Consider the following 144,179-nt stretch of genomic DNA (forward strand, 5'->3'; position numbering starts at 1 on the left):
GTGGATTAGCCAAAAAAGATTGGGATTCTCTGAGATAGAACAAAACAATGGGCTGGGGATAAGACAGTGGTGGGGAGATAAAGGGGGTAGGTGATAAGGACATTGAATAGGCAATTAACACGTCTGCTGCATTTTCATCTGCATCATGCATTCTCAACAGTAATGCTATTCCCCCAAGAAGGCAAAAAATTGATTGGGGGAGGACTTTACTCCCTTTATGTGTAAAACACAAACATACATACAGTACACGAGCAGATATACAGTATATCTATGGTCTAGATAAAGTTAAATTTTTGTGGGGGGTGAATTACGGAAAAGATGTCTAAAAAGTCTCCTTGGGGAAGGGGGGTGACAATGAAAATAAATGTAAGAAAAACTGATCTACATCAGTGTGTCTTTATCCAGAATTGGAGGCTCTTTGAGAAAAAGCTGTGCTGAAATCCTGGGCAGTACTCAAGGCAGCATTTTAAGGAAGTACAAAAATGGGAATTGCTGTGAAGCCTCTGATGATAGCAGCAGTGATTATTATAATACACTCATACTCTGACTTCTCAGTGTCTTCTAACTGTCTCTGGTCCAGGTTTGTAAATATAATAGCCACCAATATTCATTGAACGTTTTATTTATGTTTTCGTTCTTCTGAATACTTGACAGGCACTAACTTGTTAAATCTTTACCACCTAGCAAAGTGAGTGCAATTGTTCCCATTTGACAGATGAGGAAACTGAGGCACAGAAAAGTTAAATAATTTTCATAAGAAAATGATTGAATGGCAATTAGAAAAAAACTATTTAGTTCTGAAAATGTTGGAATGGAAAGCCCTCACTTTCTACAGTAACACAGGACTGTAAAAATGGAAGCTGAAACCATGCCAAGCAATCTTAATAAATAATGAGAGAAAAAAAACAATTGTTTTGTGACCTTTAAACATTTTTGTCAAAATATTTAAAATTCTCTCCTGTCAGTTATAAATGTATAGGGAAATGAAAAAAAATAGTAGAGCTAATATTAGTGAACTGTAGTTTAAAATATTACACACATTGAAAATAAAAGTGTTTTATTTCTTTGTAAAAAAAAAAAGTATGAAAAGTAGCTTGAACAATGCTTGCCCTCTCGTCACGCAACATACAATACAGACTGAGCAGCTTTTCTATGCCTTGGTGAATGGTTATATTCCTTTCTAAGTTTGGATCAGCTTCCAACATTTTTTCCTTTGAGTATTCAATGTTGTGAAACACCTCCCAAAGTGCCTTCAATATGAAGATTGTTTTCCCGGTGTCACTTCCTCTGGGACATCATTATCCTTTTTGTCACAACCACTTATGTCCATGAGTTTGCCTTCACTGAGTTCCTTTGGCTGCATCTGGCATCTCGAACAGTAGCAATGTCAACATCCCCACGGTCGGCTCTTTACCTATAATTCCATCTGTGTTCAGCTCAGATTTCACCATCGATGTTACCACTTTTCCTTTCTTTGGTCCATTTTCATTTCTGTTGGCCAGTTTTCTCGTTTGATTATCCATTTTTGTAAAGTGTTACGTGGGTTGTTTACTAGGAGACAAGAGGCAACTCAGCACATGCTTTCCTGTCAGTGTGGGAACTCAACAACAGACGGGCAGTGACCCATCACCAAGACAGACTTGGAAAGAAGTGATATGATAGGTTACTGATCGTGAGGTGCATCTGTTTTTTATGCAGTGATTTGTACACTGAAGAGCTAACAGCAAAGTATTTTATGCAATTACTCACAGTTAATATACCATGGTAACTGAACTTGAACTGTATTGTGGGGGATGCTGTTATGTAACCAAACCATGGTAACTGCAATCCATGCATATCAGAACCATGCAAAGTAAGGACTGCCTGTATAGACCAGGTAGGCAGATTGGTATAATAACCTCCCATATATCCATCACCCAGCTTCAACCATTACCAACTCACAGCCAATCTTGTTTCTGCAACACCCCCACTGCCTCTTCCCTTCCTGCAGCAATTTGAAACAAATCCCAGGCAGCTCATCATTTCATACACAAGTATCTCGGTTCATAATTCACAATGGGAATTTGAACCCTGCTCTGTCAAATGCCGGAGTCCGAGCTCTTAACAGTTAAACTCTACAGCTTCCTGGGAAAGGTACAGACGCAGACAAATGGAATGGCATGTTAACCGTGTTTGCTTTTTCCACCCTGACAACAACCCTGTAAAGTGTTAGTGTCTTCCTTTTTTCCGAAGGAAACAGGCACAGAGGTGCTAAGTAATGTGTCCAACGTTACACAGTGAGGGAGTAGATGAGTCAGGCTTTAAATTCAGGTCTCCTGATTGCACATCCCATTCCCTTTCCTGCGCATCACAACCGCATGACGTGCGTCCTTAAATTCCCATCTGTGACTTTCTCCTGTGCCCAACCTCCTGCACCAGTTAGCCCCCAGCTGTGGCCAAGAACTTAGGAAATCATATATTCCTTCCTTCTTTCTGCACCTCCAGTTTTACTAGAATATGCTTTCAATGGAAAAAACAAACAAGGACTTCGCACAAATCCTTGTGCCGGTGTTGACTTCTCGCATCCTGGGGGAAATGGTCCCTACTGGCCCTGAATCCATTACCAGGGCCACACTTGCTGCATGCTCCAGAGCCATGGTCTGTCAACAGCCCCTCCTCCACAGGTGTCTTCTCTGCCACTGACTCAAAGAAAAGCCTCATGGAACAGGTTACTGGATTGAAAGCTGGTATGCCCCCCACCCCCAGGCCTGAGTTAAATCACTCTCTGCTTCTTGCTTGAACACCTGAGCTCTTGACTGTAGCACTCCCTGTGCTAAGCCTCTGGCCAGGGAAGTTCTGAGTTCTCTGATACTGTGGAAACAGCAGAGAAGAGAAAAACAGGAGAAGACGGGGAGGGGGAAAGAAACAAGAAAGCCAGCCTGTCAGTCTAGCGGCACCGCTCTGAACCCTGCCACTAATTGTAATGAGACTTCACAAAGAATTAGTCATAATTCCTCAAGCACTAAGACAATAGGCCTCTCCATGTTTGCTTTCCTTTCCTTTCTACTACAACTTTCTAATTTTCCTGTGAAACTTCCTTCTATTCCCGAATGGGAACATATTTTCTCACTAGTTCTTCGAGGGATTCCAGCAGGGCAGGGTCCTTTCAGCCCCCTCGGTCTGCAGTCCCTCAGCAGTCTCAGAAGTGACTTTGGGTGTGGCTGGGACAAGGATATTTAAGGAAGGAGGTAGGAGGCACCAAGAACAGAGGGACTGGGAGCTGCCAAAAGAAGGAAGAAATGGGTGGCTCAGTTTAATGTCTATTTCAGTACCAGGCACTGTTGCCTTACATATGACATTCCATCGATTGAAATGGATGGTTGCTATTTTGTTTGCCCAAATTTAGCTCCCCCTTGCACCCCAAATTCTTATTTTTGGTAAGAGCATTTACAAATACCCTTTCCTCTGGAGAATTTCCTCTCTCCACTCTACCAGAAGATTCCGGTGGGACTGCCAATCACAAAAACCCTTCTCCTCTCCCAGGGCATGGACATGCACCCAAGAGCTGGCCAATCAGAGACTTCCTTGGGCTTGTATATATTGATATGGGTAAAGAGGGGTCCTCTTTACTTCTGTGTTACTAGGCAAAAATTAAATAAAACAAACTATTTACAACCATTGCCACCACTTGTAAAGAGATTTATTTATAGTAGGAGAAAATGAGGGCAATCACAGAAAGAAGCAGAGTTGATTGTGTGTGTCTGTGTGTGTGTGCACATGTGCGCAGAGATTGAGACATATATAGATATAGACAGATAGATAGACAGATATCTATCCATCCATCCATCCATCCATCTATTTATGAGAGAGAGAGACAGAGAAAAAGAGAGAGATCTGAAACTGTTTTAGTCTCTGCATCAAGTCATAATGCAAACCAACAATACTTCTGTGTACCAATACATGTTTTTGTGTGTAAGCTTGAGTTCTGTGTTCAATACTTAGGATGGAGAGAGTCCTTGTTACAGCAGACATATGCTGCAGTCAAGGCTCAGAGAATTAACTTGTCTAGAAGTCATTTATTTGGTCAAAAATTGGTGAGCCAAGGGTCGCTCCAGTTCTCTCCGATTCCCCAGCTCTGCTGCTGGCACTCTGCCAACCTGCCTCCTAATGATGGGTAAAACCTGATCCTGCCCCCAAGAAGCAAAGTTCGAGAGGAAATCAGACCTTTATCAACTACTATAAAGCAAGACAAAGCACAATGCTATCACAGAAATACAAATAAAATTCAGTGGGATCCACAGGGAAGGGAGTATTTGAGACCACAATTGTGCCTCAATTATGTCAGCCCAGGCCCAGCTTTGGGGGACTCTTGAATACTTGGATGCCCAAAGAAATGCCAAAGTGACCAAAGTCACTTGGGGCTTTCCTGGGCACCGACTATTTGCTGATGTGCAACCGGCAGTTATCATAACCTTGAACAGAAACTGACTGCTGGGAGCTATGGCCACTATTTGCAGAGCTTGGCGTTGTTTGTGATTCTGCCAGTTATATTTACAGTTGCCCTGAAACCTTTGCTCCGAAGAGCCCCGCCCCACTCCCATTCCCGATCACCGCTCTGCCGCCTGATGGGTCTGGACTCCATTACTTCCTGCTACAACCACAGTGCCTGCAGCTGAGTAGGCATTGGAGAAAGGTAAGTGTGGATAATTATTTTCCAGGTTACCAAGGGAAATGATTTTGTGCATGCCATTTATAAGCTATTTACAAAATGTGCAGTACCTTCAGTTGTTTATTCCTAGAGTCTAAAATAGTGGTTTTCAACCTTTTCTTTTTTCTACTTGAGCTCACTTTGAGCTCGGCAAAATAGCCCACAGCCATTCAATCCCATCCTTTCTCACGTACCTACCAATGGAAAAATAATTCAGGGATTCTATTAAAGGGCCATTGTAAAGTACACTTGGGGAGATTAAGAGTACATGTGCTTTAGCAATTAGGGCATAAATTATGCATATTCAAATTGCAATGCATAATTGTCTTTAGGTATAATTACTGGAAAATTAAAGGCCAAAAAATATAGTTGAAACAAATTTGCAACACTAGTCACTTTAAGGGTAAACAAACAGATCACAACTACCTTGTTAATGATGAAGGTACGTTAACAGCAAATTACTATTAGAAACAAGAATGGCAGCAATTGAAGAACTTAACCCACATATGGCCAAACTGATGGTAGACTAATGTCAAAGTTCTACTCCAGAGAATGTCAGGTGTGGGCAAGCCTCCATCAGAACTGCCTCTGGAAGCTGGGCTTCTTGGTGGAATATTAAACTAGAGTCCGTAATAAAATTTGGTACCTCAATGATTTTGGTTTATGAATTTCAAATTAGAGTAACTTTTGATAATTCCCTTAGCAAGTTATTAATAAGTCTTAGATATACATAAAACAAGAGCATATGATTTTGTAAATATTATAGCTTGTCCTAAAGGACTGAAAGGGAAGACTTGTTTTCTTGGGTCAGTTGGAGGCCTGTCAGGTGGGACTTGGGTAGCTTTTGAGAATCACTGGTTGGAAGGCTCTGGAACACAGCCGATTTGTTATTTGCAGGGGTCCTTCTTTGACGAAGGCATGAGTGAAATATGAGATCTGAGAGTCAGGGACAATTTATTCCAACTCTCTTGCCTTCTACAACAAGAGTTTGCCAGGACCTCAGGAGAAAGGGGGGGGATTCCAAACTGACACCCCCAGTTAGGTTAGCATGGAGGTCAACGTTACTTGGAAATTTTTCACGCTTGCTAATTAAACAACAACCACAAAAAACCCTTAAAGCAATGGGGATGCATGTTGTAGACTCATAGAAGAGTTATATTGCATTTGTGGCTAGAAAACTAAATGAAGGCAAGACTAAGAAGTAGTCTGCCAGAAAACCCAGCAGTACCCGCCCGTCTCCAAAGGGTACAATGCCTTGGTATTTCTACCAGAAAAAATAACACTTTATAATTGTGTAACACGTGTAATCTTTCAAAACACATTTGCATATGTTACTGTAATCCAGTGAGAGGGTGTAATTTATGTGACTGGAGGCAGTTTGTAGCGCCCTGACGTCTTTTTCCTCTCCTCTTTCCTCAACATTTTCCTGCCTTTTCCTTGAGTCCACGTCCCTCCTAACTTAGCTTATCTCTTGTTCTTTCTGTTGTTTCTCAGTTATTGCTTTAGTAGCTGGTCCAGGCATTGACTACATAAAATGAAACTACGGGACTTTTCAGGGTTACTCAGAGAGGTGGCTGATCCTGGCAGCAAAGCTTAATACCGTCTAGATTTTTTGGGTCCTTTTTCAAAAATCAAAATATTTGACTTTTCAGTGAATCAGGTAGACCCCTTCATGTAAAGCTCCTTCAGTCCTGGATAAATTACCCTGGTAAATGGTTTGTGAATTGTGAGTGACTCCTGCACAGACTAAGCTGTCCTGTGTCTCTGAGACACTGAGTCAGCCAGTACCAGCTTACGGGGATCTTGGTTGTGAAACCTAAAGTTCAGTGACTTGGGGAGTGTTGTGGGTTGAACTATGATCCTCCACCTCCCCACCTGGCCCAATTCATATGTCGAAGCCCCAACCCCCAGTTCTCAGACTGTGACCTGATTTGGAGATAGAGTCTTTAAAGAAGAAATTAAGTTAAAATGAGGTCAGTAGGGTGGGCGCTCATCCAATATGGCTGGTGTCATTTTATAAAGGGGAAATTTGGATACAGAGATAGATCCAACCAGAGGGAAGACATGTAAAGAGACACAGGGGGAAGATGGTCATCTACAAGCCAAGGAGAGAGATCTGGAACAGATGCTTTCCTCACAGCCCTCAGAAGGAACCAACCAACCCTCCCAACACCTTGATCTCATACCTCCAGCCTCCAGAACTATGAGGCAATACATTTCTTTAAGCCTCTCAGTGGTATTTTTTTACTGGCAAACGAATACAGGGAGCAACAGAGCCCAGAAGACTGCTTTTTCCTACCTCCTCACAGATGGTTTTAAGAATTAAATGAGCTGATGTAAAAGCACTTTGTAAATAAAGCGACAGTGAAGATGAAAGAGATTACTATAGTAGCAGTCCCGGGCCACCATAGTTAATCTACCATATTTTAGAAGACCCCTTTCCACACATACACACTGAATCCCCTTCCTTGATTTATTTTCCTCTACATAGCACCTTCTAACCTACTATACATTTTATTTGTTTATTTTGCTTATTGTCTGTTTCTTCCCACTAGAAGTAAAACTGCATGAGCTGGAACTTCCTGTTTTGTTCACTGCTGTCTCTCCAGCACCTAAAACTTTGCCTAGTACATGGCAAGTCCTCAGTACACTTGTTGGATGAATCATAAATACATACGTTCCCCTCTCATCTTCATCAGGCCATTGCCTGCTAGTCCTTTAAGAACCAATAGGCATCTTCTCCCTCAGGAGACCTCCCTAGGTCACTTTTCTCTCCTCTACTTTGTTGCTCCTCCTCCATTTTCTTAAATAGGTATTTCTATCATCACACTGACCACATCACATTTCCCTGACTCCCTCACTGCGGATCCTTGAAGGTGGGGACCACCAATATGTGTATATCCTGCATCCCCAGGAGGTGGTTCGGAACCTGACCCTTAGTGGGCACTCCATCCTTGATTGTTGAGGGAGCCAGTAACTGCAGAGCAAGGGAAGGGCATGTGGAGAAGGTAGATCAGAAGTGGCTCACTTAAGTAAGATAAGTGCTAGGCTAGTGTGGATGTGGAGAAAAGGGAACCCGTGTGCACTGTTGATGGGAATGTAAACTGTACAACCACTATGGAAAACAGTTCTTGAGAAAATTAAAAATAGAACTACCATATGATCTAGCAATTTCCCTTCTGGGTATATAGCTGGAGGAAATGGAATCACTATCTCAAAGAGATATTTCCACTCTCATGTTCGGTGCAGCATTTTTATAATAGCCAAGACATTGAAACAGCCTCAGTCTAAGTGTCCATCTACAGATGAATGCAGATGAATGGATAAAGAAGTTGCCATATATATATATATATATATATATATATATATATATATATATATAATGAATATTATTCAGCCATTAAAAAAAGGAAATCTGGCAATTTGCAACATTGTGGATGAAACTAGAGGGCATTATGCTAAGTGAAATAAGTCAGACAAAGAAAGACAAATATTGTATGTTCTCGCTTATATGTGGAATTTTAAAAAGCCAAACTCATTGAAAATGAGAATAAATGGTAGTTGCCAGGGGCTGGGGGAAATGGGGAGATGTTGGTCAAAGGGTGCAAACTTCCAGTTATAAGATAAGTTCTGGGGATTTAATGTACAGCATGGTGGCTATCATTAACAACACTGTATTATATACTTGAAAGTTGCTAAAAGAGTAAACCTTAAGTGTTCTTAACCACCACCACAACAAAAAGACAATTATGTGAGGTGATGGATGCGTTAACTGATCTTTTTGTGGTAATTGGTTCACAATATTTACATGTATCAAATTATCACATTGTCCATCTTACTTACAGAATGTTGTCAATTATATCTCAATAAACCTGGAAAAATAATAAAATTTAAAAAAAGAAAAAAAGAAGAAGAAGTGGCTCATGAGGGGTGCTGGCCTTTTCGCCTGGTCAGTGCCCGGAAATAGTGAACAGTATTGCACACTCAAAAGGAAGGCCACTCTCACATGCTATTTTGGGGAACCCAGAGGAAACAACAAGTTGACAGTGAAGCCAACCTCAGGAGGCTCTCATGCATTTGAAATAAAAGAAAGAAAATGAAAATCAACACATCAGAGCAGAGAGATGCAAAGCTGTTTCAAAGATCAAAAGACAAAGTCTCCTGGATATACAAAACTGAAGTCTTATCTGATTAATATATTAACATAGCTGAGTACAGAATGAGTTCCCCTGGGGCTGGGGTGGGGAGTGGGGGTTGTCAACCAAGAAACTTTGGTTAGAAAAGGGAGAAGTGAGGGGCCTTTGTCAGCTGAGACTGGCTAAGGCTGCCTGGACTGGGGATGAAGGTATCAGACTGTCCTGGAAGGTCTTTGGTGGGAACTAAACCACAGAGGTGGGGTCAGGGTCCACTTGAGAATGGGAGGGCCCTGTGTGACCAGAAGTAGTGCCAAAGTGGGGCTTGAACATAACAGTGATTCAGGGTAAGACTTCTTTGTCCTGGTGAAGCATGGTGTTGCTGTTAGCAAAGAGGGAAAAAGTACAATAAAGAAAATCTATAAATGTCATTATTTTCTGAGTGAGGAATTAAGGATCTCAGGCTGATTGGTGCTTCTTGCCTGCAAAGAGTGAGAAGGAAAGGCGGGATTTCACTATCCCTGGGAGCAATAGTCATCCTCTTGTTGATATTCATTCATTCATTCATTCATTCATTCATTCACACATTTTTGAACCAGACCCTGTGCAAAATCCTGGGGATACAAAAATAAATATTAACAACCAGTCCAACTAAGACCCTTAACCTCCTCGATCTTTCACAGGCATACCTCATTGTATTGTGCTTTGCTTTATTGCACTTCACAGACATTGCATTTTTTTACAAATTGAAGGTAAGACCCTCCACTAGAAAAAAGATTAAGACTTACTGAAGCCTCAGATTATTAGCATTTTTAGCAATAAAGTATTTTTTAATTAAGGTATGTACTTGTTTTTAGATACAGTGATACTGCACACTCACTAGACCACAGTGTAGTGTTTATAGGCACTGGGAAGCCGAAACATTCACGTGACTCACTTTATTGTGGAGGTCTGGAACCAAACCCGCAATATCTCTGAGGTCTGCCTATAATCTATAATCTATTTCAAGCAAGTGTCCTCCGGCGTCCCCCTAAGGAAGGGTAGCAATGACACAGGGGGCACGTAGCTAATCAAGCAGCGCAGAAAGCCATTAGAGGAGCAAAATGCCAACCCCCCTAGGGATCCGGGACCAAACCCTCACAGCCTCTTGCTGGCAATGTTGACTGGGACCCATTAGAGCAGAAAGAGTCCCAATTAGGGTACCTGCACCGCCTCTGATTATCACATAGCCAAAATTACCATTGAGCTAAACAAGGGATGATCTTAGTTAAGCAGATCTCTCTAGAATGCCTGCAGATCACTGGAATGGTTTGTTGGCTTTCCTCATCAAAATTTTACCAGGGTGCCTGAGACAAAGCACATTTATATGACACCTATCTTGACTTCAGTGAGACCGGCTCACCTGAAACAGAAAGATTAAAGTGAGTCTGGCTACACTCCCTCATTTTAAAAATAAACATTCTCCAGGTTTTAAAAAGGGAGTTTCCGTAGGCAACACTTTACACAAGTACTTCCCTTTACTGGATATATTTTATAATCTCTATAAATTCTGCACATATTTTGCATATTAGCGACGAAGCTATTCAGCGTTTCCTTTGGACATAAAGGGAAAAGGAGAATAGATGGTCGTTGTCTAGTCTTTGTCCAAGGGGTCGTCTGTTTCCCATCCATCAGAAATCAGTTGGTTCACTCTGTTCAGCACTGTGCTGAGTACCAGGGCCATGGAGCAGGGCAGGAGGGGGAGATAGATACAAAGAATGTGACAGCTAGTTCTCGGTAAGCTTCCGGTCTCCTGGGAGTGTTGTAGGGCAGGTTCCCTAGGTCTGAGATGGAGATTTGGAGCAGGAAGTTAAATGGGGAGAGTTCTTAAGAACACACCTGTGTGGGACTCAGAAAACCAGGACTGGACAGAAGGAGGAATTGAACTGTGATGCAACAAACACCTCAGCTGATCCCACAGGGAGCTCTGAAGCTGAGATGGCCCTTCAGAGATGTCCCAAACAGAGGCAAGGGAGATGTGCCTTTGAATTCAGTGCCATTGGGTGCAGGCTCCCCTGCTCCAGGGAAAGTAAACTTGGACAAAAAGCTACCTTCTGTGGAGAGAAATACATGGGAGGGACTCAGCTATGAGCTTTCAACAGATACCACGCCCAGAACTTGGGGGAATTCCTGTCTTGTTCCCATAGGTGGAGATCTGGGTGGCAGACCACAGTGTCCACCATAAGGAGGTGTAACACGACAGTACAAAGTGGGATATGACATCATGGTGCTCAAAGGAAGGTACAGATGTAGTAGAAGGAGCATTCAGAAGGTGGAAGGAGGATATCTGACAGGGAAAAGGAAAACTTCTTCAGGGAGTTGGGGTCCTTGGGTCTGTGCAAGGCCCCAACCCCTGCCTCAGGAGAAGACCTAGACTGACAGAATCCCACATTCCCAGCTGATGCAACAGAGCAGTGAGAGGAGACAGGTGCAATCATCTCCTTCCCCAGCACTTCCAGCGTCGCAGTCCCCATTACCTCAGGCTCAGGAAACCCCTGAGAGCACCGGTAGAGGGTTGCTTACAGGGACCCTTCAGATGTGCTGACTGCCCTGCTGACAGACTGGCTCACCTGACTGAGCAATCCCTGTTCAGTCCAGGAACAAACTGACCCAAGGTCACCCCAGAATTCTGAATCTAGATGGCACTTGGCTAAGATAGGACCTCTTGTTTTTAAAATTTTTGTTTCTATCAAGACTGGTTGTTCACGTCTTTTCCAAGTGTGAATGTCAAGACTGGTGAACCTAGAGTCACTTTTGTGGGATCAGAGTGAATGGAGAAAGTGTATAGTGTTCCACTCTTGGGCAAGGCAGAGGATAGTTTTATCAGTTTTGTGATTTATCTTTCTGTTTGAGATGTCTCCAGGCTAAAGGAAACAGTTTTTCCATGGATTTACCCCCCAAATAGCAACATGTCCCCTTTCCCACTTTATAATTCTGCTCAGTCATGCCCCTTGAGATTCTCCATCTTTAGGCAAGGCAAAAAGCTGCTGTTCAGAAGCTGAATAATGGTTTCCTTCCTGGTGCTTTGCATACATTTGCATACTCTAACACACAACCTCCTCTGCTGTGGTTCAAAAGCATTACTTCAAGCAGGCAAAATTAAACAAATAAAGCAAAGCACATTAGTGCTAGTCCAGATAAGACCTCATTTTTCTGCCTGTAAAATACAGAGATTGGTCTTACTTAGCAATCTTTATTTGCTGGGCCCTTCCATGCCAAAGGTCACTGAATTATATAGATCAGAAACAGCTGATTGAGACCCATTTAAAGTATAATAGTTATCTATTGCTGCTTCACAAATTACCACAAAATTTAGTGACTTAAAACAACAAACATGTATTATCTCCGTTTCTTTAGGTCAGGAATGCCAGAGCAGCTTAACAGGATGGTTCTGCTCAGGGTTTCATGAGGTTCCAGTCAGGCTGTTGACAAGGCTGCCATCATTTTTAAGGCTTGACGGGGCTTGGAAGATCCATTTCTAAGATGGCTGAACTCACACAGCTGTGAGCCAGTCTCATTTCCATGCCACATGGATCTCTCCTCAGGACATGATACCTGGCTTTCCCCGGAACAGGTGATCCAAGAACGACCACGATGGAAGGCACAGTGTCTTTAATGACAGTTTCAGAAGTGATGCCATATTCTGTCCATTAGAAACCGTCACTAAGTCCAGCCCATAATGAAGGGGAGGAGACTCAAGCTCCCTTCACCAACTGAAGGGGAGCAGGTCATAGAATTAGCGGACATAATTCAAAACTCCCTTAGAAGGGAATGTGATGGAATGTCCCATTGAGCTACAGAGTGAGCCTGAGCGGAAGTGTGAATTGGAGTCTCATCTTGTTGCCAGTGTCACCCCAGTGCTCCTACACCCTCAGCCCCCATCACCACTTCTTGGGCTCAGCGTCTCAGATGTATTCTCAGCTCTCCTCATCAGTCCATCCCAGCCCATTATTTTATCCTTTCCTAAGAATATCTGTGCGCCTGAGGAGATGGTAAGATAAGTTAACCTACTTATCCCCTCCTGGCTAATGCTGGCATTTCGTTATTGGAAACTGCCTCTGCGGTGAAAGCAAAAGCTATCCTCTTGGAGAAAGAATGCATTTTAGAGGACATTGTAGGGTGATTGCCCAATGTACTCACAAATAATGGGATCTCTCCTAGGGAGCTTGCATGCAGCAAAGGATCAAGAGTAACGTCCAACATGCTACATTCTCCCAAGCCTGTTCCCTTCCCTTCTACCTCTGAGATAGGATAAGCTCCAGGCCTGGTGATGGCTCCCTCCAGGGAAGTTCTTCCGATCAGCTTCTGCTTCTAGCAAACCAAACCTAGCAATATATAAAAAGATATAATACAACATGACCAAACAAGGTTCGTCTCAGGAATGTAAGATTGGTTCAGCATTTGAAAATCAACCCATGTAGTTTATTGTATTCATTTTCTATTGTGTGAAAACGTTATCACAAACTTAGCCGTTCAAAACAACACACATTTATTATCTCACAGTTTCTGTAATCAGAAGTCCAGGTATGGCACAACTAGATTCTCTGCTCAGGATCTTACAAGGCTGAAACCAAGGAGTTGGCCATAACTGTGCTTCTCATGTGGGGCTTGGGGTTCTCTTCCAAGCCTGCAATAACCCTTTATTGTACTGCTTTCTATGACCTATTTTATTGTGGAAATATTTGCATCTTTGTCTTATCCCCACCACATCCCCTGCCCCGAAGGCAGAAATTGCCCTCTTCATCTCAGTTTTGTGAAATTGAGCCAATAAGTTCAAATATGCTGGTGCTTTCTGCTTGAGCATTTTGTAACAGTGACTAAATAGAGAGTCAAGTCAGGTTATATATTTCTACCATTTTGCCACAGAACTTGTCTGCATTCCTCCCATTTGGCAGTACTTTTCCCAGTCTGGTAGTCAGCACTCCAGACAGCTGCTTGGCATGGCTTTCAATTAAAGACAGCCGTCCGTAAAAGGTACACTGCCACACAGCCCATTACTGCTCTGGAGATGGTGACGGTAGCAATAATTACTATTACTTATTTACAGTCTAATGGGCCGAGGCACCTTTTTTTTTTTTTTTTTTTCAAAACTCTTACCCAAATATGAGTCTACCATTTCTGCATAAAACTTTCATTTTAAGAAATTGCATTCAGCAAATTGAACTAGATATAGACATATCTGAGAAACTGGAACAAAAACCCAGACCTCCAAGTAGGGGGGCTGTCCTTGGGCACACAGTTCAGAGTGGCTGTATACTTCTCCCCCATTTTAGCTGTACCTATTTGGAGACCTTTTCTCACTTTCGTTTCCAAATGGTGGAGGCAGACAGAGGACAGTGGCCATGGGAACCGCCAGGGACTTTCCCTCCCTTCTCTCATAGAGCTCTCTATCTGTATGAAGTCAGTCAGTCAAAGAGGTTCGGTTATGCCATATACTGAGTTAACAGCTTGGGCTTTGAAACCCAATAATCTGGGGTAGAATCCCAGGACACATTTCTTAATATTTTGTACCTCAGTTTCCTCACCTGTAAAATGGGAACAATTAGAGCGCTTAGCTCATAAGCTTTTTCCAAAGAATAAATGTTCATTTAGAACAGTGACTGGCACATAGTAAGTACTCAATCATAAAGGTTAGCTATTGTTATTATCTGTAGAACTGTGATTCTCAATCCTGTCTATATAGTCAAATTAATTGGCAAGATTCTGAAAAGTCCTGAAGCTCAGAGCCCCCTCCTAGATCAGGGCTTCTCATCTGTGACACTAACTCTTTGTTGTTGAAAGCTGTCCTCTGCATTCTAAGATGTTTAGCATCATCCCATGCCTTTACTCATTAGAGGTCAATAGCAAATCTCCTCCCACTCTCAGCTGTGATAACTAAAAATGTCTCCAGACATTGCTAAATATGCATGAGGGGGTGGGGGGGAATTGACCTCAGCTGAGATCTACTGCCCTGGATCAATGAAATCATAGTTTCTGGAGCTGGAGCTGGGGCATGGGTCTTCCCCAGGGCAGATCCAGATTTTGTGGGGCATGAAGCTTATAAAATTTGGGGATCACTCTTTTAAAAAAATAATACAAAATACAAAATTAGGTATGGAAGTGAATATTTAGAATGAGTGAAGAAATCACAGCAAAGATACTTGGAAAAAAAGTGACTGGAGGGTGCCGTTCAGCTTCAAGTTGTTGTCCTTTCAGTCTCAGTTGTGGAGGGCGCAGCTCAGCCCCAGGTCCATTCGCCGCCTTCCAACCGCAGGGGGCACAGCCGACCATCCCTTGCGGGAGTCGAACTGGCAACCTTGTGGTTGAGAGGACGCATTCCAACTAACTGAGCCATCTGGAAGCTCAGTCAGTGGCAGCTCAGCTCAAGGTGCCCTGCTCAATCTTAGTTGCAGGGGGCGGAGCCCACCATCCCTTGCGGGACTTGAGGAGTTGAATCCGCAACCTTGTGGTTGAGAGCCCACTGGCCCATGTGGGAATCGAACCGGCAGCCTTCGGAGTTAGGAGCATGGAGCTCCAACTGCCTGAGCCACCGGGCCGACCCTGCAAAAATTATTCTTGATAACAACCTTGCTTTCTCTCCCCATATAGAATACTCAACACCTCTCAGCATTCACAGGGTCCCTGAAGTTTAAGCATCCTGAGGAAGCTTCATGGGAAATCTGCCTCTGGGTCTTTCCTTGCTGCGGTGCAGTGCTTTGGACAGAGGTTCAGCTGGGCAGAGCAGCACAAAATCCGCAAGGCCACCCCAGTTACCTTAATCAAGATTTCAGAAAACTTGGCAGGGGGAGGTAGTTTGGAGGCGGGCAGGGAGCACAGCAAGAAGAAATTCAGATTGTAGCCAGAACCCAAAAGTCTGGAGAACCATGACTCTGATCACGAAACAAGTAGTTCCAACAACTTGCTGTGCTTTGGTTTTCAGCCTCAGCACTGAGATCCTGGGCAGAATAACTGGTCAAAATTCAGGACTAGGGGTGGTGGGGCTAGGCAGAGGAGACGTGTCCTCACAGGTCAGTATAATCACCCTCCATACCTTCTTCAGGTCTGCCCTGAAACCTAAGGAACTGGGCAATGGGCAGGTCACACAGATACCCAGCAGCCATAACTAGGGAGCCAGACTTCAGGCCTTAGAGAGTAGACTTTCTTCTCAGCCCCTGAGATGAGGTTGTAAGAAGAGACTAAGCCTATACATACTAAACTCTGCAATAGACTGAATATCTGTGTCCTCCCTAAATTCACACGTTGAAATGCTAACCCCGAATATGATAGTATTAGGAGGTGAGACCTTTGGGAAGTGGTTAGTCTACAAGAATTGAGCCCTTATGAATGGGATTCGTGCCCAGAGAGCTTCCTTTTCCCTTCTGTCATGTGAGGCCACAATGAGACGATAGCCGTCTGTGAACCAGGAAGTGGGCTCTCAGCAGACACTAAGTCTGCCAACAACTTGACCTCGGACTTTCTAGCCTCCAGGACCGTGAGAAATAAATGTCTGCTGTTTATAAGCCACCTACTCTATGTTGTCTGTGCTAACAGCTGTAATAAACTAAGACAAACTCCCTGCCTCCATTTGGACGGGCTCTAGAATTGGATGTGAGGAAGAGCAGCTAGGACTGGGTATAGGTATAGACTGTAAACTCAACTGTGATGCACGGGGAACCACAGAGGAAGAAGGAATGAGGCCAGGACTGACACAGGGTATAGCCTGCTAAACAGCTTGCTTGGTCCTGTGGATGGAAAATGGGACTAGGTAGACCTTCCAGCTCTTTATGACATCATCAAGGTTGCCCATGGAACCTGACCATCATGGAACCTGCTAAGATAAAATGATGAAATTTGAGGTGTTCTAGACCCACAAAATTAAAAGAATTAACCCCTAAAGTCACCCCTACAATTTGGGTTGGCCAGATACTCATTTTATCAGAACTGGGGATGAGGACTATTTGACTATGAGCTGTGCTCCTCAAGGTGACATGAATTTACCAAGGATCACGTAGACTCTTTCCATGAATTGCCACCCTTGGCACATTTAATAGAGAGTGTCTATATTATCACTATTACTGCTGTCATTTCAGTAACCAAGATTCCCGACATGTACTGTGCCTTCGTTCTAAGAACAGATTCCTTTTCATTCAGAATTCCCCTGGTGTAGAGTTTGGGTGACGTTTCGGGGAAGATGGATTATAATGTGTTTGATGGCATAAGGGACGAGGTGGAAGTGGGAGTTTTTCAGTCTCACTCCCCTGGACAACGGTATTCATCTTATCCTACCTGTGTTCCGGGTACCCATGAGTATGACGGCGTGTGCTCTAATCTTTATATTATAAACCATCAGGGAAGAGGCTATTTATAGACTAACATGTATTTATCTGATGCTCTAGTCAAACGAGTCATCATAATGAACCAATGGCTTCCCCATCCTGGTTCCAAGTGTTCTTCTAACCATGGATGTTTGAATCAATCAATTAACCTAGAAAACTAATTTTAACCAGTGATTTCATCATTTTCCCCATTTTTAAATCAAATATTTGATCAAAATTTCTATTGGGACACAAGTCCATCTTCTTCTCCCTTTCCTCGCCCACTTATTGGGAATCCTGCAAATGGATAACAAAGTAATCCAACAAAGGCAATGGTAAGAGAAAAAGCAACAAGTTTGGATAATTTTCAAATTAGAGCTTCAAATAATCCATTAAGCAAAGAGGACAAGTTGTATAATATTAGAAGTATATCTTTTTTCCCTCAAGATAACCAGTCGTCCATGCCATATTCCATAATTCTGGGAACTCATATTTCCTATGGGAAGTTACCATCTTATTCTTCCAGGTTTTCAGGTTTGTTATTTGCAAAAAAGAATGTTCAGATCTTTCTCAGAGTTACGTTAATTCTCAAACACTACTTCTTTCTGTGCGTTCTCTTTTAACTTTTCTAATACTTATTAGAGGCCTGAGATTCCACCCCACTCCCCCCAAAACAAGCTATCACATCCATAACACACTAAAAGGCAGGTTACAAAGGAGTTAGAGCATCAGCTGTGTCTCTCATAAGATCTTTTTAGTTGTTATTTTCTCAACTGTGTTGGAATCTGATTCCAAGTCTGTGAGAGCCAGGCCTGTCTGGCTTCAACATCCATACTCTATCCACTCTCCCCCGTTGCCCGTTCTCACAGGAGAAGAAGGAGGAGGAGGCACAGAGACGCTCAATGTGGTTTGCTTTTGAGGGAATTCAGTATTTGCTTTTTATACTTTTGAATATAACTCTCCATGAAGGTATTGTTAATAATTAATAAGGTAATATCCTATAAATATCTATAATAGCTACCTCATAGGATTGGGTAAGGCTACTATTAATATTTAATAAGATAATGTTACCTTATTAATACCTAGGTGTTGTATTATTTAAATCTACCTCACAGGATTGTAGTGAGAAATGAAGAAAAGTATATAAAGTGCCTGACACGTCAGTGATAGTTATTAAATAGGAAATATTCCTGATACTATGAATTTGGTAGAAACACATTTTCTAACTCTTGAGTCAGACAGACCTGAATTTGTATGACCTTGAGCAAGTTATTTAAAGTCACAAAGCCTCAGTTTCCTCATCTGTAAATGGTAGGATATAGTTTCTACTTCATAATGTTGCTATGAAGGTTAAATATGCCGATGCTATGATATTTAGCATTATGTTTGTCATATAGCAAATGCTGAGTGAATGTTAGTTATTATATTAATGTTATTATGAGGACTTCATTCTTGTGTTTTTGTTTAGCTTGTCTTTTATATCATCACACATGCTATTTCCTTGTTAATAATGTCACATACCTTTTTTTCACCCCCTTTTGGAATAGTTGTGCTTTTGAAATTCTGAAATTAAGTTGGAAGAATTCCGCTGGGTTCCTTCCTTCTGACCCTCATTGAGTCTACTTTGATTACTTTTTTCCCCTTAAATTCTCTAGGTACTTTCTCTTTGCCATTTTATTTTAATTTAGAACACTCTTAATGCACAACCCATTATTCAAACTCAGCACATATTATGACTTGGACATGCTTTGTTCAATAACAGTCATACCCTCGATTAAAACCATGATATTTGACTCACGTCTGTAGTTGTTTTCTCCAATCTTCCACCTGCCTGACCTTGAGCCCTCCATTCCCACGACTGAGAATCCCACAGGGAAAACCATTGCCCACCAAATTGGGGAGGAAAACAGGTTGAATACGGTGACTCAGTAACTTGCCAGAGCAGAAACCTTCAAAAGACCCAGTCCTGGGGTAGGAAAGCCTGAACTGTAATTGATGAATTGTTGGAGGCTCACTTTGGATAAGTTGGAGAGACCAAGGGCGAACTAATCATAAGGGACTCCCACGCTTTTGTGAATTTTACCTCTAGGAACCCTACCAGATTGTCATAGTGAATATCAGGCGGGGAAAATGCCCTCATGCTTCCCGCAGGGGGAGAGGGAAAGGAATCATTTTGAAATATGCCACAGCATCCTGGTCTTCTTTACAAAGCACATGGGCATTAAAAGGATAGTAAAGGAACACTAGGAACAACGCTATGCCCACAGATTTGGATGAAATGGACCAATTCCTTTAAAGACAATCTGCCAAAACTCACACAAGAAGGAATAGTTTGAATAGGCCTATAACTATTAAAGAAATTAAATCATTAATAGCCTTCAAAAACAGAAAGCACCATTGAAGAGGAAGCTGATATATCCGTGTAAAATGTGTGATGAGAGAAATTAATTAAATTGTCTCTACTGACCTCAAAACTACCATCAATAGCATGGATGGGTCTAGTTATGTCATATGACATATCATACAGGTTACCTATATGACCAAAAAATAAAAGTCATAATCCAGAGTTATTAAGAATGAAATAGGGGATTGGAGGTGGGGAACTGTAAAAGTTAAACATGATGTGCTGTGGTTTTTAATTCAATAGCAACTGTGGTTATTATGTAATCTAATGAAGTACCTAGGCAATGGATAGATAAGCCCCTTAACAAACCAACAATCAGAAAATTCACAATAGAAAAATCTTATTTCCCTTTTTGATCACTTGAGGTTCTCAGTTCTCTTGGAACAGAAAATGCCTAGTCAAATATTTTTCAAAGTAGTCAAGTATTTTTCACATGTGGTCTATCTTACCAATGAGAAGCCAGTGGATATCATATGTCTGCAGAGAGGATATTCTGAAAAGGACACATCAATTACATAGGAATCTGGCCAAAAATGTCTAACCCAAATCAAATAACTAGAAAACATTAGCTAAACTTACAATAAGGGATAGTCTATAAAACAATTGATTTGTATTCTTTAAAAATTGTCAGTGTCTTCAAAGACAAAAATAGGCTGGGGCACTGTTCCAGATTAAAGGAAATGAATGGAATGTGGTTCCTGGCTTGGATCCTCTATGGAGAAAGAAACAGGTTGCTGTAAAAGGCATTAATTAGGCAACGGATAAAATTGGCATATGGATTGCATATTAGATAAAAGTTTCTTATCAATGTTAAGTTTCCTGAATTTGATAACTGAACAGCAGTTGTATAGAGAGAATATCCTTATTCTCAGGAAATACCCACTGAAGTTTTAAGGAGTAAAGAGGTATGATATGCAACTTACTCTCCAATGGTTTAGAAAAAAATTTTATCATTAGAGATGAGAGAGAGAGAGAGAGAGAGAGAGAGAGAGAGAGAGAGAGAGAGATTGTTAAAGCAAATGTCACAAAATATTAAAACTGATGAATCTTGATAAAGTATACATTAGAGTTCTCTGTGTGAATTTGCAACTTTTCTGTAAATTTGAAATTATATCAAAATAAAGTTGATTTTAAAGAGTGCCCATGGAGCCTCTGAATCAGAACACTGGTGTAAAGTACTTGCTAAAGGTGCGATTCATGGCCCTGCCACTGAATCAGAAATTCTAGGGGTAGAACCTGGGAATTTTCATTTAAAAAATTATTTTGGTGATTGTTATGCATACTAAAGTTTGAAAACCACTGTGCTGAACGTCAAGTAGTTTTCTTAGCTTAATTAACTGGAGGCCTTGAAAGAGACTACTACTACTGTATTACTCCTAATAGCTAAAATGGATCATGTGTTTATCACATGGTAAGAACTGTATATGTTTTATTCAATTCTCACAATAATGTCTATGAATTACTATATACTTTTTTTTATAGATGAGGACATGGGGAGAATAGAGAGGTTAAGTAAATTGCCAAGGTCATATGCTATTAAGAGATGGAGTCAGGATTTAACTCCAAGGACAAACTGACCCTAGGGCCACACTCTTGCCACCATGCTATTGAGCCCAGCTAGGAAACCACATGTTAGGATTATAGGTTTTGGCTATCATACAACAGACATGTTGTTTGTCTTTATAAAGTCAGTCCTTAATTGCATGTTAAAGAAGGAAGAAATGATGCAGCTAGAGCAAAAACCTTTATGATGATTATAATAAGGCATGGAATTCCCCCTGCCAATCCTCCATTCTGGTGACAAAGCCTTGGCTCCATGACTAAGATAAGACCACAACCCGTTTGTTCTTCCTGATCACTACTGTCATTTCCCCATCCATCCTGTAGATCCTCTTCAGTGTGCAGGTACCAGACTGGGTGAGATCTGGACAGATAAACCTTTACCAAAGAAAGATACACCCTTAATGTGGGAGGGCTTCCTCAATGAGGTGGAATGTCATAATAGTTTTAAACTAGGAAAAGAAGTACCCATGATGAAACCAAGAGAGTGACTTGATTTAAAAGAGTTAGGGATTTCCCAGCTGGTCCTGCCTCCTCTGCTCCTGGGTACTTCCACCCCTCTGAGGCTCAGTCCTCTGCAGAGGGAATAGTCATCCCACAGAAGAAAGCCTGAAGAAGTAGTTCACTGGACCAACAATAACCTTGAGAAGTGAGTTAGGCAGGCATGAGTCTCACTGCTAATAGGGACAGAGCTGGACTGGAAATAAGCCTTCCAATTCCAGAGGCTAAGGAGGTCTTTCCATTAAACCATGCTGCCATCTGAAGAAAGAGATCAATACTGACAGTATTTTGTAATCATGATCTAATATTTTTAGGTAGATCAGTAAGTGCAACCCTTGAGTTTAAAAGCAACACTACCATATGTTTTTCAGCTGCATCTAGTTGAAATGTAATGTATAATTGGTAATGAATTTTGTTATTGAGAGACTCATCTTTTCTAATTAGAAAAATGAAAAGCTTTCAGCAAAAAAACCTATTACAATTTTGAAGGGATTGAAGAACCACCCCCAGCTCAGCACCACCACTACAATTGCTATGGTCCTAAAGAACCTCCAGGTGGCAGGTGACGTGATCTTATATACTGAAAATCCTAAGGAATCCACTTAAACTATTACAGCTAATAAATGAGTTTAGCAAGATCACAGGATACAAGTTTAATATTAAAAAAATTATTTTCTATATGCTTGCCATGAAAAAACTGAAAACGAAATTAGGAAACCAATTCTATTTACAATAGCATCAAGAGGAATAAAATAATTAGGAATAAAATTAATAAAAGAATATAAAATCTATACTCTGAAAACTACAAAATATTGTTGAAAGAAATTAAAGAAGACTTAAACAAATAAAAAGGCAAGATGGCAATACTCCCCAGAGCTCCACGGATTCAACATAGTCCTCCTCAAAATTGCAGCTGGCTTCTTTGCAGAAATCAACAAATTAATCCTAAAATTAACGTGGAACTTCAAGGGACCCAGAATAGCCAAAACAATCTTGAAATAGAAGAGTAAAAATGCAGGATTCACACTTCCCAATTTCAAACCTTACTCCAAAGCTACAGTAATCAAGACAGCTTGAACTAGCATAAGTAGAGATATATAGATCAATAGATAAAATTAAGAGTCCAGAAATACACCATTACATTATGGTCAATTGATTGTGACCAGGGTGCCAAGACCATCCAATTGAGAAAAAGTAGTCTAGGACAACTGATTAGCCAACCACATACAAAAGATTGAAGTTGGACCTCTACTTCCCACTACCTACAAAAATGAATTCAAAATGTAGGAGCTAAAATGTAAACTCTTAGAAGAAAACATAGGTGTAAATCTTTGAGACCTTGGATTAAGCAATGGTTTCTTAGATATGACACCAAAAGCACAAGAATAGATAAATTGAACAAGAAAAGAATAGATAAATTGAACATCATCAAAATTAAGATTTTTTTTGCTTCACCATTAAGAAAGTGAAAAGAAGCACACACAATGAGAGAAAATATTTGCAAATCAGATAGCTGGTAAGGGACTTGTATTTAGAATATGCAAAGTATTCTTACAACTCAATAATAAAAAGACAAATCACCCAATTAAAAAAAGATAAAGCATCTGAATAGGTGTTTTTTTTCCAAAGAAAATATACAAATGACCAATAAGCACATGAAAAGATACTTAATATTATTAACCATTAGGAAAATGCAAATCAAAACCACAATGAGATACTGCTGCACACCCACTAAGATGGCTATAATTAAAAAGGAAAAATGGGCCAGCCCAGTGGCTCAGATAGTTGGAGTCCGTGCTCCTAACTCTGAGTTCGCTGGTTCGATTCCCACATGGGCCAGTGAGCTGCACCCTTTATAGCTAAGATTGTGAACAACAGCTCTCCCTGGAACTGGACTGCCATGAGCAGCCAGAGGTGGGCATGAGCAGCCAGAGGTTGGCATGAGCTGCTGTGGGCAGTCATGGGAGGCCAAATGGGGGGTGGGCGGAAGAAGGGGAAGAAAAAGGAAGAATAACAAGTGTTGGTGAGAATGTGGAGAAATTGGAACTCTTGTATTTTCATTGTTGGTGGGAAGGTAAAATTGGGGCAGCAATTTTGGAAAACAGTCTGGCAGTTTCTCAAAAGGTTAAATACAGATTTATCATATAACCCAGCAATTCCACTCCTAAGTATACACCTAAAAGAATTGAAAATATATGTCCATGCGAAATCTATGTACATGAATGTTCATAGCAGCATTATTCATAATAGCCCCAAAGTGGAAACAACCCAAACATCCATCAACTAATGAACTGATAAATAAAATGTGGTGTATCCAGATGTCATGCAGGGTGTCAGGCGGGGTCTCAGCTCCCGCTCCCCACATAAGAATGCAGGACATGGTGAGGCCAAAAAGGAACACCAACGGAGCCATAGGTAGGGGAGTCATACCACTATATTCTCGCTGGCGGCTGGGTTGGAGACACAAGAAGCAGGAGCCACACTATCCGCAACCTGCCGTCCACTTCTCTCTCTGCCAACCAACCCCACTTGCTAACTACAATCCGCTCTTGCTAGCTCAGCCACCATCTTCTTGCTAGACCCTATTTTCTGCTAGTGTAGCCACGGCAGTTATATTAGTAGCCAATGACTCACTGGTTACAGCTGACGACCAACTAGCCACAGCTGATGGCCATCCAATCATAGTCGATGGCCATTTACTACCTGAGCCAGCACCTTTCCATGTGAGGGCGAGAGGCTGGAAACTGCACTCCTGGCTCTGTCCCCACAGTATATTTTTCTGTGAGTCCCCAAATGATGCAGGGGATTTTTGCTGTGAGTGCTGGGATCACGTCTCATGAGACCGAAGAATGGAAACATGGATCCAGGAGAGGCAAAGAGTGTTTTTTAAAAAGAGGATAGTTTATTGAAAGCAAAGGGTCAGGGCTCCAGAGCGGGAATGGTCCCGAATGGGGGTGCCCAAAAAGCTCTTACTTTTATACCTTCCTTTGCTTGTTTGGGTGGAAGGGGAGCCTGTGCCTTTTAATGGAATTCATCTGCCAGATTTGTTCTGCTAGCCCATCCTAAAAGGATTGGCAAAATAACCTATTCATATCTATCAGCTCTGTTCCATTTGTCAGGCCAAAAGGAATTTTATGATTAACTTCAAGGCGCTGTTACATTTTGTCCTGGAGCGAAGGAGTGATTTCAAAACCTGGAATTTTAGGATATGGCTGTCTTTGTTTATTCCACCAGGGACTTCCCTGTCTACCTAAAAACATGCTAACTAACCTGTCTCAAAATTAATTTAAAATTGCTAAATACTGCAGAGTAAAATAATTAGGTTCCTACAGAGTATAATTGAATAATATTAAGGTGTGGTAATGATTAATTTGCAAAGAAAATAGTTATATATTTTATAGATATGAAAAACACTAACAAAGAAGTTCCTGCAGGTTTACTGGAGAATTTAGATTAAATATATATGGAAGAAAACAAAGCAGAATGCTGTTTAAGTGTCAGTTTTGATTTTATGACATCAAGCTTGTTTTGTCATTGTTTGCTTGGCTCATGACCGTACCCTCTTGTTTCTAAAGCCACCAAGTAGTTTTATGGTGCAAAAAAGAGTGCAACAATTGACAAGTTATATATATTGTTTGCTATTCCTACTAAAAAAGGAGAACATCTTGTAAAGAATGCTAAGATTATCATAAAACCATAATGACAATCTTAAGTAAATAATAATTTTTAAACTATGTTCAGTTGAGAAATATGAGTTAAATAAGACAGCAGCAAAAGATTATTTGGAAATCCTGTCAGAAGCACAGTTCTCATACCAACAAAACCCAGATAAGTAGCTCATGGTCGCTTAAGAACATTTTCTCATAGGAGGAAAAAATGCTTTAGAGCAAATCCAGGTGAAAGAGTTCCTGGCTTCATTTACAGCAAGTCTATTTGAGGTTAGGTGTGGTTGTTAGGCTATAAAAAAGATTGTTTTCCGTATGGAGCACATTGATCTGAGGTGATTTAAATGGCCCTTGCCTGAAGGCAGCAAGTTAAGGAGCCATAATTTTTTCTTTATAGCCTTTGATTCTTGAAACTAAGGCTTAGACCAGATAGTTTATACTTTGGCTAAGATAATACCCTCCTGGGTCTACCCTAGTGTTTCAGTGCTTAGAAGAATATAATCAGAGTAGTCATATGTGGAATTTGAGGTCCAGCTTTCACTTTTACACTTGAATTAATCCATGTGGTCCTGAAAATAGTATTTCTAACCTCTCACCATGTCATGCCAATTTTACCTTCTAAATTTCCCTCAAATCCATCCTTATCTCAGCTCCACTGCTATGATCCTAGCCCAAGCGACTGTCTTCTCTTGCCAACAATCTAACTGGTCTTATTAATTCCATTCCTGTCTGCCTACACTTCATTTTCTGTAGTAGCCAGAGTATATGCTTTAGAAGAAATCAAATCATTAAAACTACTAGGGTGATGAATCCCTTGATTTGCCCAGGACTGTCCCATTTTAGCCCTGCCCTCAATCCCAGGCAAACTGGAATGGTTGGTTCCCTAGGACTCTGCTCAAAAGCTGCCATCCTCAAAGCCAAGATGAGTTGGTCACTGTAAAACCACACCAGCTCTATTTCTGATACACTCCATCATCCAATCATACACTCCAAACCCTCTGTAAAGGCCTACGAGGCCCTCCAGAACCTGTCTCTTGCCTTCTCCAGCTCCTCTCAGGCGGGGCTTCCCCTCGGGCACACCACTCCAGGGACACCAGCGTTAACTTAATTATAGGACTTTATTGTGCTCCCTTCCCCCTCAAGGCATTTACCTTTCACATCATGGGAATGTACTTTCTGTCCCCCTTCACTTAGTTAATTCAGGCTCACCCTTCATATCATATCAGTTTAACACTACCTCACTATGTTAGGGCCCTCTAATGCAAGCTCTCAGAACGTTCCATTTCTTTCCTTCATAGCACTTAACACCGTTTTTCATGTAGTTACTTATTAGTTTAAACCCTTTTGCCGTGACAGTCGGATATACCCAAATGAATATTTTCATCCGCTGACTGCGGATGGAAACTTCCAGAAAGGAAGTTTAGGAAAGCAGGTGTACATTTTTCTATATTTTTGTGATTTTCAAGAATTAATAAGAACAGGAAAATTTTATATATAAAAATAATGTCATTTATGTACAAAGCAGCTCAAATTGTTATTATTGAATGCCTAAAATAGTCAAAATGTCAACTTTTTGGGTTTTTGTAGATTTCTGACACTTTTTGGAAAAAAAACAAACTTGAAATCTATTAACACACAAAAGAGTTAATGTCTAATTCCCATATGAGGCTGTAAACTTTATGAGTGTCAGAGGCATGTGTGTTTTTGTTGACGATTGTGGCTTTTCCTCCAAGAATGTTCCTGGGACATAAAAGGGGCTCAACAAATATCCATTTCAGTTCCACTGCTAATGCCATAGGCTAGACTTGAGATTTTTGAAGCATTTCCCTGCTTCTAATCTATTCACCTTCTAAACCGTGATGTGCACTACTGCCGTGCTCATCTTTTAGATGTAGACACGCTCAGAATTTCCAGAGCCATCACTGTGCCCATATTGCTCTGTTAACGTGCCGCTATATATAATTAGAGTACATTTACTAGGAGTGTACTGTGCACCAACATCATGCTGCATACTTCATATACTTAATCTAATTTGCTCCTCACAACCACCCTAGAGGAATGTCCTACCTATTTTACATGTGAGAAGAGAAAGACTTAGAGAGACTAGGTAAGGTATTTGGGTCATAGGGTTTATAAGAGATGGCACCAGGTTGGTGCCTGATGCAAAAACCCGTGCATTTGTAACTTTCAATGACATGTTTCATTAGTTCGAATTAGGTTTGGCTGGGTATGACAGAAAAGTCCAAAGTACAGTGACAGTGGCTTAAGCAAGACAGAAAATGACGTCTTTCTCGTGTTAAAGCGAACAGAGGAAAGCACTTCCGAGTTAGGATGACCGATCATCAGGGACCCAGACTCCTCCGGTGTCGCTGTTTGCTCACCCAAACTTACAGCTTTCACCTTGTGGTCCAAAATGGCTACGTGAGCTCCAGTTACCCTTAACCTCATTTAGTTAATAGGAAAGTAGAAGATGTAGTGAAGGATGTGCCCCTGTCCTTTAAAGATACTTTACAGAAGTCACAGCTAACACTTTTTATTTATATCTCATTGGCCAGAATATAGTCATGTAATCACACCTCCCTGAAAAGGAGGCTGGGAAGTATAATCTATATTTTGGTCAGTTATGAGCCCACTTTTTAAAAAAATGCTCTTATAAGAAGAAAACATGAATGGATATTGGGGGAAATAATCAGCATCTTCCTGCTATGGTAAGTCCTACTTCTGACTTGTGTCTAGAAGACTATACAGTAGGAAACCAAGGAGTGAGGTGTTCTTTACTGATGGTTTCCAATTTACAATCAGGTTATACGTCAAGAGAATATTTTTAAGTTTGTGTTTCCTTATAGAAATAATATTCTGGGTGAGAGGGGGTACAGAGGAGGGCCTGCCAGCCTTTGGGGTGACAGAGGGTGGAACTCCCACTCCAGGGCCTGCCTCCGGCTGTGTTGGGAGGGAGGAGCTGGTCCAGGATCCCCTCAGCCCTCCTCTGGGGTTTCTTAAGGCTGTGTGGTTGCCAGCAGCTGATTCCAAGTAATTTAGATCTCAACTTCAGTTTATGCTTTGAAGCCAAAGTTTAAGAGAAACAAAGAATTGGAAAGTATATTTTATAAAATATTTCTTGAAGATATTTCAAGAGAAAACCACTTCTAAGGAAATTCTTTCCTTATCCTTCTTCTTACTTCTTTTAACCAATAACTATGTTAGCATCCAACATGGTGTGTGTGTGTGTGTGTGTGTGTGTGGGGGAGAGAGAGAGAGAGAGAGAGAGAGAGAGAGCAGGCGAGTGATTCATTGCCTGCTCGGTGCTGGAGAAATGCAAGATGGGATGATTTGCATGAGCACAGAGTCTCAGCCACCAGTCTCAGTCCCCAAGATGACACATTAACTTTAAACACACAGTTGGAATAGGACCAGAGTGAAAATTTCTGTTCAAATCTTTTATGATTTAAGCTGATGAGAGCCATGGATAGAGCCAAGCTGCACTGCAGAAGGCTTGGATTAGAGGGGGAAATTTAACCCAGGTAAGGACAGGTAATATGCTTTAGAGGAAACATTAAACACACTATCAGCCCTGAGTGGCTTGTTAACCTCTGCTGTATCAGATCATCTGGGAGCAGGTGTAGCACAGAAAAGATGGAGTAGACAGGGAACTGGACCTCTGTAACCTGGCTAAGGGACTGCATGGGGACTCAGGAGTCAGGGGACCACATCGAGTCACCAGCCATTTTCCAGGACTAAGGAGTTTCCTGGGATATGGGACTTTGAGTGCTAAAATGATGAAAGTCTTGGGTAAACCCAGAGGAGCTTAATTCTACACCAGCCCTGTTTCTGATACAATCTATGATGAACAAACCATACAACTTCTCCACACCTTATTTCCTTTGTTCATAAGTGGAGTTATCTTGTGTTCCTTTTCTACAGGGGAATTGTTCTCCTTATCAAACATCACTAAATTCCACCACCTCAACACCAGAACAAAGATACCCCAGTGGGTTTTTGTTTGTTTTTTTAATTAGTGGGAAAACCCAGAAACAGGATACTTATGAGATAAAATGTTCCAGAATAAGTTAGAAGCTTGCTGTCAATGGCAGGACTTGGAAGTGTGAATGAAAGCTTGAGATACAATTTCAATGGGTCTCCTGAGGATGGAGGTGAGGGCAGAGGAAAGGGAGAAGAAGCTAGTTAGTTCAAAGCAGCTTGTCAGAGTACTGTTTTCCAGAAAGAAGTCAATGCTGGGAAATTCTATGAACAGAGTCCAGGGAAATTGCCAAGCTGGAATTCAGGTAACTGTGAGCAGGGCAGTTTTGTCCAGAAATTAAGGGTAACCCCAGATCTTAAGAAGACCTAGCTTTTCTGACAGGCTAGAGAGGCTGAAGACAATGGATTTTGTTTTAAATTGGAGTATGAGCTTGGGAGGACAGAAAAAACGGAAAGGATCAAGCTACTGAAGGAGCAGCAGAGTAAGAGAGAGATGGAGCTTATTTGCAGTCTGAGTGAGTACCATGCAACTGTGCCCCTGGAACTTCTCAGATCTGAACAGTTTATATGTTGAGATCTCGAACTGCAGGTTCATAACTGGGCAGTTACTTGTGAAAGAAGGAATCTGTGAAAGCAAAGAATAAAGTCAAACCTTAATTTGAGATGCTGTGGTGCTTCTATAAATGCAGCAGTTATTCAGAGAAGGGACTCTGGAGTCCTGGACAAGAAGACAGGCTTCTCCTGGCTATTGAAATATGGTGAGAAGGAAAGAAGGATGGCATTCCAAGTAAGGGAAACAGCCAAAATGAAGCTATGGGATGGACTCATTTAAAAGTAGAGGAGGTTGATTGGGAAGGCAATGAGAATTGACATAGAATTTGACAGTGTTTCCCAACCTTTAACTTCATGGCACTCATTGAAAATGGTAATAATAGTGTGGGGTAAATGGAGGCAACCAGTCTGCTGCCCTAGAAGTGCCAGCTCTGCCACGTAAGCTTACTTGAGTCACAGCAATGTTCATGGCCTGTTGGTTGATAAACTCTAGAATAATGAGTGAGGAATCGGGTATTGAGGGCCCTGAAGCAAACCAGATAGAAACATTCAAACTTGATTTGTTAGGACATGGAACACCAACGTCAAAACTTGAAGATGAAAATGAAATGTTAAAAATGGTATTTTAAGAAAAGTACTATGCCCACATTATCTAGGATGGATTGGGAGTTAGGTGATAGCTTGAGAATGGAGGAAGGCAGATATTTTAATAATAAAAGAGGTAATAGTATTTTGTACAATTAGGGATTCCACTGAGATACTTCTAGCCATTGAATATTATAGAAACAGTCATTTTTAAAAGATTGAAGTGCGTTTTAAAATGAAGTATTAGCAGCTTTATTTCTTCTGAGTATGGTTTGGGTTATGATGATGATGTCACCATTCAAGGTATCCTATTGTCAACCGAAAAAAATGAAAAGAAATTATTCAATCTGAATAAATTAAACAAACACTGAATTCAAAATTTGTTTCCACCACGTAAGGCAGTAAGCTAGACACTGGGAAAATAATCATCAGAAAGACAGGTGATATGGAACCCCTAATCTCAGTAGAGAACCTGAAATATAAAACATCCAGGCTTGTTATCATGTGGTAAGTATTGTGACAGAAGCATACATATGGAGGAAGACTGTGAATTCTGAAGTGGGGGTGGGAATGGGGGTATGGATCCTTTGATATCTTAGCAGGACTATGAGGGATGAAAGTGATCAAATAGACACAAAAAAGGGAAAAGCTTGAATATAAAAAGCATGAGCTTGTATGTGTGACCTTGCACAGTACATGCTTTCAAGAGGGTTAGTACCTTACTGTGGCTAGTACAATAGTGAGAGTGGGGGGGGGGGGGCAGTACATGGGGCACAGGGAGGGGGGAGGAAAGAGTGATAAGAGGTGAGACTGGAAAAGAGTAGTGTCCTCTGAAACTTCCTATTTCTCTTTCGGTGGAGAAGAGCTTTCCTACCAGTCTCCTCGAAAGTCACTGTAGTGTGTGGTCAGTAGTGTGGGCTCTAGTGGGCTCAAGTCCCAGCCCTGCCACTTACTAGCTGAGTGACCTAAGGCAGATTGTTTCATCTCTCCATCTGTAAGATATGGGTAACAATATACTCTTTGTAAGGTCTTTGTGAAGATGGAATGAGTTAATGCACGTAAAACACTGAAAACAGGGCCTAGAAGTTGAAAGCGATCAGTAAATGTCAGCTATTATTATTTTAATTTAATCAGAAATAACGTGTCATTATTTTAGTTCTTAGATTAAGAAAATGTAATTTTAAATCTGAATTTGACTTGTTTATAGGTGTGCTACATGACTTCATAGATTCTGTCAGTGGAGAAACTTGCTGAAATAGCCTTCTCCAAAATATCTTAATACTCATCCACTACATATATAATACCTAAGAATTTACCACTAGAATTGCATTAAGGCTTTGGGGGTTTTAGGAGGTTCTTTATAAAATGTTCATACTTTAGGAAGAGGTAACATGGTTTTTAGCCATAAGCATATCAACATGAATTGGTTTATCACACCAGGCAGGAAAGACAGGGCTAAGCCAAGGAAATGCAACATTGGACAGTTGAAAAAGAAGGTTCTAGCTTTGACTGTTGTCTTGTGAGAGAGTCGGGGTCTTAGGTGGGGCCCTTAGTGCCCTTTGGAAATTAAAGATCATTTTAGTATTAAGAAGAAATAAGGGAAATTAGTTGAAGAGGAGAAGGACACAGAGGAGAAGAGAGAATTGTTTACTTAATATTGCTTAGGGCCAACCTTGTTAATGAAACGTTGATGACAGGGCTTCAATAAAGCTGCATTGAAGCCATAGTGATTTGATCCAACTTGTCTAAAAAATATTTAGGTTATAAGCCCTAATACATTTTGTATAAAATGATAACTGATACTAACATAGAAGAAAAAACAATTTTTATATTATATATGTGTATATATATGTGTATATATATACATATATATACATATATATGTATATATATTTATATCCCTTTTTGTTTGAAGTTAAATCTGACAACAGAAAGCATGACTCTCTTGGGGTGCTAATTTCTAGGTTGCCACTCTTTCGAGGGATGTGCCAAGTCACTGCATACGTACAACACTGCTGATGAAGTCTCCCCCCAGAGAGGAAACAGTTCATTGGAGCTTAGTGCAGAAACAGGCAAAATGTTTTTATAATTGCCACTAGGAAAAGGAGAAGGCCCAGGTGGTTTCTTCTGCCCAAGGGAGCCCCTCCCTGGTTATAACCTAATTTGCTGTGTGTATGTGGACCAGATGGGTGGAATTAAACCTTCTGAGGTGTTGTGGTTAGATTGTTTTCAAATGTCTGGGGACTCTTGGAAATGTGAGAAATCATATTTCTCTTTCAAAGGTCCATCCTTTTGTGGTTCAAATGTGGGCTTTTGAAATTGAAACTATAATGTCTGTGGCTATAGGGTGGGATCTGTTTTCCTTTTTCCCCTGTTGGGGTGTATGTGAAGGCTCTGAAATTCTTGACTTGATTAATGTTGGTGTTTTGATAAACGTGGCTCTAAGGTAGCAAGATAGGGGACTAGAAGCTAATTAGCCACTGAAGACGGTCCTTGCTTTCTACAGATCTGTCTACCCTGAAGAACTGGCCTTCCCCACCTTCCTGTTAGTTATTCAAAGCGTTTATACATCTGTCTGCCTGTGGTGTTGGGGAAATAAGCCATCGAGAAATCTCAGGGGGCTGCCTTAAGTGAGTTGAGGGTAAAAAAAAAGGTATAGGCAAGAGGAAGGTAGTATATATAAGGTAAAAATTCAAAATGTATATCTAAAATGAACTCTGAAATATAAGAAATATACACATCATGTGATATTGTACCCTGAAGAAGTCAGCCCAAATGCAGTTTCTTATCCATTGTAGGTACTGAATAATCTTGAAACTGAAAGTGCTCCAGTGGTCAAGAAAGTTCAAAAGATAAGCCCCCATTCACCCTGGGGGGATAAAAGGCATATCTACACTTGGAACATACTGTACTGCTCTGTTTGCTTAGTTTCAAGAAAAGTCTAATGAGGATGGAGCCAGGCAAGAGTAGAAAAGCTGAAATAATCAAAATGAGGGCTTCCACAGCCTTTCCGTGAGCAGCTACTTAAATGGCAGAATTCTGCAGTGTAAACAGTAGAAGGATGATGTTATGGCTGAATGGTGTCCCCCTAAAATTCATATATTGAAGTGCTAACCCGCAGTAGCTCAGAATGTGACGGCATTTGGAAACAGGGCCTTTAGAAAGGTAGGTAATGTGGGGTCATGGGGGAGGGGGCCTAATTCAGTGTGACTGCGGCTTTCATAAGAAAACATGAGAACACAACGAGAGAGACAGACACCAGACCCATGCACACACACAGATGACCATATGAAGACACAGGGAGAAGGTGACTGTCCACAAGCCAAGGAGAAAGGCCTCAGAAGAAACCAACCTTTCTGACACCTTGATCTCGGACTTTCAGCCTCCAGAACTGTGAGAAAATAAATTTCTGTCGTTTAAGTCATCCAGTCCTTGGTATTTTGTTATGGTAGGCCCTAGCAAACTAATGCAGATGAGAACAGATATGAACAAATGATTTAAAGTTATGAAGGGTCTAGAAAAGGATGTGATTATCTCAGGATACCTCCAGGATAAGGTTTCTTAAAGCAGGGTCTGCATACTACCTATATCAGAATGACCTATGCTACTTTTTAAAAAGCAGCTTCCCAGGCCTCTCTGGACGTAGAGTATAAAATTTTCTGTTATAAGGCCTAAGAATCTATCTTTTAAGGCACCCCAAATGATGTTTTTGCACCCCAAGTGATGTTGAGACCCACTGTGCAAGGTCCTACCCAACCTCTGGCTATTTTCTGGGCCTGGCTGGCTGGTACTAATTACATTTCAGCAAGTGCTGGTGTATCTGGCACTCTGGAAAACACTCTGTGATCCAGGAGCCAGATATACGTCCCAGGGTAGGTTATTTCTCTAGGTATCAGCCAGTGTTTACCAGCATATGGGGGAATGCTAAACGGATCCTTAGGGGGTTTACTCTTGATTCTTGGAAGATATAAGTGCCTCAATTATCTTATTTAAGACTCTAATGACATATTTTGAACAATAATCTACAGTACATGTTATTTCTTTCACAAGATTGATTTAAAGATGCTATTGTCACGTAAATTGTCAGAGGGAATACAGGGAACAGAAAGGGGGCACATCTAACCTTTCTATTGCTATACTTGAACATACATGGAAAGTTCTCTCATAGGGCCTGTGCCTTTTTAAGCCCTGTACAGTTAAAATATAGTATTAGTGAAATAGATAAACAACATATATAAATAAAAACAATACTAAATGGAAAAGAATCTAATGAATTATTTCAGCCAGGCTCTGTGCTTTCATGTATTTCCTCATCACCAAAGGGAATGGGAATAGAAAGAATTCTTTCTTACGGCACAAGGTGATTTTATTTTTCCTTCACCTCTGGACCAAAGAGGAGCCGAAGTGCAAGAGAGAGATGTTGAGTTAGTTGAGAATCCAAAGCAAACACAGTGACAAACATTTTCAAAGTAGGCAGAATTGGTGGTACTCTGATTGAATATGGCAGGTCATTAGGAACATGTAAAAACTGCCCCCACCTGCATTTACCAATGTGATTAGGGATATAACAAACTTTGATAAATTGATTTATTTTTTAGCTGAAATGAATGCGGGCCATTTGAGAATGTTCAGGTGGGCAGGTCATCGAGCCATTATCTATTTTCCTTTTGGTGGTCCAGCCTGGAAACAGAATGCAGCTAGTGTCCCAGGAGTGACTAAGCTTGTGCTGGGGGTACCTATGGCCACCATTTTTTGATCACTTAATAGTAGGTGCTGCCTAAGTGCTTTTCCCTTCTTGACTAAATTTCAGTGTCTCTGTGTAGACCATTCATTCCCACTGGATTCCTTTTTTTGAGGGGTGTGGAGGTGGGAGGCTGGATGGGGAATTGCAGCTGTCGTTAATGTCTCAGGTGCTTTCCAGAAACAAGAATTCTGGCACTTGAAATGAATTTATTTAAATTCTAGATTTAAAGTCTAGTTTAAAACTCTAGACCTTAATACTGTGGAGAGGTTCAGAAGAAAAGCCTTGAGAGCCACGGGGTTGCATTAGGGAAGAAAAGAGCACATTCAGTCTTCAAGGAGACAGCTTCCCAGTTTGGACAGTGATCGACTCGTCAGACTCAAGAGCCCTAACAATGAAAAACGGCTGTTTTGGCTGAACAGGGGCTCTCAATTTGGACCAAAGCGCTCCTCGTGTGGTGTAAGGACTGGTGCTCGTTCCTAGACCTTTCTGAGCGGCCCTTTTCCTCCTTCCTGGCCTCAGCGAGGTCCTGGCCTGGGGGCCAGGCAGCCCCAAAGGCCTTGAGCCGCGCGGACCAGCGGGGTCGTAGACGCGGGAGGCGGCAGGGAGAGCCGGCCGGGTGGCGGCGGCCGCGGCAGCGCCTTCATTAGAGGGCGCTCTGGGGGCGGCTCCGCCGCAGTCCTGACTCCCTCCGTTTCCTCCCCGCCTCCCCCCGCCTCCCTGCCAGACCCGGCGAACGGCGCCGGGCCCTGGGGACCGAGTCTCCGTGCCGCCGGGGACGCGCGCGGGCCGCGCCGCAGCCGGAGCGGGGCCAGGCCCCGCCGCCGCCTCCTTCCGCCGGCCCCGCCGCCGGCCATGCATTCTTCCGGCTCCTCTGGCTCCTGTAGCCTGGGCCGGAGCCCGGCCAGCCCGAGGTAACCCCCGGCTCAGGCGGGCGCAGGCCGCGGGGCTGCGGCGGAGCCGAGCCGGGGGAGGCGCTGGGGGGCGGGGAAGGAGTGTCGTCGTCGTGCAGCCCGGGGAGGCGGCGGCAGCGGCACGAGGGACCAGGGCGCGGTAGGCCCCGAGGAGGAGGCGGGGGCGCGGGGCGTCCGCCCGCCTCCCCGGGACCCGCCCCAGTGACAGGTCCGGCCTCTGAGTCCCCGCCGTCCCTCTGTCCGCAGGCAGCCGCGAGGGGAGTAGGGCGCCCGTTCGCGCCGTGCCTCGGCCGCCGCCGCGTCCATGACCGCCACCCCTCGGCCGGGGACACCCGCCGCCGCGCAGCCCCGCGCCCCGGGCCGCCGGCCCCGGCCCCGCTCGCCCCCGCGCTCCACCGCCCGCCGTCCGCGCCCGCCGAGGTGAGCCCGGCGCGCGGGCCGAGACCGCCGCCCCGACCCTGTCCACACCCGCGGAAACCGCTGCGGGCTCCTCCCGGCCCCCGAGCGCTGTAGTCGCCTCTGCTTCCTCGCTTCTTTCGTCACGCCAGGCTCCCCAGTCCTCTGGTCGGAGACTGTGTTCCCTCCATCGCTGGCCCCTTTGCTTTTACCTCCTTCTGGCTTTTGCTCCCTTCCCCTCCCCCTCCCCTTCCCCCTTTCGCTTTATTACCCCCTACTTTTCTTCCTCTCCCCTTTCTGCCCTTTTTCTAGGCCCCTCTCTTTTCTTTCTTAAAAAAGGGAAAACAATAACCCCCAAATGAAAAATGTTTAGTGTAACTCTTTGCTAATGCTAGAGACCTTTGGAAGGAATGAATCAATGTGCCGGAATGGTGGTGGAGAGGGTACCAGGTTCACAATATCTGGGGAATCTGATCTGGGGAATCTGATCGAGAGGTCCATGTTTCAGTCTTCTTGTCCCTGGTGTCGGCAGTTTGGAGATACTGAGGGTGACCGAAGCGAGTGGGTCTGTTTTTCTTCCTTCAAGTCCAACAGAAGACTGCAGTGAGACGCGGTGCGGGGACGGCCACCGATTAGTTAGTGGGAATGGCATTATCATTTGCTAAATATATTATGACATACCCTGTGCCTCTGTGAACAGCTCCCTTGACCTTGTGCGGCTCCTCCTCCCTCGCTCTCTGTCCCCCTCTGGAATTTCCCGGAGAGATCACCGAGGTACTACACCGGGAAGGCTTAGACTCTCGATTTTTATTTTTTTTTTGTGCTGGAGACGATTTTCATGTTGGTAACTATTTAGATGTGTTTAATCCGTTTTCCTTTTTAAATGAATTTTCCTTTCACCTCAGAAAGACAGGACGAACTCCAATGTGAGAATGGCTGTGACTTTGGAAGAAGCTCCCTCGCTGGTCTGGATCTTGGTGAAAGCCCTGCTGAGGTTTGCCTTTATGGTCGCCAACAACGTGTTTGCAATTCCAGCCTACATCTGCTATGTGATTGTGCTTCAGCCCCTGCGAATGCTGGACAGTAAGCGCTTCTGGTATATTGAAGGACTCATGTATAAATGGCTTTTAGGAATGGTGGCTTCTTGGGGATGGTATGCTGGATATACAGGTAAGAGTGAGAGCACTTTTGTTTAATGCATATGAACAAATCTGTAATGTTATGTGTTTAAGTCAGGAGCCATGATTAAATATATATTATACTTTTGAGTTGACGATGCTTTTATGCTTTGACTTATTGAAAACATAAATAGAAAACAAGTCTATTGAGTTTTTCTTTAGCATCTCAATTACAGATGATATTTTCAGAATTACAATTTCATAATTATATATTGATAATTTTTTCAATAATGTGTTTTAAGTGTGATTGACATTTAGTAAGACCAGTCTGCAAAAGCTCTGCTAGAGAAATAGGAGTGGGTTATATGGGGCTTGAGGTCTTAGAAAATGAAGAAGTAAGATATTTGGCCCATAAACATGGGGAATTTAGAAAAAGGACTGAGCCACATTTGTGTCAAAATAGTTTAATAAGTATTTTAATTTAATGTAGTATTGTACTGTTAACATTTTAAGCCAAGCTGAAAATGGCCTTCCTTTTTGTTGTGTATGTTTCTTTTGATTACTGGAATCTTTTTATCTCAAATCTGTATTAGAATATTAAATATAAAAATTACGTTTTATCCATGTTAAGCTGTTTTATCTTCTGAGTGTCTTTAAGTACATTGCTATTTCTCCCTTTAAATTGCGTTTTGGGAAGCAGGAGTAAGGCTATTCCAAAGTGGACTTTCAGAGGGCTACATGAGAAGCAGTGTTTATTTTGTGTTTTGAACCCTTATGTGCTTTGAGAACTTGTGCCTCTGCTATGAAAATTCTGGACTGTGTATTATACTTGTTTGACTTTTTCCCCCTGAGAATTAGGATGATGAAAAAAGCAGTGAGGTTTCTAGCGCTTGTCTTAAGATATTGAGACTTTTATTCTAGAATTTTATAACTGATAGGCTCCTTAGAGACGGTGCTGTAGATGCTGCAGTCAGTGAGTCTAGTTCGCAGCTTGGAAGAGTGAGGAGGGCACTCAGGGTGGAACAGCAGGGCAGTTCCCCATTTTAAATTCTCTGTCTCCCTCTTTCTTGTCCAGGCTGCATCTGCAGATTTTATCTGTCCACAGAAAAGGACTGACAGCACCCAGGTGTTACGGAGTCTGACAGACTTGCTAGGTCAGAGAGCTCTCAGTTGAAGCCTTTTCTCCTGGCAAGGCCATTTATTATTCTGCAAGACTGGAAGCCCCTGGGTACTGTACACATTGCTGCCTTGTCATGTAGGTCTTGTTGATATCTCAGTGATTTTTGGATACAGTCGCTTCTAGTCCTTTTTTAGGCCCTCATGGTAGCAGTAGTGGTGGTAGACAAAAAGAAGTTCTCATCTGTGGTGCAGAATTCTTACCTGAATTGCACTGCTGTTTTAGAATTGCTTTGCTCTGTTTGGGCTTCCCCAAATATGCTGTGTGGTACTAGTGGCTTGGTTCTTTGTACAGTATACTTAAGTTTGCTTGTTTTAAATGAGCTCATAGGACTTGGAGATACAAGTTGTAGAAATTCATTCTCCTTAAACACGATGAAATTACCGAAATGTTTGTGCTTGCGTGTGTGTGTGTGTGAGGTATATTTGCATATAAAGTGAGAAGCTGAAAAAATTAATTTGGCATTGACCTTGAGATGATAAGGGGTGCAATTATAAGTACTGCTTGAAGTGAAAGTTAGTTATCTGTGGCCACAGCATGGCTGCAGTGTATTTTTAAGCATATTTTCTTGGGGCTTCTCTTCCCTGTTGATTGTAGAACTGCACAGTTTCGTTTGCCACCTGCTTGGAAAGTGGTCTTGGCAAGGACCTGCATATTTTAGTCTCTCTGAAGCATCTGCTCTCTTTAGGCTACTGCGTTTTGACCATGTGATCAGTTCATCTCATTCAAGTATAGAATATTTTAGTGTGTTTATTTTACATGGTATTCCTGTAAGTAGCATACTTTCAGAGGGTCTAGTCATGGTCTGATCATAACACCACAGTTAAGAGCTCAAACAAATGTGTGAATGACTTTTGTTGAAAGCCACCACTGGATCTAAAGAAGTAGGGGTTGATGAGCAAATGTACCCATAAAAGCATCTAAGAGGTTATATTAGCCTTTGTATGGATTTATGTGTTTCATTTCTTCCCTTTGTATCAGGAGGATGAGCTTAAGGTTTTTTTTCCCTTTCTCTATGCTTAAGCTTCACAGATGGAAAATTGAACATTGCCAAAGGAGTTCTCAGCAGATCTAATCTGTTCATGTTTTAGAATAAAAATTGCCAAACTCTGTTGAAAAGCCACTTCCTAGGAAACCTTAAGTATTAATTAATTAAATATTAATTAGGAGGCTGGAAAGTGAATATTGGTGTAGAATATCATTTTTTCGAAATGTGCCATTCAGTCCGAGACACGTCAATTACACAGCTCTGCTGCTGAGAACTTATGTTAATTATCCTACGCTGCCCCGTATGGTAGTTTCTAGTCTATGTGGCTATTTAAATTTAAATTAATTAAAATGAAATAAAATTTAAAATTCAGTTTCTCAGTCACACCAACCACATTTCAAGTGCTCTATACTAGATGGCTAGTGGCTACTTTATTGGATAGTATAGGCATAGAACACATCCATCATCACAGAAAGTTCTGTTGGACAGAGCTGATAAATAGTAAGTATGGCTTTCTCCTTTTTCTTAGGAAAAATGCATTTTACCTTTATAAAAAGAATATTTTTAAAAACATCGTTCTAAACAGATTTCTTTTAGGGAAGACAGGAAGATTTATTCAAGTTTTATAAAATTGTCTTCTAATTTCAGGCAAATGTCACAAAACTTAGTCCTTTAATCTCAGACATGGGCCTCATGAGAATGGAGAATAGTGAGGCTAGTAAGCCCGAGAACTTGAATGAATATTCTTGTACTTAATTTGCATTCTCAGAGGTGGAGTATGGCCTGTGGACACAGAAGATGGAAAGGGTTTTCTGGTCTTTCTGTTGGTTTCTTACTATTTATCAGCTCTTTACGTCATGTGGGAACACATTTCTTGAAAGAACTCTGAGAACATTTCCTTTAGTGGGAAGTGCTGCAGAAACATCTTACGTTGAGGAAGAATTGTACATTGCCTTTGCTCTAATATTTCAAGGGCACACCAAAAGAGAGATTCTAGCTCAGTTAATGATCTACTTCTGCACGCTTTATTCAGAGCTGGGATAAATCAGTACAGTCCCTTCTTCCAATTTAAGTGAAGATTGGCAAATTTCAGAGAGATTTTTTTAAAAAAATGTTTATTTAAAATAGTTTATTTTGATTTTCATTCACTTATTTTAATAAATTCATTGTTCCATGCACAAACACACTTAATTAAAGTCTCTTACACAAAGTCATTTAAAAAAGTATTCATTGTAAATGGGAGCGCCAGAATTTCTATGTAGGATGGCAGTCTTTGGGGCCACAGTCTAACTGAAAGGGAGCTGGAGTGACAGGGAACTGCCACCAAACTGATTTTGCTTAACAAATGCTGTTTCCCTTAGATTGGGTATTCACTTGGGTGGCGTTAGGGAAAGCTGATGGAGATTAGGTTTAGCTTCCTCCCACTCCCCAAGTGACAGCTGTCATGGCTCTATGTTAGTCTTCGTGGGTTATTTGATTATTTGATAGTGTTTTTTACTGGGATGCAAATTCATTGTGTGAGAAAAAGTGCTAGGAATTAAATCTGACCTTGAAATTCTAGAGAAATTTTTTTAAAAAGATATCTTCTGTGCAGCATTTTCCTACCTTTGTCATAAACTAATTTAGTGTGCCAAGATGAACATTTTAAAAAAGTGAGATAGAATAGAATTAAATACAAAAGATCAGAAATGTGGGTACCTATACTGGGTAGTGTTACAGAATGTGTTTTTTACTGTGAGCCCTGTCAGTGTTTGAAAGGCATTGTTCTAGTGGAAAGAGCACTGCAATTTACAACTCTGGGAATCAGATGTCTTGATCTAGCTTTAACTTTAGCATATCTACTCACTCGTGGGGGCGAAATCCTTACCTGCTCTGTGCCTACTGTGCTGTGAGCTCTTTACAGATAGAGATGTGTCTTCTTTTATTCCTCTAGAGACAAGTTCATTGCCTGATGCTCACAGAGTGTTCCATAGCATCTAAAGTATTTTTTGAATGAGCCCTTCTTTCTTTCTTGGTCTCAGCTAAGGTGCCTTAGCTACTTACCTTCCTGAAAGGTCTGATATCAAGGGCATTGCAATCCACAAAATAGAAACTCTGAACTGGATCATGTTTTTCTCATACGTACATATGCACACACAGACACACACGCAAAAACATACACACACACGCACAAACACACACACACATACACACACACACACACACACATACAAATACATATCCAATAGTACCACATTTGTTAACACACCTTTCTTGAGCTTCTGTTATGTGTGGGTACAGGTACCCTGGAGGGGCTGAGATGCACAAGACATAATTGCTGACTTTACGGAGTTCGCAGCAGCCTTGGTGGGGAAGACAGTGCACCAACAATGAAAACATCCTGGTATAATGCTCTCATGGAGATGTACCTGGGATAAAAGAGGAAGGGCCCCTGCTCTCCCATCAGTAGTAGGTGGTAGCAGAGAGGGAATAGGGAAGTTAGGGAAGGAGATGCTTTAAATTCCTTTATTTTTTCCTGTAGGGAACTATTTCTCTGTGGGGCTAACTATCATCAAGAATTATAATAGATTTAAAAGACTTAATGTGTCAGTTGAAATTTATATCTTTGTGATGATATTAGCTAACATTTATTGAAATATAAGCCAAGTTGTATTCTAAGTGTTTTAGTCGTTTAATGCTCACAACAATCTTATCTGGTTGATTTTATTATTATCACCCCTCCTTTTGTTACTGATGTTGAAATTGAAACACAGAGGTTTCACAGTTACTTCCCTTTAAGCATTAACTGAGTTGACGTTACAGGTTTATTTTTGTATTTAAAGAGCTATTATTGATCTTTATATAATATTCCTAGAGTTTTTCTTGATTTTTATTACCCACATGTTCTTTCTGAGGCATGAAATCTCTTTCCAAAGCTCCAACACCTGAAAGCAATATCATAGTTAGGATGTCTGCAAGAGGTTAAAAATATTCTGTTGCTGCTACGGAAGTATTTTAGTATACTGTAAATTTCATAAAAATCCTACTTCCTTAAGTCTCTACTCTTACAGAGAACAGCAGTTCAATTGGAATTTTAGTTTTTGAGTGTTTGACAGTAGATTGTCATCCAAGTGAGGAGTTACTGTATGATGTTAGGTCGACAACTAATCTTGACATAAATCCAGCTGAGGAGTTTTCATTCAGTACGTTGTTTTGATTTTTCATATGGAAACTATATCATTAAAGTTAAATATTAGTAAATGCTTTAAACTCAGCAGTCTGGTGGTACTGCAAATTTGATATCTAGTCTTATTTCAAAGATCATAAATAATTGAGTAATTTATTTTAAATAGCTTTTCTTTTGGAAATATATAAAGTATATTCATTCATGCACACATAGTCACATGCACCATTACAGAAGCACGGGAAGCAGTATTTGTAGTGTTTGTAGTATTTAAGACTTCAGATTCTGGAATCAGACCAGGTAAAACAATTCCTACTTTCTTTTTGTTTGCATTTGCCTAGTATATCTTTGCCCAGTATATCTTTGCCCGTCCTGTTGTTTTTAAACTTTTTAAATGATTTTGATTTAGATGTGTTTCTAATAATCAACATAGAGTTAGGTTTTGCTTTATAAGTCAATTTGAAAATCTTTTGATATGAGTTGAATCTATTTACATTTACTGACACGTTAGATATGTTTTGTCTGTGCTCTGGTCATTGTATTTTATTTTCTGTTTTCTGTTTTTATATACATAAATTTTAAGTCTTTCACTGTGTAGTCTGTTTTTCTTTGCTTTTTTGTTCTGATATTTCGCAAGGCTTGTATTTTTGTCTTCCTGTTACTTTATACGATATTCTTAGTTCTCTATTGATAGTAAGTAACTATAAGTTGTCTTTCTATGAACAAAGGTAAAATTCTTCTTAAATCCTCCATTTTTCTCTTTTCTCCATCACTCAATTTTAGTCAATAGTGTTTATTGACAGTAATGTTCGCATTTGTACTTTTATGTATGCTTATACCTCTTCTACTTGCTTTGTGAGCTTTTAAGGCTATCCGTTTATTCCCAGCTATTATCTCAAGGTAATCAGTAAGCTCATTATTCTTCCTGCGCACTTTCTCCCAATTTTTATTATTTGCTTTGATATTTTATTAAGGCCTATAATTATGTCCTATTTTATCACCCTTGTCTCCTTCTGTTTTAATCTTATTTCTTCAGTTAAATATATATAGTGCTCACCCAAGCACTTCTGCTGAAATTTTTTCCAGTCATCCTATGGTTAGCTGAAGTTTATCCTCTAGTAGTTTCTCAATAAGGAATCATGAGAACAACATGAGAATATTATTCTTACAGCATGTTTACAACTTCTTTATGTTGCTTTATACTTGAAGGATAGCTTAGCAGGTAATAAAATCCTTTGCTTTTTCTTTCTTGTACATGTTGTAAAAATGTCATTTGGCATTAAATGTTGCTGTGGAGATGTGTGAAGTCAGCTTGAGTTTTTTCTCCATTATTTATCATATGATCTTTTTTTTTTGCCTGTCTACCCAAAGGATTTTCTCTTTCTCTCTAATATTTAGTAACTTTACAAGGATATGGTGGTGTAGGACATGATAGCACATGTGTGCCCTTTTAATAATGTAGATTCAAATCTATTTTTATTTCAGAGAAGTTTTCTTTATATCTGTAAATATTTACTTTGATTATGGTGGGGTTTTTGTGTTGTTTTGTTTTTTGGTGATTCTAAATGTGTGTGCATTGGATATCCCTTTGTACGAGTATCTCTCTCTCTCTCTCTCTCCCACCCTCACTCTCTCCCCCTCTCTCTCCCTCCCTCCCTCTTGCAATCATTTTCTCTTTAATCCTTTTAAACACTTTCCATTTGTTTGTTTCTGTCTTTAATGTCTCTTATTATGTCTTTTGCAATGTTTCTTCTATTTGTTCTCCTTTCAGTTTCTTCTTCATTTCTCTTGTGGTTTTGTTTATTCTTCTGTTTCTTTCCTGAGTTCTGCCAGTGTGTGTTTTATCTATTCCTGTTGTGTACACATTTCTTTCTTAAGTTCTTATATATATATGCTTTGTAATCTTCTTCCTAGTGATGGTGACTTCATTGATTTTCTTAGATTCATGCAAGAATATTTAGTTACAACTTTCATCTTTATTGTAATATTTTTCTAGTAAGCATTCTTTGACACTTGGTACATTATGCTACTCATTTCTACCATTTTTCTTATAGTATCTCTAAGTCAATGTTGTGCCAGCTACCTTTTTATTCCCTGTAATTTAATGAATTGGATTTTCCTCTGTCAGTTATTTGTAGGAGGTGTGGGTGGGGTCAGGGTCGATTTCCAGATTTTTGCCTCCCCGAGAGTCTTTTTTACATATGGTACCTGGCTGTGTTTCTCTGTATCGCAACAAGTCCTCAGTTTCTCCAAACCAGACTTAGTCTAAAAGGCTTTTTGACACCGATGCTAGACTTCCCACCACTTTGTAGCTGTGACTGGAGGGACATAGCCCCAGCATACCAATATAAACTCCTTTCTTTGAGGAAGTGCATTTTTGCTGTTGCTTTCTGAGATGTGCCAGAAAGCATGTCACACCTTCCATCTCGATCTCATATTACATGTCACACCTTTATCTCTACTCTCTACTGCCAACATAGATTCTGTCTGATATTATCCTTGTTTGATCTCAGCCCTGATCTCATGTATTTTGGAGTTTTATATTTTTTGTTTTCTCTTAGGTTTGCTGAAAAAGGAGTTTTGTGAGGTTTTTCTCTTTCTCTTTGTTGCTGTGTATTATCCAGGAAGATTTATGTCTATAACTTTACCGTGTTCATACCAGAAAATGCAACAAAAGATTTTTATTCAACTATGTATTAATAATTGTAATTCAGATAGCTCTGTCAGCATTCTACTGTACTACCTACCAGTTGATTATTATAAAATGGAGGCCAGTTTACCTCCTAAACAGTTTTTTTTAAGGTCTGTCCAAAAGCAAGAAATAGCCTCCTCAACTTTTTTTTTTTTTTTCCTCCTGGTGATTCCCAGACTGTTTTGATTCTTGAACTACTTATCTTATCAGTGGAGTATAGTTAACACATCCACTCTATTTCCACTTGGCTACAGTAAGAAAATGTCACCAAAATGAATGGAAGAATTGAGTTACCTTTGATACTTCAGTAAGGAATATAAATGAAATGTCCTAACGGTATTAATACTGCTCTCTAGGGTCTAGTGCCCCGCAAACTTCGATAAATGTATTTGTGTGTGTGTGTGTGTGTGTATAACACATCCATTTATATATATAAAGTATATATATAGAATATGTTATATATAATGTAACTATATATAATGTAGTATATTTATAGCTTATTTGTTATAAACTAGTTTCAAGAGTTTCTTTTTAGAGTTTGCATACTAGTGGCCATATTCACAAGCTTACGTGCTTTATTTGGCCTTTATACTATCCCAACTTTTTAAAAAATTAGTTGCCAACATTTCAAAATTAGGGAGATTTCACAAAACATAAAAAATAAAGCCAAGATTTCCGGCTCTTAAAAATAAGAACTCTTGCCATGCTGGGCCCTCATTTCCCTCTGCACCAATTTGCTGGAGGTAAGTGATGTCTGCCTCCATCGTTTGGTGCCCTTGCTCTCCAGTTCACCCAAGATCCCACTTCTTCCTTGTCTTACCTGGTTCTGCTTTGCTCACTTACATTACCTGCCTGGGCCCCAGAGGCTTAGGTGATATCCATTAAAAAAAGAATTCAAATAACAATTAGTAGTCTATTCCTTTTAGGCATGTAATAGTTTTGCATTTATAAGCCATAGTGCCTATACAGTAATGAATTCTACCACTAAAAACTGAAAATTTCTTAGTGGCCTCAATGACTGATTCATGTAGGAGAGGCATGTGATGGGAACTGAAAAATGAAGTGCCATTAGTAAGAACTGTGGTCATAAGGTTTTTCAAGTTTCATGTACCATATTACTAACCTAGTGAAATGTTTCCTCTTTGTGCACTGATTAATTAGTAGAACGTCTCATTTCTTTTTATGAACAAAATCATGTAAAATCTAGGTTATTAAAAATTAGTTATTTCTCTTTGCTTTTCATATTTTTAAATATGAAAGATACAGCAAGTCTAGTTGATTTCTGTTCCTTTAAATTGTAGTACAAATAATTTAAAAATAGTATTTTCAAAAGCATGCCTAAATTTTAGTTATAAGGTTATGCTTTTTCTTAAGTCTTAATAGAGCTTTTCAAGTTTTGCTAGCAAATTACCTTTCCTAAACATTTTTTATCTCATTAAACTTTAAGAAATATTATGAATCATATGAGTAAGATACATTTTGCATATGCAATTAATTAGAAGTTAGCATTATTTGACACTTTAAGGGGAAAAAAATCTGTAAATTTAAATACATCAAAAAGTTTCTGAATCATCAAAAGACTAAGCTATGATCAGTATAGCTTTAGTGTTAAGAATTTATATATATTTAAATAGAGCTATAATTCACATACCATAAAATTTACCATATTAAAATGTACAATCCAGTGGTTTTTAGTATATTCGTAAGTCACAAGATTGTACAAACATCCCCACTGACTAGTTCCAGAACATTTCCTCACCCCCAAAAGAAACCACAAACCCATAAGCAGTCACTACCCATTTCTTTTTCCCTTCAACCCTGGCAGCCATTAATCTATTTGCCTATTCTAGACATTTCATATAAACGGAATCGTATATGGGTCTTTTCTGTCTGGTTTCTTTCACTTAGCATAATGTTTTTGACGTTTGTCTATATTGTAACGTGTCAGTACTTCATTCCTTTGTATGACTGAATAGTATTCCGTTGTATGGATAGACCACACCTTGTTTATACATTCATTAGCTGATGAACATTTGGTTTGTTTTCATATTTTGGCTATTGTGAATAATTCTGCTATGAACATTTATGTACAAGTTTCTGTGTGAACATACGTTTTTAATTCTCTTGGACTTCGGAGTCAAATTGCTGGGTCATATGATAATTCTATGTTTAACTTCTTAAGGAACTGCCAAACTGTTGTCCATAGCAGCTGTCCCATTGTACATTCCCACCCGCAATGCAGAAGAGTTCCAATTTCTCCACATCTTCACTAATACTTACTCTTTTCTGGGGTTTTGTTGTCGCTCTTTTGTTTTAATTCGGCCATCCTAGTGGATGTGAAGTGGTAGCTAATTGCAGTTTAGATGTGCATTTTCCTAGTGACTAATGATGTTGAGCATCTTTTCTTGTGTTTATTAGCCATTTGTATGTCTTTGGAGAAATGTCTATTCAAATCCTTTGCCCATGAAGTTGGGTTGTCTTTTTATTGTTGAGTTCGAAGATTCTTTTCTATATTCTGTATTCTACACCCTATTTTTTCATTGGTTGCTTGCGCTTTTGCTGTCACATCTTAGAAACCATTGCCTAATCCAAGGTCATGAAGATTTACACCTATGTTTTCTTTTTAGAGTTTAACTTTTATATGTAGGTCTTTGGTCCATTTTTCTATATGGTATAGGTTAGGAGTCCAAACTTCATTCTTTTGCATGTGGGTATCCAGTTGTCCTAGCATTGTTTATTGAAAAAACTATTCTTTCCACATTAAATGATCTTTGCACCCTCGTTGAAAATCATTTGGCCATATGGGTTTATTTCTGGACTCTCAATTCTTTCCATTGATGTGTATGTCTCTCCTTATGCGAGTACCACACTGTCTTTATTACTATAGTTTTGTGATAAGTTTTGAGTGTTAAGTATATTTGTATTTAATTGTTTAAAAAGTCACAATTCTTTTTATGTATTATGACTTCAATAATAATAATAAGTTCACGAATCAGAAATCCTAATTTAACACTGTCTTGAATTTTAAAGTTTCAAGGCAAATAATGTTTTTTTTTTTTTCAATTACAGTTGGCATTCAATATTATTAGTTTCAGGTATACAACATAGGGGTTAGACATGAATAGTGTTTTTCAAGAATTAATATTCATAATTGGGTTAAATGACCCCTTCCTACCTCTGTGTTGAAGAAATGCTTACTAGTTATGTGTTTCACTGAAAATTGTTAGAAGTCTTGTTATTAAGAATAAAATATTTATTTACTGTTTGCTTGCTCAAGGAAACATTAGTTGTAGAAGTATTTTGATGACTGATCAATCAAATATTTATTGACTCCCTATTGCCAGTTAGCAAAGTTATTTGTAAAATACTGTGCTAGAGTGTGTGATTTAGATTAATTCCTATCAAAAGGATTTTTGGCGTAGTTTTTATTTTGATGGATGGTTTTGGGAATAGTTAAGTTTACTATGAACTGTGTGTCCAGAATGGATCTGCAAAATGTTTTCTGAAAAATGGAGCTCAATATGCACATTTTCCCCTAATGTGATGGTTCCATTTTAAAAAGTTAATTGAGTGAGGTCCTTGCAGAGAAGAAAATTAACTGGAAGCTAAATTTTGTAGAAAAAAGTATAGATTACATGGATAAGGAACAAGGGTGTCATTTTGAATGAGAATTGCAGGCTATTTTTTATGGGTGGGATAGAATTGGTTTTTGTATGAGAGAGACTGAAGTAGGCATTTTAAAACTGAAATTGTCTTTTAAAGCCATTTTAAACCTGAGATACTTGTGTATGGCTGTTGTATTTTTAGCAAAGAATAGATATTGGTAAATAAGTACGATATTAGAGAAAGCATGATGTACTAAAAAACAAAAAACAAATGACTTCTGAATTAGTATGAGTTTGGGTCCTGCCACCACCACTAGTAGTTGTGCGACTTTGAGCTTGTTACTTAACGTCTTTGAACCTCAGTTTCATCATCTATAAAAATGGAGGTTTTGATATTTATTTCTTGTGAAGCTTAAATGTAAAGTGAATAGCATGGTGTTTGGTATTCTATAAATAAGTACTATTATTATATTAATGCCTAGGAAAACAACCAAGATGACCTTTTGGGGAAAGATATGTCTAAATGAATAAAAGCTAACTTATGAATAGCTTTAGAAACATTTGAGGATACTCAAGCTTAGCTAATAGTACAGCTCAATTCAGTTTTTGTTTTAATCAATAAATAATAATTTATGGTTATTTAAGCCATAGTGTAACTAAAATACTAACTAAATATAAATTTTATATTTATAAAATATGAAATGCTTTGAAGCAATTTATGTTTAACTGTCTTCTGATTGATTCAGTCGTCTATCCTAATAAGAAATATTTGAGTGTCTGCTGTGTCAGGCCCTGTGCTGGTGGTGGGAGAACAGTGGCAAATAAAACAGCACAGCTCCTCTTCTTCTGCAGTTGACTATTTTGTGTGGGGAGACAACAGGACTCACGTGAGAACCACGCAATCACAACTGTGAGAAGGGCTGCAAAGAACAAGCATAGAGGCTGTGAGAGTAAGGAACAGGGGCTTCCTCTGGAGGTGAGTGGTGTCAGGGAAGAATGGCCTCCTTGAGAAAGTGGTATTGAGACTGAGACCTGAGGAATAAGTAGGAGGTGGCCCGGTGGTGCTGGGGGAGCTGTGGCATGTACAGGGGATGAAAAGTGTTTGTCATGTTTGAGGAACAAAGGGAAGGCCAGATTGGCTGCAATAGGGAGTGAATGACAGGAGAGGAGTAGGGGTGGTCGTGGTGGGGAGTTGATGAGGCCAAATCCTTGGAGGCCTCGTAGTGCCTATTAGGATTTTGAAATTTATCCAGAGAGGAAACTATTCTAGGATTTTAAGTAAGGGGATGGTGAAATCAGATTCATATTTGTAATTCTATACTCTACTAGCTGTGTGGAAATGGATCAGAGAGAACGGAGAGTGTGCAGGGGATACCCTCTGGCAGACCCTCACCTTATCCAGCTGAGTAATAGTTGCTTGGTCTCGGGGTGATGGCAGTGGAGATGGAAAGAAGTGAACTAATTGGAGAGTTTTTATAGGAGGAAAATTGTCAGGACTTGCCGAGAGATTGGACGTAGAGGATGCAATAGAAGGGCAGGTGACAGAGATGAGCATAACATTTCTGGTATGAGCTGCTGGGTGTTTAGGGAAGCTCAGAGAAGGAGCAACATTGAGAAGAAAGATAAAAATTTAGCATAGGATAGGTGAGAAGTATCCAAGTGGAGCTCTGAAGTAAATATATGCTCATGGACAGGCCATCTGGAACTCAGAAGAGCGGTAAATTACCAATGGTGTTTAAAGCCATTGGAGATGGATGAAATCAGCTAGCGAGATGTTAAGTACTGAGTGATCAGAGGCCCGGGACAAACTCCGAGAATGCCAACAGTTAGAAGTTGTGGAGAGAAGGATGCCAACGAGTGTGGTGTCAGAAGTCACAGTGTGTAAGGCAGGGGCCTGAGGAATGCTGCTCAGAGTTTATATGTTAGATGCGAACTGATTTATTCTTTCATTGCATTTGGCAAGAGCAGCTTCATCGAGGTGGTAGCAGTGGAAACTAGATCGAAGTGGGTTGGAGATAATGATAACTGGGAGGAGATAAAATGCAAACATGGATGTATGACTTTCCAGAAGTTTTGTTACCAGCGAGTAGGCCCTTCTCGGTGCAGTGTCCAGGTTTTTGGCATCTTGAGCAAAGAATTGAATGAGATGCTGAGGTAAAGTAGTGAACAAGCAGTTTATTAGAAGAGATAATATACTCCAAAGAAATAGGAGCGGACCTGAGCAGCAGACAATGGCTCAAGGGCCCACGGTGGCATTATTAGGAGAAAAAGTACACTCCAAAGAGTTTGGAGCGGGAGCAAAAGAAGAGGCTCAAAAGGCTCAAAGGCCCAGACTGGCGAGGACTTGGAGTTTTTAATCCTTTTCTCTCTAAAATGGGCTGTACCTTTCCAGGTATGGGACGACTGGATTGACACCTGTGATTGACAAGAGGCTATTACCTCATCTTTTTAGACTGAACATGTTCCTTCCCAGAATTCAGTCTGTTATATTAATGAACTTCCAGGCGTATGCATGATATTATAATGATGGTATGATAAGGCCCAGCTGAAATGAAGGTCATTGTGGCCTTTACTGCGCAGGTGTGAGTGACTGGTCTAATCCAGTCTGGTATTTTGTACCCATTTGTTTCCTCATAGGGGTAGATAGAGGGGAGAGCTTCTTGGCGGTCGCATTCTGTGAATTATGCAGGAATGCAGAGAGACCCGATGCCTAGCTCTAACTGCCTGCCTTGTTTTCCCCTTGAGAGATGTGATCCCCATAAAATGTCTCTGGGAAGTTGAGGGACAGGAGGTCTGCTCTTCTGTATCTGCTTCCTGCTGGGCAGGGGTGTAGAGCTGTCCCTACCTATTGGGGGATTCATGGAACTCTCGCCCTATCTGATCTTAGATGAGAGGAAAGGGTTCAAGATCCGCCTGGAAGACTGCATTGGCTTCTTTGGTTGCGACTAGCAATGTTGCTGGGGTGTCCTCTGTATCCCCAGGCCCCTAAATGAGGAAAAACAGACTTTAATTAATAAATCTGCTGGCTCTATAGAGCCTGTGGCCATTCAACCAGTCATTCAGGTGGCGTCAATTGTCCAGGAGCTGGGCCCAGAATGGGATGGAAAGAATTTTGGGTTCAATGATTACAATCCACAAGTATAATGGCCTGGGGGAATGTTAAAACTTATTTAGTCTCTGGGATGGAATTATCCAAGAATTAGGTCCCGAAATGGCGAATGGCTTCGGGGAGGTTGGGAAGTATTCAGGCTGGAGCAATCTTTAGTCTAGGATTGAGAAACTGATTAGAAGAATAATCAAAGCCCGGGGCTAAGGAGCTAAGAAACTAGGGAAAAGGAAACTTAAAATTTCTATAGTGAGGGGGCTCTCCCATATCAGTTTGGCTCTGAAAGAGTAGAGGGTTATAGTTGCAGGAGAGAAATCGGGTCAAGAGCGGGATTTTTCATTTTTTTATTTTTAAGGTGGAAAAGTAGATTTTGACCCACTTAGAGTTGTACCTGATGAAACCGGGGTCACGTACTTACATGGTTAATGTATTTAAATAGGAAAACTATTCTTAGAGAAGATTGAATGATAGAACATTTATCAGGGCATGATACATGGAAGGCACTTCATGTTGGCTCTCGTAGCGAGGCAGGCAGTGGGGCAGCGCCTCCAATTTTTGGTTCTGTTCTGAGCTCTTATTTAGTAAGACTGCTCCCCCTCAGTCCCTCTGCATTTTCTCACTGCTATTCTTCTTCTCTCTAAGATCTCTTCTTCCATTTCTTTGAAAATCTCTGCCTACTTAGCTGACCCACTGGCATCCTTCCCCACTCCTTCAGTTTCCGTTCTTTCCTTGCTGAACCTCTTTGGCATTTGCTCTTTACCATGTTCCTAACATTTGGGCTGAGATTTCCAGTAGTGCTTCAGAGTTCTCTCAGGGGTCAAGAATCTATACACATATTGTTAGGAACCATCTGTAGATGAATAAATAATGTCTTGTAGATATGTGTTAATATTTTTCAATATATGTAGCTGCTGTTTTGATGACTAAGAAATCCCTTAAAAGCATTATAGACTTTATAGTTGCTTTTTGTTATGGCTATTTTCATTCAACGCTAAAAGAACCACTATCATAGATACCTATCACATATTCGGACATTAAAAAGGCTCTTCCTACTTGAAATGGTTAGGACTTGGTGCTTTACTACTGCATAACACCTTCAGAATTTCACTATTTTTCCCTTTTGTTCACCTTTGCTGTTCCTGTCTCTTTAACTAACTTGTCAGTTGCTTAAGGGCAGGAGTTGTGGTTTCCGTTTATACCTTTCTGCTGTGCTTGGCAGGCTACTGCCCTTGGGCCAAATCCAGCCCACTGCCTGTTTGTTCTGTAAATCCTCTCCAGCTCGGGGGGGTTCTTACAGATCACCATTTTCCATCGACCTGGTGATGGGAAACACTAACTTTGAATCCCAATTAAGTGAAATGTCACCTCTCCCAGGAAAGAATTCCATTCATCTCCTTAGTAGATGTTCATTGCAAAAAGTTGTACACTGGTTCTCCCTTCTCCATGGTTTTGCTTCCGTGGTTTCAGGTACTCGCTGTCAACCGCAATCTGAAAATATTAAATGGAAAATTCCAGAAATAACTAGTTCATAAGTTTTCAGTTGCACACTATTCTAGGTAATGTGATGAAATCTTGCACCTTCCCGCTCTATCCCTTTTGGGTGTACGTCATCCCTTTGTCCAGCGCGTCCAAACTGTAAATGCCACCTGCCAGTTGGTCACTGAGCCATCTCAGTTTCGGATTCACCGTTGTCCTGTCATACTGTTTGTTTTCAGATCATCCTGATTTTACTTAATAAATGGCCCCAAAGATATTCACATAGCTTTTATTGCAGTATATTGTTATAATTTTCTATTTTATTATTAGTTATTGTTAATCTCTTACTGTGCCTAATTTATAAATTAAGCTTTATCATACTTATGTATGTATAGGAAGAAACATAGTCTATAGAGAGAGTTTGGATCTTGGAATGTATCCCCCATGGATGAGGGGGAAACTACTGTATTCAACTATTTTTATATTTTGAATTTTGTCAATAAAAAATTTGTGGAAATTTGTTGGAAAACAAATTTTATGTAAATAGTTATAGTATGTAAATGTCTTCAAGTTTGCCTTTTGGCATGCATGGCCTAAAATTTTTACTATTTGACCCTTTATAGAAAAAGTTTACTGACCCCTGCCTTATAGTAGTCGTTCTCAAATTTGTCTGCGCATCTGAATTATCAGAGGAGCTTTAAATATATATATATGAATTCTTCTACCCTGGCGATTCATCCAGATGGAGCCTGGGAACTTATATTTTTAACAAGCTATTTAGGTGATTGGGAATCACTGTCCTTTAATGCATTCATAGGGTTGAACTCCAAGAGATAAGGCAGTGAATTTTGGATTAGATGTCAGAAGACAGCTTATTATTTTCATATTTTAACATTTACTAACTGTGGGACCTTATCCAAGTAACGACTTGTTCTGCAGGTTTTTTAAACAATTTCTAGTTCCTTTGCTTATAGACAGTTTTGCTTTATGTTCTACAATGGTAGTTCTTTACCTTTCGGGGTTCATAAGGACAGGACCTCTTTTGAGAATCTGATGAAAGTTACGGGCCTTCCCCTCAGGAAAGTGTACTTGTGTAATTTCCTATGGTGGCTGTAACAAATTACTACAGAAGTACTTAAAACAACAGAAACGTGTTCTCTCACATTTCTGGAGGCTAGAAGTTCAAGTCAAGGTGTCAGCAGGGCTGTGGTCCCAGGAGGCTTTAGAGGGAGCTTCCTGCCTCTGCCAGCTTCTGGTAGCCATTGGCGTTCCTGGGTTTGTGCCTGTGTCACTCCATCTGCCCCCAGGTTCACATCGTCCCCTGCTCTACGCTTATTCTCTGTGTCTCTCATAAGGACATTTGGCATTGACTTAGGGCCCTAGTGGATCATTCAGAATAAGCTCCTCCTCTCAGGATCCTTAATTTAATCACATCTTTTTCCATATGAAGTAACATTCACAGGTTCCAGGGATTTGACACGGATATCACATTTGGGGGCTTACCACGGACCTTTGCACATGCTGACAGTTTTACAAAGTTTCAAGGGGTTCACAGCTCTTTGAAGTTCCTATATGGACCCCATGACCTCTAGGTTTGATCTCCATGCTCAGTGAGAAGACGGTTTCACCTACAGTGCATTCTAATTATGGAGTATCTTTATTCTCACCTCTTGTCTCATGTTCTTACGTTCATCATCCTATTAATATTATACCATCCTTGAAACCATGTTCTTATGACCTTAAATACTTTTAATTTATAGTCTGCTTTCTGAATTAATTTCTCTGATTCCTTCAAGAACTATTTATTTTCTGATAAGACTTACTGTTAAAAGAAAATAAAAGCCTCTCCTAACCCTTTTTAGTTAATTCTGCAGCAAGTAGACTAACTTCTGTGCGAACCATAGACAACCAATAATGCCTCCAGTGAGAAGAGCAACTTACCTCAATTGAGTACGTGATGTGCCAGGCCTTTTAGCAAGTGCTTCCATGTGGCTTCTTACTCAATACTGAAAACAGTCCTCAGAGAAGGAATATCAACGCCATTGTACAAGTAAGAAAATGAAGACTTGTGAAAGTCAGGTCATTTGGGTGATAGAGCTTTGGTGGGTGACAGAGTTAGCACGGGACAGCTGGCCTTTGAATGAAAGTCTCCTGCTCTGAAGCCCACACTGTTTTCATTAGGCCCTAAAACATAGCACACTTTCCTTCTAGGTAATAGTTGGTAATCTAATCAGACAGGGGCTGTCTATGCTTTGGCTTCAGGGGTCAACAGACCAGGATTTCAGTCAGATTTGTGGTGCTTATTTACAGTATTACCTTGCACAATGTCTCCTCTGATCTTGAGCTTTCAGTAAGACGAATATCTCACTTCTGTGCCTTATAGTGCTGCGTTAGCAATGGAGAGAATATGAATGAAAGCTCTTCGAAGTAGGACAATTTACTGTGTAATACAATTTATTAGTTTCTCATTTGATTATATTCTTAGCACTTTTTTTTTTTTTTACTATCCTAGATTTGGAAGTTTGGGAATATGGTCAAGCCTCAAACCAGAGCCTATTTTAGCTGCAACTATGAATTTCTTTGCTTAAGACCCCTTGGGCATTTGGCTGAATGCTTTCTGCTCTTTCATTTTAAGGGACATCCCCAACTTTGTCTCGCTTGGCTTCACTTAATATCTACGTTCATGATAACTTTCTGAGCAGTTGTCTTTCCTAGGTCAGGTTTTAACTCCTCTCATTGCCCACATTGCCATGGGTTTGGTTGGTGGCCTGGGACTGTGATCTGGAGACTCATCCTCTTTTCTCTATTCTCCTCCCCCAGTTTCTTCACACCCTCATTCATCTGTAGATACCCAAAGCTGATATACCATCTCTCTAGTTTCACCTCACTAATTACTATTGCCTTCTATCTTTGCTCTTGACTTCTAGGCTATAAAGATACTAAAGGCATTCTTGTCTTTTAAAAACATACCCTCCCAGATAACAAACAGCAGTTCTCCCTCATCCCCACAGCCCAGCCCAGCCGTCCATCCCACGTACTGTCAGTTCCTTTTACCTCCTGGCTTCCTGTGGTTTATAAGGTAATATGCAGGATTCTGGTGCTCTAGTAGCTTGGCCCAAGCCTGCTTCTTCAGCCGTGTCCTTTGCTTCTCCTTTCCTTTATTCTTCCTGTCACAGTGCAGGATGTCCTTTCTATCGAGAGCCAGTCCCTTTGTTTGGATTCCATTCCTTCTTGCTTGCTCAGGAACCTTCCTCCGTTGTTAATCTCCTCCTTATATTGCTTTCATAAAAACTCGCACATTTCCAATTATTCTTAAAAAATCGGTGGGTCTGGTAACCTGGGTCCACGTTCCCAGATACCAGCAAGAGATTGGAGGTGATTAGTCGCTGCTCTTTGAGGTGGGGCACGCACTCTATTTTAACACGGTTCAGCTGCTCCCTACTGTCACGTAGGAAACCCACTTCCCTCACTTCTGTCACCTGCCTGGTAACACAAAAGGAATTTTGTACTTCCTGGCCTAAATTCTAGTATCCGGTTTTCTAAAGTACCTCTGTTATCTGGGCTTGTATTTAGAGTTTTAACCTTATTTCTCATTCTTTCCAGGACTGTCTGTTCCAGAAGGTCTCTATCCAGGCCACGTGCCCCCATGTCTTTGGTCTCCTAGCTCACAATGATTTCTTCTTTCCCTACCTCTGTGATACATATTTTCATGTGTAATGCATTATTCTCCAATTTGTCTTTAATCCTAACAAGTGAGCAAACTTGATGGCGGGAATCATATTACATCAATTGAAAAGTTTAGGTTTTCTATGGAAGAAAATGTACCTTTTAAAACACTGAAATCATAAGGCCCAGCGAGATGCTGACATAGTAATAGGCACGTTAGAGCTGAAAATGGCGAATAACCGCCGATGCACAGTTCAGTCTCAGGCTTACTCCAGGGCATATGTCTGCATACACTGCAAAGTGGTCACCCCCAAAGTCTGGTTACCATCCATTGCCATACGGGTGACCCCTTCACCCTCTGTTCTCTGTATCTACAAGTTAGCTTTTGTTTTATTTTGTGCATTTTTGTTTTTTGTTTTTAAATACCAGTTAATTACTGGTTATTACCGTTGCCTTTCCTGCTCTTAATTCATGCTTTGCACTCAGGGGTGATTTTGATTTTATTGGTATTTGGAATTGGAAACTATTTCTGAAGCTTGCTAGCAGGTGGCTAGAGTGGAAGCAAGAAGACTCGTTAGGAGGTCACTGGACGCGCAAGAAAGAGTTGTTGGCTGCCTGGACGAGAGTGGCAGTAATGAAGGAGAGACACGGGATGCAGGCTGAGCGTCGGAGGGCCAGTCCACGGGAGTTAAAAATGGAGTGAAAGTGGAGAACTAAGGAAAGGGAGCAATCAGAGGTAGTCTTAGGTTTTGTCTGGAGTTGACCGGGTGAATGACCGTGCCCTTTGTTGGATGGAGAAGACTAGGGTAAAGAGCTGGTTCTGTATTGAGCATGTTAAATTTAAGATGCCTGCATCCTGGGCCCAAAGACAGCGTTGACTTCTTTCTTCGCTACTCCGTGCTTCTTTAAACTTGGTTATTATTCAACTGTCATGCAAAAACCACTTGATTCTTTGGCCATACACTTGTGTACCCTTCCTTATTGCACTTGTCCACCAACCTTTTTTGTTCAGGACTTTGGGACTTGGCTTGTCCACCCCATTTCTTGGCAGAATCATGGGCAACTTCAAGGGCTGTGTGAGCAACTCATCCAAGTTCATGCCTGCCAAGTTCTCCGACCTGCAGCGTGCCAGCAGTGACAGCATGATACGGGGCTTTTGAATCCCAGTTCCCCTACTTCCTAACTACAATGTAACTTGGAAAATACTGCTTACCCTTTTGTGTCTCATTTCCTCAATTGTAAATTGGGGGTAATGGTAGCTGCACATTTGGGATTTTGTGAAGATTAAATAAGAAAATAATGTAAATTATTTTCTGTTATTAATTACAAATACCTGGCACATAGTAAGCAGTCTATAAATGTTATCTATTAAGATTATTAGTATTTAATTATGTATCTATTTAATAATATATGCTGTTATTATTTTTTCAGTTAAGCAACCCCTTCAAAAGCTATACCTTAAGCCTTGCCTCCTCAATTTTTTTTTTTAAAATTTTATTTTATTAAATTTATTGGGGTGACAATTGTTAGTAAAATTACATAGATTTCAGGTGTACAATTCTGTATTACATCATCTATAAATCCCATTGTGTGTTCATCACCCAGAGTCAGTTCTCCTTCCATCACCATATATTTGATCCCCCTTACCCTCATCTCCCACCCCCCAACCCCCTTACCCTCTGGCAACCACTAAACTATTGTCTGTGTCTATGAGTTTCTGTTTCTCATTTGTTTGTCTTGTTCTTTGGTTGTTTTTTGGTTTATATACCACATATCAGTGAAATCACATGGTTCTCTGCTTTTTCTGTCTGACTTGTTTCGCTCAGCATTAGTCTCTCAAGATCCATCCATGTTGTCACAAATGTTCCTATATCATCTTTTCTTACTGCCGAATAGTATTCCATTGTGTATATATACCACAACTTCTTTATCCATTCATCTATTGAAGGACATTTTGGTTGTTTCCATGTCTTGGCCACCGTAAACAAAGCTGCAATGAACATTGGAGCACACGTGTCTTTATGTATAAATGTTTTCAGATTTTTTGGGTAGATACCCAGGAGAGGGATTGCTGGGTCATATGGCAATTCTATTCCTAATTTTTTGAGGAACCTCCACACTGCCTTCCATAACGGCTGCACCAGTCTGCATTCCCACCAACAGTGTATGAGGGTTCCTTTTTCTCCACAGCCTCTCCAACATTTGTTACTATTTGTCTTGTTGATGATCGCCATTCTGACTGGGGTGAGGTGATATTTGCCTCCTCAATTTTAACCTTTAAATTTTAAGTGCCAAAAAAGGGGTAATGACCACAATTTCCTATGATGTTCAATATACTTGCTTAAAAAAAATAAAACTCATCAGTTCTTCAATTCCAGTGGTTCTTATTTACAAGTATACATCAGATTTACCCAGGGGCTTGTTTTTCAAAATTTCTGGGCCCTTCTTCTGGGAGTTTGAATGAGATGGGTAAGGGTGGAGATGAGGGATAGCATCAAATAGCTCTATTACAATAGTCCTCCCTCCGTCTTCTCTCAGTTAACCCCCTTACTTGGTTCCTTTCCTCACCAGTTTCCCCTCCATTAATTAGTACCTTAAGCTACTTTCTCATGGCAGCCTTAATTAATGTTTCCATTCTCTTTTTATCTTGCCCCTTCGGCTTTGCTAACACCTAACTTTGGATAAATCCATCCAGTCTGCCTCCAATGTGGGCTACTGAAAGCCACAGTTCTTAAGCTATGTGAGATTGTTTCATGTGCTTTTTTGCTCTTTAATCTTAACTATTCACATTAGAACACCTAACCTTACATGACACAGTAGGCATATGACTCTTCTGGTTAATAGTGATTTCAAAAGTGACTTCAGTTCTCACATAATCCAATTACCCAGGATCTCTGTGATTCTATCAGTTCTCTCATTCATTTTCACAATATGTTTGGAGTAGTATTAATGATATTATTAAAGTTTCATAAATGAGAAAACCGAGGCACAATGATAAAATAGTTCATGGCACATGCTGGCAGGCATAATTTTTTTTTGAACTTTGAATCATAGATTATGATAATCATGTATTAAGCAACCTTTCTTGTCCATATTAATTGTTCTGTGGGTCAGTATATGGCTTTAACATCACTGCTTTTAAGGAAGTTATGATGGGTTATTGTTGTTTTTATTTTCTTTTTGAGATGTAAACTATCCTGATCATCAGTTTTAGTCTGTGTCTTTTGGAGGAGGTTTATTGATATGTTAGAGAGAGAGAGAGAGAGAGAGAGAGAGAGAGAGAGAGAGAGAGAGAGAGAGAGATTGGGAAGTAGATGATAATCTTTGGCTTTGGTTTTTAACAAGAATTTGAAAAATTCAATCACAACTAGAGAAGTTTTCTTCCAGTTTTTATTCAGTTCTCCTTCATTCTGTTTGGAAATAGTGGACCTGACCCAATTATTTTTTGAGAATTCATAGAACAGTGTGTGAAAATATTTTAGTTCTAATCAAGTTCATTGTAATAACTGGCAGGCATCTATAGCGTCTGTTCTTTAACATGTGAATAATTCTTTGCTTAAGATATTGACTCCATTATTATACTTACCGGTTTTGGGATAACTATGGTCGGAAAAATATAGCTGCTTCACATATAAAATAAATGCTTTTTCTCTACAAGCATTTTTTATCTTGATTTTGTTAGTCATGTAACTTTCTAACAGTGATATTTGAAGTATATAATGGTATGGTAAAAGTACGGTAAAAGAAGAATACCATAGATGTTGGAAATTAAATTTATTGTTGAATAAAATTTAGATTATTACAAAATTCAATGTAACGTGATTGCTATATCAGGGTAATTTCTTAATAAAAAGCTGATCTGGCTACCTTAACTTGTTTGATTTAGTATGCCATGTGAGTCTTAGTAAATTGACATTTAGTTTGAAAATAAAATTTGGCTAAGTTATAGCGGAGAGATAAACTATGTATTGGATTAACTCTTACTGATTATACCGTGAAAGTCTTATAGAAATTAACATTGAGAACCATTTATAGTACATAATATTAGATGTCTATTAAAATGTTCTAGATGGTTAAAGTACAGTACTGTCATTCTTTTCCTATATTTGGTAAGAAAAAAAACTATAATTTGTGGAGGAGTAAAATGGAAAAGAAAGAAAGAACGAGCAGAGTTGAGTGGGTGGGGCATATCAGTTTCAGAGAGCTGCTATAACAAAGTACCACAAACTGGGCAGCTTAAAACAACAGAAATGTATTATCTCACAGTTTTGGAGTTGAGAAGTCTGAAATCAGGGTGTTGGCAGGGCCATGATTTTTCTGAATGTTCTAGAGGAGGATCCTTCCTTGTCTATTGCTCGCTTCGGGTGGTTGTCCGCAATCCTTGGCTTGTAGACACATCTCTGCAATCTCTGCCTCCATCATCACGTGGCATTCTCTCTGTGTGTCTCTGTGTCCAGATTTCCCTCTTCTTCTAAGGACATCAGTCACATTGGATTTAGGTTTAGGGCCCACCCTAATCCAATATGACTTCCTCTTAGCTTGATTACATTTGCAAAGACTGTTCCGAATCAGGTCACATTCACAGATGCTGGATGGATGTAAATTTTGGGGGGACACTATTCAGTCCAGTAATACAGGGGGGCTCTAAATTCAATTTGTATTTTGAGATTTAAACCAATACACTTACTAAAGCAAACAGGTAGATACATTTTATGTAAGAAACTTATTTTTACTTATAGCTATATTCATATATACGCTTTGCCTAGGTATCTACTGTTTTCCATTCATGTAGCTCAGATTGCACTGAAGGAATATTTGGTTATGAAACAGCTGTTTATGTAGTTGTGGAACCAGGAGACTTTCCACATGACCTCTTAATAGCCCAATGTTTATAGAACCAAACTAGACTTTTCTCGAGCAGAGCATTTTAACTGCTATTAGAATAATACTTTTGTTCTTACTTATTTTATATCCACAATACCTAACAGTGCCTGATGCTGATTTATTTAGTGAAGGATGAATTAATAAAAGAGTGGTGTATGTGTGTGTCTCTCCATTGAGAGGTTGTCAATAGAGACATGATATGGGGAGTTTTCATTTCGTGAATGTATTTTCTTCAGTCTTTTTTAAATACCCAACTGGTGGCACCCTTCACACACTGTTCTACACTTTGTTTTTATTACTTACAGTATATCATTCCATATTACTGTACAGATGCTATGATTACGTGATATTCCATTGCATAGATATAATTTATTTAACTAGCCTTTCCTTTTTGTTTTTAATTTTGATAAATACACGTAACATTACACTTACTGTCATAACCATTTTTATATGTGCAGTTCAGTATTGTTAAGTATATTCACATTATTATGTAACCAATCTCCAGAACTTTTTCATCTTGCAAAACCATGACTCTGTACTAGTTAAACAACTTCCCATTTTCCCCTCCTGGCAACCACCTTTATTTCTATGAATTTGAGCTAGCCTCCCTTTTTAGTTTTCATCTTTGCTCTTACAAACAATGCTGCAATAAATAGCCTTGCATATGTGTCATTTTGTGCATGAGTAAGTATGTCTGTAAGGTGAATTCTTAGAAGGGGAATTGCTGGGTGAGAAGATTTTCACATTTCTTACTTTTGATATATATTGCCAAATTGACTTCCAAAACTATTGTACCAATTTATACTCTTCCCAGCAATGCGCTATAGCAGCTGTTTAAATATACTTCAGTAAAGTTAGCTTGTCAGCCAGACTGAATTGGGAACTTGGGAAAGGAAAGGGCACTGTGAAGGGAATTTGGTGCTGTTGCATTTTTCAAGAAGGTGGGATCGCCCAGTGTTCTACCTGTATTCTCCCTCGGTTTCTTAAGGATTATCCACCATGTGGCACTCCAGTATATTGGGTTGACGTGAAGGGTGATTGGGGATGAAGGGAGGCTGGGAGAGCTGAAGCAGGTGGGCTCCAAGTCTCCCGGTCCCTATTTCATCCAGAACTATTACGTACAAGCCCCTCAACTTCTTTCCCTATAGCAGTGAGTGAGATGAGTGAATGTTAATGTATAATCAGCCTCTGTGATTCATGTCAGACATCTGAGGAACCCTAGAAGCTTCTTTGTAGAATCCTGATGTTTGAAACTGATGCTCAATTTTATTTTTTTCTGTGAAGTAAATTTACTATAAAATGAGGCATAACCTCGTGGAAATACCGCTATTTTCCCTAGAGTGTATATACATATAGGTTTTGATGCAATGTTCATCTGGAGATTTTAAATAAATGTAATACCTTTATTAGTTTTCTTATTTTAAAATGAAAATACTTAATATATTTTTGTAATGTTGCGTATCTTATTGTAAAGTAGAATTTGAAGGGCTCTGGGAACCACCTCCCAATGACGATTGGGATTAATAGTTTGGAATTCATTCCCCCAGACTTTCTTCAGTGTATTAAATAACATAAATTTTATTTCTTCCTTAAAAAGATGGAGTCATGCTATATATACTGTTTTATTATTTGCTTTTTTTACTTGATAAAGTCCTTTTTGGGTTAGTGTATAGAGATACCCTCAGTTCTTTAAATGGATTTATATCATAATCCTTTTATGATAATTCTGTTATATCATAATTTTCTTATCCATTGCCCTGTTGGTGAACCCTTAAGTTACATTAAACATCCTCTAAGCATTTATCTTTGCCTATTTGAACTAATCTTTCTGTCAGATAAATTTGAACAAGTAGAACTTCTAGATCAAATAAATGACCATTTTATATTTTAATGGATATTTTTGGACTCTGCATAATGTTGTATCGATGTCCTGATTTTTATAAGAAATAAAATTCGTTTTAAACTTTCAGAAGTTTTAATTAGATGATGTGTCATCGTTGATGTATACCAGTTTTTCTAATATAAGTTTTCTAGTAATATCTTTCTTTAAAATGACGGCTCGTTTATTCTTACAGTGATGGAATGGGGGGACGATGTTAAAGCAATTTCAAACGATGAAGCCGTGATGTTGGTCAATCATCAGGCGACGGGAGATGTGTGTACGCTGATGATGTGCCTCCAGGACAAAGGACTGGTAAGCCATGCTGCAGAAGCAGAAGACCGTAGAAAGGGGACGGGAACAATCAATTCAAGTAACTTACTATGATTTGGAACATAGACTTTAATATGTATACTTTTCCTGAAAATTTAGAAAATTTTAAAAAGAAAGATGTGCATAATTCTAAGTCACTCCAGGAGGGGAATTTAGAGACTTAAAAAAAATAACTATGATAATGTGAATTATATCTGTATAAAGCTGTTTAAAAAAAAAAAAGAGAGCATTTTCTGAATCTGTTGGGAGCTTACTTCTGGGCATGTCCTCAGTTTGGCTCAAGTAAACTCTTAATAAAATTGTATATAAGTTTGGGTAAAAATGAATGAATGAATGAATACATAAATAACTGGAATGAAAGCAAAGCTAATATGGTTTGAATTGGGGGCTGTCTATCTTGAAGTAAAGTGGTGGATTGCCAGGTTGAGAAATACAGACACAAAAAATAGTGTTGCTTAATTTAGAAGAGTAACATTTGTCAGTGAATTCAAGGATCTCGGGGATCTTTAGCCAAAGGAAAATAAGGTAAATATTGTTTTGGATTTTATTTACAAAGCATATTGAGAGGAAAGATATTAGGCTCATTTTATTCAGTGTTGCTAAGGCTGTGTCTGACCTGTTGATTTACGTCACTTATATTGATAAATAAAATATACCTATAAACTGGGTGGGTTTCAAATAAATTATCTTATTTTAAAGGAATCATTACTTTGGAAGTTAAGGGGTTCTATTCATAGAAAACTAAATAAATAGAGAGTATATAAAATGAATGGAGCTAATATTATTTGCCTTAATAGTAAAGAAGCAAATCAGTCGATGTTTGTTGAGTGCTTCCTATTCATGGTCAGCGGCTGTAAGTGTAGAACAACATCCTATAGGACACTGTCCTACTCTTAAAGGAGCTACAGTCCAGTGGTCGGTGCAGGGAGGGTATAGCAAACAATGCTTAATTGCAAAATGGGAACTATTCGGTGGCAGATGAGCTCCCCATCTACTTGATCGATATAGAAAACTTTGTGGCGGGAAGAAGACATAAACTTGTCCTTGAAGAAGTGAATTTAGTTAAGGCAGAGTGATGAAACAAGGGCCTTCTTCCTTCATGAGACAATCTTAGCCAGGACACCAAGGCAGGAATAAGCCTGGTGTGTTTAGGTCCTAGAGATTGTGTAGGTCAGGGGTCAGAAAATGAGGTGCGAGTCACGGAAGATGTTTGATTATTTTGGAATCTGTTTTTCATGTTTATCTGAAACGCAGAGGCATAATCATGCTGAAATGTGGCATATATTGTCCTTTCTTATATTCAGTCTTGAATTGTTAAAAGACTATCACTGTGTAGATATGTTTGTACTTAATAGTAATGTTAATTGCCTGTCCTCAATTCATGATGTTAAAATTTTGTAAAAACTAGTTTATTTGGCTTTGTATGAAGAGAATCCCCAATTAACAAACACTTTTACTGATATGATAGTTACACTTATAGTGATTATTCTGAGGTCCTACAGTGTCCTTAATTGGTTTTTGAATCTCAAAGAATGATTAAAATGGTCAGAATAAATATGCCTGACATTATTACTCTAACTCCAGTTTGGCATTACATGATAACTGTATTAACCAGAGTCTTAGTTAATCTAAAAATTGCTAATCATGTGGACAAAAGAAAGTTTGGTTTGTTTGTTAGCTTTTGTAAAAAGATTTCAGTTAGTTTGTCTACATTTTATTTTTCTGTCCAGAATAATTTTTTGTTTTGTTTTCAGATTAGTTATACTAAACATTTTTTATGATCTGATATTGCCGAACAATTTGAAATCTTTTTTTTTTTTTAATTGGGGAACAGTGTGTTTTTCCAGGACCCATCAGCTCCAAGTCAAGTCGTTGTCCTTCAGTCTAGTTGTGGAGGGCACAGCTCACTGGCCCATGTGGGAATCAAAACGGCAACCCTGTTGTTAAGAGCTCGTGCTCTAACCAACTGAGCCATCCGGCGGCCCCCAATTTGAAATCTTGAAGAAATTTTTATCATTTTTCATAAAGAAGTAATTGAGAGATACAAAGCTGGAAGTATAGTTTTTACCTCTTGCCTAATAAGTTAAGGCAGTATTAATTTATATTTATAAGTATGAACATTTACTTGATTTATTGTGTACTCCATGAAGTACTACGACATTCCAAGAAAGTGCTCTCAAAATGTAAGAGTTGGCTAGACTATAGTCAGGTTTCTTTTATCCAACATTTAATTATTTCTTGTTTTTAAATATTTTAGGTTGTTGCTCAAATGATGTGGTTGATGGATCATATTTTTAAGTACACAAACTTTGGAATTGTTTCTCTAATTCATGGAGATTTCTTTATAAGACAGGTAAGTAATGAGCATATTTCTTCACAGTGACAGCCTGATCATACTTATTCTTTATTGTAAAAAGAGGTGTAACAAAACCAATTATAATAGAGCCAGTTCTAGTATGTCAGGGAGCTCTTCCTCTGACTTTTTGTTCCTTAAATCATTTATTTCAATCTGAACTTGAATATGCAAGCATTATAAGCATTAAAATGCCGATAATATAAATACTCTAATCTCTAATGAGAACAATAGGTGCTTTCCTCATAGGGTTGGTATGGGGGTTAAATGAAGTAACACATGTGAAGCACTCAGAACAGTGCCTGCGACCTTCATCCTCATTTTTATTGTGATTACCACTGTTGTCATCTGTATTGTCACCGTTATCTACAAGTCACTGTTATACTCGGTATATAGATTAGCAGTAGGGAGATTATTAGGAAACAAACAAGTTTACGAGTAGTGAGATTACTAAATTCATAGAGGAAATATTTTGAGAATTCATAGTAGGAAAAGTGAGGACATGGGATTTCTGTGAAGCCAGAAAAACTTTAGAGCAGGAGATGATATTTGGTATAAATCTAAAGAATGAGTATGGGTTTGCTAGAAGGTGGAATGGGTCCCAAGCATTAGGAACAATTTAGTGTAGGAAAAAGTCTCATGCGCTCTTACCAAGTCAACACTACATTATACCGTGTTTCCCCGAAAATAAGACCTAGCCGGACCATCAGCTCTAATGCGTCTTTTGGAGCAAAAATTAATATAAGACCCGGTATTACTATATTATATTATATTATGTTATGTTATATATTATATTATATTATATTATATTATATTATATTATATTATATTATATTATATTATATTATATTATATTATATTATATTATATTATATTATATTATATTAATTATATTATATTATAGTAAAATAAGATCGGGTCTTATATTAATTTTTGCTCCAAAAGACACATTACAGCTGATGGTCCAGCTAGGTCTTATTTTTGGGGAAACACGGTAGGGTTTCCCTGATACAATATTAGTATCACACACTTTATTTTCTCAAAAATGGATTATTGAAATATGATATGCTAGCATTTTTATGTATGGTAATGCCACACTTAATTGGTGTTTATATATTTAGCAACTTCAACCTGGATTGTATAGAACCTTGCACATAAGTACTTAATGAATAACTGGTGAATCTAATTAAGCCTCTCCTAACAACCGCAAATTCAGAAATTAGCTGGAAGTGTGTACAAAAATTCTAAGCTCTATGAAAGTAAGTGTCACAAAACACATACACTTTACTCCAAACAGCTTTATGTACAGAACATATTTTTATTTTTCACATGCTGTACAATTATCTGGTTTCTTCTGGAAACACCCCTGGTTCTTCTGATCAGAGAGATGAATAGACGCTTTCACTGGAACCTCAGGAAGAAGTAGCAACAGGGATTAGCCAGCCACAAGGTTGAGGCAAAATAAACAGTGATCAGAACAAAGAAACTAGCCTAACATCTCAGAGTATCGCTGGAGGGGAAGACAGCAGAACCAACAATCAAAGCTTAGCAGTCTAGGGGAATCACGAGGGAAAACTAGCTGAGCCTTTTGCATCATGGGAGTCTAAGGAAATTATTGAATTTATAGTATAGTATAACAGTTGACCCTAATATGATTCCCAGCTATCAAGAAGAGGCTAAATTATGGATGTACTTTGACGGGATGAAAGTAGAAAATAATGTACTGTAAAATATTTTTCTTCATATTACAATGTAAAGATTTGTATACTTAAAGATTTTATTTCAAAATATCAGAGAGATTTGCAAATTCATTTCTAAAGAGCAACATTTTCCCCCTGATAGATGGTAATAAAAATCTATAACATGGAGGGAGGGAAGAGAAAAAAGTATTAATGGTAAAGAAAACCTCTTGAAACTGCTGCTAGACAATTTTGACAAGATATTTCCAAGAATGTTAAAAATATTTTACATATAGACTTGGGAACTTAAATACATAACAATCATAATTCAATTCAGTAAACTAGCTAAGAAAACACCTTACTTGTTTTGCATGTGGAATAATTTAAAGACTGAAAGCATACAAATTATTTTGGAGAGCTTCTGTAATTTGTTGGCTGGAAAATTATTAGCAAATTGATCGTACAGGAAGAAAGAACCTTTGTGATATTTAGTTGTGGGTTTGGGGCATTCCTACAGATTTTTCAGGATTCCTGCTTTCAGTCTCCAAGTCACCCTCTTTCCTCTCTTTCTTTCACAACTAAGATCTAATGCATCAGTGTCCTGTTAGCCTCACTTGGCAGGTTTTTCCCTGAATATATTCACTTCTCATCAATACACCATAGTTGAACCTCATTAAACTCCTTTGTCTGGACAACTGCAATAGTCTCCTAATTTATTCTGTAGTTTTTATGTTATTGGAGCCAGCAGATTTTTTTTTAAATGTAAATAAGATCAAGACACTCCCTGGTTCAAAACTATCCAGTGACTTCCTACCCCAAACCACTTACCAAGTGCAAGACCCATCCTACGTATCTGTTGTCTGCCTCTCTCCGAATTTCCTCTCTTGCTCTGTCTTCCTCATTCATTACACTTCAGCCGTGCTGGCCTTGGTACAGTTCTTTGAACATGTCACACTTGTTCCCAGCTCAGGGAGCTTTCTCCTTTTTGTTCTCGTCACCTGGAATACTCTGCCTCTCATCTTCCCGTGGCTTTTCCCCTCACACTGTCAGCTCTGTTCAAATTTCACTTCCTTTGAACTCTTGACCCTCTCTATCCTCTTCCTCTTTTTTTCCTAAGACGTATCACCAACTGAATTTACATTCTGTATTTACTATCTTCCCCACTCCAGTAAGCTCCATGAGGGTCTCTTCTCTCTCTCTCCTGTGTAGGACAGTGCCTGGCAAGTAGTAGGCACTCAGTAAACAGTCACTGAATTGATGAATGAATGAACTTTCAGGGGCAATTAGAGCAATTTTTTTCCTTTAGGAAGAAGAGTTTATTTATATAAGTGCTAATACCTTTTTACCACTTTGGTCAAGATAGGCAGTAAGTGGGGGGAAATCATTATCCTAGTCTATGATTGAGTTTTACTTTACAAGTTGTTATTTCTATTTAATTTTATGGCATTTTCATTTCAAACGTAAGTATATTTATGTGTGTGTCTGCCTTCTAGGGAAAACTTCATCGTGACCAACAGCTTCTTCTTCTCAAGAGGCACCTAGAAAATAATTACAGGAACAGAGATCGAAAATGGATTGTTTTATTTCCAGAAGGGGGCTTCCTCAGGAAGAGGCGAGAAACAAGTCAGGCATTTGCCAAGAAAAATAACTTACCATTTCTTACACATGTCACTCTGCCAAGGATTGGAGCAACAAAAGTTATTTTGAGTGCACTTGTAGCACGACAGGAAAATGGAAGTCCAGCAGGAGGAGATGCTAAAGAATTAGGTATGATGGTTTTCACATGTTTTCCTTTGTTGGAATTAAAGGATTTTCTGGGGTTCTAGAAGATAGCATTGTTGTCCTTTTCTATATTATAATAGAAATAACACTGAGGGAGGTGAAAATATAGTTTTTAAATGTTTTTATTTATAAAAGTAGTCCATGCTTACAACAGTTTTTTCAAATAATACAGAAATGCGTAAAGATGAAGGTGTCTTTCCCCTACCTTAGCTGTCCTTACTTCTGGCCATTCCCACCGCTGTAGTAAACATTCCTGTAAATATCTTTGCGTATTTGTGCAAGTATTTCTGTGGGGTACATTCCTAGAAGTGGAATCGCTAGATTAAAAGATATAGGGAGAGAAGTGACTAATTTGTAAAACTAATCATAGATAATGCAAATTAGAATAGTAATTTATCATTTATCAGATTTAGAAAGTTTTTTGTTTGTAATACAGAGAATGAATGCAGTTAGGCAGTATTTATTAAGAGCTTGAAAATATTTAAAAATGACTCATTTATTCCACTGCAACTAATACTTATCAAAAGGAAAGAATCTGAAATACTGGCGAAGAAGTTTATCACAGCATTACTTATAATAGCAAACGATTGGAAATAACCAGAAAGGAGACTGGTTAAGAAATTATCAAATATCCGTACAACAGAATACAGCTCAATCATTACCAATGATGTTTATAGGGCATCTTTATTGGCTTAGAAAAATGCTTATGCTCTATGTTAATGATGTGGGAGGAACATACAACTGTGGTGAAAACATTTGAGCTCAAATATAGAAACAATAAGGCAGTAGGAAATGAGTGAAAGGTAAGATACCAAAATGTGAGTAGTGATTGCTTCGCTGAGTTGTAACATTATGGATGATTTTTTCTCATTTCTTAATGCTTTTCTGGATTTTTAAAAATAATGAGTATGTATTACTTTTATGGCCAGGAAGAAGTAAAACACACTCAAAGATGCAACTATATATCTTGGAGACAGCCTCGTGACAGCCTTGTGAAGGTTTGCAGGCTATATTTGTGCCAACAGCATAAAGGCTGTTATGAACAAGTTTATCTAAGACACTATGAAAGTTTGGTGATAGAAACTGAAAGAAACTCACTTAGGGGTAAAAAAAAAAAAGAAAGAAACTCACTTGGTCTGTGTCCTTAGTAGCATTTTGCTATTTTAAAAAATATTCTTTAGATAAAGTAAAAATAGAAATAATAGGTCCTCAGAAATATGTCTTTATAAATGACAATAAGGACAGGACCAAACATAGAAATAATGCCTGGGAGACTACAGAGTTTTCCTTTCATTTGTTTTTTTTTCTAAGCAGCTAGACAGTCAGTTCTCTTAATCTTTCATCATGTATTACAAAGACAAATGGAAAGAGTTTTTTAATAGAAAAGGAAAGTTCAGAATAGCTTCACTGCTAAAGAGACTCTGTGGCAATGTCAGCCAAGCCAAAGCTTGAAGGGAAGGTCTTCCAAATAGGATTCGTTGCACTAATTAAGACTGCTGTTTTTAAATTGTTTTATCCAGTCAATCCCCTGTGATGTTCTAGATCTCAAAGGCAGGGACAGTTATCATGCTAGTTACACAATGGTGAAGAAAAATGGTTTTTTCCTTGGGAGCAAGATAATTTCTATTTATAACCAAAGCAAAGTAGTTTATTATTTATCGTACCTTAGTTAAAAATTTTATTCCAGCTGTTAAGGGAAAATCATAAGAAATTCTAGAAAGTTGTATACCTGAAAATTAGTTTTACTTGTATTTTATCATTTTTCCCCTATGTTTCGGTATTTTGTATTTTATTTTCTTTACTGTTCATATTCATTATTTAGTGTTCTATTCCATAGAAACACAAACCATGCCTTTGTGTCTTTTAATAGGTGGTCCATGCACATACCAAAACTAAGTTGGATCTGATTAAAAGGATTAGTTTTTTTTCTTTGTTGTATGATTTAATAGATATAAAACTGAACTCTGATTTTTTCCCCATGATTTTATAAAATTTTTCAAACAAATGGAAAAGTTGTAAGAATTTTACAGTTAATATCCATAAGTTGGTTCAGACAACAAAGATGGCGCAGTAGTTAAATGCTGTGTTTACCTTCTCTGACAACCACATCAAAATTACAACTATTAATAATCTATGAAGCAACCATTATTGAGAATCGCCTAAAATCAAGCTGAACTGAAGCCTTTCAACTAAGGATGCACAGAAGAAGCCACCTCCACAGACTGGTGGGAGGGGCAGAGACACGGTCAGGCTGGTCCCACAGCTGCGTGTGACCATTGAAGATCGAGAGGGATATTTGGGCTGTGGGGATCCCTCCCCATCCCCTAGAAGGGAAAGAGATCCCAGCCCCACTCCAGCCTAGGGTTCCAGTGCCCAGGAGAGAAGTCACATAATTTTTGGTTGTGAAACCCAGCGGAGATTGTGACTGAGTGAGACTGAGTGCGGCTGCACTCACAGGGGCTCCTCTTAAAGGGACCATGTGTGCGGACTTACCCACCAGTGGAATCACTCGCTCTGAGCTCCAGCACTGAGGCAGCAGCTGGAAAGGCGGCAGGGACATATGATGGGGAACTGAGTTGTCTGACTTGGGACGGGGGCTAGAGAGGCGGATTTCCCCTGAATGGAGGAGTTGGTAGAGGCCATTGTTTCTTTGCTGAGCCCTCTCCCTTCCCTGCGTGCAGATGCAGGTGGCCGCCATATCTTGAGTATCCACTCCTTGGCAATTTGAGACCCGGCCCCGCCCAACTTTCTGGCACACCCAGGCCGCTTCCTGCGGCGTTTTCGTGTAGACCACCTGCTTTGGCTCAAGCTGCACATATTTCTAGGGTCTCTCAAAGATTTGCGGAACCCAGACAAGCATCATCTGGCTAAAGCATGTCCTGTACCTCTGGCTGAGCAGCCCTAAGCACAGCACTAGCTGCACCCAGCCTTGGTTCATGGCTTGGCCTTCAAGGTGCTTCCATGCACAACATGGATGGCAGCCATCTGCGGACTTCTTTGTAGCTTCTGCCAGCAGCCCCAGGTGGCGCACGGGCTGTAGTTTAACTTGACCTACAGCAGATCCACTCCAAGGTTGTCCTGGGTCTGGTACTCCCAGTGGCCAGCTTCAAAACGAGCTGGAGCATTACCCAGCCACGTTCAAGTACAACATACCCAGGGGGCGGATCAGGAAGACACCAGCGTCCTGCTGAGGCAGATCCTGCCTCGTAGGATCAGCCCCTGCACAGCAACTTCTCCACTGTAGTCAAGGCCAGTCCTCACAACCAGTGAGCCCCTCCAATTGAGTGCAGTTATCAACCAAGGCTCAACTACAAGAGGAGAACACACACAACCCATACAAGGGACACACCTGGAGCACGTGGCTCAGGTGACCAGAAAGACTGCACCACTGAACCCCGCAGCACACCTAGTACATAAGGCCACTCTACTAAGACTGGAAGATGTAGCAGCCCTACCTAATACACAGCAACAAACACATGGAGGCAGCCAAAATGGAGAGGCAAAGAAACATGTCCCAAATAACAGAACAAAGTTCCAGAAAAAGAACTGAATGAAACAGAGATAAGCAATCTATCAGACACAGAGTTCCAAACATTGGTTATAAGAATGCTCAGTGATCTCAGGGAGAACTTCAGTAGAGAGGAAGCATAAAAATGGAGATGGGAACCATGAAAAAGAAGCAATCAGAAATAAAAGATATAATAATGGAAATGAAGAATATATTACAGGGAATCAGCAGTAGATTAGATGAAGCAGAGGATCCAGCCAGTGATGTAGAAGATAAGGTAGCAGAAAACACCCAACCAGAGCAGCAAAAAGAACAAAGAATCCAACAAATTGAGGAAATAATGACAGAAAACTTCCCTAACCTGGTGAAGGAAATAGACATACAAGCCCAGGAAGCACAGAGAGTCCCAAACAAGATGAACCTAAAGAGGCCCACACCAAGACATAATTAAAATGCCAAAGGTTAAAGACAAAGAGATTATCTAAAAAGCAGCAAGAGAAAGGCAGTTAGTTACCTATAGGGGAGCCCCCCCATAAAACTGGCAGCTGATTTCTTAACAGGAACTTTGCAGGCAAGAAGGGAGTGGCAGGAAATATTCCAAGTGATGAAAAGCAATGACATACAACAAAGATTATTCTACCCAGTAAAGGTATCATTTAGAATTGAAGGACAGATAAGGAGTTTCCCTGACAGGAAAAAGCTGAAGGCGTTCACCACCACCAAACCAGTATTACAAGGAATCTTAGAGAGACTTCTTTAAGATGTGAGGGGGTTAAGGACGGGTGAAAGGGGAAGGGATTAAGAAGTACAAATTGGTTGTTACATGGCAGTTATGGGAATGTAGGGTACAGCATAAGGAATATAGCAGCAATGTAATAATTAGGTATGGTTCCAGATAGGTACCAAATCTATCAGGGTGATGGATGGGATTGGGGTGGGGGGCAGGGTGAAAAGGTGAAGGTATTAAGAAATACAAATTGGTACTTAATACAGTATGGGGAATATAATAAACAGTGTTATAAAGATCATGTAAGGTGCCAGATGGGCACTAGACTTATCAGGGGGATCACTTTATAGACTGTGTCCAATGCGCTATACACCTGAAGCTGAAGTAGAATAATACTGAATGTCAACTGTAACTAAATACATGGGTACATATAGTCACAGGTTGTGGAGCACAACATAGGGAAGATACTCGATGGTATTGTAACAGCTGTATAAGACGTCAGAGAGGTAGTAGCTTGGGGGAGGGGAGTTATCACTTTATGAGGGGTTTAAATGTCTATTACGTTGCTTTGTATACCTGAAACTAATAATATCCATGAGCTGACCAACTAAATTCTATAATTAACATTTTACTATATTTGCTTTGTCATATCTCCATACTTCTGTCCATCCATTAGTCCATCTTGCCTTTTATTTTTTAATGCATCTCGACCTAAGTTGCAGACATCAGTATACATTTCAGCATGTACATCACTGGGAGCTTGTCAAAATGAGTTTTGTTACATAAACTCTGTTCTTTTAGCAATATGTTATTTAAAATTTTTTTTTTCCACATTTCTTTTATAGGTATTATTTTCCCTTCAGGATGTTGGCTAAATTTTTAAAGAATTTAAGGCCAGTTCATAATTATTTGACATACACAAGTAAAATATCATTGATTCCTAATGCACATTTGGACTTATGTTTGAAAATAAGTTTTATTTTTTAGGGATCTCTTAAATAACTCAAACAAAGCACAGACCATTACATGTTGAAGTCTGGCTATCAGCATTCTCTGGAGGATTCCCCTCTCAATTCTTCCTCAACTTTGTACTCCATGCTGGCAATAAAAACAGCATGCAAAGCACCAAAGTTAACAGAACTTCCTCATTCCCTCTCACAACAATAGTTATCTGCTGTACCTACCAAGGGCAGACAAGTTTACTCCTTTATTTCTATGTAACTCTTGCTAAAATGGGAGGAATTTTTCTGTTTTGTTTTAAAGAAGAGCAACAAATGACAATCATGTGCATTAATACAATGCTTAATTTTATTGCCTTATTCCAATATTTATTAATGTCTCCCAGGTATCACAAACCTTGGTATTCATATTATATTGAGTTCTATTTAGTGGATGTTTTTGTGTGGTTTTGATGTCTGTTTTTCATTTTTGTGATGTGATACTTCAGCTCTGACCTTTTTTCATAAGCCAGTTTTTGTGTGATAAAATATAAATTAGATCTTGATGGTGCATAATTGTATTGAATACTTGAATGATGCATGTCTAATAAATAACAATGCTGTTATTTGTTAATTTGTTAGAGACTCGTCTGTTTTATAATATAATAGGAAGTGCTTAATTTCATCCTAAGTGCATCATATAGAACAGTTAACATCAAAATTCATCCTGTTTTCTTAAAGCAAAAAAGTATGTCAGTATGCTTTATAATCCTCAAGTAATCTATACTATGTTACTTATAAATAATATAAAAATTGATTCAATTTTAAGTCGTTTTTTTCTTTGTTCTCAGATAGCAAATCGAAAGGCCTCCAGTGGATAATAGATACAACCATAGCTTACCCCAAAGCTGAACCCATAGATATTCAAACCTGGATCCTTGGATATAGAAAACCAAGAGTCACACATGTACATTACAGGTAAGAATTCTACTTTAGGACTAAGAATATCTCCAACATGAAGTACTGTCTCAGGACACTGTGAATGTTTTAATATTAAATGTTTAATTGATAGTGAGTGTAATGGACTAAATATTGTTATGCTGAATTTTTTTTTTTTTTTTTTTTTTTTTTTTTAAGATTTTATTGGGGAAGGGGAACAGGACTTTATTGGGGAACAGTGTGAACTTTCAGGACTTTTCTCCAAGTCAAGTTGTTGTCCTTTTCAATCTTAGTTGTGGAGGGTTCTGTTCAGCTTCAAGTTGTTGTTCTTTTCAGTCTTAGTTGTGGAGGGCGCAGCTCAGCTCCAGGTCCAGTTGCCGTTGCTAGTTTCAGGGGGCACAGCCCACCATCCCTTGTGGGAGTCGAACCGGCAACCTTGTGGTTGAGAGGACATACTCCAACCAACTGAGCCATCTGGGAGCTCAGCGGCAGCTCAGCTCAAGGTGCCATGTTCAATTTTAGTTGCAGGGGGCGCTGCCCACCATCCCTTGCGGGACTCGAGGAATTGAACTGGCAACCTTGTGGTTGAGAGCCCGCGCTCCAACCAACAACTGAGCCATCCGGGAGGCAGCTCAGCTCAAGGTGCCGTGTTCAATCTTAGTTGCAGGGGGCAGAGCCCACCATCCCTTGCGGGACTCGAGGAATTGAACTGGCAACCTTGTGGTTGGGAGCCCACTGGCCCATGTGGGAATCGAACCGGCAGCCTTCAGAGTTAGGAGCACAGAGCTCTAACCGCCTGAGCCACCGGGCCGGCCTGTTATGCTGAATTTTTAACATGAAAATATCATTTGAAGTAGTATTTTCACTGAGTGATAAAAGTCTCTAAAAATGACATTCTAGAGGCACTGTGATTACTTAATTGTCGGAAACTCTTGAGTAAAAGTGATTAACTTACTTAAAGGGCAAACATCAAGGATAAATATATATTCATTTTTTATTGAGTAGGTTTGTATGAATGGAAATAGAATTTTTTAAAGCATTAAGTCATGTAAGATTTTCTAAATGATTAAACTGACAATTTCGCTATGACTTACACATTAAATTTTTAACATTTTAATGTGCTTGTCATTTGTATAAACAACAGCAGTAACATTGAATATTCTGTGCTAGCTTTTTGAGATTTTTTAAAGAGTTTTATGTAAATATATATAGGTATTATATGAGGTGTGATCAAACAGTACAGTTAATGTTTAAATTAAAAAAATTATTACAGTAAAAGACACATTGCCATTAATTCCCCTCAAAATATTCCCCCTCACTTCAGACATACTTATCCCATCGTTCTTGCCACAGTCTGAAGCAGTTCTGGAAAGTCCTCTTTCATGAGTGTCTTTAGTTGCGCTGTCATGGCTGCCTCAATATCCTGAAGCATTTTGACTTTGGGGAAGAGCCAGAAGTTGCACGGTGCCAGATCTGGTGAGTAAGGTGGATGAGGACACACTGTAATGTTTTTATTTGACAGAAATTGCCATGTACCAGAAATGATGTAGAGCATTGTCATGATGGAGGATGATTTATGGCACACTTTAAAACACACCTTCTCTCAGGTGTGGCTCACACTCCACTGACTGCACTGAACAAGTTGAAATTTGTCACACACTGTTACCAAGGTTCAACACGCTGCTCCCGTATTGAAGATCCTTGCCTTTCCGTTGGATGGCACTCGGCAGCAGCAGTCACTATATTTTTTTATCACAAAGGCTCTGTGTCACACATCACTTCTGGTACGGCAATTTCTGTCAAATAAAAACATTTTGGTGTGTCTTCATCCTCCTCACTCACTGGATCTGGCACTGTGCACCTTCTGGCTCTTCCCCCAAAGTCAAAATAACCATGAAAGGTAACCGTTTTGAATCGATTCAGGACATGGAGGCAGCCACAACAGCACAACTAAAGACAGTCATGAAAGAGGACTTCCCAAACTGCTTCAGAAAGTGGCAAGAACGATGGGATAAGTGTGATCGAAGCGAGGGGGAAGTATTTTGAGGGGGGTTAATGGCAATGTATCTTATACTGTAATAATTTTTTAAAAAATTTAAGCATTCACCATATTTTTGTTATCACACCTCATATCAAAGTATTATTATGATAAATAAGGCCTGGATCTCTTTTTAAGCCATTTATCTTCATTTCCTGGTCAAAGATCTCAACCAGCAGCAACTAAATTATAAAGTGACCTTAGTCCCAAGGAGGATCACAATTGCCAACAAAGCCCTCAATTCAAGAGGAAAAGTACTCAAACTACAGACCCTTTGATAATAGATCATTAGCATGTTTTCATCTATGTAAACCATCAGAGTTTTAAATATAAGTACAGAGTTGGAGTAATTTGAAACTTAAATTTTAAAACTTAAAATTAAATATTACAGTTTGGGTTTTTGATATGTGAGGAATGACTATAAAATTATAGTTGATTCTACCATGTGACTTACATTGCTGTATTATAAAGTTCATGTATAACATAAGAAAATAATTCCTGATGACTATTCTGACTCCATTCCACATATGTTTTCCATTTTACTGAAATTATTGAGCACTTACTATGTACAAAGCAGTGTGCTAGGCCCTGGAAGAATTTCTCCAGGAATAGTTTTATTTTCATACATATGAAACATCTAGCTTTCAGTTTTTTAATTATACTCTATAAATGAAGCTGAATTCTAATGCCCAGGAATACGTGGCTATTGGATATATGTTTTGGACATATGTAGATTGTATCTGCGTTGGCTATATGTCGATCTTCCTAGCAAACAAAAAGAAATGAGACAAGGAAGAAAACATTAAATTATATAGGCAATCTATTATACTTGACCTTGCTTTTTTAACCAATAGAAGAAATTTTAGTTTATAGTTATTCAATAAAAAAATGAATGGAATAATAGGGATCTTAGAAATTGAAAAAGAATGTTCATTTTTAGCAAAATTATTTTAACAGGAACAAATGCAAGGCTCTTAAATTCACTTGAAGCAGAGATTCTTAAATCTGGGTCTCATAGATGGACCTGAAAAAAAGTTTTAGCTCGATCTCTATACAAACTTTTGTGTATGTCTGCAATTTTCTATAGAGAAGAGTCATAGCTTTCACTCTACTCTCAAAATAGCCTAAAGATTTTTTAAAAAGATAGAAGAGGAATGGTTAGTTTGATACCAAAAAATAACTTCTATTATAATAATAAAATAGAAGCGTCTCAGAAATATATTTTTAATAGAATCTTTATCAGACATAGAAATAACAAAGAAAATTCTAATGTGTTAGATTAGCAGAGATTAAATTATGATTTAGAATCATACCCCAACTATTTAATACAATGTACAAATTGTGCTCAATTATTTATTTACACACACACACACCCTAGGGATCTTGGAACATGTTGAGGAGACACACTGTTCTTTTTTTCGTAGTAATTTAATGGAGATCATTCTCTAACCAATGTTAGGAAAAGGGAAGGACCTGTTCTCAGATGGGCAAGGGGGGGCAAATGAAAGGGCCAAGAGAAAACAGAAATGTCTTGGTGTCAGGATAGTTCTGAGTATTTGTAAGAAGCCTGTGAGAAAGGATGTGGGCCATGTCCTTAGCATCTCCCAGGATAAGACTCTGTCAGCCATAGATTGACTGGGTCTCCTCACATATTGTTGGAGGCCAGCAGGACACCCTGGGCCACCGAGAAAAAGAGATTGTTTTTAGCTGGTTTGTTTTTTCACTTTCTCAATTCCAAAATAATCTGTTTATTGCTTATCCTGGATTTTTACTGGCAGGAATAACACCATTAAAATAAAAATAAATTTAAACAAAATGGTACTCTTTATCCTTTTTTTTTTTTTTTTTTTTTTTGCTATTCTCAGAAAGATTGGTTTTTGTTCAGACTCTTCAATTGTTTGGTTATATTTTTAAAATTTTAAACAAGGATGAACTGTTTTTAATTACAATAAGAGATTTAAAATACAACATTAGAAATCATATATACACAAACATGAATAATATAAATGATTGGTTAGATCTTTATCTCCTTTAATGTGGGAGGTTGGCAAGAAAAACTGAATAGTATTAACTGCCTAAAGTGGGGAATGGGTACCCAGAAGGGTAAGAAAAGGTGATCTGGAAACTATAAGAAAAATAGTAGTTTGCTTAATGTTGGCTTACTTGTCTTCACCTATAGGCAGATTTTAAAAACTACTCATGAATGTTTTTTCCTGCAGTTAAGCATAATTTATCCAGAACATTACAACTAACCCATATGATGCAAGCCAATTTTGCTTCACATGATGTAGAAAGTATTTGCTTTCTTCTTAACCCCAGGTGACCTTTTAAAAAAATAATAAAGCAGTCCTCATTCTTAGAGAATTTAGCTGGAGTGATGACTTAGTCACTCTGCGTAGCTGGGCAGGTTAGTACTCTTGCTGGATTTTTCTGTATAATCTAGAGGCGCATACACATGAGTCAACAAGGCATTAGTTCGTTCTGCTCAGCATTCATTAGATCCCACTTCGAGTATTGCATATATTATAATTTCTCTATTTTAAAAGAAATAATACAGTTAGTAGAAGGTTATGAAAAGAGCTAATACAAACCCTAGAATACTTGTACCAATTAAAAGGCAGCCATGTTAGATCGAAGCAAAGCAAATTTGAGGTGGTAGTAATTTAATGAAACATAATTTTAAGAAAAACTCCAAGTTGAAATTACAAACATGTTAAGAAGTTTAACAATTCATAAGTATTAAATTTGCGATAAGTTTCTGTATATATGAAGTAACTTTGATCACATTTTAGGTAAATTTAGGTAAATTTCATGGAGGGCAGTAAATGTGATGCATCTTGGTGCCGGCTGAGAGCCACGGAATGTGCCCTCAATGGCTCGGGCACTCTGTTATTATGCTGTAGTGTTCCTAGCCATTGAAATTCACTTGGGAAACAATAAAATTGGCATAATTTATTTAACGTTAATCAGTGGTCGGGCTGTTTTTTATTTCCTTAATACGGTTCTTTTCTATTTTGGAAATTATTGCCAAGGCTACCAAGTAAATTCTGCTACCTATTCTGTACCTCATGGGAACGTACTGTGACAGGTGTTGGAGGTATTGGAGCCAGAAGGGCATTTTCCCTACAGAGTGGTGCCAGCCATACTGTATCAGTAACATTATGTGCTTAGAAAACAGTCTTTATTTAGATAGGAAAAGAATCATGTTCTAGATTTTAAGTTTCTGTACTGATGCTTAGGAAAAAGCATAAGAAGCAATAGTTTATTTTAGATGTTTAAAAAATTTTTTTTATTTTAATAGCAGTTTTCTACATTGTCAATTCACTTCTTACTTCTTAGGCTTATGTTGATTTTTAGGATTTCTGGAGCAGATGAACTCTAAATACACGTTACTATCTGCTGTGAAATACTTTCCTAAAATACTACATCAGTGAGAAAGTGAAAATTTGTGACATGGTTATATACTAGCTCCTATCTTACAAATAGGTAGTATTGTTATCTTGCAAAAGTCAAAGTTTTGGTGAAGTGTTTGGAGCTTTTTCCACAGAAAATTGGTGGTAAATGGTGATTAAGTACCCTGGCCACTTTACTAATTAAACCAAATGTACACGTAGCTCCTCAGGCGGCCCACCTGGGACCTTGATGGCCAGAGGTTGCCTGGGAATGCATCACTTGAGCACCAAAGGATATACTGATAAAGAAGTATTATAACTACAAAGCACCTTACAAGTATAAAGTACTATTATTAAGATATATAAAGTATGTATATTGTTGCTAAGTCCAGTATTAGTAAATTAGCATTCCATATTGATTGGCTATAAGCCACTTACTACTTTAAGAGAAAAGATGTCTTTTCTTACTCTTAACTTCCCAATATTATATATTGTTTAACTAGGGAAATATTTTTTATTGGTTTACATACAACTACATTATAGATCTTTTTCAAAAGTAAAGTTTGTTTTAAAAGAGAAACCAAAGGCTGAAGTCTGAGAAGCATTTGAAGGGAACAACTTTTTCCTCTCCCTCTCCTCTCTCCCCTTTATATTCCTGTCTGGAATATAAACTGGAAGGCAGTTTATTCCTGTTAATAAGTAATGGGCACAGTGTGCCACTATTAAGGAGTTAACAGGAATATTAAACATGAGTAGATTTTAATCATAGGGATACAGTGTTTATAAGGATAAAAGCAAAAGTAACTCCTGTCCGTAATATAAATGTCTGCTTTGCTCCAAATTAGGACAGTGAGTTAGAGAAGCTGATTGCCATGTGCAGAAGGAGCTTATATTTTCATTTTTCAAATCTTGAGAAAAGCTATAACCATAAATGTAATAGCATAGATAGATTACCAAAAGTAGAGGGGTTGCTGTCATGTCTAACTGATTGGAACTTTGGTTATGTTGGAGAAGTCATTCAATTAGAGTCTTTGGACAAGAGCTTATTTTCAAGTTTTTTTTTTGGGGGGGAAATTAATTCAGAAAAGGAATATTTAATATTTCTAAAGAAAATATGCTCACTAGTGAGAATGGATAAATGTTAACATTTTGACCTATTTGCCTCAGGACTTTTTTTTTTTTAATAAAAAAAACAAAGCATTTCTAATGAAGTTAACTTTCCATTGTTCCCCTTCCCAATTCCATAACCCTTCCTTCCTACTCTCAAAGCCAATACCATCATAAATTTGGTGTGTATCCTTCCTATTCTTATACTTTATTATACAGATACATCTATAATATACAACATTGTTTTGTATGTTTTAAAAAATGTGTATAACCATATATGGTGTATCATTTTGCAACATGTATTGTTCCACTGTATATTATTTTCTAGATTTTTTTTTACATTTATGACTCCCTTTTATTTGTTTGAGCTATTAACACTATTTAAATATTCTATTCCCATCATATGATTGTCACTCATTATCTATTCTTTCTCTTAATGTTTTCTTAGGCTTTTTGCTATTACAGTAAACAGTGTTGCAGAGAACAGTCCTATACCTGTTTCACTAAGCACATATTTGTAAGTGAGTTAAAGTAGCGTAGGCATGTGCCCAACAATGGAATTACTAGATCCTAGGTGTGAGCTTTCACCTTACTGGGTACTGTCAGATAGTTCTCAAAGTGGTTGTATCACATTGCAGTCTCATTAGCAGCATATAAGAGGTCACCTCTTCCTACATCTACATCAAAGTCAGTCACCTTTGATTTTTGTAAATCTGATTGGTTTGAAATGGCATATCACCATTTAAGCCTCAGGTGTCATATTTATGAAATAAATGTGATAATCCTACAACCTGATATTAAAATGCACTGCTATAAAACCTAATGTTAAGCTGAAGGTAGCATCTTTATCTAAAATTTCAGTCACTATTGGAAATCTTAATGATTTACTCATTGGTGTCCATCTGCCCTGTCTAGAATGTAACCTCCATCAGAGCAGATACCTCACCTGTCTTGTTCTCAATTATAATCCTAGGACAATGCTGGCATACAGTAGAAATGCAATACTTATTGAATGTGTGAATGCTGAAGTTCATGCTGTCTAGACAAGCACTGTTGAGTTATAGCAGCAATTAGCCACATGTCGCTGTTGAGCGCTTAAAATGGGGCCAGTCTGATTTGAGATGTTCTGTAAGTGTAAAATATACACTGGATTTCAGAGACTAGTAGGAAAAAGGAATGTAAAATATCTCATTAATTTTTGTTAATGACATGTTGAAATGATATTTTAGATATGGGGGGATTAAAAGATTTCATTTCTTTAATGCTATTAGAGAAATAGCAAGGCCAAGAAGCCCCATGATCTGCTGTCTGTAAGCTGGAGAACCAAGAAAGCCAGTGGTATAACTTAGTCTGAGTCCCAAGGTCTGAGAATGGGGGGGGAAGAAGGAGTGATGGTGTAAGAACCTGAGTCTGAAAGCCCAAGAACCAGGCACACCGGTGTCCTGGGGCAGGAGAAGATGGATGTCTCAGGTCAAGGAGGAAGCGGCTTTGCCCTTCTTCCACCTTTTTGTTCTATTCAGGTCCTTAATGGATTGGATGATGCCCACCGCATTGGTGAGGGTGATCTTTGCTCGGTCTACTGATTCCAGTGCTAATCTTCCAGAGACACCCTCACAGACACATCCAGAAATAATAATTTACCAGCGGTCTGGGCATCCCTTAGGCCAGTATAGTTAACACATAAAGTTAATCATCACAATGGTTGACATAGAAAACCCAAGAAACTGAGTTCACCATCTATTTATAGAGTTCAGCAATCTTAACATCAAACCATTACAGAAAAATCAGTGTTATCCCTGTATCGTGGCAATAAATTGAAAATGTAATTTTGAAACAATATTATTCTTAGAAGCGAGAAAACTATAAAGTACCTACCGATAAAAATTAACAAAAAATGTGTAAGACTTTTATGAATAAAAATATAAAACTTCACTGAAGAACATAAAAGACCTTGAATAAGTGGAAAGAGATGCTCTGTTCATAAAGGGAAAGACTCAAAATTTTAAAGATGTCAGTTCTCCCAAATTAATCTGTAAATTTGACGTAATTCCAATTACATTATATCCAGGAGAGTTTAGAATCAGAAGCCAGAAGAGTGGTTCTAGAGAAAAATGGTTCTAGAATTCACTTGAGAGAGTGATAATAAATGTATAGCTAAAACAGTTTTGAAGGTGAAGGAAACGGAGAAGCTCTTCCTACCAGATGTCAAGGCTTAGCGTATTTAAAACAGTATAGTATGTGGGCCAGGCCAGATCAATGGAAAGGTTAGAAAATCAAGATTTATTTGGCACTTGTGTATGATTGAGGAGGCATCACATAAGAGTGGGGGAAAGAATGAACTATTCAATAAATGAAATGGTTTGGGATCATTGATTCTACATATGAGGGAAAATTGAAATTTTACCCCTGACCATATTCTAAAATAAATTCTAAATGTTTTATCTTAACATCAATAATGAAACTCTAAAGTATTGGAAGACAATACAGGAGACTCTTAATGTCCCCACAGTAGGGTAGGCCTTCCCTATAAGACACAAAAATGATGTCATAAGTCATGAAGGAAAAATATAAATTTGACTGCATCAAAAAACTGGAGTATGCAAAAGAGACCATAAACAAAGTTAAGGTGTTTGAAATGCACATAACAAGGATTAATATTGCCTATATATGTAAAAAGTTTCTGCAGATCAATAATAATTTTTAAAACCCAATTGAAAATGGACGAAGGCTTCATTATTCATAGAAAACAAACTATATGAAAGGATAAGGCAAATGCAAAATAGGACAAAATAGTGTTTTTTGCTCATCAATATTAAGTATTGGTGAGGTACGTAGTAGAGAAAATAACACAAATTGGTTCAACTTGAAGAACAGTTTGACAGTATCGTAAATCCTGTACGACCTACGGTTCTACTTGGGACTACATATCCTTCAGAAGGACAGGGATAATTGTGCAGCATTTTTTGTCAGAGTAAAACATTGGAAACAACTTAAATAAATATCCATCAGTAGAGAAATGGCTAAATAAAATGTACCTTCTTCATACCAAGCAGAATTTTGTATCTGACCACCTGACATCTTCACTAGGATGTCAGAAAGTCATCTCAAAAACTAAACTGTGGATTTTCCTAAAAATCTATTCTCCTCAGAGCCTTTCCCCCTCTGATTATTGATGGCACCTTACATCTTGCCTGTTGCTCAGATCAGAAACCGTGGCGTCATCCTTGGCTCCTCTCTCTCTCATATCTCACATCAGGAAGTCGTTTTGGCTCTGTACGCAGATTTATATCCTGGATCTGACTTTCCCCTTGGCACTGTCCACCATCACCTCTCCCCAGCTCCTAGATCACTAACTTCCTAACTGGCCACCCTGTTTTTACCCGTGTCCCTCTTAGTGTCTATTTCCAACATAGTATCCAGAATGATCTTTTTAAAATCTAAGTGAGATTGTGTCACACTTAGGTGCAGAATCCCATAAGCGCTTTAGCCGTCTGAAAAAGCCAGGAGCCTCACGCTGGTGTCTCAGGCCCTGTCTGACCAGCTCCATCTGCCTGACCCCACCTCCTACTTCCCCTTACCCACTCCCTGGGCTGTAGTGGCCTGCTTGCTGTCCTTGAACGCTGTGCCAGGTATGTTCCTACTGCACTGTCTTTGTTCTAGCTGTTTCCTCTCCCTCAGAGAGTCTTCCCTTGGAATCTACTGTGCATGACAGTCAATTCCATATGATTTTCTAATTATATTTCTTATAGTTGGTAGTTATCAAGGTGATATTCAAAGCCTGTCCCATAGAGATAAAATAATGTCATTTCTGAGATACTAGAGTTAAGTTGTGAAAAACACAATAAGCAAGAAATCATGGACCGTATTTCATCAACTAAGATACATATTTTGGGGGCTGGCCTGGTGGCTCAGGCGATTGGAGCTCCGTGCTCCTAACTCCAAAGGCTGCTGCTTCGATTCCCGCATGGGCCAGTGTCCTCTCAACCACAAGGTTGCCGGTTCAACTCCCGCAAGGGATGGTGGGCTGCACCCCCTGCAACTAACAATAGCAACTGGACCTAGAGCTCAGCTGCGCCCTGCACAACTACAATTGAAAGGACAACAACTTGACTTGGAAAAAAATCCTGGAAGTATACACTGTTCCCAAATAAAGTCCTGTTCCTCTTCCCCAATAAAATCTTAAAAAAAAGATACATGTTTTTTTACATAGTAACATCTCTGTAATTAGGAGGCATTTTACAAGCAGTATAATAACGCATTAGTTATTATTTTATTGGATATTTAGCATGCAGCACCTCAAACAAACAAAAGCCCAAGAAGTAATGTTGCCTTTTTCCTCTCCTCTCCCAAAAAGGCTGCACTGTTGACTGCCTTATAATTGGTATTCAACTGTTAACAGTTAATGCCTCTGGGAAGGGATCTTATTTCTCATTGTGCTATTTGGGTTATTATTTTATTTTTTAATGATGTAAATGTATTCTTCAACTTAAAAAAAAGAAATTGAATTTTGGTTTAATAATTTGAATAATTACAACAAAAGCATTTTCATCAGATAGTTATAAGAATTTAATAGATTCACATTTAAAATGCATACCATTTAATAAACGTTAAATAGACTTCACCCCTTGAAATCAAGGATATTGAAACATTCAAATCATATAAATAGTCTAAGAGATTTTCATATTCTAGTGTTCTATCCATAATTTATTTTTTAAATTGATTTTTTATTAAAGTATGCTTGACATACAGTATTAGTTTCAGGTGTACAACATTGTGATTTGACATTGATATACCTTACGATGTGATCACCCCGATAAGTCTAGTAACCATCTGTCACCATACAAAGTTATTATGATATTATTGACTATTTTCCCTATGTTGTACTTTACATCCCCGTGGCTTATTTATAACTGGAAGTTTGAACCTCTTACTCCTCTTCACCTTTTTCATTCATTTCCCCCTCCCTTCTGACAACCATCAGTTTGTTCTTTGTATCAACAATGAGTCTTTCTGTTTTGTTTATTCGTTGGTTTTATTTTTTCAATTTCCACATATAGGTGAAATTACACAGTATTTTTCTCTGACTTATTTCACTTAGCATAATACTTTCTAGGTCCATCCATTTCTATCCATAATTTAAAAATGAGCTTTAAAGAGGCTTAAATTTCTATAATACTTTTTATGGTACAAAAGTTAGAATAAAATTAATATAGTAAAAATCACTTATTCAACATAATGGGGAGCAAGTTTCAGGTCACCTTTTCCCAGTAACTGTAAGTAAAGTGATTCACACCTAAGTGGTACACACTAATGGTACGTGTTTAGAAGTTTACCAGCCCAGCCCCACCCCCAAAATTACTCATCTGGGAATGAGGTCAGAAGACTGCTTACAAATTTTGAATGAAGTAAATAGATTGTAGCTTTTTTTATCCCTACCAGAAGGAAACTGTGTGCTATCTTTAGTTTTTCTTATGGTAGGGCTTTTCTCTACCGTTGTTTATAAGTATTGCTCATTTCACCCCTACTCCTGCTGCGTAATAATTCGCTGCTTTTTCCTGTTTGCTTTTCTTGTTTTCTGTTGCTTTACCTCTCTCTCTCTCTGTGTCCTAGCTTTTTTCTGGAAAAGGCTGGACATTTTAGTCATTCATCACTATTCAGAGCTTCCAGTTGGAAAATGGAAGGTTGCACATTAAATGTAATCTTCAAGTTTTTAGTTCTGCTTGGCTGTTTTTATTAATGTTCACCACCCACAAGTTCCTTTTTCTTCTCTGCACCAGCAGTTTTATTTCCCACTTCCCTTTAAGAAAATAAAACATTTTAGTTTGGCATCATTCAGGATGCTGGAAGCATGAAATAAGTGGTTTAATGGAGGTTGACTATATTGTGGAGTGAATTCTGTATTTCTGTAATGATGTTGAAGGTTTGAAAGCGGTGTCTCATCATTTTAAATAAGATAAAATCTCCATCCTCTAGTTAGACGATATGCTTAATTTCTTTTCAAGTATTTATCAGAAGTTAAACATGAAATTTTTTTTTTTACTGGAAACGAAGAGCCCTCTCCTCTCCCCACCTTGGCCCTCTGGGGTTCACCATGTCTTTTTCACTTTTAGATCCCTTCAAGGTCAAGCCCAATGACTGCCTTTGGTGTTCAAATAATACTTTTTGTTTTCTAATTTAGTTTTGTTGGGAATATTATGTCTCCCAAATACAAAAATTCTTGGAGTTTAAATTTTAATTGAATAATGGTTAAGCATAATTCTCACTGATAATAACTATTGAGAATTGAATTGAATCTGAGAAAATGGAAGGGTATTTTTGTCTAACCTTTCATTTAACATAAGATCATATATACATATACATATATATGTATGTGTGGATATGTACACGTATGTACACACACACACACACACACACACACACAATCTCTGAGAGACTGACAGATTATATAAATAGAGACTTTCTCCAGGATCCTGTTTCCTGGTCCTCTTTTTTCCTGTGGAGGTTGAGTTCATTATAGGAGAGCGCATAGAAGTGGCTCCTCTATAAATGGACCTGTAGCTCTGTCTTTTTTCCAAGTTCCAACCCCTCATTTAACTTCCTGTCCTCTACCTGGATGCTCTGTTGCTTCTTCAAACCTATTATTTCTAAAACTGGACTCGTTTTCCTTCGCACAAACTTGGTTCTTCTGGTTTTCCAGTTGTGGTTTATGTTAATCATTCTGCCCTCACCCAAAATGAAAAATTTGGAGTTCCTTTGATTCTTCTACTTTTTTATTTTATCCTATCTCTCAAATTTAACTGCCAGTTTCTATGAAAGATCCCTCTTTAATGTATGTGTCTATTCCCTTTTTTTTAATCTAAATGCCATAGCCTAGCTCAGGTCTCATTACCTCTTGCCTGAAGTATATTTGCTTATTGATTATTCCCTTTATTTCCCTACTTGAGTCTATCTTGTTTATTTTACTGTTATACTCCTCTTCCTGAAGCATAGTACCTGCCTTTTTCCTTTCCTTGTTTCTTTTCTCTCCCTCTCGCTCCCTCCCTTCTCCCTCTCTCTCTCTCTCTCTCTCTCTCTCATTATTTATAAACAATGGAACAACTGGCAAATTTTGAATGAAGTAAATAGATTGTAGATCAGATAATAGTATTGTATCAGTGTTAATTTCCTGATTTTGATTCTTGTACTATGATTATATAAGAAACTGTCCTTGCATTTGGAAAATACAGATGGAAGTATTTAGGGGACACAGTATCTGTAACATACTCCCACTTTGGATGAAAAATCATATATACACATCAGGAAAAAAAAAATATATATATATATATGGAGAGAAAGAATTATAAGATAAAGCAAATATGGGAAATTGATATTTGGGAAATCTGGTTGAAGCATATGTGTGAATTCTTTGTACTGTTTTTGTACTCTTTCTCTGAAATTATTTCAAAATAAAAAGTTTTGTCATTAGAGAGATAAGGAGAAATCTTCATACCTTCCCCTCAATTTTGCTGTGAACCTAAAAGTACTCTAAAAAAATAAAGTCTTAGTAAAAAATAAAAAGTCATTAGACTCATGGAAAGCATAACAGTGATTCTCTTAAGCAAATATACCAGTGTCATGTTTTGCTTACTGGATAAGTTTACTTCGGTTTATTCAACAAACATTTGTTAAGATTCTTACCATGTCTCAAAGGACGTAACACGAATAAACATATAATAGAAAAAATTTTGAGATCGGAACAATGTTATCTCATTGTTTATACGGTCAAGTGGCCTGTGGCTTTGCTGCAGCTTTGACTTTACAAGGATCAGGACTCACAGGGAAGGGATGGGATAATCACCCCTTTAAAGTCACTTTAAAGTCACTCAGAATTCTCCTGTGTGTCCCTGGGTTTGCTACCTTACAGCCTTGGTTTATGCCTGTATTAAAGCTGCTAAAAGTTTATATCTGAGTTGCTGAATTCTATTTTCAGTTAACTGAGTGGGGATTCTTTTAAACCTTCCTAGGGGACCCAGGGGGAAGCTATAATATTATATTTTAGTATGTTGAGGATGAGGCTTGAACCGCTAAACTCAAGACAATGGCTCAAAGCAAAACTTCCACAAATTGAATGCTGGAAGAAATTCTGATATGCTAAATTTGACAGTACCTGGTCTTGTCCATAAATCTATTTTGATGGCAAGTAGTTTCTGCATTTCTGAGTTATTCTTGTCACACTCACCCTGGTGGCGTCATTTAACTATGCCCATGGTATTGATGGCTGTCTGCAGTTGGCACCTCATAAAGTTTTACGCTGGCAGATGACTTTCAATTTAATTCAGTTCAGCAACTTGAGTTCCCACAAAGGAGCAAGCACTGATTTACACATTGGGTATGCAAAGATGAATATAGCACAGTCTGACAGAGCAAACAGACACGTAAGAAAAGTAATGGAACATACACTAGTAAGCACAGTTAGAAAGGACAGAAGTGGCACTGAGAAGGTACTAGGAAGGAGAAGGAGGAGGCCCAAAGCAGAAGAGGACACAGGTGTGAAAGGGCCACATCCTGTGTCCCTTCAGAGGAAGTCAGTGAGGAGGTCATTTTAAATCGGATGATCCAGAGCAGTGTATCAGTAAGATGATGAACAGCAAAAGAAAGTTTTCTGGGAAACAGGTATCTGAAGAGGGAAAAAATAGGGCTGTCATTTTTCATGTGAACCTTGTAGTACTTTGACTTTTGAAAACTACATACATATTGTTACTTTGTTAAATTTTTTTTCCCTTAAATCTTAAATTCTACTTACTCTTTTTGGCCAACTCAAGTGAAGCCTTTTTCATGCATTCTGTGCCGTAAGTAGACATGCACACCCCTTCATTTAAACCTACGCAGAAGTTCTTTAAAGTGCTTATACGACATTTACCATATTCTGGTTTTAGATTATTTGTTTACTTTTCATACCGCTCTACTGTATTATTAGATTTCTGAAAGCGGGAACTATTTGTCTCAAAACCTTCAGTGCTTATTAGTTCCTTACATGTAGTTGGAAAAATATAATTGCGGGTTTAACCTTGTTGTTTGTTAACTCACATTTTGGAGTCTCGGTGGCATGAAAATTCAAATGTTGTAACTTGAATCTATAGAGGTGCCAGCTGGTAAGCATTATTTTATGTATTTTTGTGAAAGTGTGGTTTATTAGAGCTCTAAAATCTGATTCTATGGATTTGGGTGGAATACTCTGGATTTAAGAGTACATTCTGGATTATGGAGAATAAGAATTTTTATTAGGAACTAGTTTCTCATTTGGATAGCTGTTGGTATTGGAAAGATTTATTTCTGTTGTTTATTTATTTATAGCCCAGAAGAACTCCTTTTATTTGATTCTAAGAGGACTGGTGTTCAGTGCATTTAATACTTGGCCATATTAGGGGATTAGTCATTTTAATATTTTAATCCCACGGTGACCAAACAATCAGAGTAATAGAAGTAGATTGCTTTTGAGGGAGCATTTGGTCTGCCCTCCTGGCTGTCTCCTAAGCAAGAGAATGCCTGGCTATTCTAAGCAGATGGTAGGGTAGGATTCTGTTAAAATAGCCCAGTCCCAGAGTCTTCCCCCACTTAAATCCATAGACTTCATCAACTCACCACGGTCCTTTCAGAGTTCAATTGATAAAACTAAACTTCCTCTGTTTAATTCAACCTTATTTTTATATCATTTTTCTCCTTATAAAGATGTTTTAAATACTATTTCAAGATATTCTTTAGCCCTATGACTCTTGCTAATTTATCCTTAGGTTGGTTAGGCCTGATTTTATATTTACAGAACTAGTACATTTTTTAGAGGTCAGTAGTGCAAATAATTCCCCCAAACCATTTGGCTGCTACCCAGTGTGGTAGAAGGGACTAGTTTAAAAAGTGCTACTTGTATTGCAAAACTGTGTTAAGACATATTAGATGATCTAAACGTACAAAGTAATTTGTAATGGCATTCACATTTTACCTAAATTGAAATAGCAATATAGGCCCCTTGGTAAAATGGCAAGTGGTAGGTACTGGCCAAAATGGAAAAATAATCTTAGACCTTACAAAAATAACAAGACAACTTCTCAAAAGACCTAGTGGATCAGATTCACATCTGCTGTCATGCGCTTCCAAAACCTCAGGAAAATAAACCCTGCTGAGGTTTTTAAAGTTGTAGACCATCAAGGACGGGAGAACAGTAGGAAAGACAATAACAACAAAACTTGGGAATTTGGAAAACAGAGCAGCAAATAATGTAACAGAACCCCAAGCCGGTTGTGGGGAAAGCCAAGAGTCAACCTTATTTATACCACAAAACCTCCCAAAAGACTGAAAAACCAACAGCATCAGTACCTGTGGAAGTGAGGCTGAAAGGTTTGCTGAACTTGGGAAGACTGGTTGAAATCTGTGTAAGGAGAGCTCAGATCCCCAGAACCCCTACCCTACGTCCCACAACTGGGTGATTATTCTTTCCCTACCTTGGCAAATACTGGAGAGGGAAGTGAGGCGCTCTGCACTCAGAAACACCAGGCACAGTTGGGGCAGATGATGAAAATATCCTATAATGAAAACAGGATGGCTAAGCTATGTAAGTGTGCTGAGACTCCCAGCCCTGACATCTCACTCTGCTTCCAGAAAGCTAGCAACCAGGCTTTTACTTCCTGGACAGAACATGAGAGGACCTTTCTCTGGAGAAATTGCTGAGTTCAAGTAGAAAGACCAACTTACGTGGCCCAGCCAGGCAGTCCTCAGTGAAGCTCACAGTCACCAAACTCCACTCATGTGCTGAGAGCTTTCAGTCCATAAAAAGCAACACTCAGGGAGCTCTTAGAAATTAAATATATGATTAAAAAAAAAAAAAAGAAAAACCTCAGTAAAAAGTTTAGAAATTAAATAAGAAATCTCCCAGAAAGGACAAGAGAAAAAGAGATGCAAGATAATGAATTCCAACCCTGAATCCAGCATCTAGTCAGATTGTCAGCCAGGTGTGAGGGCAGAAAGAAGGCATGGGCAGAAATGCAAGATTTCAAGTACCCTTTTCTCAAGAAAGTGCTGGAGGATGTGCTCCATCAAAATGCGGAGTAAATGCAGGAAGAGGAGTACACGAGATGTAAGAAACATGGGAGCCATTAGAGGGGTGCAGAGAATCACCAGGATGATAGCGAAGGGCCATCGCAGGATGAAAACCACAGGCAGCAAGTGCAGAATCTGGGTGAAATTTCTTCAGGAAGATGAAATCAAAGGAATGTCTGAATACCTGAGAATGCCTTGGGAAAAGATCTAGACCACGGGTCAATCTGGTCCACCGTCTGCTTTTTAAATACAATTTTATTTGACCACAGCTGTACCCTTTTATTTATACATGGTCCATGGCTGCTTTTGCACCACAAGCCAGAGTTGAATAGTTGCAACAGAGACCACGTAGCCTGCAAAGTCGAAGTCTTCTATCTGGCCCTTTAAGAAACAGTTTGCAGACTTGATCTAGAGAATTGATTCTAGACCCTTGGCCATGAGTTTGTGGTTGAATTAGTTATGTGTCCATAGAAAGCCATGCTCAATCCAGGGAGAACAGAAATTGGCAGGAAAGAAAAAGCCATGATTTACTACATGGCTTAGTTCTGAATATATTTCTATGATTATAATAATGGAAATGTCAAATATTGTGCTGATTAAAATGACCATGCAACTGCATTGGGAAGGCGGGAAGGATGTGCCTGTGTAGTGGGACTAAGAAGAGGAAAGAGCTTAATCCTCGTCTTCCATGGTGGGAAGTCATAGTAGATAAGCCCTAAAACTAAAGAAGAAGCATGGTGGTAAATACCGAGATAATTGACTAAATGAGGTAAAAATCAGTTCCTTTGGAGAGGGAGAAATGAAGAGCAGAGGAACAGGGACTGCTATTTTTCATACAAACAAACCTTTTCTAGACTTTTTAACCATGTACCTTTATAACTTTGATGAAGGGAAAAAATAAAGAAAACCCCCCCACAAAATTGGAAAACAAAGAAGAAAAATTCTTTCTCAAGGTCAACAAATATGCTGTCCTTACTCATGCTGCCCTTTCCTGTTCTTTCCTCCAGTGGATATTTATCACTAATTACTCCAGTCTGTTTATTGTCTATTGAGTCAGGACAGAGTTACAGAATATTCAGATCATGTTCCATCAACCACTCCCAATCAGTAAGAGTTGGCTTTGTTCATGAAACCAAAATCAATGACGTAATTAGCAAAAAAGGCACCAGTTTATGGGGATCCTATCTAGTTCACAGACTTTCCCAGCAAAAGAGCATTATTTGGCCTAGCATTTGACTGTTGTAATTCAGTGTCCTAAAGTAGCTGCCTTCTAAAACGTCATCTGTTCTAAAGACCACTCCTACTTAACCCACAAACATGCGAAGACAGTTATTTCTCAATAATTATTCATACATATAGGATAATCTCATAGTATGTTTCCAGCATCTAGCACTGGACCGAACATGAACAGGCTAGTCAATGTTTAAATGAGTGAATGAATGAATGAACCCAGTTATGTAATCAACAACAATTGAAAAAACAAAAACCCAAGGTAACTTAAGCTGAAGAAACCAACCCATGTGAAAGCAAAAGGGGATTCCATAACTTTCTTCAGCTTTTCGGTCACCACAGCTAAATTGTGGTTCTGAATGATTTTGACTTCTGAGTTAAAGTAGTTTTTTGCCCTTTTTTTTCCTAACTCTTAATAGGATCTTTCCAATCAAAGATGTTCCCCTGGAGACGGATGACCTTTCTGATTGGCTCTATCAACGTTTTATTGAAAAAGAGGATCTCTTATCGCATTTTTATGAAACAGGTACACAATATTTTATCACATACCTTCCTGAAGTTACTGATAGTTCCAAAGATATACTTTGGGGGAGATAACCATTTTTTCTTTTTGATTCTTCAGATACCCTAAAGGAATTGAAGTATTTCTATATTTTAAAATTTCAGCTTAGAACTTTCATAAAGACAAATTTATATTAAATTTATTCAGCCAGTGTGCAAAGATTGAATGATGAGTAAAACGTTGGACAATGGATCTAATTCAAGAGAGTACACAGTCTGCCAAAGATTGCAATCATACGTATACAATTATATGGGCTGTTTTATGAAATAGCAAGTAACCTTCATGTTTTGGCATTATACTTGGTTGTTGAAGTAATACCGTCGTCTAGGAGTCATTTGAGATCACTTGTAACTGCCTTTTTATATGCTTATGTTTTCTTTACATATAGGGATAAAGTTCACTTTTTAGTCTTCACAGGTACAACCTTATACTTTTCTCCTTGGTAGAAAAAAGTGTATTTCCCCTAAGGTCCCTTTTCCATACTTAACATTTTCTATGTACTATGAAAACTACGGTGCAGTAAAAAAAAGACATAGCACGGAGAGGAGGAAGAGGAAGAAAGCAGGTTAAGAAAAAAAGGAAATTAGCATTTGTAGAACCCCAAGCACTACCAAAGTGCTTTCACAAATAGTGACCTGTAGACCTATTTTTTAGAGGTTACGCTACTACCATAGGGAAAAAAGAAAGTAAAGAGAAAGTTCTCCCAGGTCTGAGGATAACCAGGTAATTTTAGATTAACAGAAGGTGCTGTTTTCTTCCCACTGAGGATGTTTTTTCAGACATAATTAAATTTCATGTTAAACCAGACTGTCAAAGGCCTGATGTTGAGCAAAGACTGATGCTGTGAATTCCCTGTAGTGCTTTTGTTTTTGTGCTCAGGATTGGTTCGCTTTGCCCTCAACAGGATTCCTTCCTGGTCTTAACTTGTTGACTCTGGGGCTGTGGAGTAGTGCATATTATTACATGACAGGAGCTGGACACTGCGTGTGTCTTTAGAATTCCTCGTAAGACTCATTGAATAAGGTGTGCCTCTCCACATGTGCAATCCTTGGTCTTACTCTTGAATTTTCCTGAAAGATAAGACAGGATGTACATGTAAGAAGGCATGAGGCGATTAAGAAACTACCCTGTTTCCCAAAAAAAATAAGACCTAGCCAGACAATCAACTCTAATGCGTCTTTTGGAGCAAAAGTTAATAATAAGACCCGGTACTGTATTGTATTATATTGTATTGTATTGTATTGTATTGTATTGTATTGTATTATGTTATATATCATATTATATTTATCATATATTTATCATATTATATTTATTATATTATATGACCCGGTCTTATAGTAAAATAAGATTGCAAAAAACGCATTAGAGCTGATTGTCTGGCTAGGTCTTATTTTCGGGGAAACAGGGTAACAAGATTTCTCTTTCAGTCTCAATCTCTTGCTTTATGATATTTGGCCTCAATTGTAGCAGCAATAATGGAAGCTTCTTTTTAAAAAGGAAAGTATTTGCATAACAGACCTTGAAACTTTAAAAGTGTTCTCTGTAAATTGCTTGTGAGAAGCAAATCCCCCTCCTGAATCAGCTTAGGGTAGGGGATTATCAGCAAGGACACAGGACTATTTGAAATGCTGCAGTGTTATCAAGATGACCTTAGGTAATATTGCCCTGAAGTGGGCCAGCTTTCCTACCAGAAATCTGTTTACTTTGAGTTTCCTTTTTGTTATTAAGGAAACGCATTTGTTTTTATTATTAAGGAAATTTATTATTCCTTTTTATTATTAAGATATATTTCATAAATCATTGCCTTTTGAAAATATCAGTGATTTACAACCACTTTTTTGTGGCAAAGACAATTAACTTGTAAGTAGAGGAATTAGTATAAGTTATGGTCTTTTGCGAAGTATTTAATACCAATTTTGCACATCTTGTGTCCTGGCCACTGTGGAAATCTCTAAGGATACAGTGGGAAACAGACCATCCAGAGTTCCTGCTCGCATGCAGTTTATATTCCATCGGGAGACAATCTGTAGAAAAAAAAAAAAAAAAAAGATAGATCCGGGATCATTACAGGTTGTAGAAAGTGCTGAGAAGGAAGTGAACATGGAGATGAGAGTGACTGACGGGGAGGCAGGTGCTATTGTTTCTGATGCTGGAAGAGTGCACATGCCCCTGCCATTCACTGGCGTGCAGAAGGAGCGCCACAGGCAGAGAGAACAGAAGTAAACGCTCAGAGACAGGAAAGGGCTCAGCACTTTGAAAATTGTGTTTCAAAGATCTCTATTCAAGATCAATGGGAAGTCAGAGAAGATGCTCCAAAAAACAAAAACTCTAGTCAAAGTAATATTCAACTTTTGCTCCAGGAGACTTATCACCACAATAAAGCAAAGTAATATTTCTGTCTTGTCTTTTAGGGGCTTTTCCACCTCCCAAGGGCCACAAGGAAGCCGTTTCCAGGGAGATGACCCTCAGCAACATGTGGATCTTTCTCATACAGTCTTTTGCATTTTTGTCAGGCTACATGTGGTACAACATCATTCAGTATTTTTACCATTGCCTGTTTTAGGAATTGACTTGGACTCATCAAGGTCACCATAGGAGTTCAGACTTTCATGAGTGTGCATTATTTTACATGTGCAAATCAGAATATAAAAAGGAAAAAAAAAAGGAAATTCCATGGATGGATTAATGTTTATCCCCCTTTGGGATATTTTAAAACTCTGCTAAAATGAAGATCAGTAATATAATGACCTGCTAATATGTTTTAAGGACTTTTCATGTTTTAAAAAGATACATTCTAGCACACATTTAAGCAAACATCACATTTGGAGGAGGGGAAATCATAAAATCATCCTAGAAGACTGAGAGAAATTCTGTTGCCACCAGACATACTTGATACCCTAGTTCAAGCTAAGAAAGCTGTATTCGTCCTCTTAGCTAGTAGTCTCTGTTAGGGCAGTGCTGTGGGGCACCCTCCTTTCCGCCAGCTCTTGCTGCGTTACTGGTAACCTGGAGCGGGGCTGCTCAGCATCTTCTGAAGAACTGTGTCCCTGTCATTTGCGGTGGCTCGTCAGTCCTCAACAACTCAGTGTCACGCGTGCTCTGGGGGGGAAAGCAATGTCCAGTGGACACATCCCGGTACTAGAATGCGCTCTTTAAAAAGGCTAGCTCAGTCTGACACAGTGTTTACAGGCACTCGTGCTTTCCCTTGTATGAGGGCGTCACTTGCCTTCTTTTGTATAGAAGGCATATTGTAGATTGATAATTGTCTTTTACAAAATGCACTTTGATCAGATGCATCTATAGCAAAGGATTAGTAGCATAGCCTGAGAACAAATGTGAGCATAATCAGTGAGAAGCCGTCTTGTCTGCGTGTTTATCTGTTTTGCAGATGCTCTGCAGCGCCTCCCCGAACTGGGGCCACAGTGAGGTGAGGCTTCCGTCTGGCTCAGAGGCTTTTTTTTTTTTTGGCATATTAGCACCAATGCATTTGGGGATGGTTGAAATAAATTAATGAGAAACATTTAAATGATTAAGGTGAAATAGGCTAGTTTATTAGAAAAATAAGAGCTACAGCCAGACACTGGCTTAAAACGGTGACAGGTTCTCACATGGCACCCCCAGAACCTGTCACATCAAGGAGCTGCCCATGTCAGAGCGGTGTGACCAGGAGTGATACCATCACACAAGGCTTTCCAGTCTCTTCCAGTTGCTTTTGAAGAGGACAAAGTCAAGTGTCTGTTTCTAGAAAACACATTGTTTTTTTGTTTGTTTGTTTTTTTGTATTTGTCACTGTTCATGCGATTTACCTCACAGTAGAACCAAACTCTTCTCAAAAAGTGCCAGCACCACATCAGCCCATCATGGGCGCGCCAGTGCTGAGAAAGGGCGTGGGCTGTGGTTTGGGACTGGAAGACTCGTACGATCCTAGGAAGTCAGTTTTCTGTGACATGAGCACTGTAGAATCCCCTGTTGTGGCTAATCATACAAATGACAATTTTGAGAAGTAGGCCGGAAAATAAAAGTAAAGGCTGATGTTTTCTGTTTTTCAATAAACCAAAAAAAACTGAGAAGATGTGAATTTTCTCCCAGTGACGTGGGAAGGGAAAGCAACACCAAATAAAAGACACAGCAGCTTCATCTTTACGTTAACTCAGCGCACGTATGAAAGAGAAGGATGTGTTAACTGGGATACCTCACTGATTATACGACTACTGGGGAAACGCAGAGGACAGTGTTACTGTGTTTGGTCTGGTCATGGTTGTTATAAGATGCCTTTTTTTTTTCTTTCAATCTAAGCATTTCATTGTGTGTTTTACAGTGGCAGTGAGTAGGTGAAACCAATCTCAATTGAGAGGTACGGGTGACAATAGGAAGCCAAGTAGAAGCTTAAAGGTAGCCTCTGTTTGAGGCCCAGCAAATTCTACTAGGTTACAAGGTGAACTGAAGTTGTTCATTTGAGAGATGAGTCAGCCGCCGGGGGAATAAGGTATAAGTTGCTCACTGTCAAACATGACGTGCGCAGTTCTAGCTATTAGACTGTTTCCTCATTGCTAAGCAAGCACAGGTAGAGTGGCCAGTCCCGTCTGTCTCTCTGTCACACACACACATACCACACGCATACATGCCTACACGGATATGGTTTAAGGCCACTTTTGTCATCACTGTGCCCCAAAGGAACATGATACTGTTTCATGTACTGTACACATTAAGCGAACTATTCTATAAGATGCTTTACTTTTCAAGCTCAGTCATTTCAACAGGCTAGTGACAAATACCAATAGATATGTGAGTTAATTTTTGAAAGTAGGTCTGTGAGCTGTCAGTAGATGTGTGTTTGATCTGCCCTCTCCCTCTTTGATTCTTTATCAACATGTTTTCTCTCTTCTGTCAGCAAACTGCTTGTTTGAGAGTATCGCTCATGCTTTCCTAGTGGTAACTGGAGTTCTGCTTGCGCTAGGAAATGTGAAGAGAGAATCAGTGTTCTTGAATGGCAATCAGGGAAGCAGCAATATACCACTATACAGAACTGAATAAAAAATCCTAATTTGTACTGTCTTTGCAAAGTGAGACGAAAAGAGTTTTAGCAAATATACATTTTGTCTAGGGGAAAGAAAATAACACTGTGCCAGTTTTATACCAGTAGCTTGCAGAATCTCAGCACTTCTTGGTCTCAGCTGATATGCCTGGATTCCCATAGCAGACAGGGTTGCGAACTCCCTGCTGGGTCCTGGTCTCAGCGAGTCACAGTGATGGAGCCACTGCTTGGCCTCAGGCAGGCGCAGTGATTCCAGAAGTGACCACCTCAGCAGTTCAGAAACCATTATTGGGGTTGAAATATACAGATATTGTGGAGAAACCCAAACGCCAATGGAAGTTAAAGACAAACTACAGAATGGAAATGATGTTTTGGGTGGGCAAAAAAACTAGTTGAGAATCTAAATAGTAGATTTAAAAAAAAAAAAAAAAAAGGTTAGCTGTGAATTTAAATCTGTTATCTGTCATATCTTAATATGACAACCAACCCTTAATTTTCCACAGTAAAGGAACTAGAGATTACTGGATAATTGTTCCACTAATATGTCATAGTAAGCCAAAACCTAATTGTATTTAGGAGTTTGAATTGTTCTCATCAAACTTTTCTTTCCTAGGGATAATTTTTAAAATGATTGAGTTGTTTCTTAGTTTCTCTTGCCTATATATTTGTGACTGTGTTAATGAGTAGTGAAAAGATTTGGAAAGAGCTTCAGGAGAAGGAATCACAAAAGCCTAAATAATGAATAGGCTACAAAAGGAATCCCTAAATAATCAAGAGTTGGCGGGTGTTGCGATTGTTCTGAAATGTTCTTATGCAAATGAAGTGTTAAATCACCAAATGTAAACCTCAGAACATCATGCTGTGTTCATATCGTTTGGATCCATGTTAAGAATGCCTTTTCATTCTGTACTCTTGTTACTTGTGGATTTGTCTTAGTAACGTTTTTTGACAATCACTTCCCTAAAGACTCTTCTGAACTAGTGGGACCTGGTTATAGTCATAGAACATAGTCTTTAATCATGGATAGTCTTCTTGGATTCTTTTTATATTTAAGAAAATTTTATTTGTGCTGCTGCATAGGAAGAGTTAGTTATTTTCTTCATTACGCAGGACTTTACTCCAGAGTTACCATTACGAGCGTACCAGCTCTGGTCCACCAAGGATGGATAAAAATGGTTAGTCTTACATTTTGCCATGTAGTGCTGTGAACCTTGCTTCTGGTAACATGAAAGGTAAAGTCAAAGGAGCACTGAGCAGCAGGTATATTGACTCATTTGATGATGGGGTAAAGACTAATATGTTTGGGACCAAAACCACCTAACTTGGACATTGCTAGATCACAAAGGGGCTAGGTATTCTCTGGAGCGGTCCCTAGTTGGTGCTTTATTGTGATCGTTTTGCATTGAGCCCCAACAATTAGGAACTGGACCCTGGGACTGAGCTGAGGGTGCTGAACTGTTGGGGGAGGGTGACTGTGGCCATACGGAAGATAAAATATGGGTTTTTCTGCAAAATTTCCATTTGAGGATTTTTACATTTAGTATTTTTTTAAAACAGTTTAAACAACAAAAAAAAACCTACGTATTCTCGTTGCAAAGTATGCACACATATTTTGAATGGCTTTATTTTTATTGTGTAAAACTGTTGAACACGGCTGTGATGCACACATCTTTACATGTAAGGAGTCTATGCATTTTACAGTAACTTTTGTTACGTTGGGTAATGAAACAGTTATACATTGAACTGCCATTATTTTAAGTGCTTTCATTTTTCTTTACAGTTATCACACAATTGTATTTATTTTATAGAGATGGATTTTGTTTTCCTGATGCCATAATGTTTACTTGGGCATGGTGACCTGTCTTTCTTTCTTTGTGTATCTGCATGTTGTAATGTATGATAAGAATGAATGTAAAGGCTGTGGCAACTGTAATTTTTGTAAAGGGCTGGTCACACGTGGATCTGGTTTATGAATGCACTGGGATTATTTTAGTAACCAGATCACCTTTTCAGAAATTGAGATGTGAACACCAAAAGAAGCATTTTCTCAACAAAAAATTAATAGCTGGTTCTATTTTTTTTAACCTAGAAAAAAATAAAGTTGATTTTTTTCAAGTAAAGTGCTTTTAATTCTTAGTAGTGGGGATGGGGTGTTTGTGTTTTACTGGAGCTATTTTGGCATTGGCATTTGTAGACGTGTACTTAGAACTCACCATGGCAGGTGGATGCTGAGGGCAAACTGAAAAATCAAATGAAAAAACATTGTTCCTCCTTTGGTTTTAAACTATCCCCCCCCCCCCCCCCCTTATTCTTCTCATCTAGTGGTACACTGGTAAATGTTGCTGCTCTCCTGGAAAAAAAAGTTATGTATACAGGCATACATAAGTTTGTTATAAATTTTGCTGATAGCAAGGATGTATAGCAAGTGATAATAAAATATACTTTATTATAAATTCTGTATAGCCAATTGATTCTCCCAGGACGCTTTAACTGATTTTTGCTGAACTCTTGTAGCCAACCTTTGACTGCAACTCAACCATGATTTGAAAACTGGAATTACACCCTAATCCTGAAATTTCTCAAATTTATTGTCATTCAATCTGATATGTGATCTACTGTTAAATTATTTGTTAGCCTTGTACAAATTATACTCATTAAAGTGAACCACTTTTAGCTTCAGCACCAATTGTAAACTTACATAATTGATTTTTAATAACAGTCAATTAACAACTGGCAAAATTCGAAAACTTAAACAATCAGCTCTCTTGAGCTGGTAGGAGCTGTCTCCAGCACACCACTGCCCTGTTCTGTATTTGGGGATTTTTAATTGTTGGTGTTGAATAAACTTTTCACAATGAATCACTCACTCCCTGCTCTCAGGAAATTCCTATCGCTGACCCTGGCAGAGGCTTTAAAGGGTGAGAAGGCATTAACATCAGTCCACAGAGCATGCTTTTGATTTGAAGAATTTGACGAAAGCCAAGTTTTCCTGGAGTGCATGGAAAGCTTGCATATTTCTAAAGTTGGCTCTATGCTTTCATTTCTCAAAGTAAATGGACACAGGCGTCTCTAAGATTTTGTTTTGAGCATTTAAGACATTTATTGTTTCGATATTTGTAGAATGTTTGATCCCACTGAAGATTTTTAAATGCATTAAAATATCTTACACAATCTACCAAATAAGTTAAATAGTTACAGTTCAGTCTACCTCTTCTGTTTTCTATGTGGGTTTAGGCTGCTGTTTTTGGTGAGGTTATACATTTTTTCCCCCTAGGAGTGGTTTCTGTAGAAGACGAGGAACAAACTGGGGGAAGGGCCTGAAAGCAAATTTGAAGCACTCAGAGATCTATTGTTGACCAGCCCTATTCCTTATAAGTTGGGGAGAAAAAAAAAGCCATTGTTTATAATTTCCACTTAATATGAAAATGTTTGTTTTAAAAATGTTTCCTCCTGCTGGAAAACAATGTATTTTTAAAGGGAAAAAAAATTCCTCTTTCGGCTATAAGAAAAAGTCAGCTGTATGAGCAGGTGTGACCATAGCATAACATGCTGATATGATATAAATCAATAAATTTTTACCTCTCAGGACTTGGATAACCTTTTTCTTACCTCTTAAAGGCTTGAGAAACATTAAATATTAATAATCCAGATTCAAATGGAACATTGGGAGGAGGGTTGGCTAACCGCTGAAAGGAGACAGGCTTCTTTCATAATCAAAATACTCTGAATTGGGTATGATTAAATCCATTTTACAAAGGAAGAAATTGGAGTAATGCTTTTTTGCTCGAATGCAGGAGCCTATCACAGCCTCTTCCTCAGTTTTCCCCTGCAGAGTTTCTGTTGCCTCATCTTGGAATACTATCTGCCTTTTAGGTGGGTGACCCACTCTAGAGATGGTGGTAAAGTTCCCGCTGTTTACTTACGTCAGGCAAGAGAACATGAGCCATCCTTGTGACTATAGTACCGTGTTTCCCTGAAAATAAGACCTAGTTGGGCCATCAGCTGTAATGCATCTTTTGGAGCAAAAATTAATATAAGACCTGGTCTTATTTTACTATAAGACCGGGAATAATATAGTATAATACAATACAACATAATATAAATATAATACTTGGTCTTACTGGTGTCACTGAGAAGTGCCTTCCCCCAAGGAGGGGCTTGGATACCTCCCCTAAAAAGTCAATTGCTTCACCTTCATTCTTTTTTTTCCTTTTTGATGGAAAGAACTCCCTGAAAACTCTTATCTTCAGATTTTTGCCAGTTACCTAACACTGTATCAGCTGATGGAAAGTTGAGGGGAAAAAAGAGGTAGCTGGCAGTGGAGAAATCAGGAACCTGGAGTGCTGGGAAGAGCAGCCCAGGCGTGTTGTAAGACAGGGAATGCCAAAGGCTGCTGCCGACAAACGCGCAGCACCGGTACAGCAGAGCCCGGGGAGTATTCAAACATGAGTCCTAAGAAAATCAGCTTCCATGGGAACTCTGTCTAAGACTGCCATCCCTGAGTGCTCACCTGTAGAAGCTTCCGCTGGGCATCTCCAGGTGCCAAGCAAACCATTCAAAATGCTGGCGACAAGGAGCCTCTTTTAATCAAGGCATCTAGAGCCCCCAATAGGCCTTTTATCTTTCCCTGATATGTACACATTTCAATAAGGACAAAGGATGGCGTTGACAACAAGACTTCTGGGTCCGCATTGGATGCATCAAACTCTGGTATATTTAGTGCCGGACAGCGAGAGCAGTGACAGCTCAAGGCTCCCCAAAAGCACAAAAGTAGAAGCAACCAAGACTTCTTTTAGCTTAGACCCAGGAGTGACACTGGCACAGTGTCACTTGGTTAAAGTGAGTCATAGGGCCAGTCCAGGTTCGTTGTGGGAGGGTCTACAAAAGGGTGTGAATACTGGGAAGCAGGGTTCTTTGGGTATCTGTGAAGACCCGCTATCACAGTAAAAAATTCCTCAGCTATTTGAATAGTTAACACTAGACAGGCCTACAAGAGTTCTTGCACGTTGTCACGTTAGCCCATAATTTCAGTAGTTGGAGATTTTTTGAGCTTCCAAATACTTGTAAGAGGATTAAATTCATATAAATCACATTAATCAAAGGAACACCTACCTAAAAGAATGGAGATTTTGTTTGCGCTTAATCTTTATACTATTGTTGGCACTGACTAATGCATAACTCATTGGCCCTTAGAATTTCAGAGCTAGTAGGAACGTTAGCTTGTTTTGAGATGGCAGATTTCATTCTGGTGCAATTTTGGTCCATTGCTGGTAGCATCAGATGGTTACTTAACACAACCGCAAGGACTAGAACCAGGTCTCTTAATTTCCATTCAAATGTTTTCCCCCCAAACAGCAGATTGCTTCTGTTTGGGTTTCTGTTTTTAGTAAATAAGAGTTAAACTGAAAGGATAAAGTACACTTGTTAAAGAGGTGAGAGATCCAAAACTTCTATAATTTCCTGTTCCTTGATTTTAAACATAATAGTTCCCAAACACTAAAAGATTATTTTTTAAGTGTTCCTCTCAGCTGTTGCAGAGATACAATTAGCCACTAATCTGTACTCTTATGTTCTTTGTTTTTTGGATATAAACATGAAATTTTTGTTAGTTTGTTTGTTTGGGGGACATTTTTTGCCCGGCACAGTAGGAGATAAAGAGAATGCCTTCATTTCGGAATGAAGGGGATAGCGATTTCAGTCTCATAACAGTTTCCTCCATTTGTAAATTCCAGGTATGAAACTGGCAGCAGGTAATAAATTCAGGGCCACGACTGCCTCTAGTGTCCAATGTCCCTCCATCATGGGGGCCGCTGGGCTCCAGGGCTTGTCCGAGCAGGAACTGGCAGAAGAGCAGCAGAACCCAGGACTCAGCCCATAAGCTTGAATTCCAACCCCTATGACAAGTGTCTGATCCTCTCACTCTCACGCTGATCATGGGTTAAATGGGAAACTTGCAGGGCTGTTTTCAGTATTAAAAGAGATCGTGTGTGTGAAACACATCATACTGAATGCTCAGTAAGGGGGACTATTTTATCCTAACCCAATGGGGCTTAACACAGGATGTAAATTATTCGCACACCTAGCCGTGCCTAAGGTCCAAATAACCCATTCAGTTCCTTAAGAATTGTCTTATACACGTAGGCTGTAATGCCCACCATCCCATTTTCTGGAGCCCTCGGTCCTTTGGGCTTCTAAGGTAAACTGAAATGCAATCAGTATAGCCAGGCTCCTAACCTCACCTCACCTAGTCAGACTATAGCTAATTATCTAAGGCTCCACACAGCAGCAAGAAAAAGCTTTGAGGTCGGAGAGCCAATTAGGAAGGTGAGGAGACGAGGGCATAAAGAGGAAATAGGTTCTGCTAGGCAGAAGACATTACATAGTCTTAATAGGGAACCTATTTTTGCTTCTGAGACATGATGTCACTTGCAGTGAAGACCTTGAACTAATTATCAAAAGGGAGGGAAATACAATTTCTAGTAGTTGGAAACTATCCACCATGCCATAGTTCTCTATGTGTAATTCATTTGATCCTAAATATAAAGCCTGCATGGAAGGCATCCTAAAGATTCAGGAGGCCACAGTCATTTTTAAAAACTTTTTCCTTTTTGGTTGCAGGAGACTCTGAAGTTTATATACTGAGAATTGACATATAATCTTCCAGTTATAAGTGCAGCACGCTCAATTCTTAGAAATGTAGGCACCAGAGAGAAGTGGACACATTAGAATCAAATATTACTTATGGTTCTTGAGATATCATGGTAGAGTTCAGAAGAACTTTAGGTGGAGCTGGAACAGCAAGCATGGATTTGAGACCCAGCTCTTCTGGGGGTGGATGTGGGGAGGGGATAAGAAGGTGATGTTTCAAAGTCTGAGCTGGTCCTCAGAGCGGTTGATTCTCCAACCTGATACCCAACCGGCAGTCTGCCCACCATTCACAGAACTTCAGAGTATAAACACCAGAAGGTGGCAATTGAGAGCGAGAGCGAGAGCGAGAGCGAGAGCGAGAGCGAGAGCGAGAGCGAGAGCGAGAGCGAGAGCGAGAGCGAGAGCGAGAGCGAGAGCGAGAGCGAGAGCGAGAGCGAGAGCGAGAGCGAGAGCGAGAGCGAGAGCGAGAGCGAGAGCGAGAGCGAGAGCGAGAGCGAGAGCGAGAGCGAGAGCGAGAGCGAGAGAGAGAGAGAGAGAGAGAGAGAGAGAGAGAGACAGAATGAGAATGAAGGGCAAAGATGCAGTTATGGGACAGGTCCCTTAGAGGAGATTTGGAAACAGAAGTCATCACCGGGTGGGGCGCTATGAACAATGCCTCATGGAGGTGCATTGATGCCTGCCCAGGCATGACAATATTCAAAGCACTCCTGGGCTGGCTTATAATGGAGAGAACCCGGCTTTGTTGTCCTAAAGGATGACTGAAAAAGGCAAGGGACTGTATTAGTTAATGAATGTGGACTTTATAAAGCAGTTTCTCCTTGGAGGCAGAGAAGCGGAATCATTGACTACGCAGCCTTCAGGATCCGTTCTATTTATGATCAGGACTAGTAATTGAAATAAATTGGAGTTGTGTCTGAATCGTGGGGGAACCTGGTGTGCCAGGAGAGACTCTTTATTGAAAGAGGAAGGAAAGGAGTGACAGGAGGGCCACCTCACCAGCCCCACTGGTAACGACCTGTCTGTCTAAGGACAGGGGTAGATCCTGACACGGAGAGAGCAGCCCAAGCGGGAGTGCCCCACGGGGTTCTCATTTGGAAGGTTTTCAATGTTGGGGTTTGAGGTGGGGAGGAGTGGTGGTGGTGGACACAAAATATAGCTACAGAAAATCTAAAAACAACAGACAAGAAGGAAGTGAAAGTACAGGCTGCAGCCACTGACGGTTTGCTGTAAGCTGGGGAAGCAGGAGAGCATTAGGCCTAACAGGCAAGTGAGAAGCGACAAGCGTGTCATTCAAGGAGCTCCAGCCACATCACATGCTCAGCCCCGGTGGTGCAGTTGTGTGCTTGCCAGCACGTCCACGTGGTGAGCACCTGGCTGCTCCTCCTGCGGGCTCCACCTCTTCCTCTGAACCCTGCACCCCCCCAGGAAGACAGCATGCCAAGGACGAGCCTGCCTGCCCTCTCAGGTCCCAGGTCTCAGCGGCCTCCACTTGCAGTTCCCTGCCCTACCCATTCCTTCAGAGGCTGCCCATCAAATTGGAGGGCATTGGTGAAGTGCTCAGGATTTGCTCAATGAACATATTCCCCTGGTCTGGAGTGGGGACAAAACCACGTGGTTCTAGAAGCTTCCATTTCTTTCCTTGACTGGCACTTTTAAATGTGTGTGTTCTATCTTCTTTCCTTGTGTGATTGACTTTTTGGCTATCTGAGCTTGTTGTGTTTTTGTTTTGTTTTTACATTTCTATGTTATTTCTCCAGGCCATAGGAGAGGGAGGTTCTGAGATCCTGCTATAATTCCACCATCTTTAACAGAAGTCTAATACATTTAACACAAGAGTCAGTTCATTAAAAGGCGGCTTCGCTCATGCCATTTTCATGAGTGTTATTCAAAGTGAAGCACATCTGAAAAAATGCATCAGTTTACCTACAGCCCAGGGGAAAAATAATTTAATATAAAGAATTTAGGAGTGATTTCTTTTCTTTTGATAGGCTGAAAGACTTCTAGATGAAGTGAGATTTCAATTGCTGAAAGAGGGAGGGGAAAGGCTGAGTGGGCCAGCAAGGGCTGCTAATCCGGAAGTTACAGTTTCCTCAATTTCTACTCCTTAGAAAATGACTGCTGCACAGAGAGTTGGTGAGAATCCAGTGAGATAATCCTTGTAAAAGGGTTTGGAGACCCTTAAAAGAGTCTACAAGAGTGAAGGGCGGTTACCATTAGAATCAACAATGGAACGGGTCCTTTCTTGTCATTAGAAGAATTCACAAAGAGGCTGGGCGAGCCTGTGCCAGGGGTGCTGGGTAGGAGAACCCACCTCTGGGTGGGGAGTGGGCCAGCTGACCCCTACGGCCTGTCTTCCTCGAGCCATTGTCAGTCACAGGGACCTTGATAAAAGTTGCCACTGTGCCTGCATTTTCTGCTGTGCTCAGAGGAGGGAAGAAAGAATGCGCTCAGCCTGACCGGAGGACAGGGCTCATGTGACTCTCTTTCCTTGCAGAGACCTCTCCCTGAACATCAAGACACCAGCCTGGATTAGCTACAGAGGTTGTAAATGCAAAGCTCCTGCCTGAATAAAAAATTTTTAAGAATTTCAAGACGGTGATAGCAGAGCATTAAAACAAGTGCTGGTCCCATGTTAATGAAGTCAGCCCTGCCGCCAGGAGCACCAAGGAGGAAATAAGGAATGGAAGGACTCGGGATCCTCAGTGTCCCCGCTCTATCCACCCCTCCCACCCCCACCCCCGCCAAGACACTGCACAAAGAGGTCTTATACCAACAGCGTTTCCCTGTGCCAGGCAATGCTCTCTGCCCTCCACACACCAACCCATCCAATCTTAACAAGAACTCTCAGAGGTACCGTTATTATCACTATGTTACAGATGTATGAAATGACACAGTTTAAGAGACTTGCCCAAGATCACCAACTAGTGATGGCAGAGCCAGGATTCAAACCCAGGCAGTCTGGCCTCAGAGTTTGTTCTCTTAGTGACTATGACTTATTCTTTTTCCAGGGGGTTCCATACAATTGCTTAGAGAGGGGGACAGCTGCAGAAGAACGCTGCAAGAATGTACGCAGGTGACCAGGCCGTAACCTCGTCTCCTTTATTGTCCTTAGTATAACCACACCAAACCCACCCAGGAGGTGGGCAAGGTGGCCAGGAGCTACAGCTGCCCAGACAGGCAGGCATGACCGTGTGCTCATCCAGGCGAGGGGTGTCTTAGTTTGGGTTCCCTCTAAAGCAAAGCCTGAGATAAGGCTTTGGGCAGAGGTAGTTTATTTGGGAGGTGACCCCTGGAATGACTCAGAGAGAAGAGAGCGTGGAGACGAAAACGGAAAGGGAAGGGAAGGGAAGGGAAGGGAAGGGAAGGGAAGGGAAGGGAAGGGAAGGGAAGGGAAGGGAAGGGAAGGGAAGGGAAGGGAAGGGAAGGGAAGGGAAGGGAAGGGAAGGGAAGGGAAGGGAAGGGAAGGGAAGGGAAGGGAAGGGAAGGGAAGGGAAGGGAAGGGAAGGGAAGGGAAGGGAAGGGAAGGGAAGGGAAGGGAAGGGAAGGGAAGGGAAGGGAAGGGAAGGGAAGGGAAGGGAAGGGAAGGGAAAAGGCTGAGAGAAAACCAGTATTAGGGGGTATTACTGCGTCCTCCACTGCAGGCAGCGGGAGCTCATCTCTGCAGGAGGCCATGCACTCACCCACCACCTTCTATCCCCCACTGGGTAGAGGCTGCCCCTGATGCTATGAAGTCCCCCAAACTTCTGGGCTGCTCCTGCAGCGGATGGGAAAAGCTCCTCTGTTACTAGAGAAGTCTCAAGGCCCAAAGCAGAAAGACTCAGGGTGTATGCTTCAGGTGGGAACCCAAGGTGTCCCCCACAACGACAGCGGAAAACAGTGGGCCAAAGGAATTTAGTGAGGGATGCCTAAGAAACCTGTACAGGGCATCAGATTTTTCTTGAGGACCAACCTCGCTAAAGAGCGAATATAGTGACAGGGGTTGACAAACAAATCTGAGGACAAAATGTCATCTGTACTGTTCTCCTCTGGATTTCTGTGTTTCCCTTTTCCCTTTCCTGACTGACTGCAGTTGTCTATTTTTTGAGCTACCTTCTTACCCCACCCCCTGCCCAGTCATACCAGGGAATGAACACCAGAGCACAGAAGAGTGGGACAGTGTGGGGAGATCCATCCGTCAGCTGTTTACTGAGTGCGCTGGGAAGGGAACAAGGGAGGGAGGAAAAGACCCAAGCTCTGTCCCCCTTGCAGCAGCATGTTGATACACCCCAGAGGGCAACACAGAGATTAGCTGCTGGCTGTGCTGAAGGGTCTTGGGAAGGGCTGAATCCCCAGAGACTTCCTAGAGAAGGAGCCATGAAGCCCAGAGAAGGACTCAGAGTGAACCTTCGCTGCTGGCAGGAGAACACTGGAAACCCCCACCACCCTGCCCCTCAATTCCCTCCTCCACGCAGGCTCTCTGGGGCCTCCAATCGTCTGCTGGCCTGACGCTGGCCTGGGCTCAGCCAGGGGTGCTGGCTCAGCAAGCCTGCTCTGAGCCTCTGGCCAAGTCTCTCCACAGGCCCTCTCCCCTTGGCCACATTTCCTGGAAACCACTTTCTAGGCTCTAATTGCCTCCCTCATTGTTCTGAGAAACTGGTTGACAAGTTGACCAGCCCAGAACCCCTGAACCTGCGAGCAGAGAGAAGAGTTTATGACTTATTAATCTGCAAGAGGGAGGAATCCAGGCCTGGGAAGTAGGAATCTAAGGTAAGTTCCCAGCTCGGCTTCTTAATAACCTGCTAGGTCACATTCCCTCAGTGTCCACATCTACAGACAGTAATCAGCCCTGCCCCCTCCAGCTCACAGGGCTGGTGTGAGATCAAATGAAACAACATCTGTGAGCGGAATTTTCAAACCAATGGAGTTTTATGTAAATGGAGCATAATAACCATTGTTCGCTGCCCTTGTGCCTGGCATCGCATGAAACCTAGTTCCTACGCTGTCTTCTTGGCACACAAAGTGGACTCTGTTGTTTGGAACTTAGCTTGGCAAACTCCTGCTGTCTGGAATCCAAATTGGACGCTCACACACAGCAGTTGTGAGTTGTCTCGGGTTTTGGTCCAGTGGAAGGGGCTCTCAATCGGGACCAGAGCCAAGAATTGTCGCTCTAGGTCCAACTGCTTGGAGCTCCGTGACCTTGGACAAACTCCTTGATTTCCTAGAGCCTCGTGTGATTCATCTGACAAAAGGGGTTATCATGCCTTCCCGGTCGGCCTCCTGGGGTCTCACGAGAGTGAAGCTAGATTACATGGGTCTACACAGGGCCAGCCTGATACGCAAGCAGTAGGTGAAAGTAGGGTTATTGCCAAAGGAATGCTTTCTGCCTTGATCCCACAGCACACATCACCCATCGGGCCTGGTGTGGACTTGGAGACACAGACCAGCCCCCGACATGTTTTCTGGATCTTCTGAGAAAGGCAGTGCCCATAGAGAAAGACCCATCCTTTTACAAGCCAGGGGTACAAGTAGTCGCCTCCATCACGATGATGGCTATCGTATGAAGGTGTCATGAGTCAGTAGAAATGGGAGGGGAAGAGTAGAATTGGAGTCCCAGAAGAGGAAAAAAAAAAACGGCAAGAAGTTTTGGGAGTGATGGCAGGAGCAAGGCAGGGTCTAAATGCAGAGCTGGAATGAGGTCGAGTAAGGCAGGGTGGGTGCTGCAGGAGGGGACACGAGAAAGCCTGCGGAGGGGTGGGGGGGTGCTGGGCGACTATGATGTGTGGCAGGTGATGGTGGCTCCCCCGCCTGCTGTGCTGGCAGAACCCCATTTTTCTCATGTGTCAGAGGGGCCCTCCTCCTTACCCAGGAACCATGGATGAACCATGAATGATTTAGAATCTCCTTCTATGCCAGTGATTGGCTTATTAGGGTGACCCAGTCCTGGCCGATAGAATCTGACGGGTTTCTGGAAAGATTTTCTTCCTCCTTAATAAAAAAAACCGAGAGAGAGGAGAGAACCTCTTTCCCCCTCTCCATCAATAACTCCTCCAGTGCCTTGTTCCCTCCCACCTGACGTTAAGTACCTGAGCTGGATAATTGCTGGTTCTGTTTCTAACCAGCTTCCCGCACTACCCACACCTTCCTGTTTTGACTGTCATGAGAGGCTGAGGCTGGCAGCAGCTGCAGCCTTCTAATGAGAAGGAGCATTGCACAAAAGCTATCCCGGAGCTTGGACATGGTCAAGTTGCTGAATCTCTCCAGGCCGCTTGATATGCGAGACAGGGATGTCTCATGGTTTGAGCTACTTGTGATCTAGTATTCCGCTGACAAGAGAACGAAGGGTAAAATAACACTGATAATAGATGCCTTTGAAGGGTTGGCCCAGCACTTTTTTTTTCTGTTTTGCTTGTTTGTTTATTTTGTTCTTTAGATTCCATGTGTCAGCGAAATCACATTGCATCTGTCTTTTGCACAGCACTTTTGTGTACACTTATTTGTCACAAAAGACAAAAGGTTAAGTTATCTTATCCTCTTTTTTAAAATAAATGAGGACACTGAGGCCAGGGAAGATAAATGACTCCCATGGTCCCACACTAATTGCTGGTAGGTCTGACATTGTATGACAGGCTTTCTGAGTCTCAGCCAAGTACACTTCCCACTCCACCTGAGACAGACCAAAGCCAAAGCTAAACAGGAGTTGCAAATGCCCCACACAGCTAACCAGCTCCCGGCTGTCAGCTCCCAGGAGACTCTCAGGGTAGAATAAAAGAGAATCTGACCATCAACTATTGGTCAGCCATTAGGTTGAGGAGCTGAGCCCAGGGTAAAACCTCTGTCTGGAACCAGACAGAGCAGTTCCAGACAGAGCAGGAGTGGGGAGGTGGACAGATGAAGAAGGTGGCATGTTCTCCACCACCCCCAGGAAGCTGCAACATGGAGGGAGGGAAAGATGAGAAAGTGCAAAGCAAGTATGGCAGTCTTTCCAAAGCATGAAGCCAACTGACTCCCTGAGCGGGTAGGCACTGTGGATCCAGTGGAGAGAAAGGCCATTAGGATGGGGCCAGAGAGAGGTGTGTCAGAAGCAAGGGTAGGCTCTATCTGAGAAGCTTTCCCATGGAGGTGAGTTCTAAACAGAGGAAGGAGCCAAAGAACTTCAGGAAGGCCTGGGAAAAAACAAGGAAGGTTATGGGTCTGTGGTCTCTGTGGAGTAGGGGGGTCTCTGAACAGGCATCACCAGTCATCGGGCAGAGAGGAACTTGGACTTCATTCTTTTGTCCTCCCTCCCTTTCTCCCTCTCTCCCTCCCTTCCTTCCTTTCTTCCATTTTTCTTTCAATCGACAAATACCTACCGAGCACTTACCATTGTGCTAGGCATGTGCCAAGTGCTGGGGATACAGCAGTCACTGAAACGACAAGGTCTCCTGGACCTTATAGTCTAGTCAAGAGAAGCAGAAAACAACTAAGTAAAGTGCAGCAAATCTCCTTATTCACAGGTTTCATATTTACAAACTCACCTACTTGCTAGAACTTAGTTGAAACCCCCAGATCAATACTTTCAGCACATTCAGAGTCATCTGGGGACAAGTGCAGAGTTGTGAAAATTTTGAGTCACCCAATGTGTGCCTTCCCAGATGAGGTGGAACCTTCTCGCTTTAGCTCTCGTAGTATAAACAAGCCTCCTTTTTGTGATCTATTTAGCGCCACTTTTTTTCCCCCCTGAAGTTCTGTCTGTCCAGTAAGTGCAAGAAGGCTGTGCAGTGCCTTACAAAGAAAAGACGAGCATTAGATAAACTCCATTTGGGCATGAGTGGCGTCAGCTGTGAGTCCAACATTAGCGAATCAACAAAATACGTGAAATAAGGTGTCTTTAAACAGAAACACACACAAAATCAGGTTGGGTATTGATGGGTTGATGAAAATGCTGTACCCAGAGGCTCATAGGTTCCTAATAGTGTTTCCCCAGTGACTCAATTATTTGCTAATTCGTTGTTCACAATTTTATAGAACATAACTACCTCAATTAACGAGATAGGACTATAATTTTATTTATGATGGGTGCCATGAAGAAGATCAAACCGGGAGTTGGATTAGCATGTGATGGGGAATTGGGCTGGTCAAGGGTGACCTCTCTAGGAGGTGACACTTGAGCTAAGATCTGCAGGACAAGGAAAGCAGCTAGCCTAATGAGACCTGAGCAGAGCGTTCTGAGGGGAGGGGCCTGCAGGGCAGGCCTTGTGTAGGAAAGCATGGCTGGCAGCCCACCAAGAGCCCGTGTGGCTGGAAGGTGGCATGTACTTCCCGTGGGTTTGATAACATTCTGGGCTGATTTCAATTGTATCCCTTAGCAGTCAGATCTGTAATGGTCAAATCATCAGCTCCTTGACCCTCATGGTTTTCACTTTATAACTCAATACCTGGCCCAGAGAAGGTATTAAAAAAGCTTTTGATGAATGAATGATAAATTCAGAGTTTGCCTGTGGAATTCGGGTGCCCAGGAGGGTTTGTGGGTGTATAAATCACGGGGTGGCAGTGGGGCTTCTGCTTCAGTGGCACAGGTGGAGGAGGCAAGTGGGCAGGGGCGGTGAGGAAGGGCGTGATGCCACAGTCACTTTCCAATAGCTTATTCAAGGGGGAAGGAGAAGTAGGTTGGTGACTAGAGGGGCAAAAGGGGAGGGCGGTTATTTTAAGATTCCAAAGACCCGAATATGTCTATATGTTGAGGGAATGGATAAGTGAAGAAAGAGTGGAAGGAACAAGGCTGATCAGTAGACACTCCAGTTTGGACAATGACAGAGACAGCGCGGGGAGTGGGGCATCCATGCCAGAGTCACCCCACAGGCTAGAGAGGCTGGGCAAAACAGAACCTTCGTCTTTTTCCTAAGTAAGTTCCCATAGCGTTCTTTTTCTCAATGACGCTTCACCTCCAGCAGGTGGAAGGCCATTGCTGAACTTGAGCAAGCCTCTCAGGTCACTGGCCTCCAGCTGGGTCCAGACTCCCAGGTGCATTGTTCCCCTTGTTGTTATTGCCTGCCCTAGGAGATTGGGTTACCCCAGGATAGTGTTCCCTACTTTGTCCGGGGCCATGTGATCCTGTCAGGGGAGGAGCGTGGATATAAATTATTGAGGAAACCTCAGGTTCTCAACAACTCCCTAGTGACTCAGATATGCCAAGAAACCTGAGAGAATTCGGCCCTTGGGGTGCTGTAGCTGGGATTGAGAGGTTGATCACTTCCCAGGCCTCTGAGCCTGCCAGTGATTGACACGGGAAGTCTTGGGGCTCTCTAGGGCCCCGTGTTACAGGCACTGTGCAGCCAGGATTCCCCAAACGGTCTGTAGAAGGGAAGAGAAACAGCCCACTGACAGAAACCCAGTTCAGAAACTACTTGTTTGGGACCCGAGCCTATGTGAAGATGATGAGGCAAAAGCAATACATGTTCCTTCTGGAGAAGTCGAGGTGGGGCATGGTCTCCCCTAAAGAGAGGCTCAACCTCATTGTGGAAGGCATGATGTCGGCCCTTGGGGAGCTCCTGGCAGACAGTGGACACACACACATACACACACACACACACACACACACACACACACACACAGTCACTATAACTGATAGCAACTAGAACCAGATACAGGCCAGGTGTAAGGGCTGTTTGGGAGGCTGAAACTAGCCAGACCACTGTAGGGGCAATGCCCAGAGCGGGGATTAGCATGAAGTCACTCGCTCCCTTCTGGAGGCCTCCCTGCCACCTAGTGCGGAGCTGTGCCAAGAAGAGTCTGAGCGAGTTGGATTCTTGCTGGTTCCGGCTGTGGAGCATCCAGACTCCACATGCTGCAAGGGTCTTGTTTGCCTATTGCCCTAAGTCACAGACCCCTTTCTGGAAAAGCGGAAGGGGAGGTGGGGAGGAGTCAGGGCTCAGCCTCTCCAAGCTTCCTTTGGCTTTGGTTATCAAGAGACGGCCCCTGGATTTGCTCAGGGCTCTAACTTCCCTGCCCTTTAACACCTGTTATCACACTGGCTGTGCTTACTGGGCTCTCAGAGATTGCCAAGCGTGTTCATGTATGCCTCACATGCCTCTCTACATGCCCAGCCATCCAAGTACACACGTGCATATGTCCATGTGTTGTGGCCACGTGTGATAATTCCTGTGTTTGCCTAAGTGTGTGCAGGTGTGTGCAGTGGGGTACTGTTTCGCAAACCCACTGAGTATCCATCTACCACCTTTTAATGTCCAGCAACATGATGACATCCGCACAGCAGGCTGGACATCGATCTGAGTCTCATTACTTCGCTGGCTTTGCCCTGATGCACGTACCCTTCCTCCTTCTCAGCCTACCATGAGGCCCTGAAGAGCTCTTGTCTTCTACACTCAAGACTTTCCCAGAAGGCCTGAGGGTGTCTGATCTTGGGAGCTTTACTGGATCTCAGTTCATTTGTTCTCTTATCCTCAAACAATCACCAAGCTTCTGCCAGGCCAGGCCCTGTCTTAAGCGTCAGGGATACCGAGATAAGTAGACATGGTCCATGTCTTCATGAAATGCACACTCTAGTCAAGGAGAAAGGACTGGACACAACTAATCATGTTCAAAGGCAGCTCTATAAGACCATGGGAGACAGAGAAAGAAGATGCTAATTCCCCCGAGGACCCCAGGATGGTTTCACCGAGGTCACGTTTGGCTAGGACTTGAATAGAGTTTTGACCAAAGAATGTGCAGAATAGCATTCCAAGCAGAGCAACGGTGCCATTGGAGATCTAGAAATGAGAAATCCCATGGAGTGTTGACTTTCAAGCTATTCCTTAGGGCTGGCGTGTTGCTGGCCTCCAGGGGAGTGCCTGTCACATAGAATACGACGTCCCCTAACACTGTGCAGGGCTGTGTTCCTGCCCTTCCTCATCTGTATTCGTTTCAGCTGTGCCCCAGCTTCATCATGTTACATTAAACCCATTCCAAATCGGAGCCCATGAGCTAAAGTGAGGTTCAAAGAATATGGGGCAGGAGGAAGCAACAGACCTCAGGCCTCCAGAACTGTGAGAGGATAAATGTCTGTTGTTTTAAGCCTCCAAGTTTGTGGTAGTTTGTTAGACAGTCTTAGGAAACGTTCAACAAATGGTGCTGGGACAATTGCATATGCTTATGCTAAAAAAATAAACTTGGATTCATACCTTTTGGCATATACAAAAAATTTACTCAAAATAGACCATAAACCTAAATGTAAAACCAAATCCATTAAACGTCTGAAAGAACTCATAGGAGAAAAACCTTTATGACCTTCCGTGAAGCAAAGATTTGTTAACTATGACACCAAAGCATGCTCCATAAAATGAAAAATTGATATATTAGACTTCTTAAAATCAAAATCTTGTGCTCTTCGTAAGATGTTGTTAAGATAATGAAAAGTCACAGACTGCTGTGCATGTATCTAATAAAGTGCTTGTGTTTAGATTCTATTTTTTTAACTCTCAAAACTCAATAATAAAGAAACAAACAACCTAATTTAAAAATAGACAAGGATTCAAATAGACACCCCACCATAGGAAATATACAAATGGCAGATAAGCACATGGAAATATGCTCAAAATTATTAGTTAGGGAAATGCAAATCACAGCCACAGGCTACTACTGCACACCTATTAGGATGTTTAAAATTAAAGACCTTCAATACGAACGCTGGCATGAACACAGAGCAACTGGGATTTTCATGCACTGCGAGCAGGCACATAAAATGGTACAACCACTTTGGAAGACAATGAGGTAGTTTCTTAAATAAACATGCACCTAGCAGATGATTAATCCAGCTAGTCCACGCCTAGGTGTTTACCCAAAAGAAATGACAGCATTTGTCCACACAAAGACTTGGACACAAATGCCCATCAGCAGTTGAATGAATAAAACAAATTCTGGTATTTATACAACAGACACTACTCAGCTACAAAAAGGGATGAAGCAGTGATATGTGCAGCAATGGATGAATCTCTAAAAAATTGTGCTGAGGGAAAGAATCTGGACCAAAAAAAAATCCGTAATGTACCATTGCATTCATATAAAATTTCATAAAATGAAATGAATCTGTAGTGATGAAAAGCAGATAGATCAATGGTTGCCTGGGGTGGGGGTGGTTTATGGGGCTGCTCAGGGGAAGGAGAAAACTTTTGGGGAGAATGGATATGTTCACTCTCTCGTGGTGACGGTTTCATGGGTGTATATGTATGTCAAAACCTATCAAAGTGCACACTTCAAATGTGTTTAGTTTATTGTATGTCAAACCTCAATAAACAAAAAAGAAAAAGAAGGAAAAACTGATGTCCCCAGCATTCCCAGAATGAGTGCTGTAGCCACTGCCTAACAATGGAGGGTGGCAGCACAGACGGGTCCCATAGCCCTTACTCCCAGGAAGCCATGCAAGCCCACCCCCATCCATACACACACCCTGAGGACGGGATGTCCCACTCCTCAAGCCCTCCAGCAGGACAATGCCCGCTGGCCAGAAAGTCACGGGGAAATGAGGTCATTACAGTCCTTGGAGCAAGATCTCAAAAGGGTTAGTACACACGTCAGAAATCATTTGGTCCAGCAGATGCTGTGAAGCCCGGGAGAAATCTTTCTTTCGCTTCATTAGTCTTTGATGCTATCTGCAGCTGGATCTCTCCACAGAACGGGGGGACTCTGCCCAGTTGTCCCGTAGTCAGGGAGGGGAGTCCAGAACCTGTGGTAGGACACCAATATAACGAGGACTACACTTTCCAGATGTTCAAGGGTGTGATTTTTTTCCTTTTACTATAATTCTTTATTAAATATAATTACATTTTATAGTTTCATAAGGTTTTTTTTTTTTTTTTTTTTAATGAATACATTTTTTAAAAAAATTGCTATGAGGGTCTCCTCAACTGGAAGATGAGATGATTTACAACCATATTCTCGGAAACCCCTGCTGAAGGAATTTGAGGTAGCTTATTCTGTATGATTACTACTATTTTACAAAAGAAATTCAGCAATCTCTCCTGCATGTGACCTCCCTGGTGTGTGCCAAAACTGAGTTCAGCTCACCCTTTTGCCACGTAAAATTCTCAGAAATTCCAGCCTTCTGGTGTATAAATGATCACAAGTTCAGAATGAGTCAAGTCTATGTAGTTGGGAGGCCTCGACACTTCTGCTGGGACTCAGGTGTTGGGGCCAACAAGCCTTAAGGAATTCCTCCATCCTGTCGGGTAGATTCCCCAAGTCCCAGAATAGAATCCCCTCCCCCAACACCTGTACCATGTCTTCCTGTCACTCCTGTCCCCTTCCTTTGAAAAGTAGACACCAATCTACTCTCTTCCGGCCCTGCTCAACATGAAACAGTAATAATAATAATAATAATAATAATAATAATAATAGCTGACACAAGGGCACTTAGATGGCCAGGCATTGATGTGAAACATATATAAGGCACAGCAAATCCTTACAACAACCCTATGACATGGGCAGTAGGATTATTACTATTTTACAAATGAGAAAACTGAGGCACAAAGATGTGAGGGTATAGAGTTTCTAGGCCGTTTTTTGTTTGTTATAGTTTTTAAAATTTTTAATTGTGGTAAATACACTGAACATAAAATTTACCTTCTTAGCCATTTTAAGCGTTCAGTTCAATAATATTAATTACATTCACATTGTTGTGCATCCAATCTCCAAAACGTTTTTCATCTGGCAAAACTGAAATTCTGTACCCATTAAACAACGTTTCTCCATTTCCCCCTCTGCCCAGTTCCTGGCAACCATCATTCCACTTTCTGTCCCTGGGAATTTGACAACTCTGGGTACCTCATATGCATGGAAACATATACTACTTGTCCTCTTGTGACTGGCTTATTTCACTTAGCATAATGTCCTCAAGTTTCATCTGTGATGTAGCATGTGTCAGAATTTCCCAGTTTCAGTTTTGCAAGATGAGAATTCTGGAGATGAGTAGTTGTGAGTTGCCCAACAATGTGAATGTACTTAATGCCACTGAACTCTACAATTAAAAATGGTTAAAATGGCAAATTTCATGTGATGTGTGTATCTTACCACAATTAAAACAACAACGAGAACAGGTAAGATTTGCCCAAGGGAGCACAGTAGGTGCCAGAGCCAAACCCAAGTGGGAAGACTCCCGTGTCCAGGCTCTTCACTGTTATCTATACTCGGAACAGAAGTCACATCGATAAAGCCTGAAGCCCCAAGTCCTTCCAGGACATCACCACACAGATGTGTGCGTGGCTGTGGATTCCAGTGTGGAGTTTATTACCAGCAGGAATGGGCAGTCCACACAGGGCTTTCTGTGGGAGAGAGTGTCAGATCCAACAGGATGCTGGGTGCTTGGGTCAGACAGAGGAGCAGTGTGTGGGGAGGAGTGACAGCCTGAGCGCCTGGGGGCCACTGAAACTGAGGGGAGTTTGGGAGAGAGGGTTGTGTGAGGGTGGGTGTACCAAGAAACCAGATTTAATGAGGGGCCTGGGTGGGGCTAACAGTAGGAGGGGCACCGCTTCCCTTACCTCGGAGGGGACTGACTCCCAGAGGAGCAAGGGAGCGGCCAGAGAGAACGGTCCCTCTTTATGGAGCTTCTGACACTCTTCTGTGGGCAGGGAATAGGGGAAGTGGGTGGTAGGGACGAAGAAGGGGGTGAGATGAGAAGCTGAGCCAGCACAATGGCCTTCTCATCATGACCCTCTCTCCCTTTTCATGTGTCTTAGACATGACTGCCTGCACTGGGGGACAATTTTCTTCCCATAATCACATTTCATTGCCCTGGGAGATAAGGAGTAAGCTACTACTTAAAAAAAAAAAAAAAGTCTTGTTTATAAATAATGTTAGGTGGTTTTCAAGAATCCAGATAACAAAAAAGACATCTAGATAATAAAATAAGAATTGGGATGATCAGAGAAAAAAATATTAGGTTGGTGCAAAAGGTTAAAAAGGTTTAAAAGGTTAAAAAATAATTGCACGGGCAGTCGGATGGCTCACTTGGTTAGAGCGCGAGCTCTTAACAAGTTTGCAGGTTCAATTCCCGCATGGGATGGTGGGCTGCGCCCCCTGCAACTAAGATTGAAAACAGTGACTGGAATTGGAGCTGAGCTGCGCCCTCCACAGCTAGGTTGAAGGACAGTACTTGGAGCTGATGGGCCCTGGAGAAACACACTGTCCCCCAATATCCCGTCCCCCCAAAAATTGCAAACACCAGGCCAGCCCGGTGACTCGGGTGGTTGGAGCTCCGTGCTCCTAACGCCGAAGGCTGCCAGTTTGATTCCCACATGGGCCAGTGGGCTCTCAACCATAAAGTTGCTGGTTTGACTCCTTGACTCCCGCAAGGGATGGTGGGCTGCGCCCCCTGCAACTGACAACGGCAACTGGACCTGGAGCTGAACTGTGCCCTCCACAACTACAATGAAAAGGACAACAACTTGACTTGGAAAAAAGCCTGCAGGTACACACTGTTCCCCAATAAAGTCCTGTTCCCGTCCCCAATAAAACCTTTTTAAAAAAATTGCAAAAATTGCAATTACTTTTGTACCAACCAAATACATAACTGAAAGTAAGGTCCACAGGGATATATATTCTTTGTCTTTCTCTCTCTGATTTGTCCCTGGCCTGGCGTATCTTTTGCTGAGTGTTAGCGTTCTTTACCCCATTTTGGGGGGAAGCCAGGAAAGGCCAGTTGGAATATGCTGGAGCCTTGCTGGTTATCTGTGCAGGCGTGGGGGTGAGCTGGGGTGAGGGAAGGGGTCAGAGACCACTGCAGAGGGAAACCGCAGTAAGGAGCTGACCAAGGAAGAGCCACCTGTGCACACAGGGCCAGGGACCTTCAGCCTCAGGTGACGCCGTGGCATCCTAGCCTGTCTAGGGCATCACCCTGGCAGGCAGGGGCTTCAGGCTGGGCTGTGACTCTTCCTCTGGGACAGGATGACCCTGACTTGTTGGCCCAGTGACAGGATTACTTCCCAGGAAATCCTTGAAAGGAGCTAAGGAAAAGCCCAGTTCTGCCTCTGTCTCCTGACAGGTGCATGGGCTCTGCCGGGTCCCTACGTGAGAGGACGCTGGCCTGTCTCTTGCCCAGTTGTTTCATGCAGCCAGGCCCAGGAGTCTCCATGCCATGGGGTCCTTGTCCAGAATCACCATGTTAAAAATTCCTGGCAGGGTTCTGGGACCGGGCAGGAAACGCACGTTTCGGGAATTAGCTCAGTGCACGTGTGCAAGGCTGTCCCAGCAGTGGCAGAGCTGGTTGGAGCACAGAGCTTTCTTTATGAGAGCTTTGAACAACCTCCTGCTCCCCGGGAGACAAATAGAGGTACTTAAAGGGACAGCATAATCAAGATGTCAAACAGGCAATCTGAACACGGAGACTACTCCCCCTCTTTGGTACCTGGAGCCCTGGGGTGCCTGGTTCCTCCTTGGAAATCTTTATGGCCCCTTCTCTTTCACACACACCTGTTTATCACCTTGTCCTTTCCTCCTCCCAGTGCCAAGAGCCTTCCTTGTTTAGATCCTGCAAGAGGCACTGGTTTGGCACCGCCTGCTGTTGTAATGACAGTGTGCCGTGTCACCTTACCTTAGACCGCACTTCCCGGAGCAAGGTGAGGCCCACATTCCTGACAACTCTTAGGGCCACAGGCCTGAGCCATGCAGCCTCACCAGTTCTGCTAGGCAGCCAGTTCGCTAGAAGGCTTGAGTCACACGGAGGTTTCTTGACAACCTAACGCTCCAGTGCTTAGCAAAGGAATAACTATCTAATGTTTATTCTCCGTGCCCTAGGTCCCAGGCACTTACATGCATGACCTAATAAAAGTTGGAACTAAAAGTTAGGTGTTATTTTTATGTCTTTAGTAAAGATAAGACAGCTAAAACTTAGTAAGCAGGAAGCCAGTTCTCAAAGCAGACTCCATTTATCCCCAAAGCCATGCTTGTACCCAACAGCAGCGTTTCTCAACTTCCTGGGAGGTCCCACCTCAGAGTTCCTGATTCAGTAGGTCTGGGGAGGAGGCCAAACATGCATTTCTCAAAAGCTCACAGGTGGCACTGTTGTCACCCTTGGAGTTACACTGCCCTGAAGGAGCAGCCCCCAAACTCTGTCACCTCATGGTCTTTATCCAGGAAACGCAGCCACTGCGGGTGCCGCGTGCCCCTGCCACCTCAGCCAGAGAACCCTTCGATCCACTCCCCAGGACAGGGCTGCAGAGCTGGCAGACGCAAACGAATGTCCCCATCTGTGCACACGTTTTTACGGCCCGCAAGGCTGTTCTGTAGGTAACTGAGCCGTCCTTGTCCTCACCTGGAAGCAGGCGGGGGTCAAGGTCACAATTAACTGGGAAGGCAGACTCCCAGCCAATCGCTCTGTGCCTGTCATCTGCAGCACTTCGTACCATTGTAACTTACGCTGATTTCAGTGTTGTTTGGTTAATGCCTTGTGCTCCTGCTGTAATGAAAGTACCATAAGAACAGACCTCTTGTTTGTTTTGTTCCCTACATTTGCCCAGCATTTGGCACACAGGATGTGGGCAAGAAAAATGAGTTGAATGAACAAATAAATAAATGGACAAACCAATGAACAAGTGCATAAAGCATGCAGAGAGAGTCATGGATAAGCCATGCAGTAGGAACTAGAGTGACTTGTTGAGAAATTGGAACACTAACTTGGCTGGATAGAGAACCCAGAAGAAAGACTCTTTTATGGGACAACCAGCTTGCCGTCCTCCCTTCTCAATACAGTACACCTTTCCACAGGTGTGAAAGGTGTGGCCTGGTGTGTCCCACCCACACAGTAATCTGGACAGAGGTGTATTTGTTTGCTAGGGGTGCTGTTACAAATTGCCACAAACTGGGTGGCTTAAACAACAGAAATTTACTGTCCCACAATTCTGGAGGCCAGAAGACCAAGATTCAGGTGTCAGCAGGGTTGGCTCCTTCTGAGGGCTGTGAGGGAGATTCTGCTCCATGCCTCTGTCTTTGCTTCTGGTGGTTGGCCGACAATCTTTGGCATTCTTTGACATGTAGAAGCAAAACCCTGATCTCTGCCTTCATCGTCACAAGGTGTTCTACTTGTGTGTGTTTCTATGTCCAAATTTCTCCCTGTTATGAGAACACTCACCACAGTGGATTAGGGCCCACCAAAATGACCTCATCTTAACTAATTAGATCTGCAATGACCCTATTTCCAAATAAGGTCATGTTCTGCAGTGCTGAGCGTTAGGACTCCCACATGTTTTTTCTGGGGGAACACATTTCAACCCGTAACAGCTATAGTGAGCAGTTGTGCTTCCAGGCACAGTTTCCAACAGTAGATCCTTTTCATTAGTTTCCAGAGGTAATCTGTTGACATGACTTTGAAGTCCATGAGGAAAATCTGTTAGAGGCAGTGTGAAAGTGAGAGCAGGAGATGACCTGCTGAGAAGATGGTCAACGATGTGTTCTCCCAGGCAGTGGACTGAAGACCATCCCCAAGGGTTCTTGTGCGGCTGCCCTGCTCCCTGGGACTGGGAGATGAGAGCTGACGGCTGAGGGCTGAGGGCGCTGGGTGCCAGCCCCATCCCAGGTGCTGCTCTCTTCCTGGAGGCTGCCTCAGGGAGCCTGGCCACTGCAAAAATGGCCAGAGAAAAACAATGGTTCATGCTCGCATTACAAACTTCACTTTCTGGTGCTTCCTGTTGTGGGTGTAAATTACAACACTGCCAACTCCTTTGTGTGGAACAGTCTACCTGCCCCCCACCCCCACCCTCACCCCCACCCTCACCCCCACCACTGTAACCCCTTGCTTCACTTCCTTCCAAGGCCCATCATTGCACTGGGCATGATGTCTCTACAGAGGGGAGGGAGACACCTCTAACTTGCTTCTATATCCTAATTTTCTTTTTCATTCAACCAGGCTCTGTGAACTCAATTTTAAAGCTTTAATCAACAGTCCCCAGTGAGGGCAGCCACCAGTAATTCCATAAAACAATGAATTTATTAGAGAGCTACTTTTGATCCCAGGCACTGTTCCTAATTTAGTGATTGTAGATAGAGTTTAGCTGGTTTGGGACTCATCCAAGTAGGAGCTTGGCAAAATCACAACGATGGAGAGCCTTGTCCCCTCACACCCTGCATAGCTGGTGTCTGTCTGCCTGTAACCCTCTGCTCACCTCACTCTGCCCTGCATGGTCCCCTCTACCCTACCCTCTGGGCCACCTCATCCACACCCACATCTGTGGCTGCCACTGTCATTGACCTGCTGACGACCCCAGATCTCTATGTATCTCCTTCCAGATCATCTCTCCACTGCACAGAGGAATGTCCAGTGGGAGGAGCAGAGGCACTTCAAAGGCTCCGTGTCTGGAACAAGCCTGGCTTCCTCCTCCCCAGACCTGCTCCTCCTTCCAACTTATCTCTGTGGATGGCGCCATCATTCGCCAGGTTGCATATCCAGACACCTGAGTGTCAGCCTCAACTCCTGCCTCCTATTTATTGCCTGGGTTCTACTCAGCTCGCCTCAGTTGTTCTACCTTCCACACATGCCTAGGGGGTCCTCTCCTCTCTCTGCCACCTTGGTTTAGGGGCTTCACAGTGACCTCTTCTCTGCATGCCTTGCCTCCAGGCATAACACTGATATCGTCTTTGTAAATGCATATATGATTATGCCCCCACCCCCCTGCTGACAGCCCCTCAGTGGCTCCCTGTCACTGTCAGGATGAAACAACCTCCTCAGTGAAGTTTCAAGGACTTTTGAGGCTTGATTCAGACTCTTGCTCTACTAACATCTTCACACACATCCAAGGCTACCCCGCTGTTTTCTCTACCTGTATAACACTGTCTCCCACCCCAGGTTTTATCTCCCTGGCTAACTCCTACTTGACCTTCATAACCCAACTCAAGTGTCACTTCCTGGGGAGCCTTCCCTGGTCTCCAAGGTGGGCGGTGGGTGATGCTCTTACATGCTCCCTGAGCATGTGCACTTATCTCTATCAAAGCACTTAAAACACTATGTGGCCATGACGGATTTTTCTTTTTCTCAGCCCAACCAGACTCTGAGTCTTAGGGAATAGCACTGTGCCTTGGGCGCCATGGGATCCCCAGCACCTAGAACACAGCCTGGCACGTCATAAACAGGGGCTTTGGTTGGTCAATTAGTCAGACTCTATGGTATGGGATCAGCACTTGGCCCTGAGTGAGGTCAGAAGATGTGTTCACAAAGTCACCTCATCACTAAGGTGGCGCATGTGGTACTACTAGCATGGGCTTTGGGATAAGCCAGCCTTGGGTCCAAATCTTGGCTTCACCACTTACCTGCTGTGTGACCCTGGGCAAGTGTCTTAATCCCTCGGAGCTTCAGTTGCTTATGATGTAAAATGGGAATAAATGGTGAGGTGGGTAAGTATAGGGTTTGGAATATATGTTAATGCTGCTCCAGGAGCTTTAGGTAAAATCTTGTGCTGATTATGCTCCAGAATTTTTGACAAAATAAAACCAACACATACATGCACACACACACACACACACACACACACACACACACACACACACACACACAACCCCAGGACTGCATTGTGTTGGGATGTACTAAATTATTCTAAACCATGCCTGTGCCCGGTGTTCTAAAAGAGTTCTCAAGGTGATCAGTTATGTGATGAAGAGGCATTAAATACTTTGTGATGATTTAAGCAATCTCAATTTTGTCCCATGTTGAGATCTGTTGATTCTGAATGGACAAATGCTTGGTGCCTTATGAGCCAAATGATGACACAACTGGCCTATTTTCTAGTTCAGCAGGGAGAAGACCAAAAATTATATAGTTCCGCAGACCTAGCACATTTGACAAAGTTTAAACTTACGTAAAAATTGTCATCTTCGTTTAAAACAAAATGGGAATCATATATTCCTCCATGAGTTATGGGAAGAGTTGAAAGAGACATGTGCAAAGCAGGTACATAAAGGACACTTGTGATGTGATACACATCCCTCAGTGTTGGGGACATTCCTGGAACAGGAGGTGGCCTGCCTTTCCCACAGGGAAGAAGGCAAAATGAGTCCTCCCAAATATGCGTATACCCCTCAGAATTCATATGAGAGTACGTCTGTACAGATGTGTGCTGGGCATGTGCTCTGCTGGTCCATTTGGTGGACAGGGACCCTTGTCCCCAAAGCACTCACAGAATCATGGCTCCATGCAGAACTCAGAAATCCACTGGACCTTCTCACATCACATGGAGAGAGGAACTGAGGCCTAAGAAGAGATGGCCCAATGCCATGCAGCTCAGCACCATTTGGGATCTCACTGTCATCTACATCTGACTGCCCGTCGGTGGTCCTCCCCACGTCTTCATCCCCGATCTCCTTATCCATGTCCTCTCCTTGTGCTGGGAGGCCATCTCCTCAGGTGCAGCTCCCTCAGTCAGGATCTGGCCTAAAGGGAAGAGGTGTACGGGTCACGGCCCAGCCCTGGGAGCTCCCCTCGAAAGCCCTGAGGGTGCACTGGGAGAGGCCATGTCTGCAAAGGCTTCTGGGATGAACTTTCATGGTACTTCAAGAGAAAAATATCTCACAGCTATGGACTGGGTTCCTCTCAAAGTCAAGTCATGGTGGGTGGAAAGAAAACTGGAAGTGAAAAGATGGAAGGGCTCAGAGCAAATCATGCCCAACGCTTGGGTAAGCAGGCCCCGAGGCACCTTCGGGGACATAACTGTCCCTGCAGAGCAGTAGTTAGCTATTACTGTTTCAGAAACAGGGTCAACATTTCTATATTTGGACACTGTGCAGTCTGCAAGTATCCCAAGAGTTTTGAGTTCTCTAGGGTCCAGTCTCCCACAATCCACTCCTCCCAGCCCCTGGAAAAAGAGTGTGCTGGCCCATGGAAATGAGGGGGTCCCTGTCTTCCTCCTTCAGTACCAGGATGGAAGGGCACCCTTATCTGGCAACAGGAGAGGGCAGAGCTGAGTGGGGTGCAGGCTCTCCACGTGGGTTTGTTCCCTGGATGCCCCTCAAAGCCATTTGGGGGACTTCCCCAAATCACAGAAGACTGGCCCCTCAGCAGAGACCCTGATTCAGGAGGTCCAAGTTGTGGCCCTGGCGTTTCATTTTTACAAAACAAGCCCCGTATGGCTTCTGATCAACACCAAAGTTGAGAACTACAGGGCACTGAGATCGGGTCTAAGGTGTCACAAAATAACTTCCTGTTAATCATAGTTAAGGTGCCAACATTTGAGACTCATTTATCTTTTTAAATATATGAGTTAAAACGGATTTGAGGCCGATCCTTTAATTCACCTCTCCCTCATGTTTTCAGAGGGTGAAGCCCAGCATGGTGGCTCAGCTGGGAACTGTGCACGCCTGCAGCCCTCCTGTGCCACCACAGCCTTCCCTGAGAGACTGTCACTGGTACCACTCACAGTTGGGATGGTTTCAAATTGGTCTAGAGCTTTCCTGGCTTTCCAAAAACTGTGGGCTCAGTTCTAATCTGGGACTCTGGTAGAAGTGTGTCTCAAAAGCAGATGTCTCCATTGTGTTACTCAGTAGAGAAAAGCTGAAGTCATCGCCATTCTAGAGCAACTGTTCTCAACTTTAACCTGCCTGGGAATCACCTGGGGACTGTAAGAAAGACAGGTTCTGATTCAGCAGGTCTGAGAGTCTGCATTTCTAACAAGCTCCCAGAGGACATCATTGCAACTGTCCAAGGACCACACTCAAGGGTCTGCACCACTTACAAACAGCACTGCTCTAGCTATGAACAGGTTGAGGTGCTTGCAAAGAACAGGCTCTGTACCCAAGGTGACCTCTGGGACAGAAGGGTTTCCTGGGATGCAAAACTTTCAGTACTGAAACCTGGGACAGTCCCAAGCAAATTAGGATGCGTGGTCACCCAATCCACAGCCCATGTCCCAGTACAATTAGTTTAGGTAATGTCTTGAAATAGACATCTGGGAAAGGCTCGCGAATGCTTACAAAGTAATAAACAGGATGTCATACATTGATTTCATTGTAGAAAAAGCCCTGTTAAAGCACTCAGCGAAGGCAGGTTAAACTCATGGTCACAGTGAAGTTGGGTTGCTCGGGAAAGGCTGAGCTCTGAGTCGGGTGGGAAGGAAAAGGGATCAGAGAATGATCTGAGGCCCGGATGAGAGAAGGGCTCCCATTCTCACACAAACCGGCTTTGGTTGGTGTTGATTTCACATGACGCCCTGTCATCTCAGTTGTCAGAAGCTACAGGACCATTCAAAATCAGGTTCCAGTGTGAGCTGGTATACTTGTATGAAATGCCTACATCTAATTCTTATAGGCCACTTTCTTCCCCTCATGCCTATGACAATGAACATGGCCCTGCACAGAAGTTGCCCTGGCCTCCCTGCCCAGGTGGCTTCTAGAGAATGTCATACAGTGTATGGGGTCTAATGGCCTCCCTTCAGGGCTGCAGCCCAGGTCTGGATTTGGTCCTGTCTCCACCCTGCCATGTGCTCTGTGATTCGGGTAGGAAGGGGTCAGCTTCTACCCGTCCGTGCTTTTCCTCTTCCCCTCACAGGGACAACTGAGGCATGAGGTGCCCTGAAAGAGCCCTGGAGACCCAGGACCTAGCCAATATTTCACAGAGTCTGGGAAAGCCTCAGGCTGCTGCAGGAAGGCTGGTCTCCACAAAGACTGCACACAGAATTTGTGGGAACGTAGCCATGCTCTGGCCAATGGGTTTTGATTCCTAGAATTCAGAGTATGTGGGTTTGGAATGCAGTGCCCTCTGGGCTGGAACAGTGGGAAGCTTCTTAATTATAAAATGTATTAAAATAAGTGCCACTTCATTTCTTTAGCAGCGGTTAGGATATGAACTTTGGACTCAGGAGGCAATGCCAGCTCTGGCACATTCTAGTGGTCTGACCTTGACAAATTACTTAACCTTTGAAGGCTTGGTTTCCTTGTGTGTGAAACAGAGATAATAATAGTTTCTGGTCTTCAGGGTTGCGGTGCCTCTGCTGGCACACAGTCAATGCCCCAGAAGAGTGGCTACATTACGGTCACTGTGTTACTGTCACCGTGTCACAGACTGCTGGAGAAGGCGCCTGGCAGGACCCCTGCTGGACCTCCTTGAAGGAAACTGGTCATTAGCACATTGTTAACTGAAAGCTCCAAGATGCTGCCAAACTACTTGAAAAGATGTGTTAGAAATCCACATTTGGTAAAAGAGAGCAAAATTCTTAGTTCACAGTACTGAGAGAATAGGCCAACTCTTTTTTTTTTTTTTTTTTTAATAACTGTCTTATTTTTGAAGAGTTTTCAATGTGTAGAAAAGTTGTGAAGCGAGTACAAGAGTTCCCATGTACCCCGCGCCCAGTTTCCCCCAGGTGTTCGGTACACCTGTCACGACGAATGAATAAATATTGTTACATTATTGACCAAGTCCATACTCGATCCCGGTTTCCTTAGCGTTTTACCTAATGTCCTTTTCCTGTTGCAGGATGGCATCCAGATGTCACAGGACACAGTACGCTTTGTCATGGCTCCTCCCACAGTTTCTTAGACTGTCTTGTTTTTGGTGCCTTTGACCGCTTTTTAGTACTGCAGACCCTTCTTTTCACAAATGAGAAAACAGAGGTTGCAGAGCAGCTGAGGGAGTTACAGACGCCCTTCTCCATAATCTTGCTCTGGGTACATGCAGCAAACCTTCCTTTACTGTTAGCACAGAGGTAAAATTCTGTGGCACTGAAATAGCCCAGGTTCTGCATTAACCTGTGATGCTGGGGAGACCCTGGGTCTTGCTTGAGGCCTTGGATTCCTCAGGTCTCCTAGGCAGCCCGATGTCCGCTCAGTGCTGCCCTTCCCACCTGGCTACCTGCTCCTGTCAGTCCCCACGCCAGGCCAGCGCCCCGCTGGGCCCACTCCTAGGCCTCTCACATCATGGACGGCTGGGGGTTGGAGGTGCAGAGAAGAAAGAACAGAATGGGGAGTTGCCATCAGCCTGGGTCCTTAGATGAAAGGGTGATGCTGAACAGTGCCATTTCTGCCCCAGGCTCGTGTGCCCAGGGCGGCCTCATCTTCTCTCTCACAAGGAGTCCCGTGTCAGCTCTGTGCTGAGGCAGAGCTTGTTCACTTCTGGTCTGGCTTCCTTTTTTCTGCAGTGAGGCTGTGGGGAGGCTGCAGCTTTTCCATTTGTAAAAATGACCATTGTCCCCACCTGCACCGTTCCTTTTGTGAGCACAACACACATGGACACACGCCTACCTAGGGTGTGCAGCCACCCAGTGTGACGAGCACACTCACTGAGCCAGGCTTGTCACACTCACCGGCCCCTGATTTGTCCCCCCTGCAGGTCCTAGCTCTGATCAGAGTCCTTGCAGGAGTCACGTGATTTTTGGGTTGTCTGGGGAGGCATGGGGGAACTTTCTCAGAGATCAGGGAACCAGACCTTCAAGGATCTCCAGGGTGGGGGCATGTTTCTGCTTTCTCTTTTTCAGATGAGAACTTAGTATGATGACCTCAGAATGGTTAGGCATAACCATTCTGAGCCTCGGTTTTCTTTCCTGGAAAATGGGAATAAATTAATGCTCCGATGCTGGGTATTTGGTGAAGAGTAAAGGAGAAGTGCCTGGCGTGGATGAGTGGCTCCGTGGGCCACATCAACCGTGCCAGGTGTAACTGTGGCCTCAGCTCAACCGACAGCCTGGCACTGCTGCCCAGGGTGGTGGGAGGTGTGAGGGCTGCAGTGCCATGAGGCAGGTGTGTGCTTGACAGTCACCGTAAATTGCTCAAATTAGGTCTTCTCTCTGTGCACCACAAAATTGCTCCGGAAAAACAAAAATGCAAAGAATAGGCTTCAATTAAACCATGTTTAAAGAGCACTCAGGAAGACTGGTGTTTAAAATAATGAGTAGCAAATGCTTTTCTAAAATGATGAGCGGTTTTTCTCAGAAATATAGACAGTCCCCGACTTATAACGGTTTGACTTAAAATTTTTCAACTTTAAGATGGTGTGAAAACGATATGTGTAGTAAACTACATGACATATTCAACACTTAAATATATGATAAAGTTTGTGTTAGGTGATTTTGCCCAACTATAGGCTAATGTAACGCTTTGAGCCTGTTTAAGGTAGGGGTGGCTAAGCTATGAAGTTCGGTAGGGTAGGTGTATTAAATGCAATTTTGACTTATGATATTTTCAACTTCCAATGGGTTTGTTGGGACATAACCCCATTGTAAGTCGAGGAACATCTGTAATCCCCTTCCCCAACTTACTCTGGTGGATTCCGATTCATGTGTTAGGTTCTCTAAAAGAAGGATTTTTTTTTATTTAATTGCTGATTCAATCATCTGCTTCATTTTACTCCATTATTGATTCTCTCTAATGTATTCTTCATTTCAGTTATTGTATTCTTTATTTCTGACTGGTTCTTTGTTGTTTTCTACTCCATTTTTTTTTTTTAATTGGGGAAGGGGAACAGGACTTTATTGAGGGAACAGTGTGTACTTCCAGGCCTTTTTTTTTTTTTTCTTCAAGTCAAGTTGTTGTCCTTTCAATCTTAGTTGTGGAGGGCGCAGCTCAGCTCCAGGTCCAGTTGCCGTTTTCTAGTTGCAGGGGGCACAGCCCACCATCCCTTTAGGGAGTCGAACCTGCAACCTTGTGGTTGAGATGACACGCTCCAACCAACTGAGCCATCCGGGAGCTCAGCGGCAGCTCAGCTCAAGGTGCCGTGTTCAATCTTAGTTGCAGGGGGCGCTGCCCACCATCCCTTGTGGGACTCGAGGAATTGAACTGGCAACCTTGTGGTTGAGAGCCTACTGGCCCATGTGGGAATAGAACTGGCAGCTTTCGGAGTTAGGAGCATGGAGTTCTAACCTCCTGAGCCACCGGGCCGGCCCTAAAAGCAGGATTTAACTGAGAACACGGTGCTCTGGGTTCAAGTTATGTATTTGGGTAAAAGATATATATGTTATTTCTCATAATATCCAACACATGGAAAACTTTACAAGAATATGCAGGAGTCCATGTGGCAGATTTCCCCAGAGCAGTTTCCAGATGTTTCCTGAAAAAGAAGAGAGGGAGAGTAAGGTCTCTGCATCGTGTCTCAGGTCAGAGTGAAGCCAGTTCTGGAACTTGAGGCCTATGAGGAGAGAATTAGGTCTGAGGGGCCATGGGCTAGGGTCTCTCCTCAGTTCCCTTCTACTGCCTCTCTGTCCTGGATGGATAGCTGAGGGGGGGGGGGGAGAGAGAGAGAGAAAGAGAGAGAGAGAGAGAGAGAGAGAGAGAGAGAGAGAGAGAGAGAGAGAGAGGTTAGAGCACCAGAAGAAGGGGGAGGCAGGCACTTGGGAGCTGTTTGCATCTGTTCATCAATGGGGAAGTGAATTTAAAACCACCCTGAAAACAGCCGTGCCTTGGCTTAGCTCCCTTTGTGTCGACTTGAGAGCTATACGCCCTTGAATGCCCTTGTTGCAGGTTTGAGAACCTGCTGAGGACTGAATACCACATGGGGGCAGGAGAAGCAGAGGCCAGGTGAAGGAGCCAGGCCAGTGGGGAAGTGTATGCGCTCGGATGTGCTGGCCAGGGTGACCAAGTTGTTTAAGGGCCCCTTGGGGAAGCCCCAGCAGTCAGCAGAAAGTCTAATGCTGTGTTTCCCTCCATGGCTCCACCAGTGAGACTATTATACTGAAAACCAGAATAGCAATCACATCTGGGGCATGTACAGCAGGTCAGAAACTACATACATGGTTGCATTCAATCCGCAGTGAAACCCTGTGAGGTAGGAATTATCCCCCCACACTCTACAGGGCAGGTGCCTGGGACCCAAGGAGCAAGTGCCCATGGTCTTACCCAGCTTGTGTGTGCAGGGCCGGGCGTCAGCCTCAGCTCCAGGTCCTGTGACTGAGGAGCAGGAGCTCAGAGCTCTGCTGCCCCCACACGGACTTGCCGTGTCACACTGTTACAGGAGGTGAGCTCTCTGGGGGCCAGCGAGGGTGGTGACGTCAGGTCAGCCAGCAGATGCCAGGCTTCATGGTGCAGCTGTTATAACAGAACCTCAACTAGACATTGAGTTGTTGCTGCTGATTTTTAAAAATCCCTTCCACCTTCAATATAACTAGGCAAGTCACACATACTAGCTGCCAAGACCCTGGATCCAATGGGGACCCCACCCGGCCTTCATTTTGTCCCTGGCACACACACCCCTGAGTCAATCTTTTAATATCTTGTTCCTCATTTGTAAACTCCCCACAGGCAGTTGTGACGTGGAGCAAGATGATGCTTCCCCAGCGCCTGGCCTGAGCTCTGTGACCAGTCACCGTGCTGAGACCTGGCGGGAGCAGACTAGTTATAGGCTTTCCTTTCTGTCCCTGCCCTGGGATGTCTTCCTCTGAGGTTACAGTCCTGCTGGGTTTTGTCAAAGGATTGGTGCTAAAAAAAAAAAAAAAAAAAAAAAAAAAGAATGGGGCTCTTCCTTCCGGACTTTCTGGACTGAATCCAGACTCAGGTTGGTTGCTGATCAGAAGCGTCAGGAGCTCATGACACACCTTGACTGCGCTGGTGCCTCAGCTGTTCAGTTCTGTCCCCTGAAAGTCAAAACTGGAGTTCCTCCTCTGACTTCTTCTGAACCCTCCTCATTAAGCAAATGCAGGCCCACGAAGCTTCTCCTAAGGTCTCTGTAGGTTGCATTTGGGTCATTGTGGTCACAACCTTCACAGTCCTATGAGGTGACATGTCATGAGCGTGTAACATGAAGTCAGCTACAGGCTGATGTAATGAGAATGGTGACAACGAGGATTGGAAGGCCCCTGGGACAGGCCAGCCATCTTCTTGGGGAACAGGACTAAGGTGCAGACAGGCAGAAAGGCGGGGCCCGCAGCCATCCTGGAAGGCTGCCCAGGACGGTACACACACACACACACACACACACACACACACACACACACACACCACTCGCACACACACCACACTCACACACACTCTCCCATGCCACACACACACACACAGCACACACTCACACACCACGCACACACATGCCACACACGCACGCACGCACACACACCACTCACACATGCACACTTTGCCTACCCTCCCTCACCATCTGGTCCCTCTGCGACCCCTGCAGGCTGGCTTCTGCCCCACATGACTTTGAAAATGCTGTTGGGTGGGCCACCTAGACTTTCCAGATGACCAAATCCAGTGTTCTCATTTCTGCCCGTACCTTATTTGCTCTGTCTGCAACATCTGGCACTGTGGCCACTGCCATGTGCTTAAAACCATCTCCTCTATAGACTCTGGGTTATCAATAGTTTCCATATTGCCTCCTACCTCATCGGTCACTTTCCTTGCTGTTTGCTGACCTTTCTTCCCCCTCCTGCCCAGCATAACCTCCAGGACCCCCTCCCAACTCCTTTCTCACTCTGCCCCTCTTGGGACATATTTACTCCCACACTCTTATTTTCTAGGGCCCAGAGAGGTGGAGTGGATTCCCTAGGTCACATAGCTCATCAAAACAGAGCTGGACGAAACCTGGGTTCCTACTCCTCATACCCACTGGTCCTACAACTTCACGGTGCTGCTCTTAAAGGGAAAATCGGGACTGTTCTCTGAAAGCTGCTTTAGTCCCTTAGAAACATACTACAGACTTACCGCCCATGATTACTGTTAACAGTCCTCTTAACCCATCTATATTATCAATATTCTTAGAGATAACAAATGTCCTGAATTCACAAATATTATGCAAAATGTCCTGAATTCACAAATGTTATGAAAAACCATGCAAAATGTATGAATGGTTCTCTTTGTCTGAAAGCGTATCCTTGCATTGAGCAGAAGTCAGCCTTCCCCTAACTTGTACCCTTGGGTGCTAGTTTGGCACTATCCCTCTTTAAAATGTGATGAAGCTCAAAATTAAACACTACTTGGTTCCACAGATAAATTTCTTCTCATCATATTCTCCCATCAGCTGCCTGACACTAAATCCAAAGCTGTCTCTTAGTTTGCAGATATCTCGTCCTTCTATTTATATCAAATGCATGGTTATTTATTTAGCATGTACTCTGCAATGCACCTTTTTAAAACATCTTTTAACATCTGATTGCTATCAACAGAGAATCTCCCCTTTTTTTTCTTTCTAGAAATCTTTATCAAGCACTTTAAAGAATTTCCATAATCCCTGACTTCAAATTGCTCCAAGACACAAAAAATGTCTTCTCTGGGATTTGAAATGCTCAATATGAGAATCTCAAAGTTTCTTATGAGGCCAGGCTTCTGTGGGTGGACTGGTGAGGCAGTCCCAACTCCTTGTTTGTTATGAAGTTATTTACAGCCCTCTAGTGGGTCTTTAATATAACATAAGAAGGGACGCTGAGGGCAATGAATAAGGTATGGCTTCATTTGTTCATTCGTACATTCATTTGTTCATTCATTCAAGGTACAAATGCTAATTGAGTGCCTACTACATTCCAGGCATGTTTTAGGTGCTGGAGATGCTGCAGTGAACAAAACAAACAACAAAATCATATACATTAGTTACTTAAGAGGAATTTATATTTGTTGAAGGATGAGTTTTTTATTTAATCAGTCAGATATACAAGAGAAGCTGGTAATGCAGATTAATATATGGCACATTCTAAATGAGTAAGGAACAGGTAATTGCTCTCGTAGGAGATCACGGTGGGTTGAAGGCAGTCAGAAAAAATTTCAGGGAAGAAGCTGGGCATGAGCTGTCTTTAAAGAATGGGTGGAATATGAAGGATGGAGGGAATAAATGACCCAGGAAGGGGTGTTTCCTGTAAAAGTGATCCCTATTGACTCCTCATGTTCCTCGGCCACCAGTGTCTCTTTCCACTCTGGTGTCCAGTGGTTTCTGCTGTGCTGTCCTGCCCCTCACTCCCACCCAATGATATGCGCTATCTCTGGCCAGTCATTAGTGTTTGTCATGCCATAGGCATGTCACTCTTTTCTTTATCATGGTCATCATGGCCCCACTGTCTCTTTTTTAATGAACACCCAGCATATCAATTATATGCTGGGTGTTTATTAAACTGGGCGATAGTAAGTGCTCAGTAAATATTTGTTGAATGAACATATGAGCCTAGGAGACACTCTCCATATTCCTGGGATGACCCTTTCCCCAATATTTAGTCTTTGCCATAGTGCCGGGGACATTTGAAATATGAGCATTAGAGGGCTTCATCCAAATCCTTGAATAATTAATAAGCTGCTTTCTCACATTTTCATTTAACAAAGATTTGTTGCATGACACCTTTATTACAGGACTTATGCTAGCTATGTGAGGAGCTTAGAGTTGAGCTACTGTGAGACCCATGGAAACATATAATGAAAAATAACAAGTTGAGGGTTGATTTTTGTACCAAGTGGTCTGTGAACACTATAGATGGAGGAATTGCTTGTTCTAGTGTGCTAGAAGAGGCTTCCCAGAGTCCAGGAGAGAAAGTTGGCATTGAATCTTGAAAGACAAGTTACGTCCTCTAGGCAGACATGATCATGAAACAGGATGGGGGAATGGATAACAGAGTCAGGTGGACTAAATATTCCAGACAAATGGAATATCAGGTGCAAAGGTGGTGATGGTGGTGGTGTGGGCTGAGAAAGTGTGTCAAGTTTGGAGAATTGGGGCAAAGCATAAGAGCAAAAGAGTGGCCAGAGAGAAGGTGAGGGATTTGGGGCGGGCCAGCCAAAGAGCTCCATGGATGTCAATCTTTAAGAGGTACTAAAATAAAAAATATAATGCCAATTAACACAGCCACTGTAGCTCCTTACATAACTTTTGAAACCTAAATTGGTCCCATTCCCTTGGGATAAGACAGTGCCCTTGAATGTCACGTTAAAAATTCTCCTGGCTGGAATTCCAATTATGTTATATTCAGTGCATTATGTTATAGTCAGTTCTTATTTTTAACATAAAGAGGTTTGCAATTCTTATTAATAGAAAATCAAGTTCCTTTCAATCCCATGCTGAACAGATATTTAAAGAAAATTGACCTATTTATGCATTGCCAAATTATTAACTTTCTGGTAATGCTCATGCAATGGATGGCGGCCTCTAGGTCCCCTCTCTCAGGCAAAAATAGGACTGTTCCACCTGGCTGGGTCAGATAAAAATGTTGGTTTCTGTGGGTGCCCAGAAAAGGCTACGTTCAATGAAATATTGTCAATTAATTATTCAGCACCCCAGGTAATCTATTTGGTAGTCTGTTTTTTTGTTTTTGTTTTTTAGGAGTCTTAAGGGTAAACCTCTGCTGGATATTCCAAAACATCAGGGACTTCCATATTCTTTTCCGAGGGTTTGTACACATCCACTGAAGTTGAACAAGCCTCTAAATTCGGTGTTCAAAACATAGTCTGTGTATGATGACTGCACCCTTCACAAAGTCACGTGTAACTTTTAAATCGTTACTATACTAGTATGCAAGGTTTTTGCATTGATTCTTCTCTTCCTGGCTGTTGGACCTGAAGCAAATAATTTAACCTTTCTGTGCTCCTCATTATCCTAATTCCTGCTTTACAAGTGTGTGTTGAGGAATAAACGAGACTCTACATGTAAATAAATGGGTTGGCACAGTCCCACGTCATAGCTAGCACTTCAGCCAGGGACTGTAGGTTTTCATCACTGTGCTCAGCTCTCACTAAGTCTTCAGCGTGACCCCGCCCAGGCTCAGGGTACAGGAACCCGAAAGAAGAAGGCGCGTGCAGGGTGCAGGAACTGGAGGGGTCAGAGTGCAAAAGTCAGAAGGCATTTGGTCGAGGCAGTATGCAAAGAAGTCTGAGAAGTCTCTGGATTTCGGTTATCTTGGCGACTTCAGCCAGAGCGACAGTGTTGCAGAAACCGCCGTGCGGCCGCTTTCTCTTCCCGGCCCTCCCTCTGACCGACCTCCGCCCCTTTCCTCCTAAGAGTAGAAAGCAGACGCCGACGCGGTTGCCTAGGGATACGCCTTCCCAAGATGCTTAGGGTGTTGTGTTCTTCTTAGCCAATCAGAGAGGCGAAGCCTCCTCACTGTGGGCCAATAGACTGCGAGTCCAGGGCCCGCGACGGTTAAACGGGGCTGGTGACTGAGGCCGTCGGCAGTGTCTCTTGGGGGGAGTCGGTGGCCGTAGCTCCGCGGCTGCGGCGCGATCTGTTGGAGTCCTGCGGTGGGCCCGGCCATGCCGACCCGCGTGGAAGACTACGAGGTGCTGCACACCATTGGCACAGGCTCCTATGGTCGCTGCCAGAAGATCCGGAGGAAGAGTGACAGCAAGGTGAGCGCGGGCCCTTCCCTGTCTCCGCCCCTGCTGGGGTTTCGCCAGCCTGTGGTGAGCGCCCTCTGTCCCCGAAGCGAGAGGCCTGGGACTGTGGGTCTCCAAGGCTGCGTGCCCGGAAGAGTCAGCCATCTCCCCCAAACCTGTGTCCGTCCTGGGTTGCTCAAGGGGTGGGAGACCGCGTCTTTCCTTCTTTTCCCCTTTCTCTTCCATTTCCTTCCTTCTTCCTGCTAAGGGCTTTTCACTGGTGACAGGTAGCGGTCTCCTGAGCTATTTTTTGGAGAAGAGTAGAACTCTGGGACAGGAGAAAGGGGTACCAGAACCTGGAGCTTTCTGTCTTGACAATCAGAGCTCTTTTAAAACATCCGTTATTGGCGTATTGGGTCCATATTTCCCATGTGTGTATATTGACCTTACATAGAAAAAAAAAAAAAAAAAAACGATGGAGAGGAAATTGCCTGCTGCTGACCGAGGGATCTTTGCTCACGTTTCTCACCCTGGAAAAGCTTGGCTGGTTGGAACCGGCGGGGACTTGGCCTGCCTCTGCCTCACCTTTGACCAGAGTACCTTTTTCTGAACTCCCGCAAAGCACGTGAGGGTAGGAAGTTGGGGGAGGCCTAATGCGCTCACCTCCACCCTCTCCCATTGCATTATTTACTGCTTAAAAGTTAGAGAAAGATTATGGAAATAAAATCAGGTGTCCTTAAGTTTATCAAACTAAAGTAGATGTTAATAACCATGATCTATTTAATAGAGAAATAATTTTTGCAAATTTTAAATTTTGGAACATTCATTCTTTGTTTTTGAGTATAAGGCGTTCATTTGTCCCTTGGGAAATTCTTATTTCAGATATTGGTTTGGAAAGAACTTGACTATGGCTCCATGACGGAAGCTGAGAAACAAATGCTTGTTTCTGAAGTGAATTTGCTTCGTGAACTGAAACATCCAAACATTGTCCGTTACTATGATCGAATTATTGACCGAACCAACACAACACTGTACATCGTAATGGAATATTGTGAAGGAGGGGACCTGGCTAGTGTAATTACAAAGGGAACCAAGGAAAGGTAAGTTAATCTTTGAATGTAAGCTGAAAATTGGCCTGGTTTCATTTCTGTTAATCATCCTGTTTTAGGATCAGGGAGGAAGTACTTAGTAATGTGGAAGAGTGTCCTTATATTTACCCTGTTTCCCCCAAAATAAGACCTAGTTAGACAATCAGCTCTAATGCGTCTTTTGGAGCAAACAGTAATATAAGACCTGGTATTATATTATATTAGACCTGGTCTTACATAAGACCCAGTATCGTATCGTATCGTATCATATCGTATCGTATCGTATCGTATCATATCATATCATACCTGGTCTTATAGTAAAATAAGACTGGGTCTTATATTAATTTTTGCTCCAAAAGACGCATTAGAGCTGATTGTCTGGCTAGGTCTTATTTTTGGGGAAACATGGTAGTGGGTCCACAGTACTTTAGGAAATCTCTGGTGCATCAACACCCGTATTTCATATCAGAGTGTGATATTTATTTCCCTATTTGTACACTTCGAAAACTAGATAATTCACACGATCCCATCTTTGTAATGGCTTTATTCAGAAGTTATATACTGTCTAACTTCTTTGGTTTCAGACAATACTTGGAGGAAGAGTTTGTTCTTCGAGTGATGACTCAGTTGACTCTGGCCCTAAAGGAATGTCATAGACGAAGCGATGGTGGTCATACTGTGCTACATCGGGATCTGAAACCAGCCAACGTTTTCCTGGATGGCAAGCAAAACGTTAAGCTTGGAGACTTTGGGCTAGCTAGAATATTAAACCATGATACGAGTTTTGCAAAGACATTTGTTGGCACACCTTACTATATGTCTCCTGTAAGTATTTCAGAATTTAGATACTTTTTAAACCTCTTAATGCTAAGCATTAAAATGCAGGAAGAGTGAGGGTTTTTTTTTTTTTTAATTTGTGTGTTTAGTAATATCCAATAGCCAAGAGTTAATAATACTGTTTCATTTTATTTTATTTTATTTTTTTATTTTTTTTAATTAAATTTATTGGGGTGACAATTGTTAGTAAAATTACATAGATTTCAGGTGTACAATTCTGTATTACATCATCTATAAATCCCATTGTGTGTTCATCACCCAGAGTCAGTTCTCCTTCCATCACCATATATTTGATCCCCCTTACCTTCATCTCCCACCCCCCACCCTACTGTTTCATTTTAAATTTACATTTTTCCAAATTGACCACCTGACCATTAAACACCTCTGTATCGGCAATTCAAGTCATGATTTATTGAACGACTACCATGTGCTAAATTCTGGGATTACAAAGATAAAATAGGTTTTGTCTGTGTCCTGAAGAGCTGTGTTTCTCAAAATGCCATAGGTCCTGTACACCGGCTTGGGGCTTGGACTCATTTGGAGTATTTGTTCAAAATGCAGAGTCCTTGGCCTCAATCCCCAATCCCATGAGTTTGGACTCTGCATTTTAACAGACTTTCTACATGATTCTTGTTCATGGAGATTCAGGGATCAAGAGGCTCACTAACTTCAGATAACATGTTTTTACAGTGTTAACTTTTTGTATTTGTTCTTTATTTTGTTGCCTTTTCCTACAAGGGAGTTGAAGAGTCCACCTGCTTTTGTATTTCCTCTATTGCTGGATATTTTGTTTCCAAAATTCATCACCACATGAATTATTCTTCCCTTTTTTTGTTTTTGTTATTTCCTTCGTGTGTAGCTCTCAAAATGAAATCATTGGGTCAAAGGGTATTAACCGTTTGTGGCTCTCTAGATAGTGCCTGTTGGCTTTGGACTCTGCATTTTAACAGACTTTCTAGATGCCTGAAAAGCTTGAATTAATCTGAGCAAATAAAAATGGAGAGAGGTTAATTTTTTTTAGCAGTTCACAAATGTTTTACAAGATTTTCTAAATCTTCTTTAGTTATGTTAACCAATTTAACTGCAGTATAAAACTGTAAATTAATGATTTTGTTTTTCCCTAAGATTAGACATGGCCAGAACAGTGTCATTTTCTCACTGGATCATATTCCAAATAGAAAGCCTTTAACATAAAGGAAAATTATCCAGAAGTGGTTCTTGGAAAATTTGAAACCTACAGGATTCTTTTGTTCCTTTTCCCTCGTGCCCTTGTAATTACATCAGTTCAACCTTCTCCAAGGCATTGATTGTCAGGAAATAATATCAGACGCACCTGTTGAACTTTAAAACACTAAGATTTTGGTATCTTGCCTCTGTGCCCTCTGTTGAGAATAAGAGCTATGGTAGATTGTTGTTACTACAGGTGTGAAGAAGGGCAAACAATTAAAATAGGAAATGAGAATGTTAGTTACTACTGTAGTTTATACAGTGGACTAAAGAAAAATATGTAAGTGAATAATTCAATTAGTCATTTATGTCTGTATCCATTTACATGAAGGTTAGATATATGTGTTGGTTGTTGTGAAA

At 41.1% G+C, this 144,179-nt stretch overlaps 2 protein-coding genes across 6 annotated transcripts in view; both read left to right on the forward strand.

The window, feature by feature from the left end:
- The first annotated feature begins 4,653 nt into the window (after nucleotides 1-4,653).
- On the forward strand, nucleotides 4,654-104,484 carry LPGAT1 (lysophosphatidylglycerol acyltransferase 1). Of its 5 annotated transcripts, none has more exons than XM_074322427.2 (9): nucleotides 35,505-35,598; nucleotides 36,300-36,473; nucleotides 37,355-37,619; nucleotides 64,400-64,518; nucleotides 66,794-66,889; nucleotides 70,062-70,335; nucleotides 76,375-76,501; nucleotides 95,719-95,825; nucleotides 98,273-104,484. In XM_074322427.2, exons 3-9 carry the CDS (start codon nucleotides 37,382-37,384, stop codon nucleotides 98,422-98,424), a joined length of 1,113 nt encoding a protein of 370 aa, XP_074178528.1. In that variant the 5' UTR covers nucleotides 35,505-35,598; nucleotides 36,300-36,473; nucleotides 37,355-37,381; the 3' UTR covers nucleotides 98,425-104,484. The 5 variants fall into 5 exon arrangements, with proteins under 5 accessions (XP_074178531.1, XP_074178528.1, XP_074178527.1 ...); XM_074322426.2 differs by lacking the exon at nucleotides 35,505-35,598 and adding an exon at nucleotides 35,846-36,053; XM_074322430.2 differs by lacking the exons at nucleotides 35,505-35,598; nucleotides 36,300-36,473 and adding an exon at nucleotides 4,654-4,672.
- Nucleotides 104,485-140,467: 35,983 nt separating this feature from the next.
- NEK2 (NIMA related kinase 2) overlaps nucleotides 140,468-144,179 on the forward strand; it is a 10,277-nt gene continuing 6,565 nt past the window's right edge. Inside the window, exons 1-3 of the mRNA XM_019738023.3 lie at nucleotides 140,468-140,700; nucleotides 141,550-141,767; nucleotides 142,340-142,580. Of these exons, the coding sequence (XP_019593582.3) occupies nucleotides 140,605-140,700; nucleotides 141,550-141,767; nucleotides 142,340-142,580 (555 nt within the window). The 5' untranslated portion in view covers nucleotides 140,468-140,604. The remainder of the gene's footprint in view (nucleotides 140,701-141,549; nucleotides 141,768-142,339; nucleotides 142,581-144,179) is intronic.

This window comes from Rhinolophus sinicus, chromosome 11 (genome assembly GCF_057876585.1).
Source record: "Rhinolophus sinicus isolate RSI-liver-muscle chromosome 11, RSI-T2T, whole genome shotgun sequence".
Lineage (NCBI taxonomy): Eukaryota > Metazoa > Chordata > Mammalia > Chiroptera > Rhinolophidae > Rhinolophus > Rhinolophus sinicus.

Bases quoted from the DNA above. Each gene is read 5' to 3' on its own strand.
- LPGAT1 (XM_074322430.2), top strand. From the start codon at position 37,382: ATGGCTGTGACTTTGGAAGAAGCTCCCTCGCTGGTCTGGATCTTGGTG. The intron at 66,890-70,061 runs GTAAGTAATGAG...TCTGCCTTCTAG, and splicing joins GAGATTTCTTTATAAGACAG to GGAAAACTTCATCGTGACCA. The intron at 70,336-76,374 runs GTATGATGGTTT...CTTTGTTCTCAG, and splicing joins AGGAGATGCTAAAGAATTAG to ATAGCAAATCGAAAGGCCTC.